This window comes from Clarias gariepinus, chromosome 3 (genome assembly GCF_024256425.1).
Source record: "Clarias gariepinus isolate MV-2021 ecotype Netherlands chromosome 3, CGAR_prim_01v2, whole genome shotgun sequence".
Lineage (NCBI taxonomy): Eukaryota > Metazoa > Chordata > Actinopteri > Siluriformes > Clariidae > Clarias > Clarias gariepinus.
In genome coordinates, this window is record NC_071102.1 from 24,267,980 (window position 1) to 24,374,520 (window position 106,541).

At 38.5% G+C, this 106,541-nt stretch overlaps 7 protein-coding genes across 11 annotated transcripts; 4 read left to right on the forward strand and 3 right to left on the reverse strand.

The window, feature by feature from the left end:
* Positions 1 to 905: 905 nt before the first annotated feature.
* On the reverse strand, positions 906 to 11,686 carry si:dkey-166k12.1 (solute carrier family 22 member 6). The gene is made up of 10 exons (XM_053491886.1): positions 11,183 to 11,686; positions 9,194 to 9,297; positions 8,495 to 8,649; positions 8,208 to 8,376; positions 6,760 to 6,874; positions 4,511 to 4,614; positions 3,770 to 3,981; positions 3,490 to 3,598; positions 2,907 to 3,107; positions 906 to 2,785 (listed from the first exon to the last, which is right to left on the reverse strand). Exons 1-10 carry the CDS (start codon positions 11,480 to 11,482, stop codon positions 2,680 to 2,682), a joined length of 1,575 nt encoding a protein of 524 aa, XP_053347861.1. The 5' UTR covers positions 11,483 to 11,686; the 3' UTR covers positions 906 to 2,679.
* Positions 11,687 to 12,967: 1,281 nt separating this feature from the next.
* Positions 12,968 to 17,197, forward strand: psmb4 (proteasome 20S subunit beta 4). The gene is made up of 7 exons (XM_053491879.1): positions 12,968 to 13,111; positions 13,630 to 13,836; positions 15,015 to 15,161; positions 16,253 to 16,334; positions 16,453 to 16,569; positions 16,705 to 16,793; positions 17,057 to 17,197. The coding sequence occupies exons 1-7, from the start codon at positions 12,990 to 12,992 to the stop codon at positions 17,067 to 17,069; spliced, it is 777 nt and encodes a 258-aa protein (XP_053347854.1). The 5' UTR covers positions 12,968 to 12,989; the 3' UTR covers positions 17,070 to 17,197.
* A 504-nt stretch (positions 17,198 to 17,701) lies between these two features.
* On the reverse strand, positions 17,702 to 40,609 carry pogza (pogo transposable element derived with ZNF domain a). 2 transcript variants are annotated; one of them, XM_053491874.1, is made up of 19 exons: positions 40,465 to 40,609; positions 37,191 to 37,302; positions 36,907 to 37,020; positions 36,229 to 36,311; positions 35,367 to 35,448; positions 33,949 to 34,137; positions 29,217 to 29,405; positions 28,461 to 28,549; positions 27,133 to 27,548; positions 26,229 to 26,383; positions 26,032 to 26,132; positions 25,774 to 25,920; positions 23,127 to 23,261; positions 22,748 to 22,938; positions 22,483 to 22,623; positions 22,311 to 22,370; positions 22,124 to 22,236; positions 21,013 to 21,034; positions 17,702 to 19,880 (listed from the first exon to the last, which is right to left on the reverse strand). In XM_053491874.1, the coding sequence occupies exons 2-19, from the start codon at positions 37,288 to 37,290 to the stop codon at positions 18,239 to 18,241; spliced, it is 3,969 nt and encodes a 1,322-aa protein (XP_053347849.1). In that variant the 5' UTR covers positions 37,291 to 37,302; positions 40,465 to 40,609; the 3' UTR covers positions 17,702 to 18,238. The 2 variants fall into 2 exon arrangements, with proteins under 2 accessions (XP_053347849.1, XP_053347848.1); XM_053491873.1 differs by having other exon boundaries at positions 21,013 to 21,037.
* A 3,788-nt stretch (positions 40,610 to 44,397) lies between these two features.
* Positions 44,398 to 49,113, forward strand: zgc:153441 (retinol-DH_like_SDR_c domain-containing protein). Its single transcript, XM_053491878.1, has 7 exons — positions 44,398 to 44,576; positions 45,024 to 45,158; positions 45,272 to 45,463; positions 46,726 to 46,887; positions 47,051 to 47,170; positions 47,294 to 47,498; positions 48,819 to 49,113. Exons 1-7 carry the CDS (start codon positions 44,489 to 44,491, stop codon positions 48,922 to 48,924), a joined length of 1,008 nt encoding a protein of 335 aa, XP_053347853.1. The 5' UTR covers positions 44,398 to 44,488; the 3' UTR covers positions 48,925 to 49,113.
* Positions 49,114 to 50,695: 1,582 nt separating this feature from the next.
* On the forward strand, positions 50,696 to 62,388 carry vps45 (vacuolar protein sorting 45 homolog). The gene is made up of 15 exons (XM_053491875.1): positions 50,696 to 50,924; positions 51,654 to 51,788; positions 54,471 to 54,531; positions 54,618 to 54,697; positions 54,815 to 54,883; positions 55,166 to 55,303; positions 55,564 to 55,674; positions 56,240 to 56,374; positions 56,593 to 56,706; positions 57,751 to 57,918; positions 58,132 to 58,290; positions 58,414 to 58,521; positions 58,723 to 58,844; positions 59,662 to 59,793; positions 61,240 to 62,388. Exons 1-15 carry the CDS (start codon positions 50,832 to 50,834, stop codon positions 61,328 to 61,330), a joined length of 1,716 nt encoding a protein of 571 aa, XP_053347850.1. The 5' UTR covers positions 50,696 to 50,831; the 3' UTR covers positions 61,331 to 62,388.
* Positions 62,389 to 64,475: 2,087 nt separating this feature from the next.
* plekho1a (pleckstrin homology domain containing, family O member 1a) lies at positions 64,476 to 77,370 on the forward strand. Its single transcript, XM_053491877.1, has 6 exons — positions 64,476 to 64,719; positions 65,500 to 65,646; positions 73,371 to 73,511; positions 74,575 to 74,679; positions 75,429 to 75,530; positions 75,722 to 77,370. Exons 1-6 carry the CDS (start codon positions 64,693 to 64,695, stop codon positions 76,769 to 76,771), a joined length of 1,572 nt encoding a protein of 523 aa, XP_053347852.1. The 5' UTR covers positions 64,476 to 64,692; the 3' UTR covers positions 76,772 to 77,370.
* Positions 77,371 to 93,559: 16,189 nt separating this feature from the next.
* Positions 93,560 to 99,130, reverse strand: anp32e (acidic (leucine-rich) nuclear phosphoprotein 32 family, member E). 4 transcript variants are annotated; one of them, XM_053491880.1, is made up of 7 exons: positions 98,922 to 99,130; positions 96,281 to 96,430; positions 95,869 to 95,991; positions 95,571 to 95,730; positions 95,288 to 95,436; positions 95,081 to 95,135; positions 93,560 to 94,975 (listed from the first exon to the last, which is right to left on the reverse strand). In XM_053491880.1, exons 1-7 carry the CDS (start codon positions 98,973 to 98,975, stop codon positions 94,899 to 94,901), a joined length of 768 nt encoding a protein of 255 aa, XP_053347855.1. In that variant the 5' UTR covers positions 98,976 to 99,130; the 3' UTR covers positions 93,560 to 94,898. The 4 variants fall into 4 exon arrangements, with proteins under 4 accessions (XP_053347855.1, XP_053347857.1, XP_053347856.1 ...); XM_053491882.1 differs by having other exon boundaries at positions 95,288 to 95,418; positions 98,922 to 99,129; XM_053491881.1 differs by having other exon boundaries at positions 95,288 to 95,421; positions 98,922 to 99,128.
* Between the last annotated feature and the right edge of the window lie 7,411 nt (positions 99,131 to 106,541).

The window sequence follows — 106,541 nt, forward strand, 5'->3', positions numbered from 1 at the left end:
GCAGTAAGGACACCCTGTAAGGACACCTGGTTGCTTGGAAATGGATGTGCTGGAAATTGTGCTCAAGTATTTTTCTAAATTCAATGAAAAATGAAGGTAAAAAAAATTAGCCACACCAAAGCCAAAACTAAATCAGCATTTTATCATCTCAAACAAATGGTAAAACCTAGCGGTCTCGTGTCCACACAAGAATTAAAGTGATTTAAAGCAAGAGAAAAAATGTAACATGCTACTGCTAGTTTACAGATTGCTCAGTGATATGTGGCTAAAATATACAGTACATCTGTTTTTCTTGAACACTATAAACCCAGCAGGGCTCATGGGGTTTTAGAAAATCGACACCTGGTAGAACCTTTAGTCTGAACCAAACCGGGTGAAGCTTTTTATGCATTTGGCAGACACTCGTATCCAGAGCGACTTACAAAAAGTGCTTTAAGGTTTACATCACTTTATAGATTCTTGTTACACAATACTTTGTTGTACAAGCTGTTTTTATCTACTATGCTGCACCCAAATAGAACCAACTTCCTGGATGACCTTGAACGTGCCCCAACCATGTTGTTAAATCCATACTAACAACTTGATTGATGGGTTTCTCTAGTGCACTTTTGTTTCCTCTGGTTGCATTGGGGCAACTTAAGCTAAAACTACCCAACTTCAGAGTAGTTGGAATGCAGGATTTTTTTTTGCTTCTTTGTTCCAATCACCCCGCAAGCCCCCACCCAACAGTGTCCATCTACACGGACAAGTGAACACAACCATGCCAACTAAATGCCCTCAAAGCATAATAATGCAGCAAAATGTTTTTCCCTATAACTTCTCACCATCTACAGTACATGTAACAATATAGCATGAATTTCAAAACAATCTTTTTTTCACAAACGATATAAGAGCAACGCTAAAAATTTGTTTTCTGATTTTCATGTGGAAAAATACATAAGTTTATTAGTATAACAGTGAGGGTTACTGTGCTTTCTTGTTGCTTAGAGATTAGATAAAACAGTGATTTTAACAGAGAACTGCTCTTCGCTTTGATTTTATTGTGACAGTTGGGTTTGATGACACAGCTGCTTTCTCAGCATGAAACTATTAAAAATGTCTCAAACTGGCCTTGATTAAAGACTATTTAAAGTCTGCAAATACATTAATGTCACCATTTACATGTTTTTGCCTCTGTGCTCCAACACAGTGGATTTGAAATCTAAATGAGATTAAAGTGAAGACTTTGAGCTTCAGTCCAAGGAGTATAACAAAAATATTCTATTAACCATTCAGGAATTATCACCATTTTTACAGTCTAAAAAGTAATTGGACAGTTAACTGATAAGAAGTTTGATGTTATTAGTTAATACATGAATAACTATGGTGAGAAAAGGTGTGGCTTTGATTTTTCAAGTGTTGTGTCTGCATTTGGTAGCTGTTCATGGGAACTCTTATGCAGTTCAAAAACGTTCCATTGCAAGTGAATGAGGCCATTGTTAGGCTTAAAAAAAAACAGACCTATAAGTGATAGCAGAAATTTCATAAATCAGTAATTTGGCACATTCTTAAAAATAGGAAATACACTGGTGAGCTCAGCAACACCACACGGCCTGTACGACCACAAAAGACAACCAAAAGTCAATAATCACAGAATTGTTCCCTTGGTGAAAAAGCTAATCACAACATCTAGTCAAGTCAACAACACTCTGCAGGCGGTCGGTTTATCGGTAGGTGTAGATGGTTTACCTCAAGATGGAAACCACTGATAACACTTAAGAACAATGGTCCAAGGCATACCCATGGTACTGTACTGTATATCATGGGTATGTACTGTACGGCTGTCAATGGAACTGTTTTTGTGATTGCTGGAAAAAAAAGTAGCAGGATGAATTCTGAAGTGTACAGTATAGAGCAATACTTTCTGTTTGGATTCAGTCAAATGCTTCAAAACTGCCTGGTGTTAACTGGTTTAAGACAATCAAAGGACCTCCAACCACACAAGCAATGCTTTTGTTTTGGTGAAGACAAGGCTGAAGCAGAAAGACCTACGAATAAACAACATCTCAGGGGAGAAAACTCAGCATTTGGTGATGTCCAATGGTTACAGAGTTCAGTTTTTGCATATTTATAATTATCTTTCCAATTACTTTTTAGCCTCTGAAAATTGAGCAAGTAAAAATGCAATTAAGTAATGCAATATTTTTGTTAAACCCCATGAATTAAAGCTGAAAGTCTGCACTTGAGTCACATCTAGATCTCAATTTTCAATACATTGCGGTAGTGCATGGGGCATTGGTGGCTCTGTGGTAGGTTTTCCACCTGCCATGCAGAAGACCTGGATTCGATTCCCCAAACCCCAGCCACTGAATGCAGTGTCCGTCCCAAGCCTAGATTAACTGGCAGGGTTGGCTCAGGAAGGGCATCAGGTTTAAAACCTGTGTCAAGTTGCAGTGCGGATCAGATTGTCCACTGTGGCGACCCCTCGACGGAAGCAGCAGAAATACGAACAACATTGTGTTGGTGTATGGAGGCAGAATTTATGCAAATCTTATGGACCTGGCTGTATTTGTCACAGTGTTAGAGATGTAAAACATAAAATGGTTGCATTTTCCGATATGAAGCCCAAAAGTTAAAAAGAAGTGAAGTTAAAAAATAAAAGCTATGTTTGTGTGTTTGTTCATTCAGGCACATTTAATTCTATGGAGACTTGTTTGTGAGGCGCTGTAGTTCCTGTGCCTCTGGGGTGTTTGGAGACTGGATAACGTCTACAGGGACATCTCTGTCATTATTCTCTGGAGGTAACCTGCACAAAGAGAAGGATAAAATGTACTACATAAAAGTTACCAAGGCACATGGTTATGTATAATGCATAATGATTGATCATGAGTGAGGGCTGTCCGGGTCAGTGTTGTGTATGTAACAACCTCTCAGCTTCTTGGATATCTTGAATAGTATCAGGTAGGGGTTTGTTGGCTGTCTCAGGCAGGCCCAGTGCGAGAGCTGCACCCAACAGAGGGGCCAAGCCGAATATCGCTGTGGACATAGCCGAGTTACTCAGGTTTATCAATGGCGCTAAAACTCCACCAATTCGTGCTAACATGGAGGACACTCCCATTCCCGTCTGTCTGCAGAGAGGAGATCTTAAACTTAAAACCGAAGGATGTACACATGGACCTTCATCAAGTTTGAAAAGAAACAGAGGCAGTTTTGAGTACAACATCAATTAATAATACATCAAAACTTAAACATGATTGATGATTGGTGGATGCAAGCTTTTGCCGACTATTCCCTAATTTCCATGTCCACAATTTAAATATCACATTTATGCTGCTTACCCTCGTATTTATCAAAGTTGCCTGTGATCAAAGTGTGTAGATATGGGCACGGATGAATTAGGAGGTTATGAGATTTGATCATTAACGACCAATTAAATGATTATTTGCACATAGTGCATATAAGACTCGATAGATATTATGTTTTAAATAAATGTGTTCCTTAGGAAAATACCTAAGCACCGTCGGATAGAGTTCAGCTGTATAAACAAAGATGACAGCAAAAGCAGCTGTGATGCCAAATTTTCCAGTCATCGCCACAGCGGTCCTTACATGAGGTCTATCTGAGAAAACAACAGAAAGGTCAAATTAACAAAAGCAGACAAACTACAGATGGCAATGATATGGATAAGAGCCACAGAACATAAGACCAGGAGAATGAGAGGCAGATTGAAAGAGTGAAGAAGTGCTAAAGAAATACTGTATCAAAGAGGGGTAGAGGAAATGCTGGTCACCTTCTGGTACAATGAGCATGAGGAGGCAGGCGATGCCGCCCACGGCGAGGAACGCACTCTGGGAGAGGCGACGGCTATACGGGAGGACGAGCAAAACCAAAGTTCTTGCGGGGAACTCCACCAATCCGAACAGAAACTGAGTGAGGTAGATGTTTGTTCCCAGGTCTGATGCACCAAGAGACAGACCATAATACACTAATACGTTAACAAACCTATAGATGAAAAAAAGAGAATGTAAAATAAGCTAATGGGGCCTTTTCCAGGAGACTTAGGGCACAGGGTGCCAATCCATCACAGGGCGCACACATATACACACACTATGGGCAATTTTCATCCATCCATCCAGGATTCTCTGTAGTCCAACTAGGGACTGTGGAGGCCAATTGTGACCATTGTATTTATTCCCATTTATGACTGTGGTAGGACTACTATGGTAGTCAACATTCACACGCACATTTACACGCTATGGGCAATTTAGTCCAATCTGCATGTCATTGGACTGGGAGGTTAAACCGGAGTACCCGAGGAAACCCAGACAGCACAGACCCAGGCAACAGCGCTAACTACTAAGAAAATATGGAGCTTTGCAGAGCAAAATGTAATAATTTTTTTTTTTTTTTTTGAAAACTATGGACAGGCTGGGTGAACTCTCTGGGTAAGTTAAACCAGTAGTAAAAATACTTACTGTAACCGTACACAGGATCCTCAGAACTGACTTCTATATGCACCATTATTACTTACCAAATAAACAGCAGAATCAAAAATCGTTTCCTCATTTGGGGCGTACGGACTAGATCTGCAGCAGTGTGTTTATTCTTCCCCTGCATCACCTCACACTTGTCTAACTGCAAAAAACATCAGCATGGTAGACGTCAACCCTAAAATTAATGTTTATTTGAAAATGTTTGTCCCATAAATAGACAATCAACTGAAACCAAACTGAAGATTTGGTCGTCTAAGGTACGATGAGAATGTAGATAGGGAGCCTTATAGCTAACGAAGCGCCTTAATAACTTAAACAGACCTTCTTATGCGTTTTTTGAAAAAATTGGTCAAAATGGACAAAGGATTGCTTCAAAGCTAAAACAATAAAAGCCATCTTAAAGCATTGTATTCCTAATCACTCCACACATGCATCAGACATGGTTAGAGGTTGAAGATAGAATCACATTTTAGAAGTGAGTCAGTTGACAATATGATTACTCACTCACTCACTCACTCATCGTCTATACCGCTTTAGGGTATAGGGGGGCCTGGAGCCCAAGAGGCGGGGGTACACCCTGGACAGGGTGACAATCCATCGCAGGGCACAAACCCATTCACACACTACGGGCAATTTGTGAACGACAACTAGCCTAATCTGCATGTCTTTGGACTGTGGGAGGGAACCGGAGTACCCAGGGGAAACCCACCGAGCACGGGGAGAACATGCAAACTCCATGCACACAGCGATGAGAATCAAACCCGGACCCTGTTGGTACAAGCTGACAGTATATATATACGGTATATATTTCTGTGTTCTGACCCTTTCTATTGGAACCAGTATTAACCTTTTTTTCAATTTGAGCTACAGTAGCTCTTCTATATTACAGCCCTCACCCCCCTATCTGCATTAGTGAGTCTTGCCCACCATGCCCCTGTCGCTTATTCACCGGTTTTCCTGTAGACCAGGAACATCCCACAAGAGCAACAGTTTTGGAGTTGTTCTGACAAAGTCCCTTAACCATTACAATTTGTCCCTTGTCAAAGTCACGAAAATCCTTATCCATGCCCATTTTTTTCTGCTTTCAACCCATCAACTTCAGGATCAAAACATTTACCTGCTGTCCAAAAGACTGTATCCCACCCACTTCCACTAGTCGCATTGTAACGAGATATTGAAAATGTAGCTACCGTGAGAAGGGCCAAATTGTCACAGCTAGACAACTGGGTCAGAGCAACTCCAAAACGGCAGGTCTTGTGGGATGTTCCTGATCTGCAGTGGTTAGGACTACCAAAAGTACAGTAATCCAAGTTATCCAAATTGATAAATGTTAATTCTGGTTGTGATAGAAAGGTGTCAGATCACAAAATGCATCACTGTTATGGTGGCAAAAGTACCTACTCAATATTAGACAGGTGGTCATAATGTTATGGCTGATCGGTGTTTATACTGTAGGCTCGTTGTACAATGCAAAACTTTAATTATGGAATTGGCCAAAGTCTTCCTTTAAATCAAGGTTTCACAACCTTTTTTTCCCCAGACAGCAATTCTTTTAACTGTAACATGACCTCATTTTAACTGTAAGCAAACTCCAACTTATTCATTCATAGGATTATTATTATGGCTGTCATAATGTGCCTAGTTATTCAAGACATTTATGGTTTATTAAGTAAGACATTAAGTGTTTCCTTTAATCCTAAACTTTTCACCAACAGCAAATGTCATATTTAGATATATTTGTAAATTATAATTATTTATACACCAACTTGTTTTTATTAATTACGTTTAAGATTAAACCTATTTAATACAAGTGTCCGGCAGGCTAATACTTACACATTTAATATATAATAAGTTTAATAATGATGGGTTGAGATTACCACCACTATAGCAAAATAATAAGCTTATTACGCTTCTTAACCCCCACTTGGAAAAACCCTACTTTAAAGATCCCACCTGTAACAAGCTAGTAAACAACTATGGTAAATTAAGCATACTGTATATTCTGTTTGCATAGCTTGTTTTTTTACATATCACATTACACTGAAACTTGGACCTCTGGGAGACAATCCTGCTCAGGTGATGCCAGAGTTGCCTTGGCAATTTGCAAGCTCCAGTCTGTCACTTACAGGGTACAATGGCAGCCTGATTGGAAAGCTGCCACGAGGGGTTAGGACTTGTTGTCATAGAGATGTTAGGGAGCTATTGAGCCAATGGCCTTTTTTTTAATGAATGAACAGAAAAAGACTAGAAAATAATGAATAAGAGTGTGAAAGATGGTCTGTCCTACCTGCACTGTAGTAGGCAAGGGACGACCATTCATTGTAGCTGCTTTACGTAGAAGTTCTAGAGCTTCCTCTTTTCTGTCATTTACCAACAGCCAGCGAGCTGAATTAGGAAGAATCCTGAAGGACGAGAGACACGGAATGAGAGACACAAAAGAGAGATTTAAGGAGACACACAAATAAAGGAGTGATATACGCCACGGAAAGTAAAAGGAACTTTAAGTACTCCTGTTTAAAATGTACCCAGCAGGTCAATCAGATTTTTCAGCCACATTAGCACTTATTGTTTCCACATTTTGTGGACTGCTAATTGAAAAACCAGGGCACCATTTTCATAAAGTTACTCTTGGTTGAATCATCTCTATTCTCTCTGGCACAGCTAATCCGTAGCCGAACCAAGTTAGTTCTAGAGCAATTTACAATGGAACAAAGGGAGCTGAAAACCTGTAAATCATGGAACATTTAGATAACAATACAGGGCATCGATGGCTCACTGGTAGGTTTCTCGTACACCATATGGAAGAGCCAGGTCCAATTCCCACCCAATGCCCAAACCCCAGCCACTGGATGCAGTGCCGGGGCCCAAGCCCGGATAAAATGGTAGGGTTGCATCAGGAAGAGCATCTGGCATAAAAACCTGTGCCAAGTTGAAGTTGTATGTGCGGATCGGATGGTGATCTCTCGATGGGAGCAGCTGAAAGACTAACAACAACCACTGGGTACATATTAGCAAGTTACAACTTTAGGTACACCGCTACTGTAAACATGTTGTTATTGTTAATATTGTAAACTCAGCAATATTGAGCCATGGAGCTGTATTTTATTTGTGTGTTAATTTAAAAAGCTCACTACTTAAATGACAGCCATCCAACTTATCATTCATTCATGTTCTATACCGCTTAGCCTGTGCAGGGTTGCCCTGGCCCTGGAGCCTATCCTAAGAAATCTTTGCGCACAAGACAGGGTATACCCTGGACATGGTGCCAATCCATCACTCGGCTCACACACGCACTCTATGGTCAATTTGGAAATGGCAGTTAACCTAATCTGCATGTCTTTGAGCTGTGGGAGAACACCGGAGTACCCAGAGGAAACCCACCAAGCACAGGGACAACATGCAAACTCCATGAACACAGACCCAAAATGTGAATCGAACCCAGACCCTGGAGGTGTAAAGTCACTGTGCTAACCTTTGCGTCACTGTGCCGCCCTACTTATCCTTACTGGAAATATTTTTGTGGAATGTTTCAGACTTGAAGCTATTGAATGTTAAAAGGCTAGTTTTTATTTTGTAGATAGACTGGGCAGAAAATGAACATTTATCATTTGCTTTAGAATTGTGTGCTTTGTGCCCTCTATTCTATTATTAGTAGTCATTTCTACCACCAGTTTTGTGGCTACAGTGACGCATTATCACAATATCACACAAAGTAAAATATTATTATTATCTCACCAGATGTAGGAAATAAAGATGACACCTGGTGCTGAAATGGCAAACTGCAAATATCTCCAGCTTCGAATAAAATAAGCCACACCGGCCAGCAACGTATAACCAAGTCCAAAGCAATAATCCGTCATAATTCCCGCCAGCATGCGTTTTTTTGTAGACGTCCATTCTGTTCCTAAAGAATGGTTGGAGGTGGGTGTCAAGGATTAGATTATGGAAATTTACATTCTACGCACTTTAAACTGAAGGATAAACCACATGGAATCATGATATACTGTAATACTGTTACTTACCCAACACAAATGCATTGATGATGACACCAGACATGGTGGTTCCTATGATGAAGCGAAGTGACACATACACTAAGTAGTTTGGTGCAAAGGCAGCTGCCACCCCAAACACTGTCTGCAGGGCAAGAGACAATAGTATGACAAACCTCCTTCCCAACCTGGAAGTAAGAGAGAAAAATAGTAATGATCAATGAACTCAGTAAACTTCTGTTATATTGAACTTTCAGCTGCATAACACACATGAGGTTATATAATTTCTATCCGTTATCACCCAAATGAGGATGGGCTCCATGTTAAATAGAGGGTTGCAGAGTGCCTGGAGCCTATCCCCAGACAGGGTGCCAATCCATCAAAGGGCACACACTCATATGCTCATTCACACATTACAGGGAATTTGGGAACGTCAATTAGGATAATCTGCATGTCTTTGGACTGTTGAAGGAAACCGGAGAACCCGGAGAAAACCCACCAAGCAGACAGACCTGAGGTGGGAATCGAACCCGGACACTGAAGGTGCAAGGCAACAGTGCTAACCACTAATCCACTGTGCCGCAACTTATTAAACAGTCATAAATTAGTCCGTAGTACTTATAAATTCGAAACCAATGAAGAATGTGGAGCAAACTTTGATTTTTATGGAGGCTTAGATTAAACACATATGTACTTGAGTGTGACACTTCATATTGAAGAATACATACAAACCTGTCAGCCATATAGCCAAACACAAAAGCTCCCACAAGCAATCCCAGCATATACAGCGAAGAACCAAGACTGTTTAGAGTCACCCTGTCACAGACAAGATCCCACTAACACACACATACACACACAAAATGGACATACAAACAGAGATAAAACATACAGTAACATATGAATTGTTAGATTTAATCTACCATATACTGTAATTCTAAAAGCTTCTTTATGCGTTCGGTTTATAGATATGATTGAAGCGTTACATATTAAATTTGAAATACAGCATTGTCATAATTATAAAAGGATTGTACAAATTGTGTATATGTGTACAATCTTCACAGTTTCTTACCCCAAGGACCATTACCATCCTGAACTAGATGTTCACCATCCTGAACATTTTATTAGTCTCATACATCATTTAGTTGCCAATGCTAACAATATTTTAAAAAATAAAAAATCAGAATACTTAATACTTTATAAGATTTTCTATGTTGGTAAAGGAACAGGTAAGCTCTCGTTGCTATCAAGACTCTGGAGACTTTTTCATTGTTGGGATTCGAACTTGCAGTCTCCTGATAATAATGTGAACATTTTTTCTATTGGATAATTCACAAGCCTTGGAATATGGAGGGACACCCATATTTGGAAACACAAATAAAGTCCACTAAAGGGATCATTGAAGGATCTTTATAGATCAAACACATATTCACAGCAAAACATGTTTTTTTTTTTAACAGTGGGAGAAAATCAAAGAACCTTAAAAAAAACCCAGTGAACCCAGGACCCTGCAGCTGTCAGGTGGTAATGCTACTCACTACCCTACTGTGCTTTAAAGCATCCATTAAAGAAATAAACATAATCCAAAATTAATTTCATGTGTACAGTAATATTTTTGCTATTTACAGAGTATATATTAATATAGAAACTGTATATTGTACAGATCTGTGTATTTTACTGTAAATTCCACCATGTCTACACTTACATAATCTCTAACATATGCCACATTTCAGAAATCCTCAATGTGTTGAATGTCTGCATGTGAAAAAGTTATATATTATTTCAAATAAGTATGGTTTACACCTGGGTGTACATAGTCCTGCCCCAGGGACATCTGTTGCCATGGACAGATGTGTGTATAGTAGCCCATGGCTTCTCTCTCAGCATGTACAGTATGAAAGCTAATGGTGTGGCAGCAGTCTGTGTTAACACTGATAGCTAAAATCCAAGATCCATTTTTCTTCTCTAATGAATCATTTTACATTTTGGGGTCCTTGGTTAAAAAAAAAAAAAATTAAATGAATTTATTTCCCCTATGTATGGAAATACCCACTCATTCATCATCTATACCACTTTATTCTGTATACAGGGTTGCAGTGGCCTGGAGCCTCTCCTAAGAGACTTAGGGCAAAAGGCAAGGTAGACCCTGGACAGGGTGCCAATCCATCACAGGGCACACACTACAGGCAATTTGGGAGCACCAATTAACCTAACCTGCATGTCTTTGGATTGTGGAAGGAAATCAGGGACCTGGAGGAAACCCACCAACCACAGATAGATCATGCAAACTCCATGAACACAGATGTGAGGCAGGAATCGAACCCAGACCCTGGAGGTGCAAGGCAACAGTCCTAACCACTAACCCACTGGACATCCTGTATAATAAAATTCTTACTCCAATAACTTTGTACTTCTTTAGAGGTTGTTAGGTTGTTGCCACAAAAATGTGTTACTAATTACCCTATAAGGATACCCTAAAGGTGAGTAAATTGCTCCTTTGGATGTTCAGATTTTTAGGATTTTAATAGGTCTTGAAGATGGCCCTAGTAGGTCTCTAGTACGTGTCCTGCAGTCCTATCTGTGTTTTACAAATGATAGACTTTTAAAATCAGGTAAAAACAGTTGTAAACACTCAAACAGACTGGACATTTAAACCCTGTCCCAAATATCTTTATTTATTTTTACACTAAAATCTGTTTCTCTTCATGGCGTGTGTTGGTTTACCTCAGTGGCAGTGCTACTGTGGATTAATTCTTGGCTGTAGACCCATCCGTATGGACAGAGCTCCTCAGTCTGGTTCCGTGCAGATGCGATACTGCATGAGTGGCTGTAGTTCACAGACACGTTAAAGTACCAGTGTTCATCAGGAGAGCCCCGACAGTGATGTGCTGGTGTGTATCCTGTAAAGACGCTCGCTATCATATGAAAGGCAAGGAAGATTTGTGGAAGACAAATCCACACATACAGAGTCTTCTGATATCTCCCAAATCCGTCGATTTCCTCCAGGATTTGATCAAAATTCATTTCTCCGTTTACAGTAACTTAACTTAAATCCAGATACGACCCAAAACCTCAGAGGTAGGCTCAGTGTTGATTAACTCCAAAGAAGCAAACTCCAAAGTTGTCAGCTCTGAAGGGGCAACATTTATGCACCGACAAGTACAACAACAAATAACAATCAAGAATTTAAGTCCAGAAAAATGATTGATTTGAAAAGGAAAAAAAAACCTAATACAACCATTAGTGCATCAGTAATAATTTAGCTATAACATAGAGGAACAGCTTCGAGTGTTGTCATTACTTAACGGTTCAGCCGGTTCCCATGTAAATGAAAGAGTAAGGGGAGGGAGAGGAGAGAGAAAGAGAGAGAGAGAGAGAGAGAGAGTGATGTAAAGGATCAAGAAGGAAGAAAGAACGACAAAGACAACAATAGTTTTGTCTAATCTACTCTAATCTAAATGAGAGAGGGAAGAAAATAAAGGAATGAAGAAGGGAGGGAGGGAGTATGAGAGAGAAAGAGAGAAAGGAGGGAGTAAAGGAGCAGTTTGTTTTAAGAGTATTCCAACTTAAGATCTCTTGAACTGTAAAACAACTTCCATAATTAGTATAAAAACTAACATGAATTGAAATGTGTACAATAATAGTCAATAGGGCATTTTATTTACATACATAACTCACCTACATAACTCTCGGAATTATTCGCATTATATAGACCTGCTTGTTTTCAAGTAATCAAGGTTGAGGTATAAATCTGCTCTTTTCATTTTTTTATATACCATGCAGTTCATTTTCTCACAAGCTAGATCTTATGCTTTTATAATCTTTATTAATGGCGTTAAAACCCTCACTGTTACTACATTTTTTATTTTGGTCAGGGTAACAGTGAATATAGTGCCTTTACTAGGATCAATCGAATTAAATTTTTATTTTTATTTGTTTTTTTTTTACACAGCTATACACAGTATGTCATGCAGTAAAATATTAATATATAATAATAGTCAACATTCTTGATCTCAAGTAAAATTCTTGATCTCAAGTAGTAAAGTTTGTCAAGAAAATAGAAGAACATGGTATCGGTGCTAAAAAGTGTCACTGAAAAATGAATTTTCGGGAAGGCTACCACCATTTTTTATCATACTTATTGCTTCTTGTCCATGCCTCTTCATTTTTTTATTTTTTTTTTTATCAGATAAAAAGAAGCACATTTGCTAAACACAATTTCATGGCTTTTGATGTAGTGTCCATAACCTTTTAAAATAATAATTAAAAAAGTAGAAGCAGAAAAATATAGCAGAAAAAAATCAGTGTTCCATTCACTAAATCAGAATGTCGAGACAATAGCAGAGAAGATTTATGATTTTCTATTAGATTTAAAGTATTCAAAAAGGTAATAGTTTAGGACTTCATTTATGAATGTAAAACGTTGCCATTTAAATACAGAAGACAATATATTCAAATGATTTGTGAACTTCCTTTCATTTGCTATTTGAACCGGAAGCGAGACTTGTCGTCATTTCCGGCTTTGTTCAACATGGCGTCGAGTGGACTGAAGTTAAATTTCTGGGAGAGCGGACCAAAACCTGGAGAATTTTATTCATTCCCAGGTGCCGGTAATACTACGGTTCCTGGATGTGGGCCTGTACGACACACACTGTAAGATTTAAAATATTTATTTTGTCTCTTTGACGTTTAAATAATACAGTTTCGCTAGCAAGCTAACAGGCTAGCGGTGTGTTAGTTTCAGTTTAGCTAACAGTGCTGTATCATCATGATGGTGGAAATCGCTTGTGTAGCTAACTAGCTAACTATCTTCTCGATGACGGGATAAAAATAAAATATATTCTTAAAAAAATAGATGTTGCTACACGTATTTTGTTATAGCATATAGAATTATACATTGTGATATTTTCTCCTGTTATTTATTATTGTCAGTTTGTAATGTAGGTTAGCCTAGCAGACAGGCACACTGACATATCTAAACAATAAGTAATATAATGGGCCTAATGCTTAAGTGTGAGCTATTAATTGAATACATAATATTTTGCATAAGGTTTGCTATTAAAATAGCGTAATCAGTGCTTTTACTTCTCTCTCTTTAAAAAAATACTGTGATAATAATCCCGATCTCTGTTTTTACATTTTCTTTTTTTTTTTTTTTTTTTACTTCCCAGTAATCCCATGGTGACGGGGACATCAGTGCTTGGGGTGAAGTTTACAGGGGGTGTGATCATCGCCGCTGACATGCTGGGCTCTTATGGCTCTCTGGCCCGTTTCCGCAACATCTCCCGCCTCATGAAAGTCAACGACAACACCATCCTTGGAGCTTCAGGGGACTACGCAGACTACCAGTACATTAAACAAGTCATTGAACAGATGGTGTAAGTTTCCCAGATGTTACACTTGTATTATAATGTACAGCCTAAATCTAAATCCTGATATTTAAACTCTTTGGGGACAACTTGGACTAAATCAACAATCTTGTACAGCCACGAGTGCAAAGATATTTTGGCTTATTAACATAACAAAACATGCAAAATGTGAAATGAGTGCAGTAGGATGGCTTCCAAAAGTTTAAATTAGTTTTTCCCCCCATTCCTCCTGCTTTTAAATAAGGTAAGTTGAAATCAACCTAATTCAGTTTTATTCATTTAGCGCTTTTAATAATGGTCATTGTCACAAAGCAGCTTTACAAAATCAAAAAGAAAAAAAAATATTGGGAAAGGAGTTTGATATGTGTGAGGAAATATGTATAAAGTAAAATTTTCAAATTGTCCCTGAGGGGTAAGCCGAGGACGATGGTGGTGGCAAGGGAAAAAACTCCCTAAGATGGCAATAGGAAGAAACCTTTAGAAGAACCACACTCAACCAATGGAAACCCGTCCTCATTTGGGTGATATCAGATAACAGGGATTGTTTTATTGTTTAAAAAAAAAACAACTGTGTACATTCCTGTGGAAAAACATAGTTTTCTTGTGTCTGATTGTTACATAAGATTGATATCGAGGTCTCCTTCCAAAAATGCTAAATAGATGTCTCCTTACAGAATTTTTTTTCTATTTATTCATATGGAGTGTTTACTATTGAATCTCGTGTGTAACTACTCTCAGACAAAAATAAACTGCTGACTAGTCTGAACTGAGCTTTTAACAACATTATTAAGGAAAGGTTATACAAACCTGTGTTAGCGCCAGACGTCACTTTACTTGGCCTCTGCATTTTTTTTTTTATACAGCATGTTCTCTTTACAGCATTTTGTTAATAATTTCTTGTTGCAGCATCATTCTTTCCCCTGTAGTAACTGCCTTACGCTGATCAAGGTCCTGGACTGTCCTATTCTGCAAACATTGGACATAATGCAGGAATTATATGGCTGCATTTAATAGGAGCAATTTAGCACAGCCAGTCCACCTACTGGCCTGTTTTTGGGAGGTGGGAGAAAACTGAAGAACATATGACTGGGAAAGAAAAAATGTCAGGAAATTAGATTTATGAAATTAAGTAATGTATTTTTTTTGCTACAAAGCAAAAAAAAAAAAATTGTGTGCTGTTTGTTTAGGATTGATGAGGAACTCCTTGGAGATGGCCACAGCTACAGCCCCAAAGCAATCCACTCCTGGCTCACTCGTGTCATGTACAACCGCCGAAGCAAAATGAACCCACTTTGGAACACAGTTGTTATTGGTGGATTTTACAATGGAGAAAGGTTAGTTTCAAATAACTTTTGGATTTCATATTGCTTGTTAACATGACTTTCATACCGGACCGGTGCTGTTAACCTACAGGGTGTGAGTAGAAATTGGGCTACTGTTGGTTGGAAAATGAGAGGAGGAAGGTGTGGTCATAGGCAGAGAGAAAAGAGGAAAGGCAAGAATTTAGGAGTGAAAGTAGGGGCTTTAAATGTCGGGCAGCAAGACTGATAGGAATACTGTACATGATAGTGGTGAGACCAGCGGTGCTCTATGGCTTAAAGACAGTGGCACTAAAGAAAAGACAGGAGGCAGAGCTGGAGGTTAGCAGAGAGATGTAGATGTTGAGGTTGTCATTGGGAGTGACAAGGATGGATAGGATCAAGAACAAGTCTATCAAAGGCACAACTGATTTTAGATATTTTGGAGATAAAGTCAGAGAGGCCAGATTGAGGTTGTTTGGACATGTTCAGAGAAGAGGTTGTGTGTATATCAGTAGAAGGATGCTGACGTTGATGCTGCAAGGCAGGAGGTCAAGAGTAACAACAAAGAGGAGATTTATGGACGCAGTGAGAGAGAACATGAAGATAGTCCCTGTGAGAGAAGAGGATGCAGAGGATAGGGATAGATGGAGGCAGATGATTCGCTATGGCGACCCCTGCAAGGAAACAGCGAAAAGACAAAGCATTGATTTTTACTTACTATAGTACTATAAACTTAGTATTCTGGCAAATTAAAATAATCTAACATTTTCTAATCTCTGCTACTTCTATTTTCACAAGTATTCATTTATGCCTTCCTCAGTACAAGCAAAATGTGTGTAAAATTTTTTGTCAATGGTATTTGCTTTTAGGTTTATCGTTTTTTACAATATCACTTCTATAACATTCTGGAAAGTTGTTTTATTTAAACACGGACAAATTATCGATATTCTTCAAATAATAGTTACCTGAGAATTTACGCAAAAGGACAAAATCACAAACTTGCCATTAATAGTATAGATCAAAAGTTTTCTGGAGTCACAAACCACTTTCTTTTGGAAATTAATATTGTTATTAGTTTTGTTTTTTAGTTTTTTTTTAACAAAACTTCTGTTTGTATCTTGTAGCTTCCTGGGCTATGTAGACAAGCTAGGTGTCGCATATGAAGCTCCAGCCGTAGCCACAGGTTTTGGTGCATACTTGGCTCAGGTAAGCATTAGTCTGGTCCGCTTATTACCTTTTTCATGCATGTTAAACACCTTTTTGTTTAAAAAATTATGTGAACTGTTTCTTAACTATTACTGGGTATGTCTGTTTCTTTTTTAAGCCCTTGATGAGAGAGGTGCTTGAGAACAAAGTGGAAATTTCCAAGGATGAAGCACGGGCACTGATCGAGCGATGCCTCAAAGTGCTGTATTACCGCGACGCTCGTTCCTACAACAGAGTGAGAATTGTTCCGGATCTTCATGAATAAATGCACAAGATACACAGTTTACCTAGTTGCATTAAATAGGTTTTCCCCTCTCTAAAACACTTTATATGCTATATTACATTATTATTATTATTTTTTTTTTTTTAGCATGAAATTGCCATTGTGACAGCAGAAGGAGTCGAGATTCTTGGACCACTCTCATCAGAAACAAACTGGGAAATCGCCCATATGGTCAGGTGGGTTATATGATGTACTATTCTGTAAGTCTTTTATCTATTGAGTGTCTATGTCAAAAGCCTAAAAAATACAGGATCAGCAAAATTCTTCTAATTAACAATGTTAATAAATATAAAATATTTCTCTAGACAGAAACAGCTGGGTTGTAGGTTATTAAGGTTTGAAAGTGGCCGTTTCGACTTTTTTTTTTTTTTTTTTTAACCTTGAACCTATTCCTGATTAAAATAAGTGATCTAATGTGACATTTTCTTTTTTTTTTCAGTGGCTTTGAATGAAGGCCCAATTTGCTCGTCTGGATTTCTTTAATTAGTGGACTATTTATACCACAAGAAAAACAACACTTAGTACATTTTACATTTGTATTGGTTAGCCAGAAATAAAATTGTAATGTGTGGAAAAAAAAGTGTCTGAGCCTCTGTTTGTTTTTTAGTGATCTTTTATATATAACGTGTATTATGAAATATATTTAAATATGAATTAAAATACACCATTGCCATATACAGCTACGCCATGCTAAGCTAATTCTGCAACTGGTAAAGTACATCCTTAATGTTTGATCAGACTTCAGTTCCATGGAAAAGTTGAGATTAAGAGTTATCAGGGAGTAAAAACAAATCACCAATATAAACATCAACAGTCCATTTATTGTTCACAAAATAAAATGTCCCTTTTAGAAAAGGTCTAAGAAAAAGTAACATTTTTGAGATAAAATGAGGTTTTGTGTAATATTAATAAAGGAGAGCCCTTGGATTATGAACAAGCAGCCCAAAATACAGTAGAGACTTTGAGACATTTGTACACAGGACTTATTTGCTCATTTGCGATGTGCAACACTCACAGCAGTAATAGCACTCAAAGAAATAAGTGAACAGTAACACTTCGGCTGGACTATAAAACAGCTCAGCAGTCAAAGCAGACATGATTTTATTCCTCTGTACATGGCTACAGTACAAATTCTGAGACACATTTTAGAGGGGCATTAAGACTTTTGTACAATACATGAATGAAAGTAATCAAAGTCTTGCAAAGCAATGTTAGTATCACTAACCTACATTTATCACTGCAGCACTCGCTCCAGTGTTTCTGCAACAATGTTTGAAAAGAACCCCTTGTTGGTTCGGATACAAATGTAGGAAAAATGATGCGATTGTATAAGGAATGGCAGAAATAATGGAAGAATCTTAAGTACCTCCAAAAAATAGAAGGATTACATACTTCTTACCAAACAATTTCTTATTTTTTTCAATCACTGGTGACTGCCAGAATAAGGCGAGGACGGCGGGTGTAAAATGAACAGAACTGTCAAAAACATTACGACATGATCAATATGCTACTGAGCAAATGGTCCATCTCAGTGCATTCAAAAAGCTCAGCATAAAGATGAACCCGGAGAATCAATGTTTTGTTGACTTTAATTGTGTGAAAAAAAATTTTAAATAAAAAATCATAACTTTATCATTTCAGCATTTTCAAATCTATGCAAGGAGTCGAGATCGTTGTTTTTGTCGAACATTTTCTTCAGCGTTTGGGGGTTGGATGGTGAAGGCAACGAATTCTGAGAGACATCAGATGAAATGGTGTCTTCAGCCTCTTGCTCATCAGATTCTTGTTCCTGAAGTGTGCTCACCACAAGGGCTTCGGTCAGATTCTGTACCAACTCGGGAAATCCTCCTGGTGCCAATTCTGTATTGGATTTCAACACTGGCTCGAAAGAGCGCTGTAGAAATTCTGGCCGTTCCGCCAGGACGTCTAGCATTTCGAGGAGCCAGGCCGAGAGCAAAAGGGCTAGGTCGGCAGGAACGGCGCCGATCAGGTCTTGTGGAGCTTCGGTCACGTGCTGGCTCCATCGAGCTTGCAGGAACTCCCTCATTACTAGTCCGACGCAGGCCTCTAGCGGCTGCAGACGAGAGGAGCATGCCTGAGGGATGATGCCTGGCAAAGTGTTAGTATTGTTGAGCAATGCTAAGAACTTCTTGCTTAGGTGTCCGCGATATGGGTCCACAAGCAGCAACCCTTTGCCTCCGGAGTTGGGCTTTACATGCCGACGCCACACTTTGTCGAACCACAGCTTGAGTCTTTCTTCATCTGAAAAGCCGTTTGGCTTTGCTTCCAAGATGATGTCTGGCAAGGCTGGTGCGTCCGGGCTTAGAGGCTCTCCTCTAACGAACACCACGGTAGGTAAGATGGTGCCGTCTGCTAGGGAGGCGAGGACGACGTCTAGAAGCGGATCCTTTTCGCCAACCAACTTAAAGGCAGACATCATGGAAGAAGAATCAGCTGAGGCCGGATCAAGCTGCTCCAAGTCTATAAAAATGGAAAGCTCGTCCATAGCGGCAATGTCCGACACGCCCAAGTTGTACGTGGTGATCTGCTTTTTCATAAGGGAGGTAAAATTATGCAGCCGTTCCTGAGCTTTATGGGGCAGTAGTCGGCGAGACGTGGCCAGCGACTGCAGAGATAAATCGTGCGTTATCAGAAAGTCCACGGCCCAGCCATAAGAGATGCCCGGGCCGCCATCGGCGCTTGTGAACTGTGCGGCTTTGGAAAAAAGAATAGCTTCGTCGATAGGAAGCTGCTGCTCACGCTGGCACAACATCCACTCGGCTAACCGATCACTCGCTCGAGGAATCAACCCGTCTCGGCTCTTCGGCGGCCCAAGCTGAAGCTGACGCTTAAGCAACAGGGACTGGACTTCATCTGGTTCGCTATCGAACTGGCTGGCCGCCTGGGCAAGGCCGAAGCATAGAGCGTGGAGTACAATCTTGAGCTGTGCTGCAGATAGAGATTCTCCGGCTTGACCGCTGGCTCCACTGGAACACGGACTCTTCTCTGGTGTTACATCTTTCGGTTGTGTCCCACACTTCTCATCAGGTACAGTGCTTTCAACTACAGGCTGGACTTCAGTGGGAAGAGACGAGACGTGTGCAGAGCTTTCGGGGGGGTTTATGCAGTGGCTGGAGGGGGACACGGGATTAGTGGCTTGTGGAGGTGAACTTTGATCCACTTGCATTTCTTGCTTCTGTATGACATTCCCGCTGTTGAGACCCTGGGCTTTTCGTATCAGGTCGCTCGGTATGAAGACAAATCTACAAAACAAACAACAGAAGGTTATCAAGATACAAACATCAGTTATACATGGATATACATTGCTTATCGTTTTAAGACCTATTACTATCACTTGGGTCAATCTTTTCTTTGCAAACTTTCCTTTAATATCTCACTGGCAAAGAAAAGACCTTGTTTATAAATGATAAAGCTTTTTGCTGCTTTGATCTAGACTGTCAGTATAATTTTTTATTTATTTTTTGTTTGTTTTTGGGCCCCGTAGTTAAATTACATTTTTATTTGGGGTGCTACAGTCCAATTATAAAATGATGGTCGATGTATATAATATATATATATTTTTTAATAAATAAATAAATAAATAAATAAAATAGTGCAATCCTGCATCTTGGCTCTACCAACACCTGGGTTTTGGTGAATAGCAGCAATTTCATGTTGGATGTTTTCCTTCAAATCTTTACAGTCAAGAGCACCAGATTTCTTTTCAAATTCACTCTGCTTAAATAGACTGGTGATCCAATAGGTTTGCACTATGAAGACGCGATGCTCATTACTGTACACCACCATTCTGATGAGGGGGGGTATCTGACGCCTAACTTATCGATCCGACTCAAGAGCATGAGTGTGTTCGAGGCTCCAGATACTGGGGAGCACATTGTTGTTTCATCCTAGCGAGACCTATTAAAAAAATCTTCAGGGCCTTATTCTAGTAAATCACCCTTTATCTTTCGATTACAAAAAAAAACATTTTATTATGCTTCTGATTGTATCTAATCATTTTAAAGCAATTATTTAAATATTTGATTACTGAGAGCTCTGCATCAGTGTAGAATATCTACATATTCAACATCTCACTAAAATGTTGAAACATCATTATCATCATAAGTCAATTCTCTTTCGTGCTTTCTTTTTAACATGCTGTACATCCTTTACAGGTTTCTCTGTTCTGTAATCTGCATCACACCAATATGACAAATCTCTTCTGCTTTGGAGCTCGGCTGCTTCTATTCTGTTTATTTCACCAACTTTACCAATGCTTCAGAGGAAAAAAAAGGCAAACCCATTTAAAATAGGAAACAAGTGGATTGTTTTAATACTAAAACTGTTTGCTGCATTCTTTTGCTAAAATAAAAGATTCCAAAAAAACTAAATTACCTTTTATAGCCACGAGAAAATCCTTCTGGAAAAAAAGACAGAATAACAAAAATCACTGATTTGTCATAATTTACATGCAAAGATCATTTACCTGTTTGTGATGTACTGTATGCACTTGACTAATATAATTCACATATAAACTAGATTATAATTACTAATGATTCTTATAAATCCTTTAGCATTAACATGAAACATGAGTTTATTTGCATTTGATCATATTTACTTGATCCTATGACAATTATTCATCTTTTCAATTGATTTTTCCATAGAACTGATTATGCACGCTATTCAATCTGACCGTAATTTTATTTGCATTTGTTTCGTCCTCATTAAGGCTTATAAAGTCATGTTTTTTAAAATCTGATTAAGCTATACAGGTAGTCCCCGACTCGTTCCGATAGCACGTTCGTAAGTCGGATTTGTTCTTAAGTCAGATAAAGTGAGTCTTATACACCTTACGAATATACAAGGTAAAGCATATCAATCCACTTGACTAAATCTCTGTCCCCTTTCCCCACACTGCCATCATGTGGGCAAAAATCATGACCGCACCTAAGGAAATGAATCTCGCACAAGTCAAATATAAGTGTTGTCTCAGAGCTGTTTTCCACTGTATTGGACTCTGTGAACTGTGATTTTCTGAAATTAGGATTATTTACCATCGGGACAGCTTTACAAGAAAGCCAATTTTTATCATTGTGCTCCCGGACTGATTCATTGAAACAGGTTATGCCGACTTATTTCTTCCGCACCCCCACATATGTTATACTGGACTTTGGACATTTTATACATTCACTTACACACCAAATATTTTGTATATAATTGTAAATATTGGTATCTGGTGCACTGCAGTATAAACCTTTTGGTAAAATACAAGTGAGCTACTTCTTTAATTTGTACAAACGCGGTCCGTTCATATCTGCGGAAAGTTGTAAATCGAATGTTCGTAACTCGAGGACTACTTGTAGTCGGATTTTTAACTCGATTAACAGGTTATTAGGCTGCATCAGAACAGAGCATTTATATTTACTATTAATAAAATCTTTTTGTGAAAGATTCTATGGAGGAATATTCATATATATAAAAAAAAAAAAGCATGCTTAACACTCACCATTGAATTTGCATTGGCTGAAGTTGTGGCTTGGATTCTTACTCAGATGTGTGGCCATCATGTCTCCAATCTCAGTAAAATAACCACAGGTATTGCAGCTTAATTGACCCAACCTGTCAAAAAAACGAACTCATTAGACTTTACCAAAGTAAACTGACAAAATAACCAAACAGTAACAACCACTTACTTCGGACATGGCTTGTACAAGTTCAGGTATTTAGTGGTGGTTTTACGGGGTACATGATTACTGCAGACAGAAATAGGGAACCTTGATGAAACTTTTTACCGTCTATGATGCAAGTGCTATCTAGGAATTCTGCAAAACTTTGCGTGTGATGTCTATCATGGTCATTACTCACCCGATCATGTGGTTAGCGTACGCTCTGGAGCAGCAGGTGCTGTAATGGCACAAGGAGCAGCGCACAAACGTAGGGAAGTGAGTGGAAAAATCAGGAATCTCAAAGTTACACTCTATACAGAACCAACTTCTTGATGGCTCGCTAGAAACAGGAAGAAGAAACAGGTTGCTTTAAGATCGAGGTGTTCGATGATCAGCTTTTGTAAAAATTGTGCCTTTCTAAGGATAACATTTCAGATGAGATCCTTAATCACCCTCTCACTCACCACTGTCTCTGAAATTTGGTCATGATCTCCAACATGCTCTCAACAGGCTTCCTCTTTGTCGGTGCCATTCTCTGGACGCCACTTTGTGTGGCGGGACCAGGCGATGCGGGAAAACCAACACTGTTCGTAACCGCTTTACTCAAGTTAGTGATTTCGTTTTCTTTAGTCACTGAATATGCCCGGATGGTTATCTGTAAGGCAGATATATAACTGTCATATATATTTAATTACAAGTGTTTCAAAATTATAGCTCCAGTTTATATTGGTGATTAAGATTATAACTGTGCAATAATAATGCAATTAGATGTTAGAGAAAAAAAACCAGACAAATACAATAAAGATGAATTCTTTGTGGTTAGAATGTGTATCACCTGCTTACCCTAGTACCAGGCTTAAGCCCCAGCAGCTGCACAGGCTTGAGATGGGTCTGGTGAAATAGAAGTTTGTGCTCTGTTTTGTTCTTTGCATAAAGGAACTGAAGGCGACACTTGGAGCAGTGCAGCACAGATTTTTTCTGGACACAGAAATAGTTGTACATAAGACAAACTTATTAACCCCCAAAGTGCAGCAATTACTTCTAATCTACACAATATAAGATATCTATGGGGTGCTGCAAATACTTGAGTAAATCGGATATTTGCGTTCCGATAGGACGTTTGTAAGTCGGATTTGTTCTTAAGTCCGATAAAGTGAGTCTTATACACCTTTGACACGAAAGGACATTTTATTCATTCACTTAGACATAGGGCTGGACGAAATGGCAAAAATTTATATATATATTTCTCAATTTTGGTCGATACAATATAATTCCGATATCAATATGGACAATATTAAAAAGCCAAGGACACACACAATGAATGTCTGCAAACTGAATTTGCAAAGTCTATAATACCTCCAGGCTCCTCAGATAAAAATTATATATATATATTTTTTTTTATAAAAACAGTACAAAACCCTTTACAACCTTTACAAACAAGTAATGTGAAATAAACTATCAAATAAATAAAACTCTCAGACTTAGCTTATTAACAATAATATATTTCCATTTAAACTAGAACAGGCTGATTATTCATATAAATTTAAACAACAAACTGCTTCAGACAGGATAAAGAAACAAAAATAATAAAATAAATAAAGAGTGAGCAACAACAAAAACACATTGCTCTGGCCGGAACATTGTTGAGTGTTGATGACACCCTCCGACAGGCTCTAGAGGTTTCTAAAAAGGGGCAAATACTTTTTCATGGCACTGTACATGTGGTCAGATTGTTCCACTGGGGTGAAACTGTGCCAGGTGGAGTTATAGCACTTTCAAAATCACACTAACTTTACACTGATCTGAATAACTTTGAATATTTAACTTATTGTTGAAGGAGGGCAATACATGCGTGATAACATAAACACACTTTTAGCTTCTCCGCTATATTTGTAATGTTGCTCGCGGCAGCGTAACAGCCCGTTAATTCATGTATTGATGAGAAGGACGAACTGGTCGATGCCCGTTCTTTTATTTGCTGCATTGTCAGGTTATAGTACAACCTTTCGGGTGGATCTTGCACTTAAATCCAACTAAAAACTACTGAAAAGAAAACAAAACTCAGGCTCTATATCCCAGCTTACATCTTGCACTCGCACTCCCCGGATTACCCACAATGCATCTCCCGCACTGGACTACACTTCCGTAAACAGCGGTCGTAAATCAACCTCTCTCTTCCGCAACAACACGCTCTTTGTCGGCGGCGCCCGTGCGATCGACGCACTCATCCATATGAGTAGGAAAGAGATGCTATATTATGGTTTCCGTATTTTTTTATATATTTGCGTACTGACTGGGCCGGCCCTCCTGGAAAACTCCTGGTACTCCAGATTGCCAGTTCGCCACTGTATATATATATACTGTATATATTCAAATGTATATCGAAATATCGGAAATGTTTTTAAAAATCATATCACCGTTATTTTAAAAAATTCTTTCGCAATATATTTTGATATTAAATTATTGTCCAGCACTCCTTAGAAACTGAAAATATTGTACAGTGAAACCTCGGATTATGAGTAACGCGGTTTGCGAGTGTTCTGCAAGACGAGCAAAGAGTTGTAATAAATTTTTGCGGAATTGTGGGTAATCGTCTCCCCTGCTGGGTCTTACTGCTCGTCTCTTACTGGTATAATCAACATCCGTGCACGTGTGTACTGTTTACTATAACACTGTGACCACGTGTGTGCGTGAAACATATTTTATTTTGTGTTTGTAAGCGTGTGTGTACAGCTTCCATTATTTCTTATGGGAAAATTGGTTTATGAGTGTTTTGAAATACGAACCCACTTCCGGAATGAATTATGCTCGTAATCCAAGTTTCCACTGTATATAATTGTAAATATTGGTATCTGGTGCACTGCAGTATCTATTTTTTTGTAAAATAGCTACTTCTGTGAGCTACTTTTGTGGTGCATCAGAGCATTTATACAATAAGGTAACGTGCAGTGCCTGATTCCCAGACACGTGTCAAGGAAAATTGCACCGAAATAGCTAGAGCTTAGTAACGTCCGAGTCTCCTTCAGGTGGCAAATACTTGAGTAAATGGGATATTTCAGTCTTTTTTTGTTTGTTTGTAAATGTGAATTAACAAAGCATTCCAAACCTCTTTTTGTTTTGATATTGTGGCAAGAAAAGGATCTGAATACATTTTTAAGATGAATGTAAAGCGCCACTGTTGGGTCTTTGATCGAGGCCCCTAAACTGCTCAGATGTATAGTGGGATAAAAATGTAAGTCGCTCTGTGTAAGTGCGTCTGCCAAATGCTGTGAGTGTAAGTGTATAAAAGCTTGTTTTTATAAAGAACCCTTTAGCGACATTAGTTATTTATCGCTTGCTAGGCTGAAATGGACTGTACCATTTTATCAGAATCGGGACAGGGCGATACGTGAGGCAAGGCAGTATTAAACTATTTTAATAATACTAAAGTGATAAAACAAACAGGACAATTCAAGCTTTTCTATCCCCCCCCCCCGGCAGTATTGCTTACCTGGTGCTTGCTGTAGTGGAGCTGGTAGCTGTTGCAAGACTTGAACACTTTGAGGCAATAAGGGCACAGAAGATTGACTGTATCCTTGTGCAACTCACGAAAGTGCATTATAACATCACTATAGAAAGACGAACGGAAATTGCAAACCTAAAAAAAAACAACCACATTTACAATCAGAACCCCAGTGGATGTTTGAGAGAACAGAGTATAGCAGTTTGGTTATTGGGGTCAACCTTTAGTTATCTGTTTGGGGGTTACCTGACACATGTAGGGCATTTCACCAGGCTTGTGAAAGTTTTTCATATGATGCAAAAAGAGCGGCGTGCTCTCGAACGACAATTCACAGATCTTGCAGAGAGCTATATGGAGAAGAAGAATTAAATAATGTTGAGGATTCTTAATACAAAGAGGGTTCAGATCCGACCTTCTCTGTGTCGGCTGAAAAAGGGACTCACATGCAGACTCTACTTGGCTGTGGACGGTCTCGAGGTGGCACTGGAGGGAGAACGGTGTGCTGAAGTCGCGGAAGCAGTGCTGGCACATAGTGTAGGATTTCCCATCACCCCTCTGTAGCTCCATTTCCATATGGTGCTTCATGTGGTTCATCAGCCTACCAGAAGTAAAAAAAAAAAAAAAAGTCAACCAAACTTTGCCATTGCTTATTTCTTTAATTTGATTGGTCAGAAGGTGTCATCACTCTATGAATAATCCCGGATGTAATCCAGACCTGGTGGAATGTTCTTAGACCCTTTTAAGAGGGTGATCACGGACTGATCAGTTAGTACTTAGTTAAAACACATTTGGCAGCAATGACAGTCTCAGGTTTGCTTGTGATGGATGCTATAAGCTTGGCACATCTTTTTTTTTTTTTTGGATGTTTCTTCTATTCGTCTTGGCAGAATTATTCAAGTACCATGAGGTTGTTTGGGCAGCAGGGATGGAAATTACCAGGGACTAGCTGACACGATTCTGTTAGTATCAGAAAAGCTGCATCTATTTTTCAGCATTCTGACTAGTCTCCCAGTTGCAGAAAAACATCCCCACTGCATGATGCCGCCACCACCATAGGGATGGTTTTAATAAGGTGACGTGCAGTGTCTGATTCCTGACATATGGGGAATTGAGTCCTTCGGGTGGGAAATACTCATGTAAATGGGACATTTCAGCCTTTTTTTTATAAATACAAACTAACAAAGCATTACAAATACCACTTTTTGTTTTGCCATCTATTTTGAAATGGTCTAAGAACTTTCCGTCTGCACTGGATTGTTGCACTGTGAACCACACTACAGAGCTAATGCAAAAAAAATAATTTTTTAAAAATGTTCCCCCTTTCCAAATCCCCACAAACCATCTTACTTGATGTTGTTCTTCAGCTTCTTGTCACAGAGATGGCATTTCATCGTAGTGGGCACCTGGTTATTCTCTATCAGGACAGGATTTCCAGGGTCCCTCCCATAGTAGAAGTCTTCTACTAGAATGATCAGCTTGCCGTGTAAGTCATAGTCACCAGTGCCAGGGCTCTGCACTCCCTCCGGTATCTCAGATGTGGTGATGTGTTTCAGACAGGGAGGAGGAGTAGGTGGCGGCGGCGGCGGAGAGGCTGCTGGATGTCTGCTGCTTGTGGATGTTGAGGAGGATAAGGGGGAATTGGTGCGGTTATGTGTAGAGGGTACAGATTGCGCTGAGTCACTGGTACGCTTTGCTCGTTTGGCCCGTTTTTTGGTTTTGGCGCCCAACGCATGGACTCTGTTGATGAGCTCTGGATTACAGTGCTGAAACAAAAACACGGGGATAAAATTGTAAGGCTGACTATATAAACGTGAATAGTAATAAATAAAACATTAAACATAGCATTGATCAGTTCGTATAGTGGTTAGAAATATCTATACAATGAGTACACCTATCCAGATGCTGCTCCCAGGTGGTCTTTACTGCTACACATTGCCAATGCAGTCAAACTGTAACTTGATAAAATGAAATTTTAAAAAAATTAAACACTTTTAGTCTATACCCCGGATCTCAACTTCACTGAAGCATTACGGGAACAACTTGACAGATAACAGTATAAAGACAGCCTATGTCCAAAAAAGAGCTTTAAGAATGTCCCTGAAGAAGCCTGGAGTTTATTTTAGAAGCCTGGAGTTTATTATTCCTGAAGTTTACTTAAAAAAATCAAAATAATTTCTTAAAGAAATCAAAGATTGTTTAAATTATAGAAAATCTCTCGCTCTTATACAGCATCATGTATTTACATGCATGTTTGCACATGTTGCAACATATCACGGTCTCATTTTCCTAAAAAGATATAAAGAAATAAGGGGCGGCTTAAGACGTTTGTACAGCTCTGCATCTTTCCATATCGAAACTAACTGTACATGTACATGAAAAAGAATTTTCATGAACCTTTCAAATCTCACTGACTTCATGAATAACATGACAGTATGACATATGGCGATGTCAGAGATTGAATACCAGTGCCTCCCTAAAATGCTTTATCTGATACCAGTAGATCCCCATGCACCAGTCCGTTTAATTATTTTGGATTTGTCCACAGCTGCTGGATGCACATAATAGGTCAATCGGACTTGAAGTAATATTGCAGCTAGTTGCAGATTAATTGTAAAAAAAAAAACCACAATCAATATTAGGTAAGGCGTGTACAAGGTGTGAGGGATAAAACTTACACACATGTAGCCACGAAGCTCATGAACAACTTTGTAGGCCACACCACAACGAGAGCAGAACTGTGGCGCCTTGAATACATTCTGAAATACTGCAAAATATAAGCACATTCGATTCACACCCACAGCAATAAATACTTGACTTAGGCAAATCATTAAAGCGCATGAACACTATACAGGTCGTCCCCGACTTATGAACGAGTTTCCGTCCCGAGAGCACGTTCGTAAGTCGGATTTGTTCTTGAGTCCGACAAAGTGAGTCTTGTACACCTTTGAAGCGAATATACAATGTAAAGCATGCCAATCCACTTGACTTGCCTGAATCTGTCCCCTTTCCCCACACTGCCATCATGTGGCCAAAAATCATAATCACATTTTTGTCTCAGAGCTGTTTTCCAATGGACTGTGAACTATTTTGTTGAGGATTTTCCGAACAGTCCGCTCCAAGACTGATTCACTGAAAACAAATTAGGTCCGACTCATTTCTGTAAATATTGGTATCTAGTGCACTGCAGTGTCTATTTTTCGTACAAAACACATGAGCTACTTCCGTCCTTTAATCAGAAGTAGAACCTCGGTCGGTTCATTTGTATTTGTGGAAATTCGTAACTCAAATGTTGTAAGTCGGAGACTACCAGTACAACCTTTATGAAACGTACAACCTGATATGCAATCATGCATAAATAATTGAGAATTTAAAAAAGTGAAAAAGTGACAGTGTTATGTGTTTCATTCTACACATGCTAACTAACAACTGACCTCTGGAAGAAACCATAGCAGAAAAAGCATTCTTCCGGGTTCGAGCTCGGGTCCTTATGGAGGTGACCTGAGAGGGGGGGGTTTTGGACTGACCCACGTCCAGAACATTGCCTGCAGCCTCAGTCGATAGGTTGTGTGTTTGAGCAGAGGCAGGAAGATTGAGAGGTGAAGATGATGTTGATGGCAGTTCTGAAGATAAACAAAAAAAAAAAAACAATAAAAAAGTCAAAATATTTGATATAACTCATTATGATATCATATATAGACAGACAACACTTGCGACTTCAGCTTCTTTCTGCAGTCAGGCCCTTAACCAGAACATCACAAATGTCCAAATAGATAAGATTCAGGGTCAGGGGTAGCTCAGTGGTTAAGGCATTGGACTACGGTTTGGAAGATCCCAGGTTCAAACCCCACAACCACCAAGTTGCCACTGTTGGGCCCTTGAGCAAGGCCCTTAACCCTCAACTGCTCAGATGTGTAATGAGATAAAAAAAAAAAAAAAAATGTAAGTCGCTCTGGATAAGAGCGTCTGCCAAATGACTAAATGTAAATGTAAATGTAAATTTGTATTTTTTTACACACACACTCCCTATATTCCTACTAACACATCAGAGTCATTACTCACGTTTGCACACAAGATGAAAACTATCTTGCACTCTAGAATTTCCTTCAGGATCAATAAAGTATCTATCTATTATCTATCTATCTATCCATCCATCCATCCATCCATCCATCCATCCATCCATCCATCCCTCATATAATTTCATACTACATGTTTCAAATCCTAATACTGCTGTTATACCCACAATATACTTTTACATTTCTATACTAATATTTCACAGTTTACACTTTCACATTTTCAACTTCTGTTCCGGTTCTGTTCCATGCATTTATATATTAATTTTATTTTATTTTGCAACTTAATTTCCAGCTTAATTTTTTTTTATTGTATTGCAGTTTAAACATTTAGTTCATTTGTATATTATAATATCTAGTGAGATATTTTTATATGAAGTTTAATGTTTTTAGCTCACAGACAGTCATATAAATATTTTAATATATATTGTACTGTCTATACTTGTGTATGTGACAAGTAAAATTTACAGTGGCGTACAAACTTTTAAATTTTCACCTAAAAATTTCAAAAATGCAAAATAGCATGTTGAATAAAAAAAAAACTAAAAAAAACCTGTTGAAATAAAAATTTCTGTTTTTTATCAGTAATCCAATGCTATTACTGTGATTCCGGATCAAAAGAATCCCGAATCTGATTTTTTCTGACAACCTAAAATTTATAATGTGAATTTTGTCGACCTGAATTTGAGAGGTTGAAATATAATGAAGATGGTATTTTTAACACTTTAAAATATTTTTTAACAGCAACTGAGTAAGCAATTGAGTATTGTCGCCGTCACCCTTGGCTTGCTCATCAGAGAAATTTCATTCATTTATCTCATTATTATCTAGACACATTTTTCTCACACATACACAATTTATTATTATTATTCATATTTTATTATTATCATTAATATTATTTTATTTATTTATTTATTATTATTATTAATTTTTTTTTGAATTTCTTTCATCTTTGTGAAGCTGCTTTAAGACAATGACCATTGTTAAAAGCGCTATATAAATAAAATTGAATTGAATTGAATTGAATAAGGTCAATAGTATTGCATTGTCTTTTTCAAAGCTGAAATTATATTTTCATTTGAAACATACAACATACAAAAATCATGGTGCAAGATAAGTCTATCAGTGTAAACATCCCTACAGTATTACAAATAATATTTTTTCAGAATAGGAATTTAGTACAAAATGGAAAAAAAAAATCTGTGTGACCATTGATTTATTATTAACAATTTTTATATAAACTTTTTCTTTTTTAGATAAAGGACAATCCTTATACCTCACCCAAAAATGCATAATACACACACATATGAGTAATTCCATCTCAAATCAACCAATGAAAGAGAAATTTTCCACCATCACCTCTCAGATTTTGCTGATTTTTTCACCAATTGTTGATCTTGCCATGAAAATAAAAAACCCCAATTTTTTTGTCCCAACTCCCACTCGTTAAAAAATGGCAGCCATCTCAATTTTTGGCCTCAAAGTGCTTTTAGACATGCCACGCCCCTTTTTGAAATCCTCTTTTCCTTGATAACTCGCTTGCTTTATGTCATATGGAGATGAAACTGGGTATATTTATGTAAGTTTTTATGTAGATTCAAATTCTGCAATCGGAATTTGGCTATCTGCTGTGGTTATGGAGATATTTCTGAAAAAACGTTTTTTGGGGGTACCCCTTTTCGACCCCCCAGAACCCAAGGTCTGTATGTATATATGTTACCCAAAAAAATAGGGGTTACTTCACATCACCTTATCTTGAAAATAACTAAAAACCAGGGGTGTGTTATGCCCTGTTTTATAGAAATCATAAAAAGTTAATTGTCCAGGTTTTGCAAATGTTTTACGATTTGATACACATTTTATATACAGAGAATGTACATGGATGTACACAATAGGCCTTATCTACCAGTAAATGTCATTTTATGGGGGTACATGTAAGATACCTGTATCACTGTCAAACAGTATCCTGTAACTGAACCATTCAGGTTCATACTGATCAGAAAGTTGAATTATCTCCTACCAACTCCATGAGTGACCTCGCACTTAAGGAACTTGGTGATTGCATCATCTTTTTCTTGGTGCTAATTAAGTGCAGAAAAACAAAAGCAGGTGAGTGTGTTTTATTTATGTAAATTTATTAACTGAAGCTTTCCAATGTAGTTTGTTATCTTAATCACAATCTGATTACAAAGACCTGATGGCAAAGCTTGTCTGTTCTTTGGATTCTCGTGACTATATGTTGCACAGGTGTGAGCAGTGCCCCCTCTAAATCAAAACTATCTGATTATCTTGATTAGGGCAGGGCAATATGGGCAAAAATATTTATCACGATGTATATTTAAATATTTGCGATAATGATATAACTGACGATATGATTGACACGAGACAAAGCAGCTGTTTGTATGTGCATTAAAGCTATATAAAATTTTAACAGTGCAAATGCAAATTCCACACCACTGAAGTCGCACCATTTTTACAAACCAATTCTGGTTCATCTGTTTCATTCAACGATCCGCTTTCGTCTTTCTTATTCTCCGCCGCCGCCAAGCTTTTTCCGCCATAAGCATTTGGAAACAAAGGCACTGCACATGCGTGTTTTACCCATATTCTATCGCGATATTTCATTTTCTTTGTACCGGTATTACCGTGGAAGGTATGATATGGCCCAGCCCTAATCTTGATGGTATATTTGAAAATGCTGATTTGGACCCAGATGACACTGTTCAGTTCAAGCAGTGGATTTCATTATGAGGCTTTGTGAAAAATGTGACCCCCGCACAGCTCATCACTATACAGCCAAGGCCCAAGCTGCTTATTTGAAAGAACTGAAAAAGAAACTTCCCATTGGAAAGGAGGCTGTTATCCTCATGGATTTTGCTGAATGTTATTTTTTATTTGTCAGGATGCTGTTCAAGGCTTTCATTGGGATACATCCCAGGTGATTCTGCATCCTTTCGTGGTTTACTATAGGGGTGGTAGTGAAAACAATGGTTCACTAAGTTGCAAAAGTTTTTGTGTCGTCAGTAATGAAAGGGAACACAATGCTATTGTTGTTCACAAGTTTATTAAGGTTCTCATGAATCCACTGAAAGTTCTTCTACCAAATTTAAATCATGTGCATTACTTCTCAGATGGTGCAGCCAGCCAGTACAAGAATTATAATTTTTTTTTTACAAATTTGTGGAGGCATTTCCTATCAAAATGACTTTGGTAGCTACAAAGTGCATGCCTTTCCTAGTTGATATTATTTGTGTCACTGCAACTTGACAGGTCTCGTACATGTACATGTACCTTTTTGTCTTATTCCATGAACTCATTTTTGTGGGCTTTGTTCTTTCAGAATCAGATACCCAGGGTGATGAAAAAAAACTGTAATTAGTCCTTTTAGTGTAGAGAGATGAATAACGTCATTATCAGTCATTGACTAGACATGCATTACAGAAGAATTTGAGGTAACTTTTACTTTGAAAGGAGCAGATTTTATGAGTATGCATTAAGTATTCTACAGATATTGCAGTACATTTCTATGTGTCAAATCATTTAATGTTGCAAAACCTGGACAATTAACTTTTTATGATTTCTATAAAACAGGGCATAACACACCCCTGGTTTTTAGTTATTTTCAAGATAAGGTGAAGTAACCCCTATTTTTTTGGGTAACATATATACATACAGACCTTGGGTTCTGGGGGGTCGAAAAGGGGTACCCCCAAAAAACGGTTTTTCAGAAATATCTCCATAACCACAGCAGATAGCCAAATTCCGATTGCAGAATCTGAATCTACATAAAAACTTACATAAATATACCCAGTTTCATCTCCATATGACATAAAGCAAGCGAGTTATCAAGGAAAATAGGATTTCAAAAAGGGGCGTGGCATGTCTAAAAGCACTTTGAGGCCAAAAATTGAGATGGCTGCCATTTTTTAACGAGTGGGAGTTGGGACAAAAAAATTGGGGTTTTTTATTTTCATGGCAAGATCAACAATTGGTGAAAAAATCAGCAAAATCTGTCATCATGTGGTGGAACCCACTGGTTGATTTGAGATGGAATCACCCATATGTATATGAATGTGTGTGTGTTAGATGATACCTGTTTGAGCGCTGTTTGGAAGACTAGCAGGGGGTGAGGGGCCCACAGCAGGCATCTCACTGGAGGTCACTGTGCTGATGGTTTGTACTGCAGATGGGTTGTGAATGATAGGGAGTGGGAACTTAATTGTTGGTTGTGACAAGCTTGATGTAGACACAATCTTAGGGCTGATCAATGGGCCTGCCTGAGCTGGGAAAGAGAATTTATTCAGCATGGGTTGGAGGCCACAAAGAGAATACGAAAAAACTAAACAACAGTCCAAGTCATGCACAAAGTAAAATAGCATTTTCCTTACAACATTAAGATCCAATACAATGGAACTGTGCATACGAACGCCAGGCCCATAAATTATCGCCTAAAGAACTGAAATTATGCAAGAAATTTTCTTTGGCATACGATTTTTTGTTCAGCATATAAACAAATAAACTAAAAAACTTTTTTGTGAGTTTTTTGCACTTTGCGCAAGTTTTAGTAAAGACATAGCACCAGGCGTCACAAGAACGTTATCAAGGACCGTAGCAAGAAGAAAAGAGAGCCACTTTTTAGTTAGGTTTTTAAAGCAGCCGTTGCCAAGAGGACCATAAATTTATAATGGTGTTGGAAATTGGTAATATTGGTAATATTTTTAAAAGGCTGGAACGGATTATCTGCATTTACATTATTTTCCATGGGAAAATGCGTTTCACAATACCAAATTCCACCTTTAGAACTCGCCTCGGGGAAGGATTAAATTTGAATGCCGAGTTACCGCTGTATTTCATGATGATAATTATATTCTCCTCTAATTTACTCGTAACCGATTCTCACACGTCACAGTTCATGCACTCTGTCATGAATACAACAGTCTCCATCCCCACTGCCTTCTGTAAGCTCGCAGACACCCAATGATTGTCAAGTGATATTAGAATGCGACTCCCCCTAGGATTCAAACTTGCATTCCTTGGGTGATGGGACGAATAAACATTTTATCGCTGCGCCACTCGGGAGCTAATGTTGATCAACTAATTAAGTTAATTATGTATAATTAACTAACAGTGTATTAACTGAAAATGAAAAAAAATTAATTTCAAGGTAAAAAAATGGAAATACATCTAGTGTTAGCTGCTTTGGTTTATGCAATAATGTTGTTCACTCATGTTCGACCACTAGTTACAATATTGGTACGACAAGCTAGCTACATGACCGTAACATAACGGGAAAGAGGGGTCTAATTTATAGCAAAAAAAAACAAAACCCTTATGGCGACTTCTTTCCTGGTATGTTACTATCGTTTAGCTAGCTTGTTGTACCAATAATTACAAGGCACAATTATCATGTCCAAACCTGGACCAGACAATTTTGTTCACCTTTCTAAATCACGTCCACCCATGAAACTATACAATCACTGAAAAAGACAAAAACAACATTTTAAGCCTTACTAGGAGTCAGGAAAGTTACAGTTTGGCCTGTAGGAAGGATGAGACCAACTGCGGTTGTGGTGTTCTGCTGGGAGCCTGCAAGCTAGAACACAATATACAAGAAATAACATCTTGAATAGAAATACAGTCTGAAATTATTTCACACTTAGCAAATTCATACAAGACATGTATAACATGTATAGGACTGTGTAATTGTAAAGCATAAGTCTTAAGTCTAATTTGAGGAAAAGACAAAACATGCTACAGTGGTACCTCCGCATACGGAGTATTTTCGGCATGCAAGCGACCGAACAGCAGCGGAAAGCCAAGTGAAGCGAGTTTACATACATCTTTGTTGATTTTTTTTCCCCCATTTTGTAAAGACATAGCATCAGGGGCCCAAGAATGTTAGCAAGAAGAAAAGGAGCTGCTTTCAGTTTGGTTTTTAAAGCAGGTTTTTAAATGTCTATTTATTTTATATTTCACACGTTTTTCATTTCCAGGTCTTTTCTAAATGTTTTGATTAGTTTTAATATGCAAAAATATGATCATAGTGTTGGAAAGTAGTAATATTGGTTATATTTTTCGGGAGGCGAATGGAAAGCAATTATCTGCATTTACATTTTCCTAGGGAAAAATGCGCTTCACAATACAAAATTTTCCGTTAAGAAATTGCATCTGGATTGAATTAAATTCCTATTCCAAGGTACCACTGTGTTAATTCAGCCTCAAATTATATTTACTTCAATTTACCACAATGATAATGATGGCAAACAGACAGAATATAAAAATAGTATATACTGTAGACTACAGTGCACTGTGTTGGGATTACTGACTAATTAAAATGTAAATCTTTCTAATACTTTTAAAAAATGAGTCAAACCTTTGGAGCTAGGTAGATAGGTTGGCCCTGGGCTCCAGCAATCTGAAGAACCCCAGCCAATATTGGTTGAGGTACAACAGGACCTAAAGAGATTAACACAATTCAAACATTACACAGGTTAAACCAACGCAGACCATTTGAGATTTACATAAATCTCAAATTGGATATGCTGTGCTCCTAAATAATATATGATTTCACAAAAAAAAAGTTACGGTTTAAAAATTTGGTTCAGGTCTAGAACGTAGTTCAAACAATCTTGGTTATAAAATGTTATTGAACGAGTGATGCTGTTACATTTATCCATTGAGCAGAAATGTAACAACCATTGAGCAAAACCGCCCTTCTTTTCACCGCTGTTATCATCAGGAGTACTATGGACTCATAAGGACTATGGGCTTTAGTGCATTTTTTTAGATGCACTAATCTACTACCCTACAACGGAGAGTTTTTTTTTTTTTTTTGGCTAGGAACTGGTGTCTGTAAGTTTCTGAAACACTCTGAAAGAACACTCTGGCACAAACAACTCAGTCCTGGTCAGTCCTGAAGCTCTCATTGTTTGCTATTTGGATGTTTGATGTAAATATTACCTGAACTACATACCTTACACTGCTGCCCCATCAGTTGCTGATTAGATAATTGCATGAATGAGCAGATGTACTGGTGTGTGTATAAACCTACCGGGAAATGTACCGGGTGCAATTGGTACAAATGCTGTCTTGATGGCAGGAGGCAGGACAGCGGGGGCAGGTGACGCCGAGGGTTCTGGTGAAATTGCTGCATGGCCATTATGCACTGGAAGGATTTTCACATTCCTTACTTCTATACTTTAGTATTAAAATCAGCGCATGTACTTTACATTTACAAGTCTATGGAGTACTTGTTTAAGCATTTTAATAAAGTCTTGACCCCAAATCAGTTCTCCACCCATAATAAAATTCGGTAATTTGCCGAATGCTGCTTACCGTGATCTGTGTTCCCTGTTGGATTTGTTTCTCCTGTGTTATTTTGACATGGTGCCAATTCCTCCTCCTCACACTGCATGTAAAATTCGGACTCCGCCATGTTCCATAAAATCTATAAAATATTTTAAACTTTTATTTAAAAACAAAACACAATGACTGTTCAATGAAAATATATAACACTAATCTATATATTTATATATAACCTAGTCCAAGGGTCATCAAGCTCTGGACCATGAATCTCCATTTGAGCAAGTCCCCTACATACGAACGAGCTCCGTTATAAGAGTTTGTTCGTAAGTGCAATTAGTTCGTAAGTCCAAAAAACATTGTCTAGATACTAGCATATTGACATTAATAGTTGCACGCAGTATATTACAGTACAATGTTTTTTAGTATCGTGACGATGGTTGAACAATTCATGTTAAAAGAACGAGCAATGTCTGCCATCTTTTCACCTCTCAATTATTTTGTCTCCATCATTATTGCTTGGCGCTTCTCAGCGATACCAGCTTCATCACTGCTGCTTTTACACTTCTTGCTTCCGGACATCCTGGGCTTATACTGCACTAGCAAAGGAGCTCGCTAAATGCAAATAAAAATGTATGCTGACATGTGATCTAACTTCTGCGAGGAAAAACACGCATGTTCGTATCTTATTGTATCTTTTCGAGTTTCGGATGTTCATATGTAAGGCAAAAAAAATACTGTTATAGATAGATAAATAATTGACCCTAGTTCAGCAATTCTAGTGTAATTCTTGGCTTCTATACCAGTTTACAGATTCACATGTATTCATGTCAATTATTAAGCTTAAGGCAGCTTAACTAAAGCTTGGACTAAAGCCTCAGTTGGGGCTAGAGACGTATGGTTTAGCAGTCTTAATCGCTTACTCAGTAAGCACTTCCTTTTATCGAAGTGAAAAGGAAGTATACTACACTAGTATATGGCAAAGAGTTTGTGGACACCTGCACCCATATGTATGTTTTGAACATACATGAAAGTATAGGTTTTAAGACCCATGTGCTCTCGTAGGATTTTGAGACAAAAGGGCGCACTTTTTTACTTGCATTAGTTTTAATAGTAATGTAACCCCATATATTACGTTCTGATCAGTAGAGCGAGTATCTTGATGGTATGAGACGGAAAACCAAACTGCAACATAAAAAAAGTTAAACTTTCTGCTTAACAATAAAATCTTTGGTATACATTATGGAGGGTGCCGGAACGCCGTTCTAACGAGAACGCCTGGCCCACTTTAACCCCCCTGTGTGTCCTTGTGATCATTCAGCCACAATAGCATCAGTGGGATGTCTGGTGTAGTCAATAGCATCAGTGGGATGTCTGGGGTGCAGTCGGTGCTTCAGTTTATCCCAAAGGTGTTCAATTGGGTAGTGGCCAGGGATCTGTGCAGGGCACTGAAGATTTACTCCAGCATTGGAAACCATGTCTCCATAAACAGCTTGGTGCACAGCGGCACTCTGTCTTGCTGAAACAGGGTTGGGCCTTTTAGTTCCAGTGTTAATACACTTCGTCGTCTTCCAGTGAATATCTTCCACACTTGAAGTGCACATGCCACTCAAAACACCTTGAACGGCTTGTTGCAGCATCAACGTAAATTTGCAGAATCATGTCAAACGTTCCTGTGGCAGATTTTACCCAATTTCACACAAAACTTCATATTCGCTTTTTGCTCTAACTTGCTGACCATAATGAAATTGCAGACGTGGTAATGCAAATGGTCAGAGTTGCAGCGGTTGCACGGCTCTTGATGTACACAGGACGATGTCTTTTGGCACACTGACTTATGAAGGCGGTTTCTCCCTGTGACTGTGCGTGGGACCTAGTGCTGCCATCTGTTGGAAGTGTTAAAAAACTTTTCCTGAAACATTCTGATACCACCTCGTACACACTGGGTGCATTGCTTCATGCGCTTCTCTTCTTACCCTAATGACTCCATCACTCATCAGATCACATTACCTTTTTCAACTGCTTCAAAGTCCGATCTTTATGCTAACAAATTTGTGCTACAAAACTAGTCTTACCACCTCGTACACTGTGTTTCATGTTTGTTATTGTGCACAATGCTGAAGGGTTTTATTTTTTTCTTTTATTTATAACATTTCTATTTTATATATTCGTCATAAAAAATATTTCTTGTTCGACTTTCAGCTGCTTCTACATGGCGGGCGAGAAACCTACCACTGAGCCACCAATGCCCAAAAAATGGTGGCTCAGTGGTAGGTTTCTCGTCCGCCATGTGGAAGTCCCAGGTTTGATTCCCGGCCAATGCCCAGACCCCGGCCAGTGAATGCAGTGCCAGTCCCAAGCCCGGATATAATAGCCGGGAGGGTTGCGTTAGGAAGGAAGGGCATCCGGCGTAAAACCTGTGCCAAGCTTGTGTGCGGATTGGATGATCCGCTGTTTCGATCCTTCTATGAGGGTGCAGCCAAAAGACCAACAACAACATGGTATAAAAAAATTATAAATAATTTTATTGTTTATATGTAATTACTTAAATATTAAGGTCATATATAATTGCATTTTAGTTTATTAACAATAATAAAGTAATTATTAACAGCGAAGTATTCCTAAATTCGGTTAAAAAAAAGTTTTAAAACGTATCTTGAACATAAACTATTCCTAAGAATTCTTGCTGTCAACTGAATTATTAGAATATTTATACAAGTTTTTTCTTGCTCGTCGTAAATAAACAACATTAGCGTTTATATAATTTAAAGAAAAAACGTGTATAAATATTGTAAATACTAAACCTATTGCTATATGTTATATATTGGTATGATAATATTATATTAATATAATTATATCACACATTTTTTCCTGAAGTGTGTATACATTGGCTGACTATATATATATATATATATATATATATATAGAGAGAGAGAGAGAGAGAGAGGGAGAGATAAATAAAACGTATATATATATAAATATAAACGCTAACGTTGTTTATATACGACAAGCGCACGTACATTGGTGTGAGGTAAATCGTTTAATGTCTCTTCCTCTCAGTAGTACAGTTTATAATATATCACAGTTATTTAGTGTGGCTCACGATCTGCTATTCCTGACTTTACTCCCGGTGTCCGAGGCTAACATTAGCCACAGCGGCTAACTGCATGTGGATTCCTCCTCCTCCAGTTGTGTTAGCAGCACTGATTAGCATTAGCCTGCTGCTCTGGCTACACGAGTTCAACAACTTGCAAACAAACGGCACACGACTCATCCCTGTGACTGAGACAAGAGATGAATTTCTTACCTCGTACACTTTTGAATCGAGGAGATACAGGAGATCCGTTTCCCCCCTGTGGTAGTTTTGTTAATCCTCGGGATCTGCCATGAGAAGCAAAAACAATGATCTGAGATCTGCGGACGATTTGACTGTCCCAGCTCGCGCGCGCACTGGTAGGCTGAACTGTGCGTGACGTCACTTCCACGACCTTTCTCCGGCCCGCCGATTAGCTGCGATCCTTGAGCTTGGGGCGGGACTATCGTTCGTAGTTACAGTTTATTCTGAAGTAAAAATTATGGAATTGTTAAGAGTATGTGTGTATAATCTTGACTCTTTTAACACCACGCGCGTTGTCTTAAATAAATATTATTCACATATTAGGGCAACTGCTCTTAGTCTTAAAATATCATCAGATTTCTTATTAAAGTTGACACTTCAGGATAACCATGTAAAAAGCTAAATAACACCAACAACATAAATAAAAGAACGGCATTATAACATCCATGTCAGATACATAGCGTGTACCTTTATATGCACTTTTAAAGTTATTTAGTCAATAATGTCACTGGTTATGTGTTGATTAGCTGTGGAGTTTGCTGCAGCTAGGTACCTTGCTAGCTTGCTAAACAGGAACTAGCTAGTGGTGTGGCTAGCTTGGGCGGCTAACAAGTATCATATAATTATACACATTTTACTCGAGTCACCGCGAGGTCATAATAAAACTAAACCACACTTTTCATTTAAATTGTACAACATATTTATATTTACAGCTATTTAAAATCTTTATTTCACACTTTTCCTGTTAAATTGGGTCGTTGTGGTGACGTATACATGCTAATTCACTTCAGCTAACAGATGACCAGCTAGCCTTTCATTATTATTATTTTATTTCAAAACTGCAGCCCAAAACACATAACTTTTATCTTTATTCTGGTTAGTGGGAAAATCATTGGTCAGTCACTAATAGTATCAGTATCAGTAATTCTGATAGAATGTATATTGTGGCCATAACTTACTGTGTTGTGGGAACAAATAATATAAAGCATAGTATCAGTAAAATAAAATAGTATAAAAATAAAATACTAAAATGAAAATAGTACAAAGATACTATATTGAGGCCATGACTTAAGAACGTTTGGTAATGACAACATTTGTGTCCCAGATGTGACAGGATGATTGCTGTTTTGGAGTTATGCTTTGTGTCAGTAAGAAATAAAGTTAATCATTCATCTATAATAACAGTTATAAACTAAATCAATTTAAAGTTGTCAGGTGTTACCAAGAGGCTAAATGCTATAAGGTTAAGTGGTCGTCACATATTAAGCTATGTTGTTTATACCCCTGAGTGACACAGCGGTTAAGTGCTTGCGAGATCGCGAGTTCGAATCCCTGGTGATGCTGTAGCTCTCTCGGGGGGGGGGGGGGGTGATAAGAGTCACATGAACTTAGTTTACACTGCAGGTCTTAATGCTCAGATCGGATTTTTTGCTGTTGTGTACGTTGTCATTTAAATGCGACTGGCATCAGTCTCACATGTAAACCGTATACGGCCCTGAAGTGACCCGCATGTACAGAAAAAGATGTGACATCAGACACAGCGCACTGTGCAGAAATAAAAACGGATGCGGCTTGTGATAGTAGGCATTTAGTGATTTTTAAGTTAATGTGCAATTGAAGCTTAAATAACGAAGTGCTAAGAAGAAAAATATTAAAAAGAAGGAGCTATTGGATTTGTGCTGTTTAGACTGTCATAAGAAAATCAGATATGGGTCTGATTTTGAGGGAAATGAGGGGAAAAATAAAACAACTATTTTGTTTCCACATTAAGTTGTTATTATGCTGCGGCCACAACAAAGGAACTTGTGGCCATGCTTTATTTTGTTTCCACGTTTTAGCAAGTAATGGCCACGCATTAAACTATTTCGTCTCTACACATTATTAAGTTGTGGCCTCAGCATATTATCTCATGGCTGCTCTTTATACTATTTAGTGCCCACGCCTTAGCAAGTACTGGGTATTATACTATGGTTATATTATTTTGTTCCCATGCCTTAGCAAGTTCTGGCCACTAATTAAACAATTTCGTCTCCACTCATTATTAAGTTCTGGTTACAACAAGGTATCTTTTGGCCACACATTATACTATTTTGTTCCCATTCTTTAGCAAGTAGTCGCTATTCATTTAAATATCTTGTCTCTATGCGTTATTAAGTTGTGGTCACAACATAGTATCTCATGGCCATGCATTATACCATTTTTTTTCGTCCAATGGCACCAGAGGGACGCCATAATTTTAAAATCACTCACACTATGAAACGCCACAGAATTAACTACAGATCATTTATAACACTGTTAAATATATTCTGCACTGTGCAGTTTTACAGAAATATAAAAAAAAATTCTGTAAGAAATCACTCACTCATCGTCTGTACCGCTTTATCCTGTATTCAGGGTCGCGGGGACCTGGAGCTTATCCCAGGTGGCTTAGGGGCACAAGGCGGGGTGCCAATCCATCGCCAGGCACACACACATACATACACACTACGGGCAATTTGGGAACACCAATTAGACTAACATACATGTCTTTGGACTGTGGGAGGAAACCGGATTTTTTATTAAGTACTTGGTAAAATAGGGTGAATAGAACACTTATGTTTGTTAACCTTGCATACGATATTTTTGTTAACTTTAATATCTAGTGATTCATGTTATAATGAAAAATTAGGACAAGTTTTTGCATGCCAAGGGAAGTTCTCCCAAACCACCATACAAGCAAGCCCCTGCCGGAGTGGTAAACAGTGGTCCCACAGCCCCAGAGCAAAAATGATAGCAAAGACTAAGATACCATTTCCAAGTTCAACAAATTCAGACTGCTATTATAACACTCCCTACGGATCTGCTCCTCCACATTTCCTGCAATTGCTGGGTATTTTTGTGTTCTCAGGAGGACTCTGCCCTTGTATTGACTATTGGGAGCCCAACTAAAGCATAGAAAAATTCAGCTCCAGTATTTACCAAGTTAGCCCTATGCAGTGCACCAGAGAGTGCAATGAGTGAAAAATGTTTTTTAGCACCACTTCAGGCCACTGTGAGTGCTGAGTCATGCCATATGTGCCCTTTGGCACCACTTCAATTTTTTTTTGTGCCAAATAAATTGCATACTCAGAAATATGTTGAGGAAATTCATAATAACTTACATTGATGACATACTGATCTACTCTCATTAGCTAGAGGCTCATGCAAATTACATCAAGCAAATGGTATCAGAGCTTTTTGATTGTTAATATTAAGTTGAAATTATTTGTCATATAAACATATTTCATTTAAAATACTGTGAAATGTTTGTTGTTGTTTTTTCACGCATATCACTGCCACCTCTGCCCTAAAATAAATTTTATGTTAAGCTAAAAAAAAATTAGCTTCATGTCATGACACTTTAATTCCTAAATTCTTACTAGGTCATTAGCCCACAAAGGGTGGCTGTAGATCAGTAGATTAGATTTAAGTAGATTTGCCACAATCACAGAATGGCCTGTCCACACCACTCTTATAGAATTGCAAAGATATAGGGGATTGACAATTTCTACCATAGGTTCCTACAGGGCTTCAGCTCCATAGCCAGTCTGTACACTTCTATAAAAAAAAATCCAGCTGCTTAGAATTGTAAGAATTCAGCATATTAAAAAGTGCCTTCACAACTCCCATCTTGTCCAAATAACCAATGTCCAGTTAGTGTAGATACCAAGTAGGTGTATCTAATAAAATATATTTCGCTAGAATATTTGCAGTACATGTGACTTAACAGAACCTGGTTACATATCAATTTCTATTTTCCTTAGTATATTGTTTTTCTGGCATGACTTTAAGCCATGCTTAGTCTAATCTGCTTATAAAACCTTCACCCTGCCCATGTGGGAGGAGATTGGACGTATTTACACATTGTGCAAGGTTGTAATATCACAGTTTGGATAGTGCATGGCATCAGCAGGCAAGATTTGGGAAGTTGAGTCTTTTTTCTGGGAAATACTGAGATCTTCTCTCTGCATATAACATGAATCTATACGTCTCTATTTTTAACCTGTGGGACGACATGAATCCTATGGCTAAATATGGGACTATAACTGCAGCTACAGTCATTAGTAAGTTATATAAATACTCTCATGTCATTGTATGCTATTATTTGTTTTTATCAATCTAAAATGATCAAAATAAATAATTTAGGCTCTATTAAACTGTTCAAGTGCTGTTGACTATAAGTATTTATTCAAATCTGAAGGTAAATCTTGAATTTCCTGGTGATTATTGAAGCTAATCTGGTGGGGTGGCTTTATGAAACTAGATTCAATTGGACTTTGAGCAGGGAATTAAACAATAACTTTTACTGCGATATAATGCACTACTAAACTCTGAATAAGCAGGTCTATGTCCAAAATATTTAATTGAATTAAATTAAATTTTATTCTTATAGTGCTTTTAACAACTGACATTGTCGCAAAGCGCCTTTACACAATCAAAAAACTGTTTGTTGTTGTATTCATGTTAAATCACTCTTAAATAAATAAAGAAATTATGTTTAATAAAAACAGGTCTGGTCGTGTTGAGAAAGTGGCTTGCAGGTGGAGTTTGCTACAGTCGTGTGCGTTTAGATGGCAAGACTGTTCTTATCACTGGTGCCAACACTGGAATTGGAAAAGAGACAGCACAGGACATGGCTAAGAGAGGTAGAAACATGTCTAGTAACCACCATTACATCATTATTTATATGCACATGTGCAGTTAAGAACTACAGTATATAGAGATACCAATAGTCCCTCAGGTCTCTGATGCAATTTAGGAGCACGTGTGGTGATGGCTTGTCGAGATCTCCCAAGAGCAGAGAAAGCTGCAGGAGAGCTACGCTGCTCCACAGGAAATGGTAACGTGGTGGTCCGGCATTTGGATTTGGCCTCCTTCTCCTCGGTACGACAGTTTGCACAGGAATACAACGCCACGGAAGATCGATTGGATATACTTATTAACAATGCTGGTTAGACCATTCACTTATTCTGTGCTGAAATATCTCTGAGTCGTCATGACTTATAAAAAGGAGATTTTGCAAGGTATGCAATGTACAAGAACATTTTTATCCCTCACTTTTGTAATTGCATACCTTTTTGATTTATTTCACTGTAGTTATTGAAAAATTCATGGTTGTTCATATACATTTGGATTAATTTGTTGGTACCCTTCCATAAAAAAATAAAAAAAACTCAGAATGGTCACTGGAATAACTCAAAACTGACAAAAGTAGTAATAAATAATGCAGTGAACACCAACTAATGAATATCATTATTTTAAATTGTGACTCAACATAATAATAATAATAATAATAATAATAATAATAATAATAATAATAAACTGGCATAGATAAATTCATCCACATATCTGGAAAAGATTGAAAATAATTTAACCATAGTGACATGTTAAGTGTGTCCTGTAAGAGTGGAATTTGCCAAAATGTATATTGAAAAGCAACAATGCTTCTGGGAGAATGTCCTTTGGACAGATGAGACAAAACGGGAGATTTCTGGCAAATCACATCAACTGTATATTCACATATAGCTGTATACAATGTTTTCAAAAAAAAGAACACAGCACCAACTGTAAAACATGTAGAGGCTTGGTTATATTACAGGGCTGCTTTGCTAGAAACACCCAGGAGCAAGAATAAAACACTGGACTATACCAAAGTGGTTTTCAATGAGCCCTGATCTAAGTAATATTAAACATCTGTGGATAAGCTGAAACATGCAATCTTGAGAAGTCCCCCAATACACCTGAGACAGCTGGAGCAATTTGCTCAAACTAACTGTTGACAGGTGCAGAAATCTCATTAACAGCTACAGAAATCACTTGATTGCAATGATTGCCTCCAAAGGTTGTGCAAAAAATATTAGGTTATGGATCCCATAATTTTTGTCCAGACCAGTTTCATGATTTTTTTTTATTACTCTTTTGAATTACAATGACCACAAAAAACAAAGGTCAAGACTTTCATTAGACAATGTTCATTAATTTATTTATTATAATTACCTTTGCCAGTTTTAAATAATTTCAGTGACCTTTTTTTTATTTAATGGAAGGGAACCAACAAGTGTAACCAAATCTTGACTGTAAGTTTATTAATTTACTACAGATTTACACTTTTAAATCGAACCATTATATTTTATCAAAAAAAATAATAATAATTTGTAATATTGAATTGAATACAAATATATATGAGTGAATTTTGAACTATTATTCCTTTAGGAGTGATGATGTGTCCTCACAGTCTAACAGTGGATGGGTATGAAACTCAATTTGCTGTCAATCATTTGGCCCATTTTCTCCTGACGGTTTTGCTCCTGGACAAGCTGAAGACCTCTGCCCCTAGCCGTGTAGTCACTGTAGCCAGTATTGCTTATGAAGGAGGTAGGCCCTACATGTTACACCCAGCCTACATTTACTATTCTTTTTTTTTTTGTTGATGTTAAGAAATAAAATTTTAAATAATATTCTTAAGTAATTTGTGTTATAAGTTATCAAATGTATGTTAACAAATTTGAAGTTATTGACTTCCGTTTTTATCCTCAAGGGAAGATCCACTTTGACGATATCAACTTCGTCAATACACCATATAGTCCCTTGATTAGCTACAAGCAGAGCAAACTTGCAAACATTCTTTTCATCAGAGAGCTGGCACGTCGAATCAAAGGTTTGAAGACACTGACTTCTGGATATTAAATATGTATATACTGTATATCATATAAGTATTGACTCATAAGTTTTTATTTATATATTATTTTTCTTGGCTTGTTTTTGTCTTGTGTTTGATCAGGTTCCGGGGTATCAGTATATTCTCTGCATCCTGGAGTAATCTACACTGAATTGGGCCGGCATGTAAAAACAAGTCACCCTGTTCTCACCACCTTTTTAACCCTTCCTGCCATTCTCCTGATGAAAACCCCTAAGCAGGGAGCTCAGACCTCTATCTACTGTGCTGTTACTGAGGGGCTGGAAAAATATAGTGGTTGCTACTTTAGGTGGGTATATGATCATTCCCCAGTGTATGAATATCTGATAGAACTACAAATATGTGATATGAAGTTAAAATATAAGTTAGACATACAGTAGAACCTCGGATTACGAATAACGTGGTTTACGAGTGTTCCGCAAGACGAGCAACCATTTTTAATAATTTTTGACTTGAAAAACGAGCATTGTCTTAGTTTACGAGCACCGAGTATTATGTTTCACGCATGCGCCTCTTGTTTTGACACCGAGCGACACGTCATCACAAGTGAGCTAACGTTTTTTTTCTCTCTTGCAGCGGAATTGTAGGTAATTGCTGTCCTGCTGGGTGACACACACACACACATATTAACAGTTTAAAAATTAGCAAGAAACATCGCTAGTCACAGTCGCGTGAGCGCATACTAACGGGATCACTACTGTAATGTAAAAAAAAAAACAACGAATTAAACGGCTCCTCACCTTTGAAAACAGTCGCGACAGAGAAGAGTTTGTGTGTTTGTTTGGCAACCTGAGAGGAGGGGAGCTGTAAAGCCGAGACCTATCGTCTTCCCTGCTGGGTCTTAGTGCTTGCAGTGTTTTTGAGTGTGCGTGTGTTTGTGTCTGTGTTGACAGCTTGTGTCTTTGCAACCTGAGAGAAGGGGGCTGTAAACGCGAGCGAGCCCCCCTTCAGCCTCCCTTCTCTCAGGTTGCCAAACAAACACACAAACTCCTCTCTGTCACGATTGTTTTCAAAGGTGAGGAGCTGTTTAATTTGTTTTTTGTTGTTGTGTTTTAATTACAGCAGTGATCCTGTTAGTATGCGCTCACGTGAGTGTGACTAGGAATGTTCCTTGCTAATTTTTAAACGGTTTTAAAAACGGTCTATCCGTTAATGTGTGTGTGTGTGTGTGTGCACGCACATTTTACACACACCCACCCTGCGTGCACAAACGGAAACACTTATCTGTCAGGATTTATTTTTTAAAATTTTTTTTAAGGTAAAGTACAGGTTAATTTGTTTTATTTTTACTTTATATTTTGTATTAATTATATTTATGTATTTATTTTTTTGGGCTGTAGAACGAATAATTTAAGTTTCTATTATTTCCTAAGGGAAAATTAAATTTGGTTTATGAGTGTTTTGGAATACGAGCCCGCTTCCGGAACGAATTAAGCTTGTAATCCGAGGTTCCACTGTATAACACACCGCGTACTGTATAAATGAGATGCGTTATGATTAAATACCAGTGCTATGTATCGAGAGATCTGTGTTTCACCAACACTTCATCATATCAAGCATCAATAATGGGAATTTGACACAATTATGACATGATTACTGTTTGTGTCAGTGATTGTAAGCTAAAGGAGCCAAAACCGGAGGGTAAGGATGATGTTGCTGCAGTCAAACTTTGGAATATGAGTACTCAGATGGTTGGCTACAAAGGAGATAACTGACATCAGCAAGGATCGATTGCAACAAAGAAGAAGAAGCCAGGGTCGAGCCAGTAGTCTTCCATCACCATCAAACTGCTGTAGTTTATTTTTGCTTTGTTTCTAACATAAGTTTTGTCTTAAAAATCTTGCTTCTCTGTTTCTACTATTAATAATATTTCCTGTACAATTAAATAAAACATAACACTTATTTGGTTGAATAAACTTCAAGGAAATGTGAGAGTGTCTGGGTTCACTGTCTTAAACGCATAATACTTTTCTATTGTTTTCTCTATAGTTATGAAATGTATCCTATTTATGAAATAATATTAAATAATCATTAATAATTTATACAGTAATATGCTGTCTTAATAATAAATGTATTAATTAATTAGTTTGAGGGGTCAAATGCAGCATAATTAATGTATTAAATATTCACTCCTGTGTAATTAATTTTAATGTTTCTTTGGCATGCATATAAAAAATAAAAGACACGGGATGAATTTTATGTCCATTGATTTAGTTGTATTTTTACGGTGCATGAAACAGAAAGGCTGTCAAAACAAATGTTCTGTAGCTTGGTCATTAAATGTAATGTCGAGTTATTAGTCGGCTTACTTTGTTTTGGGCGATTTGTACAACGTAACACTTGTATAATATTTGAAAAAATCCTCCTGAAATGTTGAGTTCAATCTAATCTGTGTGTGGCAGCACAATGGCATAGCGGTTAGCACTGTGGCCTCGCACCTCCAGGGTCGAGGGTTCGATTGCTGCCTCGGGGTCTGTATGCATGGAATTTGCATGTTCTCCCAATGCTTGGTGAATTTTCTCTAGGTTCTCCGGTTTCCTCCCACACTCCAAAAACATACAAATGAGGCTAATCGCCTGAAATTGCCTGTAATGTGTGACTGCGTTTGTGAATGTTTAGTGGAGGTCCTAGTACGGTTGTAACAATGGGAATAGATACAATGCTAATCACCATTGGTCTCCACAGTACCTAGTTACAGAGGTTCTTGGATGGATGGATTCAAAGCAAGAGGATTTTCAATAAATGGTGCTTGGACTAGTGATGGGTCGTTCATGAACGATTCGTTCTTTTTGAACAAATCTTTAACATGACACAGAAGAGAGTCTTGGAGAGGGATTCGTTAATTTTTATACTGGGCGCGCATGCGAAAATAATCGCAAAACAGGTTATGTACAGGAAACAGACAGGCAAAAAAATAGGTTATGTACAGGAAACAGAATTGAGCGATTCAATGACTCTTCTCCCCCGAGTCGTTCGACTCCCATAGACGCTATGCAGTGCAACAGATTTAAAATAACGAACAACTCAGACAAAAAGATATGAGGTGAGCGACTCATTGTATTTATTACAATATGTCCTTAGCTGCATTGTAATATTTTCATTACTAGAATTAGAGCCAAAATGTGTGTATGTAGACGTATTAGGGGTCTGTTTTTTGAAAATGTAACATTTTAGAACTAAATGACTAAAAAAAAAGGTTCGTTCAAAAAAAGATTCAAAGAACCGAGTCACTAAAATGATTCAAACTTCCCTTCACTAGCTTGGACCCCTTAGTAATCGCTCTCGTACCTTACCACTATGGCGTTATATTTGCTTTGTGCGGCAGTGACGCGTTGCATTCTGGGATAGCCTTTTGCTCGCTTATGAGCTGAATCAAGATCAGTTGTGACGTTGAGGATTTCCGTAAAACCGTTTACTCTGATCGGTTTATTAACGGGTCTCAGATCAGTTTGTTCTATAAACCGGAAGTAATCCGCTCACGGGCGATACGTTGAGGTTTTTCTTCCATTGTCAACAAAATCATCAGATACGCTGTGTACGTTAACTAGTTTAACATAATAGCTGGAAATTCGGCAGGAATTTCGGTTAAATAGACGTTGTAAAGGATTTCATTGTTGACAAAATGAACGTGACTTTGGCTGTCAAGCAGTATGTGACTAAAATGATAGAAAGCAGCGGACCAGGAATGAAGGTTTTGCTCATGGATAAAGAAACGGTAAGAAAACCGTAATGTATTTATTATTATATTCCAACATGCACGAGATCCCGTCATGACATTGTCATTGGTTACAAATACTACAATTATTAGTAACGTTAATAGTTCATGTGCTGTTGTATTGCAAGATACCAGTGTTTAACTTCTTCTGTTTATGTGGGCTCAGAATACACCATATGGACAAAAGTACTTGGCCAAACCTATTAATTATCAATTGGGGTGTTTCAATCCATCCCCAGTAAAGCACAGTCTTAATTCTTCAGCATACCGACACATCTTAGACAATACTGTCCTTTCAAATTTGTGGCAACAGTTTGGGAAAGGCCCTTTTCTATTGAAACATGACTGAGTTCTGTCTGTTTGTTTGTGATGAACTGGAACCTGAGATTGCGAGCCAGGCCTTCTCGTCCAACATCAGTGCCTGACCTCATAAATGCTCTACAGAATGAAGGGACACGAATTACCACAAAAACACTCCAAAATCTTGTGAACATCCCTCTAAGAAAAGTGGAAGCTGTGGAAGGTATAGCTGCAAAAAAGGGAGACCAACTCCATATTGAAATGTATGTGTTTGGATACAGTGTCATTGCCGTTTTGGCCAAATACTTTTCTCCATATAGTGTGTATTCAGATAGTCATGCAGTAATAGGTACTATCCTATCCTATCCTATCCTATTGTAGTAAAAATTTGTTTTTACTACAAAATTGTCTTTTTTCTTTTGACCATAGACCAGCATCGTGAGTATGGTCTACACACAATCCGAGATCTTGCAAAAGGAGGTCTACCTGTTTGAGAGGATAGACTCACAGAACCGTGACAACATGAAACACCTGAAGGCCATCTGCTTCCTGAGACCAACCAAGGTGTCTGTGCTTTTGAATCATGTTATTAGTGATCAAGAATGCTTAACATAATTTAACCGAGTGCTTCAGGGTCCAGGTTCGATTTCCACCTCGGCATTGTTTGTGTGTGTGGAGTTTGCATGTTTTCTCTGTGATTGGTTTGCCAGGTACTTCGGTCTCCTGGGATTCTTCATGACCCTGCAAGAATATATTGTTATGGATAAAGTGGTATTGAAAATGAAGGAATGAAGTGGCTGTTAATTATTAGGCAGTTGGGCAATTGAATTGTTATCTGGGTTCTATTCAAATCAATTTTATGTGTCCAGCGCTTTTAACAGTTTTTATATAAGTTTATATGGAGTCTGGTTTGTTATTGGAGGCTCCAGTAGACTGTAGAAAATTCCAGTCCTGAACTATCAAGTCACAAATCCTCAGGGAACAGCTGTCCCAAACACACCACACAGGGCATCCATGAGACAAGATCTCCAACCAGAAGAAGGGCACCAGAACAGTCAGACAGGTCCAGAGGGCAGAGGGGGTCTGGATCACTGGCAGCTCAGGAGCGACATGTATAGCTCGACAGAGAGACAAGAAGAGGGAAAGAGAAGAGAGCAGAAGAGTAGGAGAGATAACAGTTAGGTATGGTCACAGTCACAATATATTAGGTGGATATATATTTAGTGCAGAGTGCAAGAAGGGACTCTGACAGGACTAACTATGACTAGACTTAAACATTAATGGTAAGACTATTTTATAACTTTAGGGATTTGTGAGAAAAAGCTCTGCCCCCTTCATAATACGCGGTACTGACAAGCAGCCTGCATACTTTAATCGAAGTAGACGTGGCGGATCGTAAGACACTAGCAGTTCACTCAGATATTGCGGCGCGTGACCACTTAATGCTTCATATGTCCAAAGTAGTATTTTAAAATCAATGCGATATTTCACAGGGAGCCAATGCAGTGAAGATAAGATAGGGGTGATGTGCTCGTATCTTCTGGTTCTAGTGAGGACTCTCGATGCTGCATTCTGGACTAGCTAAAGCTTGTTTATGCACCTATTTGAACAACCAAACAGTAAGGCATTACAATAGTCCAACCTAGAGGTCATAAAAGCATAAACTAATTTTTCTTAATTTTTTATAATTTAGTAACAATATATTTCTTATCTTGGCAATATTTCTGAGGTGAAAGAATGCTTTCCTGCTAATATTATCTACATGAGCTTCAAAGGAAAGGCTGGAACCTATAATCACACCGAGGTCTTTTACTGTTGCACTTGATGGAACAGAAAGGCCATCTAAAGTTACAGTGTGATCAGAAAGCTTGCTTCTAGCTGCATGTGGTCCTATGACTAGAACTTCTGTCTTTTAATATAAGACAGTATTGTAATAATGTTATAGTAAACAACAGTACAGTAATACAGTTTTAGGCAGGTGTGAAAAAAAGCTTTAAAGCAAGAATGCTTTCAAATATAGTGTTAAGAGTTTTTGAGTTTTTTTTATTAATTAATTTATCAACTAAATGAAAAAAGGAAATGAACAGAAGGGAAATCCAAATCACATCAGTATTTGGTGTGACCACCCTCTGCCTGCAAAACTAGAATCAGCCATCAATTCTTCTAGGTAAACGTGCACACCTTAATGACATTAGCTGTGTGCTGTTCTGGGTTGTTGTCCTACTGCAGAATAAATTTAGGTCCAGTCAGAAGCCTCCCTGGTGGTATTGCATGATGGAAAAAATATCTGCCTGTATTTCTAAGCATCGAGGACTCCATTAATCCTGACCAAATCTCCGACTCCATTTGCAGAAATGCATCCCCAAACTTGCAAGAAACCTCCACCATGCTCCACTCTCCAGACCTGCCTAATGCTACAGCCAAATATTTCAAATTTTGACTCATCAGTCCAGAGCACCTGCTGGCAGTTTTCTGCACCCCAGTTCCTATGTTTTAGTGCATAGTTTAGCCTTGTTTCCATGTCAGATGTATGGCTTTTGGGCCATAGTTTTTCCATGAAGACCACTTTTGGCCAGAATTCTCCAGAAAGTAGATGGGTGGGTGAACCTGGATCCCACTGGATGTCAAAGGGAAGTGACTCGCTCTTTCTTACCGTTTAATTTTCATTCACAACTGATTTTTTTTCAGTGAATTAATGTATTTCAACCCACAGTAACATTCAGTGTTTGCAAGAATAGTATTGTCAAGTGCATTTGCAAAACCCATCATGCACCATGTTGAAACTGGCTCTCATGAAGACCATCCTAGGAAAGCATGACCAAAACTTACCTCTGCTAGAGTCACCAGCCTCAGAAATCACCAATTAACTACCAGCACCTCAGATTAGAGCTGTTATAAAGGATTTACAGAGACATAAGTAGCAGATACATCTCAATATCAACTGTTCGTAGGAGATTATTGTATATTTTGGACGCCTTCTGCCTTGTTTTACAGTGTAGAAAAAAATAAAAATAAGAAGAGACCATGGAATCAGAAGGTGTGTCCAAACTTTTGTCAGCTACCTTATCTATGATATTGCTTATACACCTGACTCTGATCTTTAAAAAATCCCTTGCTTGTACAAGTTCCACTTGCGTTTACACAGCAATTCTTCACACCTGCCTAAAACCTTTTTCACAGTACTGCACACATTCTCACATATTCATTAATCACAATCACAAATTTAACTAAGCTTTATGTGTTTAGGATAATGTAGAGTGCCTGATTCAGGAGCTGCGACGTCCCAAATACAGTGTCTACTTTATCTGTGAGTAATAGCCCTAATCTATTGTTTTCATACGCGGTCTGTGTAATTCTAGACTCTCCCATCATTGTGACTTTTTTTTTATTTAGTTTTCAGTAACGTCATCAGTAAGAGTGAAGTGAAGGCCTTGGCAGAAGCTGATGAGCAGGAGGTTGTTGCAGAGGTGCAGGTCAGTGCAAGTCTGTGTCTGACTGAACATATATAGAGATATACGTACACCTGTTTTCACATCATCTTATGAGTTGTGATTTACAGATCACTGTAATAAATCGATGTTGTTCTGTAGGAGTTCTATGGAGACTTCATTGCTGTGAATCCTCATCTTTTCTCCCTCAATCTACAAGGAGTATCCCGGGTAGGACACGTGATGTGGCAGTCCTGATGCATTCCTCTTGTACATGGAAATAATAGGGAAAGAACATCGGGACTTATTATTAATAATAGATTTTACTAAACTAAATGCCTGACACACACACGCGAACAAAAATCTCTGTTCAATTGAACAGTCTACTTTAAAGATTGTTGTTTAAGGTTCTAGGTTATTGTTCATTCAAACATTTTAATGATAACTTCTTTCTCATCGCCTTAATTTTTTTCAGTTTTTGACTTATGAGTGTGTTTATGTGGTTTGGTTCAGGGTCGGAATTGGGATCCCAGTGTTCTTCCACGTGTCACTCAAGGTTTGACGTCTTTGCTCTTGGCCCTAAAGAAGTGTCCTATGATTCGTTATCAGCTCTCCTCTGACATGGCCAAGAGACTGGCTGAAAGTGTTAAGGTGTGTTTTATGCTCTATTAGGCAGCACTCCTCTTATGCGTAGAGTGTAACACGTCGATGTGGTATACGTACTTTCTTTTGCAAGTAGCCTACAAATGACCTGTGTATGTCAGCTCATGTCTTCCTCATTAATCCATAGATGGAGCAAATCTAAAAAGTATGCAAAAAAAGAACTTGTATTTGCATCATTATTTATTTAAGGTTACTGGATTACTGTATATATAATATGCATTACCTTTGTACTGTATTTGATCCTGTAGCAAATTATCAGCAAGGAATATGAACTATTTGAGTTCAGGAAAACCGAAGTTCCGCCTCTTTTGCTCATCCTGGACCGAAGTGATGATGCGATCACACCCCTCCTAAACCAGGTGAGAGTTCGTCATGTGTGTGTTTGTCATTATTTTAACATGTCTGATGGAAAACTTGCATAAAAAAATGCATTCCTGTACCAGTATGTGCACGGTTCCTCAGAGTATTTACAACCACAGATAAACAATTTCATAAATAATAAAGATGACAAACCTCTACTTCCTAGTGTCATCTGGAAAGAAAACATGTGCCGAGCATGGGGACTTGTACAGTACATATAAACATATCTATTCCAGCGAGGGGTTCCAGTGAGGGTCCTCTGGCTGGCGGAGACACAGAATTAAATAGACTTGCTTTAATTCTTGACTGGTCTCTATTTTAGTTAAAGATTTCACTACTTTAATTGAATTACCACCACACATGTTAATCATGACAGTTTAGATTAGTTTGTATTTACTGGCTTTGGCCACTGGAGGGCAGTAGAGACCAAAGTTCAAATGATGTTACCCATAATAAATGTAAAATACTTTTATTAGAGGGTCAAACCAGAATAATTTAATATTGTACCTTACTTACCTTGTTTACTTCCGTAATTATGTTTCTTTTGTTCTTCCTCCCCTCTAGTGGACTTATCAGGCAATGGTTCATGAGCTGCTCGGCCTCAACAACAACCGAATAGATCTGTCCCGAGTCCCTGGCATCAATAAAGACCTGAAAGAAGTGGTGCTGTCTGCAGAGAATGATGAATTCTATGCCAACGTGGGTATCACATGTATTAATACTCCAACCTTTATTTGTCAAAATGTTGTCCATGTTTGTTTGTATTTTGTAGGATTTTTAGCACTGACCAGATTAGAGGTTATTGAGATTTTCAAATGGGTTTTCATTATTTATTATTATTTATTAATCTTTGACTAGAATGATGTCATGCAGTGAGGCATGAACCACCCCCCAATTGTCGTTTTTTTTAAAAACAGAATTTGTACCTGAACTTTGGTGAAATTGGAACAAACATTAAAAACTTGATGGAGGACTTTCAGAAGAAAAAGCCCAAAGGCCAACAGAAACTGGAGTCTATTTCTGACATGAAGGTGAGGACACTGCTTTCCTTTCATTTGAGCTATACCTGCCCTGGTTGAACACCTCTGTCCTTTATTTTTATTTCATAACAGTGAGCAGGAATTGTTTGGTGGCGGTTAACAGTAAACATGACATTAGGAACTGCACAGGAACAGAAAGGTTAAGTTTTCTTTTTAGTCATTAATCATTCAATTGGAAAACATCTTTAACAAGGAACCACTCTAATGACACTTGCTTTCGCCTCCTTTTGAGGATTTCGAATAAATCTGTAAACGATTTTTGCTACAGCCGTTTAGACCATTTTCTTCATGGAGGCAGTTGTTGCAGTACAGTTATTAAAGAACAGTCACTACACTTGGACACAAAATAAAAATTAAAAAAAACGTTTACTCACACACGCAGGGTCACAACGTTAAAGTAAACAGTACACACGCACACAGATGTTGACTATTCAAATGACGCATGCGCGGTGAGACCGGGCATGGGAGAGGATTACCCACAATTCCACAGCGAGAGAGAGAGAAGAATCTTTTGCACAGTTGTGATTATGTGACGCTCGCCAGACAAAGCGTAAATGTACTACAGTACTCGTATAGCAAGACTTTGCTTGTTTATCAAGTTCAAATTGATTAAAAATATTTTCATGTCTTGCGAAATGCTCACAGATCAAGGTTACTCATAATCCAAGGTTTCACTTTAATTTACTAATTTTGTGACATAAATATTAACATAAATAAAGCTAAATTTGCATATTAAATTTAACACTGTATATATTTTTTAGTACTGTAGAGAGAACAAAGCAACCGTAGAGGAAAACGCGGCTTGTGATGGTAAATTATTACCGTATTTACCCTACGGTCCTCATACCAAAGAAAACGCTTTTGCATGAATTACAGTGCAGTGCATTTTGGGGTCAGATTTAGGGTTTAAACTTTTTTTTTAATTTATAAAAATAGTCTTTTTTTTTTTTTTTTGACCACATCCAAAATGTAAGTTTTTTTTATTTGTCAAATTTTTTTTTTTTTACTTAAACCCTCCCACCCACCTCTCTGCAGGCATTTGTGGATAATTACCCGCAGTTTAAGAAGATGTCAGGCACGGTGTCCAAGCATGTGACAGTGGTGGGCGAGTTGTCTCGTCTAGTCAGCGAGAGGCAGCTCATGGAGGTATCTGAGGTGGAACAGGAACTTGCGTGCCAAAACGATCACTCCAGCGCTCAGCAGGTAGCTCGCACTCCTCGCACTCATTAACACATGACTCGGAGATGAAGCAGAAGTGAAAACACGGAGCTTTATTTTTGGCTGTTTCCTTCAAAGTGAAGCAAAAGTGACTCAGAGCACTAAGACTTGGATAAAGCTTTGTCTTGTGGTTGTTCAACCTTGTCTTGTGGTCGCTGAGGTGTTTTTTCTTCTTCTTTTTTTTCTCTGTTCCTGCAGAATGTGCGGCGTATGCTGCAGAACCCACGTCTGACGGAACTCGACGCGGTGCGGCTGGTGATGCTATACGCCCTGCGCTATGAGAGACACAGCAGCAGCATTTTACCCAGTCTCATGGAAGAACTAAACAGGAGAGGAGTGTCCGAAAAATACCGCAAGGTGATGACTCATAAAACACTGTGTTTATTACAACAGCACTCACGCTAGTAAATAAGGCTAAAATGAATCATGCCAAAAGATTTTTCACCACATTCTAGTTCTACTTTTCCTCCCACACAACAGATGGTACAAGCCATGATCGAGTATGGAGGCAAACGGGTCAGAGGAAGTGATCTCATTACTCCTACAGATGCCGTGGCCATCACCAAACAGTTTTTTAAAGGACTCAAGGTGCATCATTATTCACCGGACGCCACCAAATTGACCTTCAAACCTCACTATAGATCTAGAGTTATTGATAGATTACTCGTGGTCTGTGTGAAACTATCACAGAGTGGCCTCGAGAATTATGATCGTCTGTATTTATTTGCGTCAGAGCTCTGTTTGTACTGAAAAAATTGGTATTGTGTGTGTGTGTCTGTGCATGTGTAGGGAGTGGAGAATGTCTATACCCAGCACCAGCCCCTGCTGCATGAAACCCTGGATCAGCTAATTAAAGGCCGTTTGAAGGACAGTCAGTTCCCGTACCTCGGACCGAGTTCTCTGCGGGACAGGTGCTTCATACAACCCTTCTTTAGCACTCTAATGACGACTGTGTCAATCAAAAATCTGCATTTTCTTTAGATGTGTCACATGATTCAAAACCACATTGTATATTATATTGCGACACTACAGCTATTACAAAATCATCTTGGCTAATAAACAAGTTGTCATAATCGTCGTAATTTAGCAGTAAACATGTGTTGGTGTTCAAGGAATAATCAAATTATTATTGGACAGAATTATTACTCAGTAAGAGCTTTTAAGGAGGTCTTTGACATCATAACACCACAGAGAGGTTTTGGATTTTTTTAAATCTAAAATTCATCCACAAATTCATCTAAAATAGTCCTTATCTTGATTACCTGAAATACTTGATATCTGAAATTATTCTTTTTTAAATTATTTTTCCCCAAATTTAGTCGTGTTCAATTCCTCCCCGTCACTAGGGGGCTCCCACATTAAGGCTACTATTACCACTCTGACTATCATGTGTTTCCTTCGATCCACGTGACACCAATTGACCTCATCTTTTCGAACTACTTGCTCACGCTCGCGCCATTGGGGGCGGAGTAACAGAACTCGCGATCTCCGTATGATGGGGCGAGCACTTTACCACTGCGCCACTCTGAGGCCCTTTTTCTTTTTAAATGTATTTAATTGTGTTAATTTCTTGCCCAGGACTTTTCAATTGCTTTTTGATTTTTCATATTTGTACAGTATGTTGGTTGAAGAAAAAGTGATAAGCGATCAGTCTCTTTTACTCATTAATGAATGCAGACAGCTGTATTGTATATTGTATGTCTTACCCTTTGGGTCTCTCCGTCTCAGGCCTCAGGACATCATTGTGTTCATTATTGGAGGAGCCACATATGAGGAAGCACTGACCGTATACAATCTGAACCGCACCATGCCAGGGGTTCGCATTGTGCTTGGAGGAACAACAATTCACAACACCAAGAGGTTTGGGGGCTTTTCACTATTTCCTCCTTGTTCTCTTGTCCTCGGCATTTTACTTACATCAACTTCGTGGTTTGACTGTTTTACGGCAGGTACGATATGTATGATGTGTAAAATGCAATAAGTGTGCTTGATACATCCGCCTACATTTTATTATTTTGAAGGCTCAGTCGTCATTTAAAATTCAGAACATGGATTCAGATTGGATGAGAGAAGACTCCTTTGATTTGGTTTATAAATGGCTGAGTAGCAGAAATGCACTTTTTATTAAGATTACTAAAAGGTACCAGTGATATTTGCTTAAAACTTACAGTTCTGTGCATTAGTCTTGAGGCACCCATTATTCTTTATATCAAATTAAAAATAAGAACAAGGATTTCACTGTGGCATGCTGTAAAAAGTGTCTAAAAATACAATTTATAAATTGCTTGTTATGTAGCAACCTCAGCAGCAACCTCATTTCCCTTCTTGTCTATTCCAACCAACCAGTATACTAATCACGGGCCTGATCATCTTCAGTTAGTTTTTGTTTAATGCTTGAATGATTCATAGGTATCTGTCCGGCTTAACAAACAAAAACATTCCTCTGAAACTGCGCAGGAACATGGACGAAACTGAAAATGAGAGACAAAAACAAGAAACTGAAAATATTCCTAAAAGAAATGTTCCTTTTTTTAAATTAATTTTTTTATTTAGTCCTGTCCAATTATTTTTCCCCGATTTTCTCCCCAATCTAGTCGTGGCCAATTCCTCCCCGTCACTAGGAGGCTTCCACATTAAGGCTACTACTACGACTCAGTCGGGAGGGCGAAAGCTATTCCGTGTTTCCTCCGAACCACGTGACGCGAGCCGACCGCATCTTTTTGAACTGCTCGCTCACGCCCGTTAGGGGCGGAGTAGCACACTCGGAGGAAAGCGCTAGTCGCCCCTTCCGCGTGCGCGAGCTCATAGACGCCCCTGATTGGCTGTAGAGCCGTGGTTAATGTGGGAGCACCTCTCATCCCACCCCCCTGAGAGAGCTCGGCCAATCAGCTCTCTCTGTGCCTCCGGCTGTGAGAGGAAAACAGCATCACCCGGGGTTCGAACCAGCGATCTCCGGATGATAGGGCAAGCGCTTTACCACTGCGCCACTTTGGAAAAAGTAATAAGAAAGTCTGGCTCTTTGGAAGCAAATTATAAAAAAAATTAGCAGGATCAATATTTTTGCACAGTACAGCATGTTAATGTAATATTTTGTTAGATTTTTAGCTGTTATGTGTACAATTTCTAAACCTGTTGTACAGATACAAGTATGCCTCATTAGAAATACATTCAGAGATGTCTTGGTCAGGATTGATTAACTCGTTACAGATTTGTTGACAGAAAATATGCTACATCTCCCATCACACCGATCAATAGAGCCAATTTGACTGTAGAAAACATGTTAATGTTTTTCCTTTTTTTCCACAGCTTCCTGGAGGAGGTGATATCAGCAGCTGGTTTGAGTCATGGGGTAGACAGGGGGTCACATGGAGCCGGACGTCCATCGACCAGACGCTGAACACTCACCCATAGTTCTTTTATTAATAGAATACACTGCTCAGAGCTGAAAGCTATTTATACATATATATCCCACTCATTGCAGACATTCCTCTTTCCAGTGTTCAGAACATACCATATTGTGTGACAAAGAAAGACTTGATATGATCCAAAACAAGAGGAGGTGATTGGTTCAGTACATGCGAGTCACACTTAAGATTAATGAGGTCTGTTAACGTGATCCCTATTACCCTGCTTTATGAGAGCATGAGGAACTCAATCAGCTCCTCTCCTCACATAATCTGACTGTACAGGCGGTATCTACTGTATGTACATTAAAAAGGTAGTTACTGATGTTCTTACAGGTTAAATTTATAATTAGGGTAATCTCTATTCAGCCAGTGTATTTTAATAAACTGACAGTAGATGATGTAATGATAATATGACGTATTACAGCGGACTGTCTCCCTGTTAGTGTGACCCACATCCCATTAGTTTCTTATATCCATATATGCAGTTACACATTTACATTAATATTTCCAATGGCCATGTGTACAGAGATGCATATTCAGCTTGCAGAGTCAGATCTGGACCATAATTGCAGATTTTTTTAAAGATAACTGGACCTAATGCGTTAATTATTATTAAACACTTTATTTTGTTAATGGTTTAATGGTTATGTGTCCTTGAACACTTTTCAGTATTGACTATGAAACATTCTTAGCCCCCAATAACCTTTAGCAGTTGTGGTGACAAACTAATCATTTAAATTGATTTAATTAGATTTGTATGTAACATAAATGACTGATCATGGATGGCATACCAAAAAATGATTGAATGGACATTTGGGCATTTACAATTATTTTAACACTTAATTGCAGACTGTTGAAGTCTATTCTGAATCACATACCTGTATAAGTTTTTATTTAACTGTGTGTGTGTGTGTGTGTGTGTGTTTGTCCTCGTGTGACACCCTGTCCTTATTCTTAGGATTTCTCTGTGAATGTACAGTGTGATATACTTGAAGATATTCTGAAGAATAAATATTTTAAAAATAAAAAAAAAATCAATCAACATTTAGTTTTTATGGTAAATTTCCTTTTTTTTATTTTACATTTTGTGTATATATTGTACTGTATGTTAATGTTAATATTGAAGACTTAACACTTCTTTTAATAGAAGGACAGACTAATTGAAACATGCTGTGAATGAATCACCCGTACTTGTAAACTCGTAAGAGACGTAAACAGACTGTACAGTGTTTCTGATTCAGTGTGCAATTGCTGTCAGTTTAAAATTTTATTAAATCGGTATAGATATATACTCAGCAAAAAAAGAAACGTCCCTTTTTCAGGACTGTGTATTTCAACAATAATGTAAAAATCCAAATAACTTGACAGATCTTCATTGTAAAGGGTTTAAACAATGTTTTCCATGCATGTTCAATTAACCATAATCAATTATTTAACATGCACCTGTGGAATAGTCGTTAAGACCTTAACAGCTTACAGAAAGTAGGCATTTAAGGTCACAGTTCTAAAAAGGCAGGACACTAAAGAGACTTGTCTACCGACTGTGAAAAACACCCAAAGAAAGATGCCCAGGGTCCCTGCTCATCTGCGTGAACGTGCATTAGGCATGCTGCAGGGAGGCATGAGGACTGCTGATGTGGCTAGAGCAATAAATTGCCATGTCCGCACTGTGAGACGCCTAAGACAGCGCTACAGGGAGACAGGAAGGACAGCTGATCATCCTCGCAGTGGAAGACAACGTGTAACAACACCTGCACAGGATCGGTACATCCGAATATCACACCTGCGTGACAGGTACAGGATGGCCACAACAACTGCCCGAGTCACACCAGGAACACACAACCCCTCCATCAGTGCTCAGACTGTCCGCAATAGGCAGTCCATGAGGAGGAGATGCACTGCAGTACTTCAAGCAGCTGGTGGCCACACCAGATACTGACTGGTACTTTTGATTTTGAGCCTCCCTTCATTCAGGGACACATTGTAAATACATTTTTAGTTTATGTCTTAACGTGTTGACTCTTTTAGTGTTCATACAAATATATACACATTAAGTTTACTGAAAGTAAAAACAGTTGAAAGTCAGAGGACGTTTCTTTTTTTGCTGAGTATAGAAACCTGATTGTGGTAAGAATAAAATTAGCATAATGATTACAGTCTCACAGCAGTAAACCAGTAGTGTTTCTGGTTCACAGGTCCAATTTGATGTTTAACATGCAATAACAAAAGCTCCAAGCACTACTGAGAACCAAGAAATGAAATGTTCTTAAATGATTTTAACACAGGGTAGCGTCAGGAAGGGCACCTGGCGTAAAACCTGTGCCAAGTTATTGTGTGTATCTGATGGATGATCTGATGTGGCGAGCCCTCAACGGGAGCGGCTGAAACTAACAATGTTGTTTATATAGTTACCTAATTGTTCTTGTTAATATTGTTTTATTTTCTTTATAATTTTTTTCATCACTGTTTACTTTTTCATGAAGTTCATGTTTATATGCTCATGAATTCAAATTCATGTCATTTATAATAGACAGCAATGGCTTAGTGGTTAGCTCTGTCGCCCTGTACCTCCGGGGTCCGGGTTCGATTCCTGGGCAGGTTGGATTCCTGCCTTTGCGTGCATGTCGGTAAAGTTTTGTTCTAAATTATTCTACATAACAGTGTGGAATTTGGTGGCATGCACCTTGTGATGAGTCAAGGGTTTGAGTGCCATCTCAGAATGGGGGCATGGAGTTTGCATGTTTAGACGGCTTTCTCCTGGTAATCCGGTTTCCTCCCACAGTCCGAAGGCATGAAGATTAGGCTAAGGGGTGTTCCCAAATTTCTCAGATTGTGTTAGAGTGTGTGTGCGCCCTGCAATGGTTTGGCACCCTGTCCAGGGTGTACCCCACCTCATGGCCCTCAAGTCTCCTGGGTGGGCTTCAGTATACAAGTGGTATAGATGATGAGTGGGTGAGTGAGTGAGTTATTTATAATGTAATCAATCATGTAATCAATGTATTTTTTTTTGGATTAACATTCATGCCAATAAAGCTCTTCTGGCCTGTGGCCAGTAGGGGGAGCAGTTGGGTCCTTTTTTTTTTTTTTATAATACATTATGTGCTTCTCTGCAACTCGCAGCATCTCTCTGGGAGACTCCCAAAAGCCAATGGAGAGAGGGTGTATGCCCGCGATGTGTAAACCTCCCGTATACGAGGCGCTCAGTCCGTCTCGAGCGGCTCAGCACGGCGCAGTGTAGCGTTATAACGCACGTGATCTTCGAGCGCGCGCAGAGAAAGTCAAGCAAAGAGGAACAATACAATAAACAGCAGTGTTCAGGGTTACATCAGGATCATTACACATCGGGTTCAGGATGAAGAAGAGCCATCTGGTCAAAAGGGTAAGATCTTAAACAAATCAACTTTATTATTATTAGTATTATTATTAGTAGTATTATTATGTGTGCGCGCGCGCTATCCTACAGCACTGATATGATGTTTATATATTAAGTGTAGGTTGATGCTCCTTAAATCACTGTTTAACTCCTTTGTCTCGTAAATCCTAAACAGCAAACCTTTTAAAATGTGCTTTATCCACATTGGATTGGATTGGAGCATACAAAGTTTTAAATTTTTTTTAATTTTTTTTCAATTAAGACAATGTAATCCATAACTGAGTGTGTAAGTTAATTGATTAATTAAAGCAGATCTGGATTGTTCAGTGCAGAGAGTCTTTGTGTAAAAGTAATTTTTTTTTATTTACTCTCTCACGCATAGTCTGTACCTCTTTATCCTGTATACAGGATCGCAGGGGGCCTGGGGGGAGCCTCCCCCAGGAGACTTAGGGCATGTGGTGGGGTACAGTACATCACATATGCACATACAGGACATCATGCCAAGTCATCGCAGGGTCACACATACTGTACACACTCTCATTCACACACCACGAGCCTAATCTGCATGTTTTTGGACGTTGGGAGGAAACCGGAGTACCAGGAGTAAGCACGGGGAGAACATGCAAATGTTCTTTGCAGGTGCAAAGGTGGGAGGTTCGAACCCGAACCCTGGAGATGCAAGGCAACTAAGTGCTAACTAAGACACCGTGCCGCCTCTTAACATCATCTCTGATGTAATATAAAACCATCTCTCTCTCTCTCTCCCTCTCTCTCTCTCTTTAACAGGGTGTTCAAGATGCAATGCCGCTGTCCTCACAGCCAGACAAAGTGGGCTGGATACGCAGGTTCTGTGGTAAAGGCATTTTCAGAGAAATCTGGAGAAATCGCTTTGTTATGCTCAAAGGTGACCAGCTATATATTTTCGAAAAAGAGGTGAGTCTGATTTTTTAAATTTGTGGTATTATGGTACATAATAATAATAATAATAATAAAGTGGAGTCTTCAGTGATGATGTAATGCTTCCTTTTCCCACCTTATGTGCCCCGTACACTAAGTGATCCTAGGTACAGTAGTTAGTGTCACTGCTGCGATGTCTCAAGGGTTTGTGTTTATTGCAGATTACATAAAATGCATACATCCATATAGATAGAAATGACCATCTATTCCAATCTGGTAGATAGAATAAAACTTAAGCAAGACATACTGTACTACATACAGTAGAGTACCAGTAAGTTTTGACACACCCTTACACTGTAAAACAATGCTGAAGGCGTTTATCCAAAGTACACAATAATCTCCTTTAAACAGTTAATATCAAGATGTATCTGCTACTTCTAATCTGTAAATCCTTCATAACGGCTCTAATCTGAGGTGCTGGTTGTCAATTGGTGATTTCTGAGGCTGGTGACTCTAAATGAACTTCTCCATCATCATGGTGCTTGATGGGTTTTGCAAATGCACTTGACACAATACTGTTCTTGCAAGGACTGATCCAGAACAGCTGCCCTATGTGTCTTAAAATAACAACTGACTGTTAATGTTACTGTTGTTACTTAAATACATATTGGGTTATTTGATAGTTATGAAATTCCCAGTATTGTTCTACGTAGAATGTAGACAATAAATCACATTGAATTAGAAGTTGTATCCAAACTTTTGACTGGTACTGTATTTCTTTTTAAACAGTACAGTTAATGGTGATTTTGGGCAACACAGCGGTGCAGCGAGTAATGGTTCAGTCCTGAGCTCAGGTTACTGCCTGTACATACTCTCTAAGTGGTTTTCCCTCTCGATTCTCGCATTATCTTCCACCTCCCAAAACATGCCAGTCAGTGGATCCGCTATCCTCAATTGCTCTGAGGCGTGAATGTGTGTGAGTGTGTGAGAATGGTCTTCTGTGATGGACTGGCATCTCATTATGAGTGTATTATGAGTGTATTATGAGTGTACTTGTGCCCAGTGTTTCCAGGATATAACTCACCTTCACCCTGATGAGTAATTACTGAAGATATTGAAATAGTTATTAGGCTGCTTAATGTTGCACCTTATTATGTAGTGTTTGTTAAATATGATATATACACAGTCAGACAAAAAATTTATACCGAAAAATATTTAATACTAAATTTATTGCTATATGTTATCTATCTATCTATCTATCTATCTATCTATCTATCTATCTATCGTAATAATATGATAATATTATGAAAATTATATTAGTTTAGTATACATCATACTATTTTTATTTTCCTGAAATGTGTATACATTTTTGGCTGACCACCAATTGTGCAAGTTCTCCCACTTAAAAAGATAAGAGAGGCCTGTCATTTTCATCATAGGTATACCTTAACTATGAGAGAGAAAAAAATAAGAAAAGAAAAATCCAGAAAATCACTTTGTAGGATTTGAAAATAATTTATTTACAAATTAGGGTGGAGAATAAGTATTTGGTCAATAACAGAATTTAATTTATATATCTGTTATTTGAATCTAGTATATTGCAGAGCTAGAGAAATCAACAGTAAATAATACTCCAAACTAAAACTCCAAACTAAACCATAGCATTATATTGTCTCTTACTCTATGTTTCCTATAACATATTATAAGAAGTGTTTTTTATATAGTGTATTGTCATTATTTGAAAATAACGATTTATTTAGATGCATTCTAACATATTTTGAACACATTTGTTTTATACTGTATTACATACAAGATTTTCATAGAAAGTGTTACCAAGATGATGCAAATGAGGGTAATTTGCACAGAAGTGCAGCAGCTATATCATAGCCTGGAGCGTCACTAATTTTGCAGCTCTGTCACTTCGGCAGGCGGCACAATGGGTCGATCCTGTACAAGAACACTCTCTCCAGCTGTCCTCTCCTCATTTCCACTCTGGACCATGCCTTTCTTCCTACGATGACTGCGGTTGCATTTTAAAACGTTTTTGCATGGCCTCGTCCTTACAAGTTCAGCTGCAGCCTTTTGGATTACATACAATTGCGAGTGCTCACTTTTGGGAGATCAAAGACGCAGCTGCACCCCCTTTTTTTTTTTTGTCCCTAAAGCTCTGAATTCAAGGCCAAGCCATACGCACATGCACACTTCCACGTTTGCAACATCACACTGATCTGCTATGGAGCTGCAAATGCTCTCTTCATTCCAGTGTCTTAGTGAAAGGATGGTTAACAGCATGCTGATGATCCTATAATTAAAATTCTACAGCTTACCCATTTTTGTGCAATAAGTGCTAGAGGAAATGGTTCGCTCAATTTGAGTGAAATTGAACTGAATCTATGCTGTTATCTGTTCTCAACTCATTATTAAGTAAATTTGAGAAAATAAGATGGAATAAAGAGAGGATGGCCATTTATGATATTGTGGGCGCTGCTGTGATAGTTTGTGACTTGGGATTTTCGCTCTAACAGCGAGCGCGCAGGATGTGCACGATGTGATGAAGCTGATTTGTGCAACCTAATTATCTTTGTTTCTTCTCTTCTCGATTAGACCTTGAAAAAATGAACTTGGCAAGTACAAACTGGATGTGGATTCAAGGCTAAGGAAAAGCAATATGTTCTGCTCTTTTTTTAAAGAATGTTATCGGTTTTATGTGGCATATTTATATTGTGGTTTTATATTGGTGTGGTAAAACGATAGAAACGCTATTGCAGGTGTTTTCATCGTCCATATACCGGTGTTTACACAAGGATCACTTAAAACTCAATTCCCTGCCTTACAGTGACATAAATTGTGCATATGCTTAATATTACGTTCTATCAGTACCATCTCAGCACTCAAGCACCCAGAGCTGATTTTTTTTTTCAGCAGCACGGTGTGTCAGTGTGTTGCATCATGCTGCTGGGGCCGACTGTGTCAGGTGCCTGCGGGTGAAATGTACAGAGTTTTGGATCTCCTGACTGAGTGGAGGAATACACCACATCTGATACAGGCTTGTGCCTGCTAAGATGATGTCAGTGCAAGTAAATATATGATGTATAGTCTAATTATAGTCATATGGGAAATCATTTAATGGCATCTACTATACCTCTGATAAATGGGACACACTATTCCTGGTTAAGTTGTGCACCATATACTGTATGATTTGTATTAGACGGTATAGTAGATCTCCACCATTTATTAACCAATTATTAACCATGTGCATAAGGAAAGGGAAAGAGTGTGTGGTTTTGATGTACTTTGTACGTGTTGCGCAATTGTGCGGCAGCTTGTTCGCTATCCCGTTCAGCTCCATAAAGTTATTATTGCACATACTGGTGAAAAAAAAAGGGGAACGAGAGTTATTAGAGGCCCGGTAAGGCATCAATCACAGTATTCGTTGCTTAGGGAGAAGCAGAAGACAGGACAAGTAATGACAGAGTTGCCTTGGTGGGCTAATTTTTCAAATACTCAGCAGCCACCAAGAACTTGTTTTATACCGAATAAGCAGAATAAAACTGAAAACTTCTCTGAAAACAACACTTACAAGTTAAGGTGTACGCGCATAGTGTGGCTATGATGAAAAATGTAGTGAGAGAAGGAAAGTGGGGAAAGTTTGATTTATAGCACGGATTACATTCATTTGCCGGCAGGTCCTGACCTTGTTAAGAGAAGGGCATCTGGCGTAAAACCTGTGCCAAATCAAGCAGATCAAATGATCCAATGTGGTGACCCCTAGGATAAAAAGGGACAAACCCCAAGAAAAAAAATGTTGTGGGATGTTAATTTAAGTTTAAATACAATTTTCCTATTTAGACCAGTGTTTAGACTAGTGTATTTTTCCCGGAAACATTGCATGACTGGATTAGACACAGCTTGTTATACTGTATATGTAACATGGTTTTGTTCTTTAATCAGGGGAATGTTATTTTTGGTTGATTACAGTTCAGAAGGTCCCAGGTTCAAATCCCACGACCACCAAGTTGTCCCTGTTGGACCTTTAAGCAAGGCCCTTAACCCTGAACTGCTCAGATCTGGATAAGGGCGTCTGTCAAATGCCTTAACGTAAAGTAGAAGTTATTGTAAGTAATGCTTGATGGTATTCTGGAGGTTGACAGTTACACTGTGCAAGATCTGGCCTTTTCAATAGCTTTGAGGTAGAAATGCATCACACAGGCAGCACCACCCAGCATAGGTGTGGGTCATTATGTGCATAATGATGTTATTTATGGTATAAAATGTTATCCAGTGTAGCCAGTGGTGAACATACTTAGTGGTTAGCACTGTCTGCCTGCACCTTCATGTTCTGGGTTCAATACCTGGGTTGGGTCTGTGTGTTGAGTTTGCTTGGTGGCTTGGTGGGTTTCCTCACACAGTACAATGACATGCAGATAAGGCTGCAGATTTGGCGTTCCCAAAATTGCCTGTAGTGTGTAAATGGCTGGAGGTCCTACCACAGTTGTAGAAAATGGGAACAAATACAATGGACCAATAAACTATTGGCTTCCATGGTGCCTTGTTGGACTATAGAAATTCTTGGATGGATGGATCGAGCGTAGTCATTTCAGTAGCATCGCCTTTACTCATACAGTAAACCATGACCGTTCAGTTTGCATTACATTCATGAATGTAATTTATTTAAATAGTAGTAGAGGATTCTGGAGGTTTGGATATCTACTGTATTGTAAGGAAGCATGTTATATCAATAGAATGCTAACCAGATTTAAAACTGTTCCTGATATCGATTGAAGACAATTTGCTAATCAGTTTCTCGCCTTTAATTCCAGACCAAAAGAAAAAAAAAACACATTGGAAGTGTAATTGCAGGATGTACATGGTTTATGTTGACTACAGCTTGGAGGCAAACTAATAGGAAAGTGCTTTATTGCTCCCCTGTGAAGGCTTTCAGTACATACTGTGTGCATGTAATACCCCTGCTCTAGTCTCTAAGAGTTTTCAATGAATAGTTAACGAGAGGCCATATTGTCTTTAAAACCCTTTGGCTTTGTTTCTAGAGCGCTTCTCCAAAAATTCTTAGTGCACTGCCTTGCTGTAATAAATAAATAAATAAATAAAAGGTCTATAAGAGCTCGCTTATGCAATCACACTATTGTTCTTCTTAAATTTTAGCGCTATTATCTTTATCTCTATTTGAAACTAGTTCTTTATATTGGATTTAATCGGAGGTGCTGTTTGTTAATCTGTGATTTCTGACTCTAAATGAACGTCTCCTCTGCAGCAGAGGTAAGTCTTGGTCTTGCTTATCTTGGAAGGTCTTCATGAGTGCCAGTTTCATCATGGGGCTTGATGGGTTTTGCAAGTGCACTTGACACAATACTGTTTTTTCAGGAACTGTTCCAGATCAGCTGAGCTTCATGTCTTAAAATAACAACTCACTGTTGTTTCTTAATTAAATAATTCAATATGTTTCATATGTTATTTCATTGTTTTGAAATCTCTAGGATGTACAGTCATGACCAAATGTTTTGAGAATGACACAAATATTCATTTTCACAAAGTCTGCTGCTGCAGAGAAAGGTCTTTGGATCTTTTTGTCAAATGTTACTATAAAATTACAAGCATTTGGAACCATCCAGTAGTTCAGTGATGAACGATGCCTTTTTTCCAGCATGATGGAGCGCCTTGCCATGGGGCAATATTGATAACTACATGACTCGGGTCCACGGCCAGGAAACTCCAATCCCATTGAGAACTTGTAGTCGATCCTCAAGAGTTAAGTTAATCCTCTATTTGTCACATATACAGTACATTACTGCACAGTGGAATCCTTTCTTCGCATATCTGGGGTCAAAGCACAGGGTAAACCATGATTCAGCGGATAGGGTTGAGGGCCTTGCTCAAGGGCCCAAAAGTGGCCACCTAGTGGGTGGGGTTTGAGCCGCCAACCTTCCGATCAGCGCCTTAGCCCTCTGAGCCACCACTGCCCCACCAAAGCGGTGGCTGGACAAACAAAAACCATAATGACAAATTGTAGAAATCTTGAAAAAGAATGGTGAACACTGCACAAATTTGACTCTTTGTAATATAATTGTATGAAATTGTATGAAATGCTCGCTGTTATAGTTCAGTAACAACTGACAAAAAGATCCCAAAACACTGTAGCAGCAGACTTTGTGAAAGTTAATATTTGCGTCATTCTCAAAACTTTTTTAGTGTATGGTCATTCTCAGTGTTTTAAAAAGCCTCCAAGCGTCTAACAGCATGGGAGTGAAATATTAATGTGATAGATAGAACCTTGGCTTCCTCCTCCAGGAAACTTTTGCCCCATAAAATCATCACCCCATACACGCTCAGTGATTGTGACCGTACCCTTACGTTTTAACCACTTCATAAAGGAGGGTAATGTTTCCCTTATGTTCCATGTATATTTTACAGCCCCCCCCCCCCAAAAAATTTTTTTTGTTTAAAAAAAAAACAAAACAATTGTATCTGTATTTTTGAAGCCAGTGTACGTCCGCTGTGTGTGTTTTAAGACATGTACGTCTCATGTTTTTGTACAGATGGTGCACTTAGTCTGCACGCTGTCTGATTTGATGGTCCATCAACTCTGACCACTTTGATCTTCCAGACTAAAGCTGCTTACTGATTTCCTTCTTCGCCGCTTCTTTCGGTTGCTATGGTGCAAGCTTAGTAACCATACAGAATTTAGAGTCTGTATGCTATACTGTAGCTGCCAGTGTTCCATCTTTCAGGGGTCATTGCAATAACACTGACATATACAGGAGATTTGGATGGCTCTTATTCTAGATGATTTCTGTCTGTTGTCTCACGGTGAACCCATATGATCTTCATTATGGACCCCTGGGAGTCGTAGCGTCCCGGAGGAGATATTGCGGACGGTCGGCTTTGCTCAGATTCAATAACTATATCAATTTATCCCACTTATGCAGCTTTAATGAGGACTTGACCTGTATTTGAATGATGAATTTTCACAGACATCTTGCAGACGGACTAATAGGAAGAGCTCAATCAACTGGGAAATGCACTCAGCTTTGTCTGAAATACAGCGTCTGCTCTAAAGCTTCGGTGTTTTTCCCTGAATTCAAAACCGAATGTTGAAATGATCTTGTTCGATTAGACATGACTATACCGTTTGAAGAAACGCATGGTTAAATATAACATACGGAAAAAAGGTTTAAGCTGTTTATAGTGTAATTTATTACTATAATAAAAGGTTGTAATAATAATAATAAGAAGAAGAAAATTGAACTCAAATCGAACTTGTTCCTGTCCTTTCTTTGTCTTTAACTGCATATGCCTTTTTGGTAATCTTTTTTAATCCTCTTGTTCATAATATTTATCCCATCCCCCATCACACATTATTCCTCTTGTATTGTTGATGCTCCATTGTCTTTTATGAAATTTTGGAATACTTTTTTTTCCCTCCATTTTAAAATAAAGGTTCGTTTCCATTGTTTCCATTCCTCTTCCATGTAATTTGTGTTTGTAAGGACCGAGCTTCGATCCCTGACTCTCACAGCATGTGTTTAATGATAACAAAGATCAGTAATCGTCCCCGTCCCTCGGGCTGAAGTCAATGTGGCCTGCCATGCCCCACCATGAGCCACACAGTCACCATGTGAAAAGGACACAGATGGCTGCCAATTAATCGACACATGAGAAACAACTTGTACCCTTCCATGTGATCAAGTGGACAATTCGTGCTCACTCACGGCGCATGCTTCCCTCCCCACTCTTCCTTACAGATGAAGAACGATGGTAAGACGCACGAAGTGTTTGACCTGGCTGAATACGAGAGATCGGAGGAGGTGCGTAAAGCCAAAAGTCACAGCAAAAAGAACCACAGCAAGTTCACTCTGTTGCGCCGCCGGCAGCCTGGGGCCCGCGTGAGTCCTCACTACATGCACGCATGCACACACACACACCCACAAACACACACACACAAAATAGTGAAATAAATAAAATGAGTGCAACTACAGTAGAATATCTGAGTTGTCTGTCTCCTATGCGTATCATCATTTTAGCTCTGTGTTCTGAACTGTTTTTCTGTCCCTCATCCACCAAACAAACAAAAAAAAAACGTTTATGGTAATAACATTTGACTAACAAACTAGAGTATACCCTAAAATTTAAATTATTCCACCTGGAGGCAATATTAAAATCCTGTTGATTTTTTTAATACCGTCTTTTGACAGAAACATACATTTCTCAAAGCCGCAGGGACATCTCGTTTTATAGAAGACTAAATCAGGCAGTATTGTTGTTTAACCTGAGATACTGTATGTCTGCATCTGTGAGTGTATAGTCAGTCTCTTGGCCCCGAGTCAGGTTATTGTCGGGGGTCAGCGTGTAGAATTAGATCTCACATAATAATGATGCAATCCATACTATTTTTGGATCGTTTTTCTGGAGATTTAAAATGACCATTTTTATTATGCATTTTTTATGATTAAAATGTTTTGAGCAAATGATGAATTTTTTTTTGCCTGCTTTTTACTCCAAGTCCAAATTATCATTTTAGGTCATACTGTTTACGTATTGTTTTTTTGGAGATTTTATCTTTTTTTTTATGATTTAAAGGTTTTGAGCAAATGATGCATTTTTTTTTTGCATTAATTCCTCAGATGAAAAATTGTAGTTGAGAGTGTTGTGCCATAAATAATGTAAAACTTACAGCTGCCTGTATCTAACAGCAGTGAGAAGGTGTGTGTGTGTGTGTTGCTTAAAGAGGGTGTGTTTTTTGACTAAGAATTTAACATCTTCTGGTCTCAATTTTGTCTTCATTTTTTGTTTAAGTAAAGCTTTTAAGCATTTCTGTCTTCTTCTTATTTTATACTTCGTCCTGTTCTACAGTAAAAGCTATTACTTTAACACTGTTTTAACCAGAACCGAACAGCCTCTAAGGGTTTAACTTTTTAATTTTTTTTTGGTCTTTTGTCTTTTTCCTAGACTCCCAATCTTGTGTTCTTGGCTGTTAGTCCAGAGGAAAAGGAGTCTTGGATCAATGTTCTGAACACAGCCATTATAAGAGCCAAGAACCGCATACTGGATGAGGTCAGCTTTTAAACCTTAGGAGAAAAAAAATCCTCTGGCACTCTTTGTTTCTGGTTATTTTATTGTTATATATTTGTTCCCACAATTGTTCTTTGGTCACATGCTCCCATTTCCACCCATTCACTCCAGTGTCTGTTTTCTCTCCTGTTTTTTTTTTTCCTTGCAGGATTTTTCCACATAATTTTTTTTTCCAGCCTCCAGTTTTCTCATCATTTTTTGCATTATTGTGGTGCATGTTTCCTTGAAACTCATTTTAACTCATTTAAGTTGCACTGCCATAGTCATAGCATACATAAAACATCTCATTTCAGGAAAAAAATATATCTTCCATGACATCATGTTTTGTAATATCCTTTACCAATGGTTTCCAATTTATACAAGGAGCTAAAAAAACCCCTGCTGAGATGACACTCTGATGTTAGCTGTGAACCGTCTAATCCCGGTGATGGTAACGCTTCGCTTTCTGTAAAAGTGTGAAATGTCAAAGCACTTTGTACGATCTGTGAATTAATCAACTCCTGTATCGAGCTCACAGAATGTAAGGATCTGTGAGTTTGCTAGGTCGTCTACGGAATAAACATCTACAATTAATTATCACTTAGAACCAAATTTAGATTACCGCATCGTATGTTGTGTCTTGTCAATAATTAATCCAGGAGGAGCTCGTCAAAATGAAGACCATCTGCCTAAAAATGAGTCACTTTCATTATGGTTCTACACTGCTCCGTATAAACCTTATTTCTTTGCAGGTTACGATTGAGGAGGACAGCCTCTTGTCTCATCCAACACGTGATCGTGCCAAGATCCCACTCGGGCGCCGCTTGCCCACACGGGGTCATCTTATGGCTGTGGTGGGTGGCTTTTCTTTTCAAGTCAGGCGAATAGAGAGAGCAGTACTTATCCCTCTGCTCAAGACTTTTTGCTATGAGTTTGAGGAAATGTATATGGAAAAAAACTAATATATAAGTTATTATGATATTTAAAAATGTTGGAATGTCGTCCTGTACTGATTGTAAGGATGATGTCGACGATTCATCCACAGGCCTCGACCTCTTCAGATGGTATGCTGACTCTTGACCTTGTACACGAGGAGGAAGCTGGCATGCTGGAACATGATCATGCTGTGTGGGTAAAGGACCATCGGGGAAATCTCGACTTGTTGGCCCCCGCACGAAGGCGTGCTGGCACCGATGTCTCCAGACCCCGAGAGACCCCGGTGGAGGGCAGGGTGAAGACCAGCAGCCTGCCCCGTGAGAGTGAACTTTCTTGGAGCCACCAGAGCCAGACTCAATCCCCTCAGCAAAGGAAGAATCCTGTACCGCTGGGAAGAACTCACTGCGACTCACTGGATAACACCATGAGTCTCACAAGTCAACTTCAAGACATAATAAACCAGCGGCTGCAGAGGACACAGGAGCTATTGGCGGAGATCCAGGGACAGGAATCCCAACGAGGACGAATGGGTTGCTACCCCCAGCTGAGGGGTATAGATTCCCCATGGCTGTGCCATTTAAAGGGAGCAGATTCCCCCCGGTCTAAGAGTTCCAGCTCATCTCATGGGAAAAGCACTGACTCCCTCTCACGAATTCAGACCAGTGATTCGCCAAGCTCCAAGACAAAGGAATCACCTTCTGTCAAAGGGAAGGATTCCCCTCATTCGAAATCCTCAAGGTCACCTCACTACATGGACCAGTTCCGTTCAAGGAGTGTTGATTCACCGGATTCAAAGGCTTCCCCCTCACCCACCATGAAATGCATCGATCTGACCCACATAAAGGGTTCAGACTCACCCGTTTCCGCTGGCAACAGTTCACCCTGTTCGAAGACCATTGACTCCCCCAGGTTGTGTCTTTTGAGTTCGCCCTATTTTAAAAGAATAAAGAACACGGACACATATAACGAGTTGCTGGACTGGGAGAGCAGGAAGGCAGCGACTGAACGGTTGCTACTGGAAGCAATCTCCTCGTGGGAGGAAGCAAGGGAGGTTCTGGCAGAGGTGAAAGAGCTCCAGGCAAGACAGAAGCAAGCAGAGCAGAACAAAGCACTGGATCCTTCAACACTTGCACAGGACAGCAAGCAGGGAACCACCTGACCAAGACCTAGTCACAATGATGTAAACTAGTACAGCAATTCTAAATAAATGAGATGAGATAGCACAATAAATTCATCAATTGCACTGAAAGCGTAATGTGTACCTGCACTAAATTCTTGTAGCACAATGTTGATATTTTTAATCTTCTCAATATTTCCTGCAACACCTCAGGCCCTTGTCTTTGCACTGGAAGTTTTTACTGTAAATTTGACTGTAAGTTGTACCCTTGGCTTTGAATAATGTAAAGATTCGTTTCTACTACGAGTATCCCTGTTTTATCGTTTACAGTTGGAAGTCAATGTTTAATCCATTTTTAATTCGCCCGTTTTAGATACAATGTGAATATGATGCAACGTCGATAAATATGTGTGGTCATGTTGTCTAACATGCCCACTTACACAACTTTTGTCGCATAATCTTTCTATTAAATGACAGAATTTTACCATATACTGTACTTCAACAATAAAATGCCAGTTTGTCTCAAAGAATCGCTGCTTTGTAATCAGTGTATTTGTTGTCGTGTTAATTTTTAAAGTTTGGCAAAAACCACCACATCAGCTGATCATGATTAATTTCACCGCCGCTTCTTTATCAGTGTTAACATTATATTTAAAGTTCAGCAGGACACTTCTGCCGCCATGTTGAGGAGCCTGGAATAATGATAGTGATTTGCTCCATGATAGCCCGCTGATCAATGGCGTCTTTGTGAGCTGTGCAAGCTACTTATGAATTTCATTTGATCCTTTAGAGGGAGCGTAATTATATGGTTTTAATTACACTGGATGGAAATGATTGAAGTAGGGTCAGATGCATGTAAAGCAGTACTGTATCCTTAATATTCTGTTTGTTTGCTCTTCAGTGCTCTTTGCCTTGAAGAAGTAATGTGAAGGAAAAAAAAAAACCTCGAAGATTACAGCTAAAGTTTCTGTGCCAGAGTAGGTGTGAGTCATAGGGCACTGAATTAATAATTTGGCATTGAGTTGATATTTATGCAGTATGGCCTCGGTTGCAGAATGCATGACTAATCGCAGAGAGCGTATTCACATCACTCTGACCATCTGAGATGAGTGTACCTGAAGTCAAGTGTGAGCTCATTGCCCTGAAGCAGGCGTAAAAAACAGTCTATATCACTGAACCGCAATAGCCCTATATTCTTTACAGTATGAACTGTTGACACAAGTGAAACGTTTAAACATTTAAGGTTAGGTGAAGTCACAAATTGTCCAAAGTTTGATTGAACCTGTATGCTGTTTCATTTCGAACGTTATAGTAGATCTAGAGCAACAGTTATTCCTTGTCAATCTGAGAGCCTTGGGATTAATCAACACCTCTGTTATGGAGAAAGAAGTTCATCAAGACAAACACAGTTTAATATGAAATTCAAAATCAGCCTTTAGAACAGCCATGGCTAAAGGTTTTGACACAAATATTAGTTAAAGTTATAAGTGTCAAAGGTGTTTATGTAAGTTTATGCAAAGAGACACTATCTGAAGTGTTGACACTTCTTTTTCAAGACCTCTGCAAATCGTCCTGGAGTGCTGTCAAACAACTTCTGGGCCACGTCCTGACTGATGGTGGCCCATTCTTACATTATCAATGCTTGGAGTTTGTCAGAATTTGTTGGTTTATGTTTGTCCACCCACCTCTTGAGGACTGACCACAAGTTCGTTCTCAATGGGATTAAGGTCAGGGAAGTTTCCTCGCCATGCATGCCAAATTTTGATCTTTGTTCCCCAAACTACTTAGTTATCACTTTTGCCTTATAGCAAGGTCCTCCATCATGCTGGAAAAAGTATTATTTGTCACCAAACTGTTTTTGGATGGTTCTTTCCTAAGGATGTTTTTGTACCATTCATTATTCATGACTTTGTTCTTAGGCAAAATTGTGAGTGAGTCCACTTCCTTGGCTGAGAAGCGACCCCACACATGAAAGGTCCGATGGTAGTGCTATGGCCATACTTCACAGCCATACTTCAAAGGATCCACATATTAAGCAAGGGTGTGTATTTCCACAACTAGAATAAATAATTCAACGACTAATCCCCTTGACTGTAGCTATGCTTTCTGTATTTCTGTTAACTAGATCCAGAGGCACTGGAGCAAGGATTTTTTAAAAATCATATTGGTGTATCCATTTATTTCCATTTGGAGTTGCTACCACACCATAACCATACATAGCGTCCATGTTATGATTTGTGAAGATCCAGCTTATGGTCAGTTTTCCCCATATTCTAGCAGTACACAGGTAATATACTGGAGCGTATCATCTGTGGTTACTCCACCCCTGACACAGTGATGGGAATGCCAGCTATTTTTAGCAAATGACAGCAACTGGGTCACCTCCCTAGAAAGTGTCAACTCTTTCAGCTCTATCGATTGATCAAATACTGTGGCTCAGTAAAATTGTGCTATTAAAAAAAAAAATCGCTGTATATTTACACCTCATTTGTTTTAATGAATGTAAAAGCAGCAAGACGCTGCATAAGAATAAGTAACAAGCTAAGGGGAGACCTTCGGGTTGATGCTTTGAGGATGTTTTATGGTGATGGTTGGTGCCTGCTTGTTCCCTTAGACTGAAGGGGAACTGCAAATCCATACAAAGTAATAAAACAGTTTTATCCTGATTGACGTGGTCTTTTTTCATGTTCCATTATCCCACCCGTATCTACTGTTAACATCAAAATAACAACTCAAAGAATATTTTTGGAAAGAATGATGTTCTACCTATCAGTACACTTCGAGAGACTTTTATCATCTCGTGTCAAAGAACACTGAAGTTAATATGGTGGTGCCTAATTGCCCAACTTCTAAGACATTACAAGCTGATTTTGCATTATTATTGCATTATGATTTTGATGTATTATTGCTCTGCAGATATGGTGTTCACTTTGAAGAACAAACTCCAGTTTACTTATTAAGGAAAGTCACATCACTAATATCGAGGGACTGGTGATACAAAGAGAAGGGGCATGCAAGCAGGGGTTTGAGTTCTTACACTGTTTTCTAATATTCTATCAAAATGTTCATACTCCATGCCATGACTCCATCTGCAGCATGATGTGTGTATCAGTGGGGGAAGAGAGAGAGAGAGAGAGAGAGAGAGCAAGAGAGAGAACATAAAGGTTAGGAATATCTGACAGTTTTGACCTTGCGGAGACATTTGTCTAGTCATCACAAGGTATGTGATTTAAATAAAGATGAGATAAAAGAAAAACAAAATAAATCTAAAAGAGCGTTTGGTTAGTAAGGTTAGGGCTAGGGTTTGATTTGATGTAGCATGGCATTAATTAACTGCATTTACTATTATGTCTATGGAATAGAATATTAGGAATATCACTAAAATATTAAGACAAATGTGTGTGTGTGTGTGTGTGTGTGTGTGTGTGTGTGATGGCAGATAGACCATAGCTTTGTGACTTATTTGCCTTGCAGGAAAACCTTTAATGCGTCTTCGCTGAATCAAACAGATTAATATGGACATTATAGAGAAGACATTATGGGCCTGGGACCCCAGAGCCAAATGTTAAAGCCCTGCTCTTTCAGATACAGTAGTATTTTCCATACAAGGAAAGTGGCAAAAAAAATGGCTACTAAGAAAATGACCTATATTCACAAAAACATCCGTCTCTCTTCAGTGGAGAGAGAGAGGGAGAGGGAGAGAGAGAGAGACATATGGTTTCTCCACTTGGGAGATGCCATAGCTGCATGCTATTGGTCAGTCATCCCTGTGTGAATTCAAAACTTTTAGCCATTTTCTCCTAATGCATATTGAGCACCATGGGAAGTAAATTACACTACCACTGTGGATGCATTTTCAAGACTGAAAAATCTTAAAAATAAAACACAACCATGTCCTGACCAGTGAATAAGTTAAAGAAGTACAAGCTTTTTTTATTTTTAATTTTTTTACTTAAAGAGATTTCTTCCCAAGTCTAAGAGCACTTTTTAGCAGTGATGCTAAAAACAAACCATGGTATTAATAACACCAACACAAAGGAGAAAGACTAAGATGTTTTTTAAGAGCCCTCTAGCTTCAAATATATATATATATATACAAATGTCTTTTAAAAAAAAAACATTTGGGGCAACCCATTAGCACTGTGACCCTACACCTCGGGTGTGTGTGTGTGTACATGCAGTTGGCATGTTCTCCCTGAGTATGGATTAGTTTCCTCCGGGTCCTCTAGTTTCCTCCCACAGTCCAAAAACATGCAAATTAGGCTAGTGTGTGTGTGTGTGTGTGTGTGTGTTTGCGCTCCGTGATGGATTGTTACCCTGTCCAAGGTGTACCCCCACCTCATACCCTAAGTCTCCTGGGATATGCGCCAGGCCCCCCTGACCCTGTACACAAGATAGAGAAAATGAATAAATGACTCATTTGGAAGACCTTCCATTGCACAACAATGGATTTTTTTTGTAAAACAACAGCTTATTGAAATGTAATGTATTTGCTATAAAATCTATTTGAATCTGTTTTCTATTAAACCCAGCAGGGTGCTACAGCTTTGCATTTGCAAATACAGTAGACCTTCCTCCTTTTATATCATTGCATCTCTCAGGGTAATTCGGATGAGCTCATGAACTTAACACAGGATGTACTACAGCTCTAGCGATATGCGAGTTGGCTAACAGCTTTCACTGAGGACCATGACTGCATTAGCAGGATAACAAGTCAGGAGATGCCAGTGGTCATGGCCATGCAGTAATGTCTGTGTAGATAGACTAATATGCAGAAGAGAACAGTGCAGTTAATATTTAATAGCATTAAAACTGATCAAAATGATTAAAATATTTTTTTGTCCACAGTCATTCATAATAGTTTGTTTTTTTTCCCTGGGTGGGTGATTATGGTCCTGTCTTTCGTTGGAAACTGTTATTTTCATATGACCTTGTCTTATAACATGAGTTTCCAGGATTCTGGAAAAGCATTCCCAAGCTTTAATTATGGATTCATTTATAATAATATGGGTTGTGTGTAGAGGCCAACCGGAAAGAAAACATTTCCAAATCATCATCCTTATTGTGTGGATAATTACAGCTTCCAATAATTGAGACTGCATAATAGTACATTGTGCTAGGATGAGATGTTTCCTGGTTCACCGGTGCTTGAAACATTCCAAATTTATCTTCCAATAATATGCCTATAAATACAGTGTTAACATTTAAAATGAACGTGTTGCTGTTGATGAACCAATAAAAATATATCTACATATTTGTATAATCATATATTTACATTAATTTAAAGCATGGAGCTCTACATTTATGTATTTGTGCCTTGTCTGGCGCACACTTTACCGCAGTGCATAACACAAACATAACTCGACCTACTAATGGAAATAGATTTCAGGGTTTTGCAATACAATAAAGCATCATGTACATGTGTGCAGTATCATGTTTTTTTTCCTCGGAGCAGCTGCACGATCACCAAATGTGTGTTACAGGAACAGCTGCACATTGAATTTACTCATCTATGATGTTCGTGATCTCTACAAAGAAAATGGGCCGTATCGATTCCTTTGAGTCATAGAATCTGGAATTTATGACCAGATTAATTGATAAACCTACAAAGCTATACATTTCTTACATTTTTAGCCTTTTTTTAAACCAGATTTTTAAAAAAATTTATAGTAAAGCTTTTTTTTTAAATGAAAATGTCAAATGTTAACATTTATATATATAATATTGAAAATGGGAAATAGAGAAATTTTAAGTGTGGGATATTTATAGGACAAAAAAATCCTGCTAATAAAAAACAAAAAGCTGTACACTATTTAAATATTGTAATCATCACAATTTTATATATAATTTTATTTATTTATAATATTATTTTGCCCCAGTTCAAACTGGAGTTTATAACTGTGTTTCTACGGTATATATAACATATACATTTAAAGAGGCACATATGATCTCAGGTTATATATATTTTCCCTTGGGATTATTGTAGATGCTTTGTCACACAACAAAAGCCCAACAGCGTTCATCGGTTGCTGAACAGTCCTCCACCCCCCCTTCCACCATACCCTCCATATAAGGCTTCCACAGGATCGTCCTTTCTGATTGGACAGCTTCTGCTCCTCGGGTGAAGCAGTGGGGGGTCGGAGCAATGTGTTCACGCATAAGCTTTAGGCTGTGTGACATGTATGCGTATAATGTGAGCAGCAGGGCTTCACCTTCAATGGACTTTCTTCATTTATTAGAAATAATATTTCATATATTGCATCAGATAGAAGCTCTGAAATGCTGGTGTACACCTGACCTGCTTACAATTCATCACATGCACATGTGCTCCACATCAACACAAAGCCTAGTGTGTTTGCACTGGCAGGCGCAGACATGCAGGTGGATAGGATGTTGATTTATTGTACACTAGGCAAACTAACATGCAAATATCTTTCGTTAAACTGGAATCCAAAGCCACCATTTACTACAAGCTTTGTAGGCTGGTGTGGAAAGATGGCTCTAAATGGGAAGCTATGGCCTACCCTTTAGACAGAACTTTGCCAAGATACTGGATTTATGATTTGCTCCGTGCTTGTGATTACTTCTGTTTCATCGTCTGATAAATATCTGTATATGTAAAATAGATGTACAGTGGGTTCTCAAATACAAGGAGTTTCACGAATATCCTCCATCATGGCAGGAGCTGAACAGTGAGATGATTATATATATATATATATATATATATATATAAATAAAATCTATGTTTGATCAGTGATGGTAGAAGAGCTCCTCCAAGTGGCCATTACTATCAGCTACAGTACATTACTACAATAATTTGAAGGGTGTCATTTTGGTATCACTTTATACCTACACAGGGGGCGGTAATAAATACGGCATGACTCTTTTATAATGTAAGGTTATATGAGTTCCAATAAAGCAATGTTAGTTAGAATGTTTATTTATTATTTTCCTGAAAGTCATATTTTAGTAACAGCACATCAGCGCATCCAGGCCATATAGGGTCATTTCGATTTGTTTTAAACAAGTGAAGTCATTAAAAGGTTTGTGTAGCACCCAGCAACCCCTTCTGACTACTGGACCTGTCTGGCTCATCCTGATGCTCCACTTCTGGTTGGAGATCTTGTTGCATAAAGGCCCCGTGTGGTCTGCTTGGGATGAATGTGGTGACGGGGTGATGGATGCACTTTACCATGAAGATGGTCTTGTCTGATGGTCTTGTCTTACAAACAATGCTGCTGACAATGACCTTTGTTAAAACAGTTATATGAATAAATTAAACTGAAATAAATTTTAAAAAAGTCTGATTTAAATACAAATACATAAGAGGCTTTCATTAGATAATTACTGTGGAAATTAATGTGGTTTATCTGGTTACAATTATTTAAACCTAATTGAGGCAGTGAACATGCTTTTATTTCTTAAAAAATCATGTCAGATGTGACTGTGTTTCAGAAGGATCGATTTATTGTCATGCATTAAACTAAAAAAAAAACAACTAAGGAAATACACAAGGGCACGTGTTACCTTTTTTTCCTTCGCTTTTGTTCAAGAATTAACATAATATTTTGCTTATTTGTATAATAATTCATACAGTATAATGATATGGTAAATAAGATGCAAGAATTAATACATCAAAAGATCTATGTTTACAATTTCTTATTAATACTGTATTATATGTACAATATGCAGTATATAGCCCTTAAAGAAAAACCCAAATATCTTGAAAATTGTTCAATAAGTTTAATTGTGCTGTTTTGATTCAGCTCATCAAAAAACATAATAATTAGCAGGTCGCTGAATCAAAGAAAGTCTTGTCCAGTTTCTTCATTCAATTGAACATCTATTCTTACTGTTTAGAAGTAATCATACAGCTGTAACCATTAATGAAGTCCATTTGCTTTAATACCTTATTTCCATAGGGCTCGTACCCTGACAGACTCACTCACCATACTCATACCCAACAATTTCCCAAGAAAAATTAAAAAGGCATAAAGAGATTTGTATAGATCTTAAGGTTTTTATGTGTTTTAGCCATTTAGTTACATTACATTTAAACACTTAGTTAATCACTTAATTCGCATGAAGCTTATTATTACTGGCACAGTATCATATCTTAAAAACTAGGGCAGCCTGCGAGCTATTACCTTTTTTTTTTTTTTTGCAAGGCAAAATTTGCTTATTGTTGTTTCGGAAATATTTTGGCTGTAGACCACTGTTGCTGGAATTTGGGTTGTCCAATGAACTGTCCAGTGCCTTATTAAAACCTGCAAGAATAGTGCTGACCTGTTAACTTTGCAGAACAAATGTGGTTGGAAAAAAAAAATCTTGAATGACTATGGTTACTTAAATATTTGGTGAGGTTGCATCATGAAAAATCGACAGTGGAAGTCATATCTATGTTTAGTAGTGCAAGTAAGAGCATTTCCACACACACACACACACACACAATGTGCGAGGTTTGAGACTAATCTGTTGTGTGGCCATAAGAAAACCACTTGTTAGTAAGACTAAGTGGAAAAACAGCAAAAATTTCCCTTTAAAATGGCTATGGACATTAGATCTTGACTGTTTTCCAGAGCCTTAGGTGAATCAATGTAAGAAGGGAAGTGCATGATGCACAGTGGGCTCTGTAACAGCCTCTGAAGGCAGCGTTATGATCTGGGTTTGCTTCAGTTGGTCAGGTCTAGTCTCAACAACGTTATGTGGCAATAAATCCAACTGACTATCTAAATTTACTGAATGAACAGGTTATCCCATCTATGTACTTTGTCACCCTTAATGGCGCAGACATGTTCCAGGATGACAGGATCAAGAGTCTCTTTGGCCTAAACTGAGAAAAACTGGTTATGGGAGCACGAGGAATCATTTTCACACGAGTTGGCCATCAAAGAAATGTGGACACACAAACACTGATAAACCAAAACATTATCACGGGCAATGCAAAGGACCAAAGGCCAGCCCATCTGGTTCAATCCCACAGAAAAGCCAATATAGCACAAATTGGTGAAAAGAGTACTGTATATGCTGTCTATGATAGACATTATACTCTGTGCAGGCAAAGAGTTCAAGATTGTTGATTTGACCTCCAAATTTCACAGATCGCAATCTAACTGACCATACATGGAAAGCACCAGATAAAACAACCCTGATCCAGATTGCCCCACGCCGCAACCCACACCATCCTAAGGATCCTGGTGCCAGACACCACAGCACTCCCCCAGAGGTCTTAACAATGTTGGGCTTAATGTCTTGGGTTTTGATGTTCTGGCGGATGTACAGTATGTACACGTATAGAAAGGGTGAGAGGTCGCTTTTACCTTATATAATAATCACTTAAATGCTAAACATTCTAATGAAAATCACATACACAGTGGTAAAATGGGGCTTGGGTGTCAGTGAGTATGCACCAGATCATCTATCGAACTGGAACATGACATCAAAGAGGGTATTGCCCATTGCTATTGAATGAAACAGTGAATATGTTAAAGTATGTAGAAATTAAGGTAAATGATTTCGGCAATGGTTTAAAACTCAAAAGGTACAATATTTCCTTGTCCAGGATTTATTCTCCTACGGACTAATCAGATAATTGATCTCTAAATTAACACAATTAACTTCACACTATTGTAGTGTAATGATTTATAACTCCACACAATTACAACATAATGATTTATAACTCCACACCATTAGTACTCCACTCTCCTACAGTGTGGGCATTTTGAATTCCACAATGTTACAGTGTGATGACTTTTCCCGTTACTCAATCTCTATATTGCTTATCTTCTACAGGGTATCTGGGGGCCTGGAGACTATCCTATGGGAATCGAGGCACCAAGCGGGGTACACAGTATACAAGCCATCCAACCCATCACAACGTCGCACACTAAGGGGCAACTTGGAAACATCATCAAGCTCACTCAGAATGTCATTGGACTGTGGGAGGAAAACCGGAGTACCCAGAGAAAGTCCTCCAAACACGATCAAGATGAGATGCGACTCAAACCCTCAACCTTGCAGGTGCAAGGCCACAGTGCTAACTAGAACATCACCGAATTCCACATTGTTAAGTAAAATAATTTAGAGTAAATGAATTCCGAATTTTGTATCATTAGGGTTGAATATATGCAAATAAATGCTTCGGTTACGATTCCAACAATTCAGTGTTTTAGCTTAATCTTGTGGTGAGAAAAGCTCGTTTTTGTCACCAAGACTCATAAATACAGTGTGTTTCTATACAGCGTGCGGTGCAACATTGAAGCAACAGGTGCTAAGATCCCTCAGATGTTCTTCTCCGATCTTCTCAGAAACTCAGCTTATCTTTTGACAGTGGATTTTCCTTTAGCATATATCATCTGACATTTTGCTTAGCAAAACACGTCATAAACGAAGCTCTTGGCTATCAAAGAGAATTCCTTCTGCTTTTTTGGACGATTGGAAGGTAAAGTTATTAACCCATTTATCACATCTTATTATCCAGTCATTTATCTTCGAGGATATTGTTTAATAATCAAGAACAAAACAATAATTGGAAATGGATATGATCATTTCCTATTGTTTCTAGAAAAGAAAGCCTGAAGTAATGATTTATTTATTAATAGTGCCAGAGCCAGTACTGTTCATGATTCGTGATCTCATATCCATATAAATAGGGCAACAATTTTTGGTGCAGCCATGTGTTCAAAAACTGACTCAGATGGGTATGGTATTACATACTGAGGTATTGCGGTTTTATCCTGTTAACAAAAACTATTAACGTGCATGCTAGTGTGTAATGACTCTATTGGATAGACGATTATAGAATAATTAAACAGTAACAATTCACTAAGTTTGGCTTGCAGTTAGACTCGCAGCTCACCCACTATATTTCTCTTTATCTGGGCTGAACAACACATCCTGAGGATTTTATCCTGCACTGAAAAGGGACACCTATAGTGCTTATGATCTACTAGAGGTTAAACCCTTCAGTCAAAGGTTGTTCATATTTTTCTTTAAGCTTACCCTATTTAATTTTTTTCACTATTTGAGTTTTGACTTACGCTGTCAACTCAAGTGTTCCCACAAAATTCTGCAGCCTCTGCGAACAATTATCACCTATACAGCTTCGTCCTGTATACAGGGTCGCCAGTTGCCTATCCCAGGAGACTTAGGGCACGAGGCAGGGTACACCCTAGACTAGGTGCCAATCCATCGCAGGGCACATACACTAATAAACCCACCATGCACACAGACCTGGGGCAGGAATCGAACCGGACCCTGGAGATCCAAGGTGGATCTGTAAACATCTCCTGCCAATTCTAACTTTTCTAGTTCTCACTACTTTAAAAGACTTTCATTTGCTTGTGATACATCTAGGATGAGTGAGTGGTAATTGGGTCTTACTTAAAGGCTTAGTAATTGAATCTGGAGAAACACTGTTGAGGTACATTTTTGTCAAATTTTTAATTCTGTTCTGTAAGAGCTGAAAAAAACAACACTCAAACCCAGCCCCTGACTCTGTAAGGAGGAAATAAACAAGGTGGCACAGACGCAACATTGTTCCAGCCAATCAACAACAGCGGGTGTATTTGTGCTTGTCTATTGAAATGTGAAGGGGAGGAGAGATGGAGTGTAATGTAATGTTTTTTTGTACAACTCAGGCACCTCTAGACAAGCAGTCACATGGATGCCACCAGGAAGTACAGTGCAGATTACAGAGACCAAATGAGAACCTGTGTTCTGCAGATCATGTTTAAAGTTTAATTCAAAGTGAACTATTGTTGTAAAACATTAATAAATACTTTTAATGTAGAACAATGGAAACATGCAAAGAACCATACAAAGAAGAGACAGTTGATTCTCGTATTGGTCGTATTGTTTCATTTGCTAATGTCGGTTATAGTCAAGCCAAACTGGTTACTAGCACACATGTACCTGTCTCACGTTTATGAGCCAGGAAACATCAAAAATACTAGCCCACAGTTATACAGTTTGCTTTGTATTTTGCCAGGATATACTCTTGTTGTGATATTGGCTGTAGTAGAAAGATGGTATCGCTGTCTGGAGCTGGTATGCTGACGCTGGGAAACCGTCTATATGGGGTAACAGCAATAGGAAAAAAGAAGGGAATCATACTTTTAGTAATAATTTGATTTAGATATATTCGATTGTCTAAAAGGTGCCCAGCTCAAGCTGTGTTGTGGCAAACCGCCTGGCTGAGCAAATAATGCTCCATATAGCATATTGGCCATAATATAGACCCTCTATACTAAATAATGTGGTAATGGATCATAGCCTCATTTGGGAATGAACCTCTGTGAGGTTTAATTTTAAACACTGTGATCTGGAAGGGCTCATAGCTTGCCAGCGACAAATTTTGACACATTGACCAAGTCTCATGGGAAACTAATGGGTAAAGGACTGGTTAACAGGACGCTAGCCAGCTAGGTAAGTTAGTTTATAGTTTATTGTTTTAGTGTTCCTCATGTGCTACTTTCCTTGTTAGCTTATTAACAAACCTAATCAGTCACTTCATCTCTCATCTATTTTCTATACTGTTTATCTTGTAGAGGGTAGCTGGAGACCTGGGCCCGTATTCACAGAAGCTTCTTAGAATTCTTTCAGAGAGCTCCTGTCTTAGCCTAAAATGTTCTAGCTGGGAGTCTTAGACTAAAAGTGATTTAGAAAACTTCTTAGAGCAACTTTGAGTAAGAAAAGTACAAAAACCTTTATCTTAGTGAGGGGGTGTGGTCGACCCCGTTACTAGGGATGATGCAGCAATTTAAGAACTGTGATTGGTTGATAAAAAAAAAAAAACCTCTGACCTCTGCAAAGGTTTTGAAATCACTCTTTTTGAAAATAGAATACATGATATCATAATGTTTGTATAGACTAAATATATTAAAGTTAATTAAAACAGCCAAATGTTGAAAATATGTCTACTTTAGAAGCAACCAATTTCCACACAGTAGTTACTATATTAAAGTTACTTACATTTATTTACCATACTGATTTTATTATTACTTTTATTATACCATTTTAGATTGATGGGAGCAAAATGGCTGATCTTTTACCAATTTACATGATTGCATGTTTTAAATTGCACTTTTGGAGATTATGTAGCGAACAATCCAAGAGAGATGTAAGGAAGTAAAACAACAGAAAAACCAAATTGGACAGAAAAGCAGTGTTTACTTTTAGCTTTATGTTTAGTATTTGGAGAATATTTCTTTTTTCCACTATTTTGTTCTCTGCTATAGAAACTCTTAAGCCTCTTAAAAGTCAATAAACAATTTTTACCTTAGGAGCTGTTTTTAGGGCTAAGATGTTTGGTGAATCATTTTTATCTTAACTTAGATTTAATCCTAAATTTAAGGAAAAATTCTAAGAAAATGTCATAATTCCAAGAATTTTCTTAGAATTTCGTCACTAGGAGCAACTTTTAGGCTTAAGAAGCTTTGTGAATACGGGCCCTGGAGCCCATCCCAGAGGACTTAGACACTAGGTAGTTTTTCGGGTACTCCCATCGAGGAGTTGCCACGGTGGACCATCCGATCCGCACACAGGTAAGTCTTGACTTTGGGCCACTGCATTTGGGGTGTATTGCAAGTTACCTGTGTGTGCGCAGGTTTTCTTCAGCATCCCACCACCTCCGAAAAAGATGTCAGAAACATATCTGATCCAAACTACACCGAGCTGTAAATGTGGGTGTACAGTATATGGTGCCCTGCAATGAAATGGCAACCCATCCATTCATGCCATGCACCCAGTATTTAAAAGATACTGCTAAGCTCTGGCCCGAGGATAAAGCACTTATTGAGGATGAATTAATAAATGAATGAAAATTTTGTGATAATTTTACTATACAAGTCCTTCTCAAAAAATTTGCATATTGTGATAAAGTTCATTATTTTCTGTAATTTACTGATAAACATTAGACTTTCATATATTTTAGATTCATTACACACAACTGAAGTAGTTCAAGCCTTTTAATTGTTTTAATATTGATGATTTTGGCATACAGCTCATGAAAACCCAAAATTCCTATCTCAAAAAATTAGCATATTTCATCCGACCATAAAAGAAAAGTGTTTTTAATACAAAAAAAGTCAACCTTCAAATAATTATGCTTAGTTATGCACTCAATACTTGGTCTGGAATCCTTTTGCAGAAATGACTGCTTCAATGCGGCGTGGCATGGAGGCAATCAGCCTGTGGCACTGCTGAGGTGTTATGGAGGCCCAGGATGCTTCCATAGCGGCCTTAAGCTCATCCAGAGTGTTGGGTCTTGCGTCTCTCAACTTTCTCTTCACAATATCCCACGGATTCTCTATGGGGTTCAGGTCAGGAGAGTTGGCAGGCCAATTGAGCACAGTAATACCATGGTCAGTAAACCATTTACCAGTGGTTTTGGCACTGTGAGCAGGTGCCAGGTCGTGCTGAAAAATGAAATCTTCATCTCCATAAAGCTTTTCAGCAGATGGAAGCATGAAGTGCTCCAAAATCTCCTGATAGCTAGCTGCATTGACCCTGCCCTTGATAAAACACAGTGGACCAACAACAGCAGCTGACATGGCACCCCAGACCATCACTGACTGTGGGTACTTGACACTGGATTTCAGGCATTTTGGCATTTCCCTCTCCCCAGTCTTCCTTCGGACTCTGGCACCTTGATTTCCGAATGGCATGCAAAATTTGCCTTCATCCAAAAAAAGTACTTTGGACCACTGAGCAACAGTCCAGTGCTGCTTCTCTGTAGCCCAGGTCAGGCGCTTCGGCTGCTGTTTCTGGTTCAAAAGTGGCTTGACCTGGGGAATGCGGCACCTGTAGCCCATTTCCTGCACACGCCTGTACACGGTGGCTCTGGATGTTTCCACTCCAGACTCAGTCCACTGCTTCCGCAGGTCCCCCATGGTCTGGAATCGGTCCGTCTCCACAATCTTCCTCAGGGTCCGGTCACCTCTTCTCATTGTGCAGCGTTTTCTGCCACACTTTTTCCTTCCCACAGACTGCCCACTGAGGTGCCTTAATACAGCACTCTAGGAACAGCCTATTGGTTCAGAAATTTCTTTCTCTGTCTTACCCTCTTGCTTGAGGGTGTCAATGATGGCCTTCTGGCATGATTGCGGTTTTGAGTAATGAACCAGGCTGGGAGTTTTTCAAAGCCTCAGGAATCTTTTGCAGGTGTTTAGAGTTAATTAGTTGATTAAGATGATTAGGTTAATAATCTCATTTAGAGAACCTTTTCATGATATGCTAATTTTTTGAGATAGGAATTTTGGGTTTTCATGAGCTGTATGCCAAAATCATCAATATTAAAATAATTAAAAGGCTTGAACTACTTCAGTTGTGTGTAATGAATCTAAAATATATGAAAGTCTAATGTTTATCAGTACATTACAGAAAATAAGCTTTATCACAATATGCTAATTTTTTTAGAAGGACCTGTATATTACAAGAATTACTTATTTGGTGGGTAATTCTTGTACTTGTAGGTAAGAAAAAGAGATGAGTTCATTTGCCATGACATGACGCACACCAGTGTAATATATTACTAATGAGAAAAATCATAGCTCCACCCTTGGCCTGCACAGAGCCGCTCCTTATTGGCTTAAAGGACATTCTACCACTCATGAGTTATTAACAGCATTTTGTAACCCTGTCTGTTTTGCTCTTGTATGCGTGAATCAGTCCACACCCCAACCCTGAAAGCATATGTACTGATAAATAACTAATAGCCTGTGGACAGGCAGTTTGCAGATGGCAGCACTGTATACTACTAAACACAGCTTTCAGGATTGCTGTAAGCCACATGCAGCAAAGAGCTATACAGCTATACAACTAAAGAAGCACTGAAAAATATAAGTCACCAGAACTCCTTGTTTATTATAAAGTAGCCATCTAATAACATTTTGGTCAAACTTACGAAACAGGTTTTATGATGTGTTTGAAACCTATGTCATTAAGTATCATTAAGTATGACTAAATAAAATGTAAAATATACATTATATGCACAATATTAAACTGTAATTTATTTCAAATGAACATCTACATTAAAACGAGTAATATTACAAAAAAAAATCTATTTAAGTTCTTATTTTTAAATTATATCTGAAAAAGATTCAGTTAATGATCCCATCTGCTCACCTTTTGGGTGAAAGACAAACTTGGGTCTAGATCTGTAAGTATTCAGGTCAGGATCAGCTTTTAGATAAAACTTTTGCAGAGAATGATTGCACCATTACATTATGAACTAAACTGTAAAAAATAAAATAAAAAAATTAATACTGTATTGTTGGCCCAACTTCTTACAGTTAAATTTGCTGAAACAACAGGTAACATTGTGTTCTTAAAAACATTGAAGAAACAGACTGAATAAACAAAAGTTAAAGTTTTTTAAGTAATGTTAGTGCTTTAATTATTGGGGCCAACTTATCAAAAAGAAAAATATAATTGAACCCACATCCAATCCTACTTTAGCCAACGTAAATATTTGAATTTCAAGTTGAGCCAACTTAAGATTTGAAACTGGGTACGCACTGTGTCAACTAAACAGCAATGTGAAATATTTTGTTTGGCCAGCAAATTTCTCTAAAAGTTAAGTAAACCTAAAGCTGTGCAACTTATCACTAAACTTTTTTACATGCCCCCCCCCCCTTAAATTTTTTTTTTTAATTTATTTTACAGCCATTAATTTGACCAGTCTTACTCTGGGAAGCGAATACATGAACTGTCCTGTTTGAACATCAGCACCTGTGTAGATTCTTTCAATATCAAAAATGGCTAATTTCAGAAGCACTACACAATGCATTACTGGATAATATAATGCCTTAATCAAATTACGTATCTTAATTCATGTCATGTTTTTGTGTTTATTTTTTGTTTTCTAAAAAAAAAATGGGGGAAAAAGGACAGGAAAAATAAGAAGAAATCAAACATTAAAAACAAACAAACTTAAATCACTCCAGAGAGATTCAACTCACAAATAACCAGAAACAAATCCTTAAAAATAATGATAATAATAATAAAAAATTGAAATAACACAGGGGACCCGCATCTAAGGACTTTAGTCTCGGACATATGGTTTGTATTAAAACAATTAACCAAACAGCTTCTTGGGGGGGAAAAATAAAATAAAACCCACACACGCTAACATTGACCAGTTTGAACATACACTATATACTGTACATATTGCCATACGAACATTAGTTTAAAGGTACTATTCTGTAAAATATCCCCCCCATAAAAGAAATAAACTAACCCGTTTCCACACCAAACAATAGGAATAAAACTTCATAAGGGTAGTAATTAATTCAACAAAGCCATTTAACCTGATCATTATATGAAATTTCCCAGCAATGTCCCTCTTAAAAGAAATAAAACAATGCCTTGCTACACACAAAAGATAACTGAATTTTATACGATAAGGGAGAAATAATAAAATGCTTATTAATGGTTTTTGTTTATTTTAACATGACGTCCTGTCTGAGCTTACAAAAACTCCCAATTAAAATAGGTTAGAATTCTGTCAAAAGTCTTTATACTACACTCCTCCCCAACCCTCCCCCCCTTGCTTTTTACTTAATTTACATCACATTTACATACATCGCGCTCTGGGCTGTCTTTGTGAACAAGACTGGCTTAAGGTGAAGCAAAAGGAGGCAACCCTTACAAAGATAGTGCCATGGACGATATCTTCCGCGTGAATTGGTTGATCGATCCTGGACCGTGAGTGATGCTAGCTGGAGATCATTGGCTCGACGCTCCGAGAGTGGGCTGAGACTGAAGCTGCCCGGAGAGGTAGATGAGGAGCAGGCCGACTCTTGGAGATGATCTTGGGGGAAGTCACTGGCAGGTTGAGCACAAGCTTTACACACACCAAGGCTGTGGCATCAATTTTCCTACCAGTTTTTGTGTCCCAGTGTTCTCTGGGAAAGGTGTGGAGACACACCGAAACGGCCTACAGACCTCTGCCCTCCCACCACTCAGCCAGAATGCCAAGATTCTCATGCTGGGACAAAAACTCGGAATGGCTCTAAATGAATTATCAATAAACCCCTTTTATATAGTATATTATGTATTTATCAAAAGAAAACATTTAGCCTCTACAGTGATATAGCTATTGTATACAAGAGAAAAACAATCTGCAAAGATCACACATTATTCAAAGTTGTTTAACAGACATGTGGAGTTAGTCATCATCTTCATCGTCTTCACCCTCATCTTCTGCCTCTCTCTTCCGCTTCTCCCCTCGAACATCTGCCTCTTCTTTAAAAACACAGAACCCAAAAGAATCACATAAGAAACCAAAGCCTGGTCCACGAGTACCAAAACCACTTACAACTGTGGGCATTGTAGGTGTTTGACGCTTACCCTCGCCTTCCTCCTCCTGTTCTTCTTCTACATAGTCATCATCATCCTCCTCATCCTGTTACAGGAGGGCATAACCAGTTTATAATTAATGCTACCAAATATAAACAGTATGTGTGTATATAGACATTATACATATATATTATATACACATACTTAAGTATATTTTAAAACAATCCGATATTCACCAGTATCCAACATTTACATTACCTGAATATCATCTTTCATCAGGTAGGACAGGCCAACCTCTCCACTCTCTGATTCTTCTTCATCCTCCTCCTCCTCATCCTCATCGTCCTCATAATCACCAACAGGTCCAGCCCCCTCCTCACCATCTTCATCTTCTGAGCCACCACAAACTTAGAGTTAAACACTAATTTAACTTTTACTTTCATTCTAAAAAAAAGCATGGGTTATAAGAGAATTTCATGGTGTTTCACAACAGTATTTATAACAAGTTGCATAATAATCTTTTCTTCTGTAGTCCACCCACCATCATCATCATCAGAGTCTGGAGCCTCGTTGTCCTCTGAATCAAAGCCGTCCAAGAATGTGACCTGAGGCAGCAGTTCAAAAATACTATCCCTGTACTCCTCCAGTGTTGTGATCTCGCAGTTAAAAAGGTCCAGGCTTTTCAGGTTCTTCAGGTTTTGCTGAGGGTTACAGTGGAAAGGGCAAAAAGGTCAACATTAAATATGCTCATAATGAGGAGAATCCTGGAAAATTGGACATTTAACTATGGAGTGGTTGAGTACTGTGTGAGCACTTATAGTATGAGGCAGGTCCCTTACCAGAGCCTCCACTGTGCTGAGCTCTTTAATCTTGTTGCCACTCAGATTCAGGTACGTCAGATTAGGACATTTCTCAGCAAGTATCTCCAAAGAGCCCGAGATGTTATTGTCACTCAGTTCCAACTGTTAAAGGGGAAAAACACACAAACACACTACATTCATATAACTGGATTTAATCAATTCATCTACAATGCACTAAAGCACACCAGCAAATGTATGTTTGAGTGTTGTTTATTAAATATATATGACAAAATTGTGCACTTTATCTACATTCATATTTCATTTCAGTGTTCCAGCACTTGTTTTGTTTGACAATATAAGCTCTAATAATTTCACATTTGATTACAAAATAGTTAGTCACATTAAAATGCACTGATTTGAAATTCAGTGTTGTACTGGTGTAATGACTAACCTTTCTCAGTTTGGGCAGTGACGGCAGCATGGCCAGTGATGTGAGACCAACATTAACCATGCTGAGGAACTCCAGCTCCTTGAACTCATCTGTGAGGCCCTCAATCTCTCCATCACTCGAGCGGCAATTGTCCACAACCAGCTCTGCCACCTGCAGCAAGAGTAACATGTAAGCCTCCAAACCAGGAGATAATATGTAGTTTAATCCAATTAACTATAACCTTTACATTCTCAACAATTAACTCTAAAAACTCAAGTATTGCTGATAACCCTAAGAAGAAGTGAATAAACGGTAAAAAAATCAAGAGTTTTAAGATACACAATATATAGTCAATGTTACAATATATTCAATTCTGTTCAATTTTATTTATATAGTTATTTTAACAATGAAAATTGTCGCAAAGCAGCTATACCTAATCAAAAGAAAATTACTGAAATGAGTATGAAGTGTGTGCATAAATCAAAAGTTTAGATTGTTATATCATTTACATTTAGGCATTTGGCAGATGCTCTTATCCAGAGCGACTTACATTTTTCTTTGTCTCATTATACATCTGAGCAGTTAAGGGGTTAAGGGCCTTGCTCAAGGGCCCAACAGTGGCAACTTGGTGGTTGTGGGGTTTAAACCTGGGATCTTCCGATCCATAGTCCAATGCCTTAACCACTGAGCTACCCGTGGCCGTGTTTATATTTATGTTCTCAGAAAAGTGAAAATTTAATTTATTGTGATGTCAGTAATGACATACTGACAAGCCTTTGAGTATGTAATAGATTTTAAGGGGATTTAAATATACTTCATCTGGATACAATTTATAGCCAGAGAGAAATGCTATTAATGATGTCAACATTCTTAACAGTGTTTCAATTCTTTGAGCTTTCATACTTAGACTTCAATGTCAATTGTACTCAGATCTGGGTCTGAGTTAACTGTGTGAAAGCAGCCTAAAGCCGGTACTCTTTCATTTTGAAATGTCACTTGTGTTCACAAGTGCTTGAAAAGATTAGGTTTCTTTAAATGGGTCCAATATTGGTTTTTAGCCATATGCACCACCTACAGGTGAACAACCTGAACTAAATCCTACCTGCCAATGTCTCTAAAGAAGGCACTTAAGGCAAGACAAGGGCGTTCACAAACTACTTTTTCTTGACAGTGTAAAATCACCACACCAGATCTACTTCAACAAACCAGATCCATAGACATTTTCTTAAAAAAAAAAAAAAAAAATCAAACTTTTTAAAACACCTCTATCCAAATAAGCTTCCCCAGCACAGCAGGTTAGGCTGAACTATAATACAGTACTACTAAACCTAGGAAGGAGGGAGGGAGTGTGTGTCCCCACCTCACCATCTGCTACATTCCGTCAAGTAGCAAAAAAAGAAAAAATTGCGAAAAAATATGTTTGTTTTTTCTGTTAAAATACCCAGTCGTATCGAATATCTACATGGAAAGTTCAAAGTCGTGTAGTCGAGCTGAAACACGTTATATAATCGCGCCACCGCTACGCGAACATGGAGGAAGATATGACACCGTGTTCTTTACAGACTTCGTAAACAAAAAGTTTAAACCGAATTGTATTTCAATTCGGATGATTTTTCAACCTTTATCGGATGTATTTTGAAGCACCAGAACGACCCTCTTAGTCCGGTTTTTTTTGTTGTTTTACTGATACGCAACAAAGTCAAAGTCACCAAACGTCGCCGCCGCCATTCGCGACAAAATGCCGCTCTCCTCCCGCACGCGCCCTCGCGCTCCTTCTTCTTTCGACACACTCCCTTTCCCTTTCTCTCGCGCTCACACAGAGAAGCGCCACAACACCACACACAAATAGACACGCACACACTAAAGAAAAGACGACCTCGGAATTACCGATTATACAAGAGAAGATGAAGATACGCTCGACAGATACGTTAATGAACCGAAACAGTGTGTGTGTGTGAGAACAGAGGCGGTTGATGGAGAACAGCGACAGCAGGTGAAGGTTTAGTGTTAAAGTGTTGGAGAGACCAAGATGTCCGCCTCGGGAGACCAAACCGCTCTCTTCATGACTCCATACTGAAATAAGCAGCCACACTGTAATAAGACACACTGGAGTCAACTTATTCGAGCTAATTGTAATAAAGTAGGTCGAATTTGTATATACGCGTCTACTCGGTAATAAGTTATATTTACGTTATGTTCGTTTCAAAATTTACAACCGGATGGTTGCATGACAACCCTGCAACGTTTAATAAAATGCCGATTATTGCGTAAACTACAGTGATGTATATAATGTTCGCTTTATGGCGCAAATGCCACATTGGACGTCAGCACGACTACATTAATGGCGAACCGGAGGAGAGTAACGGATCACAAAGACTCCACTGAGTTACTCTAACATAACTGCATATTAAATAACTAACAAACGATATATTCCCATCCCTGGTCTCTAACTCTATCGTTCTCCTAAGCGCCCATGTGGCTGGTGTGTGACTGCAGAGCACCGCTGAGCGGAGTCGACTGAACTCTGCTTTGACTCCGCAGGAGAGAGAGAGCGCGCGAAAAGAGAGAGAGAGAGAGAGAGAGGGGGAGACAGGCAGGTTGCGATCGAACATCATTTCGCGGGGAAAAAATAAATAAATAATTAAAAGTCCGAGGAGCTCACCTCGGCCGGAGTTCTGTTCCTCAGCTCTAAACTGATCCTTTTCTTCATCTCCATTGTGTAAGAAGATATCGCGCTGGATGGACGAGACCGTTCCCCCAAATTTTTTTAAAAAAATGTTGTTTAGTTACACAAACTCCGAAGCGCGGACGAACCCACAGCTCAGCCTTCTTCAACGTCCACTGTTCTCTAACTGATCCTCCATGATACCTCGCACCCAACCCCCTTTCGGAAACCCCGCCCACTCCGCGCCGCGATTGGTCCGTTGCGTTTTCAAGCGCGTGAGCGGTGCGCAAGCGTGCCACTCAGCCGGCTCAGGCCGAGCGATAGAATCGAGGACCGTGATTCGTCAGAATTGCGCGCGCAGTAAAATTAGACGGGTTGGCGCGGGTGTCAGTAGGAAACACGAGCTGCTTTGTTAGACCCGCCTACTCTTTGTTCTCATTGGCGCCTGCACGTGTCATTCATGATAAATACGATTCCGAGAAATACACCGCATTAGGACCACGTTGAGATTTCATTAAACTTATTAAACGGGGAATTCAGGAGGTGGTGCTACTGTTTTCATAGATGGGAAGAGAATTTTGTATGTATATACAAAACCATGGAGGTTTACAGTGTATACAGAGTCAGCCAAAAATATATATACACACTTCAGGAAAGGAAAATAGATATTAAATATCTTTAAATGTTAATATAGCAATAAATATATTATGTTAAATATAGATAAATATTATATATAATATAAATAATAAGTTTTTTCTTTTCCTGAAATGTATATACATTTTTTGGCTGACTTAAATACACACATTAAAAAAATTATTTATAATTATAAATTTTTTTGGTTCCATCCTGGAGGTATATCCATCGTTCCTGTGGCAGTTACTTCAAGGTTTCTGTGAATGACAGTCTGGCACAAGTTGCCAGCTTGATGTTCGATTGTCATTCACACACTACAGGCAATTTGGAGGGACTCCAATTATAATAACCTGTGGGAGGAAACCGGAGTACCCAGAGAGACTGCACCAAGCATGGGGGGTATGCAAACTATATAGAAAGGGGGCCAAAAAGTCCTACACACTTCAGCATGAAAAATATATCCCTGTCTTTTTAATCTCTAACACATTATTTACCAAAATATACAGTAATGACACGAAAAGCTGAACAATATACAACATCACCTTGTTAATCTGTGAATTTATTTCTCCTAAAAGAAACTAACATACACACTATTATTTGATTTACCATTGTATGCATAATGTAAGTGTTCAAAGTGTGTGTGTGCACCACCTTTGACAAATACACATGCAGGTCTGAAATGGACGGGTTTCAGTACTGTATACTTTGGCGCATACAATACTACACATTGCTGCCATAATTCAATTTGAGTTTTTTAAAAAGGGCATAGATAGCAACTGTTGACATGTGTATGGTAAGGGTGCCACCAGGACGCCTCCCTAGGGAGGCGTTCTTGGCTCGTCCAGCTGGGAGGAGGCCATGGGCAGACCGAGGCCTAAGTGGAGAGATAATATCTCCACACTGGCATGGGAACGCCTCATGATCCCCCAGTCAGAGCTGGTTGAGTTGGCCGTGAAAAGGGAAGTTTGGGGTTCCCTGCTGGAACTGCTACTCCTGCTGCGACCGGATTTTGTATAAGTGGTTGAAGATGGACGGATGGATGAAGTGTGCATACATTTTTGCATATAGTATATGCATGCACACTTTCTACAAAATCTTCCTTCATTGCATCCATCTATAATTATTTGCACTCATTGTATATAACCCCTTCTCTGTGTACGGTTCACATATGTAAATTATTTTGCACTGCGACAAATGCACTTCTTGATGCTTGCTGTATTTTGTTGCTTTCTACCATAACGTTTGCACAAACCATAAATCCACATTCAAAATGAAACTGTTATTTGTTTATTTATTTTTACCAACTAAAATTATTCTAAAAATGGCTGACCATAAACACACTCCACTCAGGGAGGCTTAAAGGCTCCAAACAATCATGTCATGCCATCTGTCCCTGTAGTTTGCACTCAGCCATACAGCATGTCAGCTTGCTTAGGCTAAACAAATATTTTCTAATATTTTATAGAGGGATTTGAACAATTATTTAGAAATAAAAAACGACCCACCAAAAACATTTTTCAAACAAGAATAGTTTTACTCTTCCAGGGAAAGGGATATAGTATTTGCTAACCGCCATTAATACATAAATAAATAAATAAATATCAAGCTGGAGTGTAATACCCAAGGTGACCACTAGGCAGATGGACAGTCTATAATAAAGGATCTATAATCTAAGATTTGTCTCACAGTTGTGAAAGGAAATAAACAATCCTTCCTGCTCAATCATTTCATAACACTGCATTGTTTAATGCTGAAGAAGTGCAGAAAGACTTCTAATGTCCAAACACTTCTAAGTACTAAGAGTGCAAAGTACCAAATATTTAGTGCACAATTGTTGAGCTGCAGTATGGTAGGCAGAAACAAATACAATTTGGGTCACTATTACAACAGAAAAATAAAAAGGGTAACCTGATTCACCACCAAATAAGTAGAGAATTAAATCTGGGAATATTTAATAACCAACAGTATAAAACGGTTTAAATTTTTTTTATATAATATCTAACAAAATAGACTTTGCAACAAAAGAAAACTTTTTTTCAAAAGACATTTTAAACTGTCTTTTATATTTTTAGCAACGGATAATTTAAAATAAAGGTTAGAAATGGGCAAATTGATCAATTCAACTAACTTGCCATATAGTTCGTAGCCTGTTTATAATAAATGTAATCAAGACTTAAAGCCATATAAGAGACAGGAAACATACAATACATGCAACAGGCTAATGGAAAGTAGATCACTGTTTGGATGTAGTTATCCATTTAATATCACAAAAATAAAATTATAAAATACCTTTGGTAAAATTTTTATTGTGTATTGTAATCAAGTTGTATGTTTAAATATACTATATTTCCAAAAGTTTTCTCTCACCTGCCTACGTATGCACTTGACCATTTTTGACCATTCTTCTGAATTAGAGCGGAGACTGCCAGCCAGGCCTTTTCATCCAACCTCAGTGTCTGACCTCACAAATGCGCTTCTGGAAGAACGGTCCTAAATTCCAATAAACACATTCCTAAACCTTGTGGAAAGCCTTCCCAGAAAAGTTTAAGCTGTTATAGCTGCAAAGGGGGTGGGGCCAACATAATATGGATTAAGAATTGGATGTTACTCATACCATATGCATGTGAAGGCAGGCGAGCGAATACTTTTGACAATATAGTGTATGTCTAATGATGCTAAATAACGATTTATATGTTTGAACACGTTTCATGTGACAACATGGAATGACACTTTCCCACTGACGGATATAAAGATACTTTCAGTACTGCATTATTTTCATTAGGTAGTCCAAAAATACATAGGAAAGCTTTAATCACATGACAGGTGATGACATGGATACTAGGAAGAAGCCCACAATTGTAGGACATTCAAACCCACTAGATGGCAGAGAGCACAAGGACATGTCCTAACCAGTTATAACTGGATTTACATACATGCTTTTGGCTACTAAATATGAAGTTGTCACTAGATGGAGCAAAATGCTGGATAGTATATGTGTATCTTGGGAACAAGGTTCTTGATATGTACCTTTTAGTCGTAATTGAAATGAGACAGTAGAAAAATTAAGCCTTTTAAACCAAATATTTTACTTTGATAATAGAGAATATCGAGAAAACATATTAAAGGGCATCTACAGTCCACAGTTGAATGGTGACAACATGTACTTGAACTGTTGAAAATATTTTGTCATTTTCACATTAAGACCTGGCCTGCACATTTTTTCCATCAAAATCCTTTTTCTTTAACCTCTGCTGCATTTCAGCGAGCATGTTTAAAACACAACACTATTGATCCTTACAACAATAAGTAGCTGTAATGGTCTATTGTGCTAGAACCCCGGTGTTCCCCTTGACCGTCATCGGCAGCTGTTGTCACTTCTCCTCAGCGTTAACTGCACGTCTTTGTCCTTTTAGCAGTGTCCCAACCCACTGCTAGGCTAATCGGTGCGAATGGTGGGGGTTATATGTTTCAGACAAAACAAAGGCAAGTGCACACTGGTGTATTTGAATGCAGAAAGACAATAGAGAACAAACATCAAGCCACTTCGGGAAATCTGTAAATGTTCGTATGGGGCGAGCATTGGTATTAGTAGACACAAAGGCCCAACCAGAGTGACGATATGAAGAATAGTCTAGTGAGTGCTAACATTTGGGGACACTTTGAAGTTTAGAGCAAGGGCTATAAATTTTATTTGGATGTTGGAGTACTGTAAATATAAAGCAAATCTAAAAAATATGGCTTTAGCTCATAAATACAATAAGGCCCATTAATCATTTAAGCTAACTGCATAATTCCATGAGAATTATGGGAAATAGGATTTCCATGGGAAATCGCACGGGAGGTCTCAACAACTTATCAGTGTTTCATGAAAAACTATTAATCTTTTAAAAAAATTTAAACATATGAAGTACGTACTGAGGGTCGTGCAATTTTAGAGTGGTATTCTTAAACTTAATGAGGCCTTTTCCTCTGATCAAGTAAAACTGGTACAGGCCCCTCAGATAAGTAAAAAAATCATGCTCAATATTGTAAAACAAAAGCTGGGAAATTCCCTGCACTTAGAACTTTTGGTACATTTTCGCCTATGATGTTACATTTATTGATATATGGAGTCACTATGAAACCAGCAGCTGTTAGAAAGGTGTGTACACTATAAATACATAAATGAGACCATGGTGTTCCATACAAGGTACTTTCGCTAAGTGTAAGTTGTCTTTGACATAGTCATAGTCATTTTGTCATAGTCAGTCACTAGGTTTGAAATTCACAATTTTGAAGTTAATTAAAACAATTCTTTTTTTTTTCTTTTGCACATTCCAGCCACACATGAGATCAGACCAATGTTTACTCGTGTTTGCTCTGTGTTTCTTCCTTGCTTGCTGGTCTGGTATTCTTTATTGTGTTTGAGATAGCTTTGTCTGGGTAGCCGCAAAAGTTTGTTTTTTCTTCTGGGATGTTTGTCCTCGCCTTTGGATTCAGTGCAATGCCACATTCTCACTTATCCTTGTGTGCAAATCATACAAGACTCAAATGATAAATACTGCGAATAGTCCTGGAGATTTTCCATCAGTTTCATTTAAATAAAATGTGTAACCTTAATGTAAGGTGATAGTTTTCAAAAAAGGCTTCTTTTTGGACTTTGATAACAAATTTATATGACAGTCACATATCTGGATCGGTCACCCAAACTTGTTCTTGCTTTTAGCTCCATATAAAGGCATAAGCAAACTCAGTGACCAATTATAATTTTGTCAAGGAGAATACTATTCTATTTAAAGTGCATGTATTGCATGTAAAACAGGGCTCCAGATGGTGACTGAAACGGTCGCCACCTAATGTTTTTATTTAGCAAATAGCTATATCCAGACAGTCGCCAGTGGCGAACATCACCCACAAAAATGCAGCGATCGTTAATTCAGTCATAAACTTTCTCCTCTCCTGGATTTCACTGCCTGGCACAAAAGTACACGAGCACATGTGATAGTACAGCAAGGTTGTTGTTTTTTTCTCTTTTTTTCTCCCCCAATGCCATGCTAGCTATGTGATGAAGCTAAGCTGGCTAGTTAGCCAAAGTTAGCTGTTGTTCGTTAAGGAACATTGACAACTCACAAGAAAACTAAATGACCAAAAAAAAAAAAAAAAAAAACCTCTCACTCCCTGTCTACCTCAAACCATGCCTACTCAACCAGTCGAGCAGTGAAAGTTCTCCAGTATACTCATCCTAGCAGGACTCCAGCATTCAGTCATCAATATCCAATAGGCAAAACACAGCTAACTAAGTTAGAACTAAGTTTAAATCAGCGTGGCTACACAAGCTCGCCTGGTCGCAATATGAAAAGGAATACATTTCGGCTCCTAAGAAATTTATTTGGCTCCTAAATATTTTGGGTTTAGGAGCTAAAGGCTAGTAAAGATTTATGTTAGTCTGGAGGCCTGATGTAAAGTCCAGAAATTCATTTCTCAGCATGTCTGGAAGACCTATCATTATTGACAACATCTCATCAACTGAAAAACTTTCAGCAAGAATAAGCAAATGTATATGTCTGAAAATTAATCCTAAATATAAAATTTGATGTAATTTCTATGGAAAATTTTGGTTTATACCATCAGACCACTTTGACAGCCATCTATGGTCCTGACACAGTACTATAGGATCCTTCTCTGTGGAGGGTCTGTTTATTTCTCTCCACAGAGGCTACTCAAGATGTTTTTCATTCCCTTGTCTTCTCGAGATTGCACTAATGGAACTGCCAGGTCTTCCCCCGTGTGCCATCTGCAACAACACTCTAGTATGCAATTGTATGGCTTGCTTTCAACCTTTTCCAAAGTTCTACACCCCCCATTTCACAAGTCTAAAACGGACCTGCCCCCACCTACAGTACCTGAAGGCACATATGAAACCCCACCCTGCATCATGTTTCCTTCAAGCCTCTTGCATGGCTTGACTTGACTCACCATCCTTCAGGATTCGAGGAAGACATGCTTGCTTTTGTCTGGGCCCCCGGGTGCTGGAATGAACTCCACCTGGCCGCCTGAATGAATCACCGTCACTTTTCAAACAAAGACCGAAGACCTACCACTCTATTGAACACTTAACTGAGTACTAAATCCATAACACATACACATGTAAATGAGAAAACACTTACACTTGTTCTGCATTATAGAGCTGTAACAACTTCTTGTACTAACTCCTCTCTAACAAAGTTTTAGCTTAATGGTATTTGTAGACCCTGAGGAGATATTTTTTTTGATGTAGACTTTAAAGCTTTTCCATCAGCTTCTGGAACTCTCTTTGAATAAGTGCTCTGAATGTAAAGCTTTCCCCTTTGGCACTGTTATACCATCCATATGGAAACCATATAGGTTCGTCTATGATGTAAACAGGATTTTAATGCCAGCACTTTATCCCCAGATGTGTTCTTTTAAATTTCAACATTAGTGAACACTGATTATTACAGAATTATTGTCATTGTTATTACAGAACTTAAGCATTAAAACCTTGCAGATGGTCAGCAGCAAAGAAGAAAAACAACAAAATTCTCCCATTTTGAAAATCCAGGTTAAGAGACTGGCCAATATCAAGTAGTATGTTTATGATTGTCTTATAATTTATAATTTTTTTGGGTATACACACACACACACACACACCACTGAAAGTGCAGCATGTGCATGTCTGATACACCTCCCATAGCTGTTTCTCTTGGATTCCTTTAATATTCCTGCAGTTTTAGCTCAGTGGCATTGGACCCAAGGCATGGCTCCAACCCTGTTCATTCATCCTCCTACAGATGGCATCGCCAGAGAGGAAGACTTCTTTCCTGTGGTGGAAATGGGCCAGGGATGCTTTTGTTTTTCATGGCCTTACAGACTGTGAATGAACACACTATGGACACAGTCTACACAGCTAGCCTGAGGTCATCCAAGAGGTGTGTGTGTGTGTGTGTGTACCAAGGTATTAAATTACATATATAGACTGTAGGCCAT

Excerpts from the sequence above, each read along its gene's own strand:
- si:dkey-166k12.1 (XM_053491886.1), bottom strand. The coding sequence starts at position 11,482 with ATGAATTTTGATCAAATCCTGGAGGAAATCGACGGATTTGGGAGATAT. Across the intron at positions 9,298-11,182 it reads ACAGTAGCACTGCCACTGAG|TGGGATCTTGTCTGTGACAG; the intron begins GTAAACCAACAC and ends TGTGTGTGTTAG. Across the intron at positions 2,786-2,906 it reads GATATCCAAGAAGCTGAGAG|GTTACCTCCAGAGAATAATG; the intron begins GTTGTTACATAC and ends CTCTTTGTGCAG.
- psmb4 (XM_053491879.1), top strand. The coding sequence starts at position 12,990 with ATGGCGTCGAGTGGACTGAAGTTAAATTTCTGGGAGAGCGGACCAAAA. Across the intron at positions 13,112-13,629 it reads GGGCCTGTACGACACACACT|TAATCCCATGGTGACGGGGA; the intron begins GTAAGATTTAAA and ends TTTACTTCCCAG. Across the intron at positions 13,837-15,014 it reads CAAGTCATTGAACAGATGGT|GATTGATGAGGAACTCCTTG; the intron begins GTAAGTTTCCCA and ends CTGTTTGTTTAG.
- pogza (XM_053491873.1), bottom strand. The coding sequence starts at position 37,290 with ATGGCGGAGTCCGAATTTTACATGCAGTGTGAGGAGGAGGAATTGGCA. Across the intron at positions 34,138-35,366 it reads TGTAACTTTCCTGACTCCTA|CTCAGGCAGGCCCATTGATC; the intron begins GTAAGGCTTAAA and ends TCTCTTTCCCAG. Across the intron at positions 25,921-26,031 it reads AAATGCCCTACATGTGTCAG|GTTTGCAATTTCCGTTCGTC; the intron begins GTAACCCCCAAA and ends GTTTTTTTTTAG.
- zgc:153441 (XM_053491878.1), top strand. The coding sequence starts at position 44,489 with ATGAATCTATACGTCTCTATTTTTAACCTGTGGGACGACATGAATCCT. Across the intron at positions 44,577-45,023 it reads AACTGCAGCTACAGTCATTA|GTCTGGTCGTGTTGAGAAAG; the intron begins GTAAGTTATATA and ends TAATAAAAACAG. Across the intron at positions 46,888-47,050 it reads CAGTATTGCTTATGAAGGAG|GGAAGATCCACTTTGACGAT; the intron begins GTAGGCCCTACA and ends TTTATCCTCAAG.
- vps45 (XM_053491875.1), top strand. The coding sequence starts at position 50,832 with ATGAACGTGACTTTGGCTGTCAAGCAGTATGTGACTAAAATGATAGAA. Across the intron at positions 56,375-56,592 it reads ATGATGAATTCTATGCCAAC|AATTTGTACCTGAACTTTGG; the intron begins GTGGGTATCACA and ends TTTTAAAAACAG. Across the intron at positions 58,291-58,413 it reads TGTCCGAAAAATACCGCAAG|ATGGTACAAGCCATGATCGA; the intron begins GTGATGACTCAT and ends CCCACACAACAG.
- plekho1a (XM_053491877.1), top strand. The coding sequence starts at position 64,693 with ATGAAGAAGAGCCATCTGGTCAAAAGG. Across the intron at positions 65,647-73,370 it reads TATATATTTTCGAAAAAGAG|ATGAAGAACGATGGTAAGAC; the intron begins GTGAGTCTGATT and ends TCTTCCTTACAG. Across the intron at positions 74,680-75,428 it reads AGAACCGCATACTGGATGAG|GTTACGATTGAGGAGGACAG; the intron begins GTCAGCTTTTAA and ends ATTTCTTTGCAG.
- anp32e (XM_053491880.1), bottom strand. The coding sequence starts at position 98,975 with ATGGAGATGAAGAAAAGGATCAGTTTAGAGCTGAGGAACAGAACTCCG. Across the intron at positions 95,992-96,280 it reads CACTGCCCAAACTGAGAAAG|TTGGAACTGAGTGACAATAA; the intron begins GTTAGTCATTAC and ends CCCCTTTAACAG. Across the intron at positions 95,731-95,868 it reads TCAGCACAGTGGAGGCTCTG|CAAAACCTGAAGAACCTGAA; the intron begins GTAAGGGACCTG and ends TGTAACCCTCAG.